General features: G+C 54.6%; 6 protein-coding genes and 1 pseudogene across 16 annotated transcripts in view; 3 read left to right on the top strand and 4 right to left on the bottom strand.

The window, feature by feature from the left end:
* Spata21 (spermatogenesis associated 21) overlaps positions 1–10,906 on the bottom strand; it is a 35,719-nt gene extending 24,813 nt beyond the window's left edge. Inside the window, exons 1-5 of the mRNA XM_052177928.1 lie at positions 10,866–10,906; positions 3,652–4,715; positions 3,122–3,254; positions 1,699–1,865; positions 1–124 (exon numbers count right to left, since the gene is read on the bottom strand). The exon at positions 1–124 is cut by the window's left edge and continues 25 nt beyond it. Of these exons, the coding sequence (XP_052033888.1) occupies positions 1–124; positions 1,699–1,824 (250 nt within the window). The 5' untranslated portion in view covers positions 1,825–1,865; positions 3,122–3,254; positions 3,652–4,715; positions 10,866–10,906. The remainder of the gene's footprint in view (positions 125–1,698; positions 1,866–3,121; positions 3,255–3,651; positions 4,716–10,865) is intronic.
* Positions 10,907–12,540: 1,634 nt separating this feature from the next.
* On the top strand, positions 12,541–23,277 carry Necap2 (NECAP endocytosis associated 2). The gene is made up of 8 exons (XM_052177927.1): positions 12,541–12,669; positions 15,686–15,786; positions 16,864–16,968; positions 17,054–17,135; positions 18,046–18,154; positions 20,628–20,802; positions 22,476–22,560; positions 23,121–23,277. The coding sequence occupies exons 1-8, from the start codon at positions 12,578–12,580 to the stop codon at positions 23,167–23,169; spliced, it is 798 nt and encodes a 265-aa protein (XP_052033887.1). The 5' UTR covers positions 12,541–12,577; the 3' UTR covers positions 23,170–23,277.
* A 10,338-nt stretch (positions 23,278–33,615) lies between these two features.
* Crocc (ciliary rootlet coiled-coil, rootletin) lies at positions 33,616–71,574 on the top strand. Of its 4 annotated transcripts, none has more exons than XM_052177915.1 (37): positions 33,616–33,709; positions 37,969–38,110; positions 40,444–40,598; positions 44,626–44,811; positions 44,903–44,986; positions 45,059–45,120; positions 45,202–45,367; positions 45,726–45,832; positions 47,801–48,037; positions 48,367–48,463; positions 48,846–48,929; positions 49,242–49,475; positions 49,922–50,121; positions 52,610–52,792; positions 53,991–54,135; positions 54,964–55,110; positions 55,389–55,619; positions 56,233–56,426; positions 56,680–56,807; positions 57,773–57,942; positions 59,648–59,827; positions 60,375–60,509; positions 60,809–60,952; positions 61,292–61,530; positions 62,162–62,321; positions 62,944–63,111; positions 63,881–64,229; positions 65,696–65,865; positions 65,969–66,089; positions 66,334–66,497; positions 67,776–67,991; positions 68,300–68,524; positions 68,917–69,066; positions 69,319–69,519; positions 69,617–69,748; positions 70,251–70,430; positions 71,068–71,574. In XM_052177915.1, the coding sequence occupies exons 3-37, from the start codon at positions 40,464–40,466 to the stop codon at positions 71,152–71,154; spliced, it is 5,811 nt and encodes a 1,936-aa protein (XP_052033875.1). In that variant the 5' UTR covers positions 33,616–33,709; positions 37,969–38,110; positions 40,444–40,463; the 3' UTR covers positions 71,155–71,574. The 4 variants fall into 4 exon arrangements, with proteins under 4 accessions (XP_052033875.1, XP_052033876.1, XP_052033873.1 ...); XM_052177916.1 differs by lacking the exon at positions 33,616–33,709 and adding an exon at positions 37,356–37,546; XM_052177913.1 differs by lacking the exon at positions 33,616–33,709 and having other exon boundaries at positions 38,021–38,110; positions 70,257–70,430.
* A 678-nt stretch (positions 71,575–72,252) lies between these two features.
* Mfap2 (microfibril associated protein 2) lies at positions 72,253–77,561 on the bottom strand. Of its 2 annotated transcripts, none has more exons than XM_052177925.1 (9): positions 77,470–77,561; positions 75,326–75,401; positions 74,324–74,407; positions 74,088–74,114; positions 73,904–73,984; positions 73,722–73,775; positions 73,149–73,236; positions 72,917–72,990; positions 72,253–72,759 (listed from the first exon to the last, which is right to left on the bottom strand). In XM_052177925.1, exons 2-9 carry the CDS (start codon positions 75,366–75,368, stop codon positions 72,656–72,658), a joined length of 555 nt encoding a protein of 184 aa, XP_052033885.1. In that variant the 5' UTR covers positions 75,369–75,401; positions 77,470–77,561; the 3' UTR covers positions 72,253–72,655. The 2 variants fall into 2 exon arrangements, with proteins under 2 accessions (XP_052033885.1, XP_052033886.1); XM_052177926.1 differs by having other exon boundaries at positions 74,324–74,404.
* A 2,786-nt stretch (positions 77,562–80,347) lies between these two features.
* On the bottom strand, positions 80,348–100,450 carry Atp13a2 (ATPase cation transporting 13A2). Of its 7 annotated transcripts, none has more exons than XM_052177919.1 (29): positions 100,260–100,450; positions 95,432–95,526; positions 95,130–95,312; positions 93,619–93,677; positions 93,410–93,524; positions 93,096–93,175; positions 92,196–92,273; positions 91,985–92,054; positions 91,170–91,304; positions 91,014–91,080; positions 90,806–90,937; positions 88,201–88,356; positions 87,195–87,305; positions 87,066–87,112; positions 86,795–86,983; positions 85,523–85,729; positions 85,083–85,172; positions 84,843–85,002; positions 84,602–84,722; positions 84,360–84,484; positions 83,708–83,868; positions 83,477–83,593; positions 83,318–83,385; positions 82,603–82,755; positions 82,313–82,409; positions 81,409–81,632; positions 81,168–81,319; positions 80,827–80,996; positions 80,348–80,738 (listed from the first exon to the last, which is right to left on the bottom strand). In XM_052177919.1, exons 1-29 carry the CDS (start codon positions 100,267–100,269, stop codon positions 80,601–80,603), a joined length of 3,510 nt encoding a protein of 1,169 aa, XP_052033879.1. In that variant the 5' UTR covers positions 100,270–100,450; the 3' UTR covers positions 80,348–80,600. The 7 variants fall into 7 exon arrangements, with proteins under 7 accessions (XP_052033879.1, XP_052033878.1, XP_052033877.1 ...); XM_052177918.1 differs by having other exon boundaries at positions 83,318–83,397; positions 93,096–93,172; XM_052177917.1 differs by having other exon boundaries at positions 83,318–83,397; positions 100,260–100,449.
* Positions 100,451–106,737: 6,287 nt separating this feature from the next.
* On the bottom strand, positions 106,738–122,781 carry Sdhb (succinate dehydrogenase complex iron sulfur subunit B). The gene is made up of 8 exons (XM_052177924.1): positions 122,615–122,781; positions 117,091–117,224; positions 113,401–113,486; positions 111,667–111,803; positions 110,843–110,959; positions 109,818–109,919; positions 108,389–108,511; positions 106,738–106,920 (listed from the first exon to the last, which is right to left on the bottom strand). The coding sequence occupies exons 1-8, from the start codon at positions 122,684–122,686 to the stop codon at positions 106,843–106,845; spliced, it is 849 nt and encodes a 282-aa protein (XP_052033884.1). The 5' UTR covers positions 122,687–122,781; the 3' UTR covers positions 106,738–106,842.
* A 6,069-nt stretch (positions 122,782–128,850) lies between these two features.
* On the top strand, positions 128,851–128,951 carry LOC127681829 (uncharacterized; annotated as a pseudogene).
* Positions 128,952–137,017: the final 8,066 nt, after the last annotated feature.

The following is a 137,017-nucleotide window of genomic DNA, read 5'->3' as shown; positions in this document are numbered from 1 at the left end:
CCTGGGTCTGAAGCTCCCCTGACCCATCCTGGGATGATCCTGTGTGTCGGAGCTCCCTCTCTGGTCCTCTAGGAGCCACATGCTGCTTTCTGCTGTCCCTTTCAAAGCCATCTGTGAGTCCAATCTGAAACAGAGATGTGTCTGGGCCAGTTCAAGAGCCGAGCTTGACCCAGGCGCTGGAGGCCCTTGGCCTGTTCATTCTTGTCCATCCTCCTGTCAGGGAGGTGCTAGAAAGAGGTGACAGGAAGGACCAGCAGGTAGCCTGGAGGTACATAGCATTGTGGACTCCGGAGGCCAACCAGAATATGAGCCAAAGGATTATGTTGAGGGCTGTTTGAGAGAGTGCCAGTGCCCCCTCAGTACCTTCCTCCCATAGCCCAGGGGCTGGGCTGAGACAATGGTTGTGGTACATAGCCTAGGCTGGCTTTGAACCTGAGATCCTCCTTCCTCAGCCTGAATCCTGAGGTTACAGGTGTATGTCACCGTGCCCCACCACTAGATGTTTTAATTTTTATGTTTTAATTTGTTTCGTTTTTCAAGACAGGTTTCTGTGTATATTCTTGGCTGACCTGGAGTTTGAATTCAAGACCAGATTGGCCTTGAAGTCGCAGAGATTTACCTGCCTCTGTCTCCCAAGTGCAGGGATTAAAGGCGTGAGCCACCACTGCCGGGCTGATTTTTCAGTCTCCCTCTTGCCAATCTGTGACTGGTAGAGTAGACCTCAAGCCAACCTAGCTCCCAAAAGGTTAGCAAACACCATGTAGTTCATTAACTAGTGGGCAAAATTGTTTTAAGAAAATGTTCTGGGCCTGGAGAGAAGGTTCAGTGGTTAGGAGCACTGACTGCTCTTCCAGAGGTCCTGAGTTCAATTCCCAGCAACCACATGTTGGCTCACAACCATCTGTAATAAGATCTGATGCCCTCTTTTGGTGTGTCTGAAGACAGTGACAGTGTATTCACATACATGAAATAAGTAAATCTTAAGAAAAAAGATAAAAAGAACACACTGGTGGGAGCCAATTCTAGCAAGTACCTACCATGAGGCAGGGCTTCAACAGACTTAATCCAGGTAATCCTTACCATGACACACACACACAGAAGGCTGATGAGGGTGCAGAGAGCTAATTAAATAGCGGGATTGGCACCCCATGTTTGCCTGCTGAGAAGATGAGTCAGAGCAAAGGAAACCCAGAATGTTTGCCCAGCTCTCCTCTAGAAGCCGTGTGGCATGTGGGAAATGTCCCCACACAGGTTGGCATATCGAGGCCCTGGTTACCAGCTGGTTGGTGATCAAGCAAGCAACTGGATCGGGCTCTGCCTCTGCCAGTGGAGACATCTCTTGTTGCCATATTAATATGGTGGCTTTGTTGGGAGGATCCGGACTAGAAACATGTTTTGTGTGTCAGGTTGGCGGAGGTGGATATAGGATGGTCAGCCTTGGTTGTCAACTTAGCTGGATTAAGAATTGCCCAGGACTGGATGTAGTGGCATTTGTCTTTAATTCCAGCACACGGGACGTGAAGACAGGTGGATCTCTGTGAGCTGGAGGCCAGCCTGGTCTACAGAACAAGTTCCAGGACAGCCAGGGCTATACAGAGAAACCCTGTCTGGAAAAACAAATAGACAGACAGACAAAAAGGCAGGAAGCGATGTGTGCTGGAGGATGGAGATCAGAAACGGAAGTGAAGGTCCACCCACCTGACCGGCTAAGACCGTGGGTTCCGAATCTGTGTTCTTTTTGGTGGAGCTCAGGCCAGAGCTTGATTGGACTGCTGGAGCCTCCGCCTTGTTCTCTAGGTGCGTGTGGGTGTTTCTGGTTTCCATTGTCCTGGAGCCAGCAAGATTCCCAAAGCGAGGGGCATAAGCTGCAATTACCATGGAGACATTCAGTCAGGCTCCTGTCAGCCCTGAGACCCCATCGCTACATCTGCAGTGCACCTGAACCCTGCCTGCCATGATCAGCCTCAGGGAAGGAGTCGAGCCAGGCTGGCGCTTAGCCAGGAGCTAGCCCTGTGCAATGCAATGAGCTCAGGAAACCTGCCCAGGGTCCAGAGGAGGCTCGAACCCACGCCCGTGCAAAACTGCACATCTCTACCACTTCCCACAGCACAATCCTGCTCTGTCCTCGAGCCCTTCCTGAGGATGGAGAGGAAATGGGATGCTAGCCTCATCAAAGTGAAACTCTCAGAGCCTTTAAAACACTAGTATTCGCTTAAAAGAGAGCCTGTTAGGGGGCTGGTTGGTAGTGAGTTTGCCTCGCACACACAAACACCAGGTAAGGCCAGGTGTGGCAGCCCAGGCCTAGGATCTCAGGAGATAGAGACAGGAGGATCTAGAGTCCAAAGTCGTTCTTGGCTACATTGTGATTTTGAGGCTAGCCTGGGCTACATGAGAACAGAGAGACACAGACAGACAGAAACAGACAGACAGACAGAAACAGACACACACATACACACACACAGAGTGCCCAGGTGTAAATGCTGCTTCAGTGCATGGTTTTTCACGATAGGGTTTCTCTGTGTAGCCCTGGCTATCCCTGGGTGAGCCTCAGGGATCTTGCCTGTCTTTGCTTCACTAGCACTGGTATTTCAAGTGGATAGGACATATACCCGCCGTTTGCCTGATTTCATTTGTTGTTTAAGGTTTATTCATTTTTAATTTACGTGTGTGTGTGTGTGTGTGTGTGTGTGTGTATGTGTGTGTGTTTGTGTGTGTGTATGTAAGTGTCTGTTCACCATGTGCACACAGGCAGGCTCCCAGGGAGGGCAAAGGGTATCAAATCCCTTAGAACTGGAATTACAGATGTTTGTGGCCACTATGTAGGTGCTGGGTCCCCAGATCCTCTATAAGAAGAGACAGTGCTCTAACCACTGAACCATCTCCTGCCTCCCCATATGCTCCACCCCCGACCCCACCCCTGCCTTAGCAAACACACAGAGCAAGCGGTCTGATAACTGGACTCAGATCCTCTTGCTTACGCCCGGTCTACCCAGCCCGGGCTGCTTTAGGGTGACCTCCACACTGTTTCCATGGGTGGTGGTATCTTAGCTTTACTAGTTCTGCAAGGTCAGTCCCGCCCCAGCCCCACACCCTCCGAAGCCCTCCAGGGGGAGCCCGGGACCTGAAGGATCTCGGGGCCTTTTCCTTTCTAAGCCACAGCAGGCCAGCTACTGCCCACGGAAAGACCTCCTCTCTGCTGGAAGTTCTTGAGCTGGATTCTCTTCACAGCCCCGTGAGGTATGGCTCAGCTCTTCCTGTTGTACAGAGGAGGAAACAGTAGCTCAGGGTCGCCCACCCTCTTGCCCAACGCCACATGGTCCATCTCCAAGGAACCCGATTCCGACCCACATCTGCTCAGCTCTCCACATGGGCTTCTCACAGGGCTGTCCGGCCTCTTGGAAGCCTGGGCCACTCATTCCCTGTTTAAGGGCGACCCACTGTACCACTCAGCTGCCAGGCCTTGGGGACACCACGAGGGCCCCGCTCACCCAAGGGATACAGAGGATATGTCCCCTGATAATTTCTGCTGACCCAGCTTTCTCCTCTTGCCCCTCCAAGCCCCCTCTCCCCACAGCAAGCCGGACCCAGCACCCCACCCCACCCCACCCCACCCGGTGAGAAGCGCCCGACGACACCAGACCCCCATCCTACCTGTGGGAAATAGCAGCTCCTGTTCCACTTCCGCTCTCAAATGGCACCAGCAGCTGTGGCAGTGGCAGTGTTTCTCTTTCTTCCCCTGTGGTCTGTAACTTCCCCCCACCTCTTTCCCATTAAGGCTCCCCTAACCATCCCTCCTCCCTGGAGCCGTCTTGCTCCCAGAGGGGGCTGTCCCTTCTGGGAAAAATCTCCTCAGACCCTAGGCACACCTTCCTTTGTCCACCGTCTCCATCCCAACCCCGGAATCCTCAGGTCTCCGTGTTCTACAAACCACAGACTTAAGGGGGCAGAAGCCCCAAGGAAGACAAGACCCCATCTGTAGCTAGCTGACAGATTAGACAAGGAGGGGAACCCCTGGCCAAGGACACAGACTCAAGGGACAGAACTGGGACAGGGGTGACAAGGACAGGCTCCGTCCTTCTTCCAAAGCACCTGATCTCTGCCCGACCCACCCCTGACCCTTTCTTTTGGTTTTTCAAGACAGGGTTTCTCTGTGTAGACCTGGCTGTCCTGGAACTCTCTCTTTAGACCAGGCTGACCTTGAACTCGCAGACATCTGCCTGCTTCTGCCTGAGTGCTAGGATTAAAGGCTTGTGCCACCACTGCCCAGCCCGAGTCCATTTTTTTGTTGTTGTTGGCAGCTTAATTGATCTGTGCCTCACATACCATACAGTCTGATTATGAAAGTCTACCTATGGGATCGGCAAAATGGCTCAGTGTTCTGTAAAACACACACACACACCCACACCCACAATAAAATGTAATAAACTAAAAGAAAAGGAAAGGAAGGAAAACAAGCCCACTTGTCACGCAGTGACTGTTAGCACAGTCACAGGGTTGGGTTCCCTCGTTAAACATCTTGACAATTGTGTCAGCACATAGGGAATCCCACACCCCTCAGCCGTTGCCTCCAGCCCTCTATTGGACTTCATTCCTTGGCAACCATCTTTCTGGTGCTGTGGACTTGCTGTTCTGGGCCTGTAACAGAAACTTGCTCATACAGCTTAGCAGTGTCCTCAGCCTTCATCTGTGTGATGGCAAACTTCCAAATGCCCCTCCTATAAGAAGAAAAAAAAAACACATTTATTTTTAAGTTATTGTTGGGGTTCAGGAATCGCCACACAAACTGTAGAAACGCTGATCTCAGTTAAGCAAGAAGAATTTATTGAAGCCAGGCAGTGGTGGCGTACACCTTTAATCCTAGCACTTGGGAGGCAGAGGCAGGTGGATTTCTGAGTTCGAGGCCAGCCTGGTCTACATAGGGAGTTCCAGGACAGCCAGGGCTACACAGATAAACTTTGTCTCTAAAAAACAGGAAAAAAAAAAAAGAAACAAAAAAGAATAGTTTATTGAACGCTTTCCCCAAGACTGATCGATCAGGACCACAAAAAAGGATTTGGGAGTCTAACTATGGTGCCCGTCTGTTCTTAGAGCAGGCTTTTTATAGGAAAAACCAAGTCCAGAAGTTCAGAAGGGTGGAAACAGTATTATATTTTGGCTAGCTAGCTAAAGTAGTATCAGCTGACTTTTAAGCTGATTGGTCCTAAGTGAGGGCTGGTGGTCAGGGGGTGAACAGGCACTGAGCTAACAGAACCTAAGTAATACAGCCATAGTGCTTATGAACCTGTAGAATTTTTCAGTGTCAGCTATGGATAATCACTTCTGGGAAGCGGAGTCTGAGAACGGGAACTTAATTTCACCTTATGAGCAAAAGGAAGACGAACTACACAATGACTAGTTATGTTACAAGAGGCAGGCCACAGCAGTTGTGTGTGTGCGCGTGTGTGCATGTGTGTGCCTTTCTGTGTGAGTGCAGACGACAAGAGGTTGAAAGAGAGCTTCGAACCCCTGAAGCTGTGGTTAGGGATGAGCTTGAGCTGTGTGGGTGCTGGGAGCTGAACCTGAGTTCTAAAGTGCACAGTCCTCTCCGCGGCCCCGCCTCTCCGCGGCCCCGCCTCTCCGCGGCCCCGCCTCTCCGCGGCCCCGCCTCTCCGCGGCCCCGCCTCTCCGCGGCCCCGCCTCTCCGCGGCCCCGCCTCTCCGCGGCCCCGCCTCTCCGCGGCCCCGCCTCTCCGCGGCCCCGCCTCTCCGCGGCCCCGCCTCTCCGCGGCCCCGCCTCTCCGCGGCCCCGCCTCCACCCTCTTAAGCCTTGCTGGTAATTAGCTTTGACTCTTCTTTAGCCAAGATGCAAACTCACTGTGTGTGGCTCCAAAGCCTCTCTGGAGAAACATGGTCCGAGCCTCTTTGTCCATTCGTACTGTTTTTACTCTTATTCCATACTGAGCGTTGTTTGTTTTTGTTTTTTTAGACAGGGTTTCTCTCCGTAGCTCTGGCTGTTCTGGAAATCTCTTTGTAGATGAGACTGGCCTCGAACTTCCTGAGCTCTGCCTGCCTCTGCCTTCCGAGGGCTGGGATTAAAGACAAGTGCACCCACTTTATTCAGTGGGTGTGTTCTCTTGCTTTATACATTCTAGCTACAAGTCTCTCATGCTCTGTAAGGATTGCATCGAGTTTCTCCTGTTACTTGGACTGTATTTTCAAGTGTCTGTTACTTGTAAAGCAACCCTAATTAATGCTGCTTAATTTCTTTTTCTTTCTCTCTGATAGTGTCTCATGCATCCCAGGCTAGCTCTAAATTTACTAAGTAGTCCAGGATGACTCTGAACTCTCAATCCTCCTGATTCCACGGCTCAAGTGCTGGATTCTGTGGGCACCCAAGGACCCAGCTCTTTTCCTCCCTCGTTGCTTATATTTTTAAAGTCCTACCTAAGAAGTATCTGTTTGTTGTAATGTAAATCCCCCAAAGAGCAGATTTATGTCTATTTTTTCCTTCTATGAGCCATGTGGTTTACTCTGCCTTTAGCCCTGTGTCCCTATTGAGTTTGTCGTGTAAGAAAGAAATCTAAAGTTCTTTTTTTATTAATTAATTATTTTGTTTGTTTGTTTGTTTTTTTGGTTTTTTCAAGACAGGGTTTGCTGTGTAGCCTAGGCTGTCCTGGAGCTCACTCTGTAGACCAGGCTGGCCTCGAACTCAGAAATCCTCCTGCCTCTGCCTCACAAGTGCTGAGATTAAAGGCGTGTGCCACCTCCGCCCAGCTTATTTTTAAAGATTTATTTATTATTATATGTAAGTACACTGGAGTTGTCTTCAGACACACCAGAAGAGGGCGTCAGATCTTATTAAGGATGGTTGTGAGCCACCACGTGGTTGCTGGGAATTGAACTCAGGACCTTCAGAAGAGCAGCCAGTGTTCTTAACCGCTGAGCCATCTCTCCAGCTCCCAATGTCCTTTTTTTTAAAAAAAAAAATATTTATTTACTATTTGATAGAAAAAAAATCTGAGCCACCAGTTGTGGTGCACACCTTTAATCCCAGCACTTGGGAGGCAGAGGCAGGCGGATTTCTGAGTTCGAGGCCAGCCTGGTCTACAGAGTGAGTTCCAGGACAGCCAGGGCTACACAGAGAAACCCTGTCTCAAAAAACAAAAACAAAACAAAAAACAAAACAAAAAAAAAAGTTCTAAGACCAACAGGAATGTGCAGAGAAACCCTGGTTCAGAACTGCTCTACACACACACACACATCATTTAAATTAAAATATTACAAAATACTGGTATGTGTATCTTTTTGCCATTAGAAGTTAGCGGGTGCCGATGGAGCCCAGCTGACGAATTGCCTAGCATGTGTGATCCTCCAACTGTATAAAGGAGACACGGTACACGCCTGGATTCTCAGCACTGGGGTGGGGAGGCAGGATTACCAGGAGTTCAAGGCCAGCCTTTGCTACCATGTACTCAGGCCAACTGGAGCCAAATGAGCTCCTTCCTTACCTCTCTCACCTCCAAAAAAGTGGGAATTTAACTCAGTTGCTTGGGCATGTACTAGGCTGTAGGTTGGGTCCCTAGAACTCCTCCCCAAATACATTAGGTGAGGTTATTCTTATTTGTACTGGCTGGTATTGTGTCTCAATTAGACACAGACTGGAGTTATCACAGAGAAAGGAAGGAGCTTCAGTTGGGGAAGTGCCTCCATGAGATCCAGCTGTGGGGCATTTTCTCAATTAGTGATCAAGTGGGGAGGGCCCCTTGATCAAGTGGTGCCATCCCTGGGTTGGTGCTCTTGGGTTTTGTAAGAGAGCAGGCTGAGCAAGCCAGGGGAAGCAAGCCAGTAAGAAACATCCCTGCTTGAGTTCCAGTCCTGACTTCCTTTGGTGATGAACAGCAATGTGGAAGTGTAAGCTGAATAAACCCTTTCCTCCCCAACTTGCTTCTTGGTCATGATGTTTGTGCAGGAATAGAAACCCTGACTAAAGCCGGGCAGTGGTGGCGCACGCCTGTAATTCCAACACTCTGGGAGGCGGAGGCAGGTGGATTTCTGAGTTCGAGGCCAGCCTGGTCTACAGAGTGAGTTCCAGGACAGTTAGGGCTATACAGAGAAACCCTGTCTCGAAAAAACCAAATCCAAAAAACCGGAAAAAAAGAAAAAAAAAAAGAAACCCTGACTAAGACACTATTAAATAGAACTTACAGAGTCCGTCCCAAAAAATCAGGGTTGGGGAGCAGAGGGAGCTGAGGGTGGTCAGGAAATCATGGTTGCAATTAGAGTTCCCTAGAGAAGACTTGGCACACAGTAGATGCTCAATAAAAACAGGTGCGTTGAGAGAATGGTGGAAGAGAAGTAGATTTGGAATTTAACACCGTGTTCCTTATTGTATGGGAAATCCATCTTAAAGCCGGAAGTGGCACACTCAGGGACTCCCAGTACCCGGGAGCTGGGACAGGAGGCTCCTGTGTTCAAGGCTATCCTGAGACACTTGAGACCCTGCCACAACCCTACCCCAAGTCAGAAGAAACACAAACAAAGGGACCAGGTCACAGTAGGAGTTCTTTTTCTGTTTTGTTTCTTTTGAGACAGGGTCTTGCCCGTAGCTCCCGCCTGTCCTTGAACTCCTACACAGACAAGGCTGAGGAAGGACAGAAAGGAGGTCATGAGGAAAAGAAAGGAGCCCTCCACTTAGAACCCAGCAGAATCCTCTCACTATCAGGGAAACAAGAATTCTAGCACGATGACCAATGGCTCAAGGCCTTGTAACCTTCTCGGCCGGCTGGCAGGCTCTAACCCAGTTTTCTAGGAATCTCACCAGAAACCCCCATTTACAGGAAAAGATGAGTCCAACACCTTTTTGTTGTTTAAAAAAAAAATAGCAAGGGGCTAGTGAGATGGCTCAGGGGTTAAGAGCACTGACTCCTCTTCTAAAGGTCCTGAGTTCAAATCCCAGCAACCACATGGTGGCTCACAACCATCTGTAATGAGATCTGGTGCCCTCTTCTGAAGTCAGCTACAGTGTACTTACATATAACAATAAATAAATAAATAAATAAATAAATAAATAAATAAATAAATCTTAAAAAAAAAATAACAAAATCCCAAACATTTGATTTTATCAGTGAAGACTCAGGGGCCAGATAGTGGGGTGTGAGCCTTCAAGTTCAGAGGAGAGAAAGCATCCAGGTGAGCTTCTTACTTCACTTGCTTTCCAGAAGGAAAAAGCCTGTTCTCTTTCTCCATGTGTCTTAAACACCCTTCAATTCTAAGACCCTCCTTTCTACTTCCTGTGTTTTCTTATGTTCACTTCCTGTCAGCTGATGCTGGCTCCACCTCTTGACCTATGATTGACTTTATTTAACCCTGTTTACAGAGAGTTCTTGAATTAAAGGTGTGGGCCAGGGCTGAGCCACACCACCACAAGAAACAGGTTTTTCCAGGCCACCGTTTGGGGATTCACAATGTGATCATATATTCTGCAAATCTTTTGTGGAATCAGAGTGAGTCTGGCTTTATCCCATCAGATTATAACCCTGTCTCGAAAACCTCAAAAAGTTATTTATTTTATGTATGTTATGTGTTTTGTCTACATGTATATATGTGTACCGTGTGCAAGCCTCCAAGTGGGAGGCTAATCCATGTCCTCTGCAAGAACAACACATGTCCTAAGCTGCTGAGCTGTCTCTCCACTCCCCAGACTTGCTGCTTTTGGGTCCCAGATCCAATTCCCAGAACCCACATGGCTACTCACAGTCCTTATCTGCCACAAGTCTAGTGGCAGATGCCCAATATTCTGGCCTCACAGGACACATGAGGCACACTGACATACATGCCGGAGAACATCTGTACACATAAAATGATTTTTTAAAAAGAGTAAGAATTGTTAAGTAACCTTTTGAGATATAACTTGAGAGACAGCAAACTGAAATATCTAATGCTAAGACAGTTACTTTGGTTCTCCCTTGGGGCCGTACATACCCTCGGCATGTCTTTCTTTCTGCAGCTTTTATTTACACCACGTCCGTGCCTCTGTATAGGGTTCACTTTTCTCAGTGCCTCTCTTTCTCCTGCCCTTTGTCCTTAAAAGCCTATATTGGGTTTGTTGTTGTTGATGTTGTTGTTGTTTGAGACAGGGTTTCTTTGTGTAACCCTGGCTATCTTGGAACTCACTCTGTAGACCAGGCTGGCCTCGAACTCAGAGATCCACCTGCCTCAGCCTCCTAAGTGCTGGGATTAAAGGCATGCGCCACCACCGCCTAGCATGTTAAAATACCTTTAATACAATCTCCACCTTGGCTTCATTCTCCTGGCCAGTCCTGAAGTTACTTTCAATGTTGAAGCCACAAATTCTGGTTTAGGTTGAGGTCCCTAAAGGACGAGGGGAACTCCTAGGGCTTCTGAGGGTGACAGTGCGGAGTTTCACCTTTGTCCCCTCTTTACTAAAAATGATGCTTAAAACTTGGAGCCATCCTCCTGCCTCTGCCTCACTACACTGGGATTGTAGGCATGCTCTACCATATCCAACTGGGACTCCCTTTTAAATGACTCATTTTGCTGATCTTCAACCTGCAGGCTCTAAAATACAACTCTCACCTCAATGAAAATGGAGACTTTGTTTTGGTGCCACAAGCGTGGCAGCCCAGGAACACAGATTCACGTTACCAGAATACATGTTCCAGGTGTGGTAACAAATCCATGACATTTTTATAGGGTTTCTCTGTGTAGCCCTGGCTGTCCTGGAACTCACTCTGTAGACCAAGCTGGCTTCGAACTCAGAAATCCGCCTGCCTCTGCCCTACAGAGTGCTGGGATTACGGGGTGCGCCACCACCACCCGGCTCACAGCAACTTTATAAAAGAGGGCACATAATTGGGGCTTACTTACAATTTCAGAGGTTTAGCCCATTATCATCATGGCGGGGAGCATGGATGGCATCATGCAGGCAGACATGCTGGAGAAATAGTTGAAAGTTTTACATCTAGATCTGCACGCAGCAGGAAGAGAGAGCCACCGGGACTGGCTTTGACTTTTGAAACCTCAAAGCTCACCTCCAATAATATACTTCCTCCAACAAGGCCACACCCACTCCAGCAAGGCCACACCCACTCCAGCAAGGCCACACCCACTCCAGCAAGGCCACACCCACTCCAGCAAGGCCACACCTCCTAGTTTCTCTCAAGTGCCACTTCCTTTATTTTTTTTTTAAAGATTTATTTATTCATTGTATGCAATTACACTGTAGCTGTCTTCAGACACTTTTTCTTCTAGCCCCAGGCCCACTTAGAGTGTCTTCAGTCACTCTAGAAAAGGGCATCAGATTTCATTACAGATGGTTGTGAGTCATCATGTGGTTGCTGGGATTTGAACTCAGGAGCGTTCAGTGCTCTTAACCGCTGAGCCATCTCTCCAGCCCCGTAGTGTCACTTCCTAATTACCAAGCATTCAAAAATATGAGCCTGTGGGGGCCATTCCCATTCAGAGGACCACAGTGATGAAATCGTAGTTATAAACGGAGGCCTTTTTCAAAGCATTGGTGGAGACATCAGGCAGCTGAGTCACAGCAAAGTCGGGAAGTGTCATTTATGGCCCTTAGATGCTATCTGATGATATTCCTAGCCTTTATTGGTGAAAGCTGGTGTCTGGGCATTCCAACGGATTTACCTAATACTCACAGGGATCTTAGGTCACATACAGCGGTGGGCGATATATGGCCATTTAGAGGGTCAAGATAGCTCAAAATCAATTTGCCTCCCAATCTGTATCTGTATCGTTCTAGCTTTTTACAAGCGATCAACCTCATAGAAGAATTAGGAGGTGTGTCCTGCTGCGATAGGGGGAGTGGTCTTTGAGTTTTCCAAAACCCATGTCAGGCCCAGGTCACCGTTGTCGGTGTCCCCTTCCTCCTTCCCCTACCCAATCCCTGTGTGCTGTGGCTCTTCCGCCCCCACCAGGATCAGGATGTAAAGCTCTCAGCCGCTTCTCCAGTAGCATGCCTGCCTGCATGCCGCCATGCTCTCCCACATGAAGATAATGGACTAACCCTCCGAAACTGTAAGCAAGCCCCCTCAATTAAAAGATCTCTTTCATAAGTGTTGCCTTGGTCATAGTGTCTCCTCACAGCAACAGAACCGTGACTAAGACAACCAGGAACTTCGTTCACAACCTTGATTCGTCCTCCTGTTGAGCTAAGCCACTGGGGCCTTGGGCACATAGTAGGTTATAAAAAGTGGCGGAGTGAGATTTCTCCAGAAGCCTCTGAGAACCTTCTGGGGTTAGCTGGGAAAAGGAAATTCCGCTGAGGAGGGATGGATGGAGGACGGAAAGGCTGCAGGGCATCTCGCATATCAGCCAGCCTGGCCCAGGGTATAGAGTTTGAACCACAGCCAGGTTCGGGATTAGACCCTGGTCTGCACCTTAAGCTTCTCAGGGATCAATCGTTCTGATCTGAGGCGCCCGGCAGAGGGCACTCGGGAGCGATCGGGTGACCCAGGAGCCTCTGCTCAAGACAGAACTTGGTCATGGCGTCGTGTCGCGTCACTTCCGGTCCTGAAGGGGCGGGGAAGAAGCCGGAAGTCCCGAGAGCTCGGGCGGTAGAGATGGAGGAGAGCGAATACGAGTCGGTTCTCTGTGTCAAGCCAGAGGTCCATGTCTACCGCATCCCGCCGCGGGCCACCAACCGTGGTTACAGGTGACCGTTCCTGGCTTAATCGTTCCTCCCCGGTCCCGGCATGCTCTGCGGGGGTCGAGGACGGGTTGTCGGGTTTAGGGGCGGAAAGGATGGAGTCCTGTGGCTCCTTCCATCGGGGCCAGACTTAGGAGGGATCGCTGGCCGTGAGCCGTCAGCGGGACGCCGGCAACCGTCACCGCCAGCTCCCGGGGACCCGAGAGGGCAGCGGGTTCCCTCGGCGGGGTCTACGGGTCCGTGTCACAGCGCTAACCGACAGTCTTGACGGGATCCCAGGAAACCCTGCCACCCGCGGAAATCCCCACCGGGAGGGCGCGGGAGGGAAGCCGGCCATCTGGGGGATCCGTCCCACGAAGCCCAGGGACCCTGTCCCTATCTCCGGCTCTCTTGACCCCGGTTTCACCCCTGATCACGACATACTGCAGCTGGGAGGACACCGCCGCCCATGTCTTGAGTAAGAGTCACCTGAGGCAAACACAAACAAAATGCCTGTAAAGACACGGAGTGTCTCTGGAAGGGAACCCAGGACTTTCTTCTAGGAGAGGAGACCCAAAGGTGGACATCTTCCCTAAGCGAGCAAGATGGAAAAAAAAACACATCACGTGTCCCGTGCCCAATGGTGGGCTGTTGCTACTTAGGCAGGGTGGCTCTTGAAGGCAACGCGTGTCTCAGTGGTTTGGAAAAGGGAGGCGTTGGGTACCACAAGTGTGTTGGAGGGCCAACTCCATCCGTCTGCCCTATGCGCTTGTGTAACACAGGCTCATAGCAAATTTCCGAAATGGGTATCATACTGGACACTTACTGTGTCGGTGCGATAATTTTAAAATAATAATAATAAAATAACAAGGATGGAGGTCAGCCTGTGCTTGCTTTGTGTGTCTGGGTATGATTTGGGTGCAGGTGTGTATGCCCACATCCATGGATGCGGAAGCCACAGGAGGACCAGCGAGTGCCTTGCATTCTTGATTTAACATTATTCCTTTGAGGTGGTCCCTAACTGAACCTGGAGTCGGTTGTTGCCTCAGGTACTGAACAAGCCCAGGGAGCCTCCTTTCTCTGTCCCGCCCCACATAGAGGAGGGTCTACAGGTAGCTGGAGCCAGACCTGGCTTTTAGCCAAACTCAGGTCCTCAAGCCTGCCCATCCCCACCCACCCATCTCCCCAGCTGCCTCCCTTTCCTTTCTTGTTATCAAACCGGAGATTGGGCTGGTTTGCTACAGAAGAAACTGTCAGCCCTGCACTTTAACCTTTAGGGCTCTCCTTAGCCTGAATCTAAAGCCCGCGGCGCCAGTAAGCGGAACAGAAACTGAGCCAGCTGCCTTTTTAGCTGAAGATCTCCATTCGGGTGGGCCTGCCACAGCTGGCCGGCTAGAGTTCTAGAGAGCTTAAGAACTTCCCAGAAAAGCCTTCTGGAAGTACCCATGGCACTCGCTGTGTCGGGGGTTTTCTCTTTGCTGCTGCTGCTGCTCCTAAACTGCCTTCTGGAGGAGCCAGCCACAGAAGGCCTTGATGAGAGTCCTTGTTTGCTCCTGCCTGAGATACAGCCGAGTATATGCTTCCTTGACGGTTTTTCTCCCTCATGTACTTTTAAGCTCTTTCTACCAAAGACTGCATCCTTCTGTACTTCCTCCGTGGTGTCAGGGTCGCAGCCGGTCCGGCCAGCCGGCTGGCTTGGCATCACAGTGCCTTAACAGAAACAATAGGCCTCGGACTGCTTCCTCTACGGAAAAGAAGCTGGGAAGGAAACCCCACAAGGGAGAAGGTTTGTGGTCTTCAGCAAGCGGCCAGCGAGCAACGGCTGCCTGTGGTGGTTTGGGACGCCAGCTCCAACCGCCTGCAGCTTTGAATAGCCACAAGCTAAGAGATCTATTTTTTTTCATCTGTAAAAGACAGGATTTTGAAGATTTATTTCATTTTTTTAAAAAAGATTTATTTATTTATTATATGTAAGTACACTGTAGCTGTCTTCTGTCTTCATAAGAGGGAGTCAAATCTCATTATGGATGGTTGTGAGCCACCATATGGTTGCTGGGATTTGAACTCAGGACCTTCAGAAGAGCAGTTAGTGCTCTTAACCACTGAGCCATCTCTCCAGCCCTGAAGATTTATTTCATAATATAACAATTCTGAGCTTCAGATTTTGTGTAGTTACTGAGGTACAGCCCATGTTCAGGAGACACTTACAGAGGCTGGAAAGATGGCTCAGTAGTTAAGACCACTGGCTACTCTATCTGAGGACTCGAGTTCAATTCCCAGCATCCACACAGCAGCTAACAAGAGTCTGTAACTTGAGGCATACAGGCTCACCTCAGGCACCAGCCACAAATGTGGTACATGCAGACAAAACATCCATATACATACAAAAAGTAAATTTAAAAAAATAAAAACTGTAATAGCTATATTAAAAAGCTATTCTTGGATTCTTGGCAAGTATCTCCCCGCCCCCCCAGAAGAGGCTTCTCTGTGTAGCCCTGGCTGTCCTCGAACTCAGAAATCCGCCTGTCTCTGCCTCCCAAATGCTGGGATTACAGGTGTGCGCCACCACGCCTGGCTGGGGTCTCTAAGTTTGAAGTCAGTCTGGGGTACAGAGGGAGTTCTGTGCTGGCCACTGAGAGCCCTATTTCAGAAAAGAACTGCTTTAATTACATTTGCTGGTGTGCATCTGTGCACGTGTGCTGTTGTGTGAGTGACTGCCAGTGGACAGTTTGTGGGAATTGGCAACTCTCCTGCCCTGTGGAGTGTCATGGACCAAAAGCAGGCTGTCGGGCCTGGCAGTGGTTCCTTTCCCTGCCAAGCCATTTCACCAGCCCCTGCATGTGACATGGCTAGCATCAGTGTGTACACATTTTTTTCTATGTCCTGCTACATCATCAGAATAGCCCAGTTGCCCAGCAGGGGCTGTGTGGCCTGCAGTGATATAGGTTTGCCCACCATGGCCTTGAGCAAACAGCCCCTCCCTATCCTCTTTCCTGGCACAGGGGGCATGGAGCGGGAGGCTCAGTGTCTTTCGTCCTCCTAGGGCCTCAGAATGGCAGCTGGACCAGCCGTCGTGGAGTGGCCGGCTGCGGATCACTGCAAAAGGAAAGGTGGCCTACATCAAGCTGGAAGACAGGACCTCGGGTAAAGGCTCAGGACATGGGTTAGGCTGAGATGCCCGAGTTTCCCCCTGTGCAAGAGCGAGACGGCTCTGGCCAAGCCAGGCTGCTCAAAGCCATGGCAGAACCGTCGCTGCAAGATAAAGGCCTCTGTGTGCCTCCGAGTGCTGACGTGCTGAGCTGGGTGGGCTGCTGGCTCCAAGGCCACCCGTCTTCATTTATGTCACTCCAGGTGACCCAGCTGCTTCTGAGACACTGGCTTAGCCAGTGCCTTGTGGTCATGCTCATAATCCCAAAACCAGGGGAGAAGACCCTTTCTCAAACAACAAAAGGAGGGTGTATTTGACCAAACACTGAGGGCACTCACTGTTGGAGTCCCTTTGCGCGTGAAGACCAGCATAAAAGCTCCTGGCTGTGTGGGCTTCGCTGTCTGCCTGGTCCCTGAAACTAAACTAAGCCAGTGTGTCTTAGGCTCTTGGGTGGGACCATGACTGCTCTGCTTTCTGCAGGACCTGCTGGCCCCTCTTCCAGCCCTTCCTTAGTGTTAGGCCTTTCTGAGGTGTGACTGACATATCTGTGACAGCCCATCACCTCAGGCTTAGAGCCAGCCACAGATAGATAATGCTGCTGAGCAGGGTGGTGGCAGCCCTAGCCTGGCATTCCTGTGTGGGCACGGGGGTGGGGGTGGGGTGGGGGGGGGAGGCTAAGTAGAGCTCTTAATCTTTAAGAAAAGCAGAGGCTGGCCATGGCTTTAATCTCACCTGGAGGCAAAAGCAGGTGGGTCTCTGAGTTTAAGGCCAACCTGGTCAATGGAAGTGAGTTCTGGGACAGCCAGGGCTACATAGTGAGACCCTCTTCCGCCTCCCAATAAGAAAAAAGAAAAGCCCTAGAAATGGGGCCTATTATAAAGTAGTCTGATTTGGAAAGCCTTGTCAATTAAGTAAAAACTGCCGACTCTGGGCATATGACCTGCAGGTCCTCTGTGGCTCTGCTCTTCCCATGGTTCCTGCTGGCATCAGCAAGAATAGAGTCGATCAGATCCTGGGGCAGGCTTTGGCCATCCGGCGGGGCAGCCATCTCACCTCCCTCCCTGTCCTTACAGGGGAGCTCTTCGCGCAGGCCCCCGTGGACCAGTTTCCCGGCACCGCAGTGGAGAGTGTGACGGACTCTAGCAGGTACTTCGTTATCCGAATTGAAGACGGAAACGGTACGTGTGGGTCTGCAGGGCTCTTCTGAGCATAGCCATTGCCTCGGGAAACTGGAGACTGACAGGTGTCACCCCCACCTCCTAGGGCGACGTGCTTTTATTGGTATTGGCTTTGGGGACCGAGGGGATGCCTTTGACTTCAACGTGGCATTACAGGACCATTTCAAGTGAGTGCTTCCTGGGGACGTATTCTCTCCTCCTCCCTTGTTCCCCAAGCCAACTGCTCTTCCTGTTAAGATGTCCAAGGGTGCTTTCTCTGCTACAGGCCGCTCAGTCCTTCTCCAGGTGGCCTCTGCTCTTGCTTGTCCCCAAGGCTGTGTGCCGCCTCTGTCTCCTGGCCTAGCTTTCTCAGTGTCCCTTCTCTTCCTCAGTGACCTCTGAGCTGCCAGAGTCCTTGTCAGGCTCCTGTGGCTCTAAGGGTCTGCTCCTTTATCATGTCCCAAGTGGGACTAACATTTCCAGGTCACTTTGCAGATGTTTTGGTGTCCTTTGTGGAAGGACAGAGCATCCTCAGGGCTCTGCCCCTGCTGGTAGGTAGACAGTGCCTGGCCACTCGTGTGGACACCCCTGTCCCATTGGCTGCTAGGAGCATTGTAGAAGGTTAGGAAGCACTGTAGGGCTCTTCGCCTTTAGGCCTGCCCTGTCTCAGCACATAAGAGTGTCCAGGTAGGAGCAAAGGTATAGACCACGCCCAGGGCCAGAGGGGAAGGCTCTCACACCTGGTCGCCATGCGTGATGGGCTTATCTAGTTCTCCATGTTTAGAACATAGGATCTAAAGCAGTAGACCTCAGCCTTCCTAATGCTCTGAGCCTTAATGTAACCATCTGTGTTTTATGATGGGTTTAATGGCTACCCCAGGAGGTCCTGGCCCACAGGTTGAGAACCTCTGGTCTAAACCTTCAGCTGGTGAGGGAGCTGATACCCAGGCAGACACTTAGCAGTGCCAAAGCTGAGGCCTGGACTGGTGGTTGGGAAGTTGGCTGCAGCACAGGCGTCCTGGCGGAAGGGGTCGCCGGTGAATGCTGAGTGCGGGGCAGTCTGCTCCTGCCTCACCACTCCTCCCTGCTCCTCCCCAGGTGGGTGAAGCAGCAGTGCGAGTTTGCAAAACAAGCTCAGAACCCAGATGAAGGCCCCAAGTTGGACCTGGGCTTCAAGGAGGGCCAGACCATCAAGATTAACATCGCAGTGAGTCCCGCCCTCACATGGCTTTGGGGGTCACAGATTTATAATGTGGGAAATGGGTTGTGACTCTTGAAGCCACCCAGCCCACAGCCTCCCAGGCCTACACCCTTCCAGCTCAGTTCCATCTACGTAGGCAGAATGGACCCAGCGGCTGGCCTCGTGGGAGGTGCCCCAGGCCCCAGGCCTCTGTGTCCATGGTCTTCCAAGGTGAGCAGAGCCTATACAGATGTGATTGCAGAATGGCAGGAGTGAGTGTGACCAGAGTGTGCCCTGGTGCTAGGGCTCCTGGGGAAACACGTGGCCCATAATGCAGGAACCCCAGGAAGACTTGCTGGAAGCAGTGACCGGAGGGCGGGCGGTGGTGAGGGAGCAGGGCACCACTCAGTACCAGCGCTGGTGCTTCCAGCCAGGCTGGGAGTCGGAGTGGGTCGGGAGAATCCGAGGGCTACCTCGAGCAGTCTTGGCCTTATGCCTGAGTAAGGAAGGTTTGGGAGCATTCTGGGTCAGAGGGCAGCAAGGAGGATGCTGGGAGTCTCGGGCGGCTTCTGCTGGTGGTTTTGTCCTGGCTTCTCGAGGCTTCCTCTTGTGTGGCTAGCTATGCATACAGCATCCCCTGCCAGCTCTTGCCGAAGAGAAGCAGGTTAGGGTGGCCTGGTACCCAGGCATGCTCTCTTCCTGCTGCTGGAGTGGGGGGCAGTGGGGTTGGGAGGCGTTGGGGGAGCCACGGGCCAAGTGGATCTGTACGGAGCAAGTGTGTGACTCTGAAATAATGCTTCTCTTCTTTACTTACCGTTTCTTTCTCTCTCCTGCTTCATGCTGGTGATGCTTTGGGACCTTGAAGTTGGCCAGCTGGCCCTTGAGAGAAATGCAAGTCCAATCCAGTGGACTGGTGGCACTGTGATTCTTTCTCTTGCTTGGAAGAAACTAACATTTAATGAGCGTCAGCTGTGGGCCAGGTAGTGTTTTTTTCAGGTGTTCTCATATGACTTCAGCCTTTCCCTTTGGAACAGTGACAGAGTGAGGCACCGGCAGGAGGGGGCTTGGCCAGGGTAGGAGACCTGGAAATAACTGGCCCAAGTGGGTGCATGTGGAGGATGCTGGGACTTCACCTCTGCTTCTGCTGTGGTCACATGCAGGGACAGCTCTCTTTATTGGTGCGGCTTGCGCTGGTTTCCGGGTCACTGCTTTGTTATGTTGTATTGAGGTGTCGTGTACAGAAAAGCACCAGGATGCTAAATGCAGAAGTTTTTTGTTTGTTTTTTTTTGTTTTTGTTTTTTGATTTGTTTTTTTCGAGACAGGATTTCTCTGTATAGTCCTGGCTGTCCTGGAACTCACTCTGTAGACCAGGCTGGCCTCGAACTCAGAAATCTGCCTGCGTCTGCCTCCCAGAGTGCTGGGATTACAGGTGTGCGCCACCACTGCCCGGCTAGAAGTTTTTAATCCAAACCTGAGGGCTGGGGAGATGATGACTGTCGGTAAAATGCTTGCCTTGCAAGCGTGAGGACCGGGATTCTCCCGACATAATCATGCTGGTGTCAGTAGCCCATGCTTATAACCCCAGCACCAGGGGACAGAAACAGGAGGATTCCTGGCGCGCACTGGCCAGCCGTCTTTGCCAGCTGCTGAGTTCCTGGTCAGACTCAGAGAGGTGGGTGACATGTCTGAAGATGACACTTCAGGGCTCACCTGTGGTCTTCACACTTACACACACCATCAGCCACATGTATGAACATACACACACACACACATACACACACACACACACTACACACCTTAAAAGCATGGGGTTTTCCTAGGTCAGGAAGTAGAAGACTGAGCCCTTTGGGAGCGTCTGTCCTGCCCTGACTTCCCATGCCCTGGACTGGGTCTGTGCGTCACTTCTGTGAGTTGTGTGGGAGACTTACTTACTTTGACATAGGTTCCCCTCGTTCACTGTCGTGCCCGCCGTAAGGGTTACCCATGTGGTTCCCTGTGCTTGTTCGCCCTCTGCGATGGCACATGCCACTGTGCCTGCTCGCTGGTTCGCTGAGGACGGACACTGGGGGCACTCCCTCTGGGTCAGCTCCAGACGTGGCTGCTGCGAATGGCCTAGCGTGTGTCTTTGTTGCTCACGAGAGGCTGGGGCTGCAGGGCCCTGGGCTGCACTGTGGATGCCTCTGGATGCTTCGGCAGAGCACCGACCAGCTTCCCTCGCCTCACCGTGCATGAGTGCTCCAGCGTCTCTGTCCTTGTCGGTCCTCCCCCAGTCCATGCGCGGGCTGTGTTTGTGGGATGGAATGGTGTATGGCTGGAATCCAGTGTGTACTTTGTGAGATCAGGTGCTAGATAGGCAGTCGGGGTGGGTTGGCTGTCGCTCATGCTGCTGCTGTTGGGACATCATTGCCGTGCAGGTGTTGAGGACTGGAGGTCCCCATGGGCTCCCGGTGCGTCTGACTCTGGCATGGTGGCTGACTCGCATTCTTCTCTTCCATTTAGAACATGAGAAAGAAGGAAGGAGCAGCTGGGACGCCAAGAACCAGGCCCGCCAGCGCAGGAGGGCTGAGCCTGCTGCCGCCTCCTCCAGGGGGCAAGAGTTCTACCCTCATCCCTCCGTCTGGAGAGCAGCTGTCTGTGGGGGGCTCTCCGGCTCAGCCTGCAGTTTCTGGCCCAGGTGAGTGCTGCAGTGACTACAGTGGCAGCCTTGTTTCCATAGTGGCTGCCTTCTTCCACTTGCTTTGTGCCTGTGTGACCAGATGGTGGCAGTAGAGAGCGTCCTGCGTACACTTGAGGTTCTTCTGTTCCTTGGCCCTTCTTTCCCTTCCGGTAGGCAGTGGCCATGAGGTCACCAGTGCACCATGGTCTCTGCTCACATGTGATGGGATAGGGATAGGTGAGCCACAGGTGCCCAGGACAAATGGATGGAGCCCTGATCATCTCCACTGCAGGGACCCTCGAGGAGCTCGGGCTGTGAAGGGGACCAGGGGACCAGGGATGGTAGCATTCTAGGAAGAAAGAAGAGCGTGACCAAGGTTCACATCCTTAGAGAGGCGGGTGTGGCTGTCAGTGTGCCACTGTGAGCAGGAGAAGCGAGGCGGGAGACCTAGTGTGTGCTCCCAGTCCACTGTCAGGTGCTGGGAAGCTGAGGGGCTGCTCCCAGTGGGCTGGGCTGAGGAGGACCCCTTACCACCCCCTCACCAGGCCGGGAGTGTCCGCAGTGCTTTTCCACAGCATGGTCAGCAGGTTTGGAATGAATGCATCTAGGCAGGAAGCTGGTTCTCAGAGTCTTTGACGTTGGCGCCTCTCTCTGGAAGTCAGGCTCCCAACCTCAGTCACGTGAGGTGGATCAGGAGAGTGCCAGAGTTGAAATTAGCCTCTGCCTGGTATCCGGAAATGGTTCTTCTAGTATTTTGTTCAGAGCTGGCTCGCTGGGCGTCCCTAGGGACAGGAGGGTCATGCTTCTGTGTGTCCCAGCCTCCCCTGGTTCCTGGTCCCTGCCTGAGTGCATGTGGGCGCCATCAGACAAGTGCTCCTCGACTTAGCATGGATGGAGTAAGGTTCTGTTAAACAGACGGAACGCACATTTAACACCTCACAGGCTGTGACAAAGCTGAAGACCCGAATGTAGCACCATTGGTCAGGACCATCTGTACACTGTGGAGCCCTTGGCCTCAGTGGCTTCCCTCCCAGTGCTCATGGCCTGCAGTGGGCATGCTCACGTGCTCACGTGCAGTGGTCCTGCCACCCACGGGAGAGACAAGAAAATAAGCTCAAACGACCTGCACAGTCACACAGCTAACCCTGGCCTAACCGTCCTAGGGGCTGTCTGAGGCTCAAATGAGATAACGCACGCTCAGCACTCAGCAAGCTGTCAAGTGGGGACCTTGGTTTTATCTGGTTTTCCAGCCCCGAGCAGAGAGGAATGGCACTGTGGCCGTTGGCATCATGGGAAAGCCTCCAGGAAGCCAAGAGAGAGAGGGGGGAGAGGGAAAGTGGGGATGGGGGGGAGTTGGCGCCCACGTGGCCTCAGTGTGTGGCCTCCCCGCAGTGTGTGGGCCTGTAGCTCTAACCAGTTGATCCACACAGTTCTGCAGGCTTTCTGAAAGGAGTTCTGGCTTTGAGGAGGCATCCTTCACTCCAGAAGCCAGGGCAGGGCACAGGTGTGACTCACTCTCCCTGGCACCCTCCCTCCTGCCTTCTCTCTAGGGGCCACCAAGCACCTGGTAGAAAGTCGTTGGCAATGTGGCCCTCTCTGGAGTTGTTTGTTCCCCTAACATGTCTCCTTGGGTGGCATATCTCTGACTCTGTTTCTTTTCTCCCTCTCACTGGACTTGGTGACATCACTAGGAGGTGCCACAGAACTCTGGCCACAATCTAAGCCTGCTGCCGCTGCCACTGCTGATATCTGGGGCGACTTCACCAAATCCACAGGGTGAGGAGGGGGGCTTTTGGACTGGGAGTGGCCAGAGCTGAGCCCGGGATTGCTGGCTGGACCGGCTGTGAGACCAGCTCTAGCTAGACATTTTGATAGCCACGGGGCAGAGCCCTGCCTCAGGTGGCATTGCCCTCAGCCTCTGAAGGTTCTGACTTGTTCCCCACTGTCCGAGACCTCCGGCCCAAACTTGCCCAGTTCTCACCAAGCGTTGTCCCGGGGCAAGAGTCAAGACCCAGACTTTAGACCAGGACCGTCTTCACGGAACCTTTGAGGCCAGGCATCTCCTGAGCTTTAAGGCTGTCCTTGGGGTCAGTGTGGGAAGATGCCAGGCTCCTGGGACCAGGTGTATGGGAGGCTCTGGAGCTGTGGGGACAGGTCTGTTTCCTGTAACGGGACAGACAGCCGAAACCCACACCCAGGCCAGCTTGGGTCCTTGAGCCACATCTGTTGCCTGTTGCTCTGGGCCATCTGGGGACTGCCTGCTTAGAGCTCCTGCCCCAACAGATGCCCTCTCTGCCCGCTCTGTAGCAGCTGGACCCTGCCACTCTTTTTCACAGGTCCCCCTCCAGCTCGTCTCAGCCAGGTACCGGCTGGGTCCAGTTTTGACCTGCACAACTTTTTCCTCAGCCGACTTCTGGGAGGGAGCTGCCTCCTCCTGGCCCACGGAAATGCTCCCTGACTCTTTGCCTTGCTGTCTTGACAGCCTGAGCACAAGAGGCAGTAAGTTGGCACCGTGCCACACTGTTGGTGGGGCTCAGGTGCTGCTCAGCCAGAAAACAGGCGCAACACTCCAGGGCCCGCAGGCCCATCATCCTCCTCACCAGAGACGCCCAGACCTACTACCTTCCTCCGTCAAGTGGTCCTTATTAAACACAGCCCCCAAAGCACAGAATGGATTGAATTTGTGGCCTGGGCCCAGCTCTGGCTCTCGGGGTGGCAGGTGTCCCAGATTCCTGTCACTCCGTCCCTAGCAGCCTTTGCCGGGTACCTTCCAGCGGAGTCCTTCCTGGTTGCGAGCAAGTCTTTGAGCTGCAGCTTGAATGGGCTGTCCACTGGAAGGGATTAAGCAGCTCTTTGAAAATGTTAATACTCTGCTAATATGCTGACCTGCACTAACTCACCCTTCTGAGGCACCCACCTTGGAGAGGGCCTCTGACACACCCTTCTCCCTGCCCTGAGCCTCGGGGCCACAGTGGGAGTCAGCCTGCACACCTGCCTTTCATGTCTTCCAGTCTCAAATGAGGCTCTGGAAGCGAGCAGCACAGTGCTGTGGGGAAACTGAAGCCTCACAGACTGGGGCAGGCTGCCTGGCTCCTGGTTCTGCTCCGGGCTCCCAGGTTCATGGTGTGGCCAGCCCAGGTGACTTTCCCTGGTGGCTTCTGGAGGAACACATCTGTAGATACATCCTTCTTTTCCTTCAGAGACTGTGACAGAGGGAGCTCTGTCAGCTGGAAGTTTGGGCCACCAGGAGTAGTGATTTATAAGAAATCACTGTCTCCTCAGTGAACCTCCTAGTTTCTTTATAGACTTAACCTTCCCTTCAGTTAAAATGTTTCTTTTTTGAAGGGCCAAGACTGTGCTGACCTTGTGGGACCAGAGTTTTAAAGATGGAAAAATAAATAAATGTTTTTACTTCTGTACTACATCTCAGATGGGCAGTGCTTTTACTCCATATTGCATCTCAGATGGGAATGTGTTTACAGCGTGGCTGCTCAGCTCCTGGGTGCCTGGGCATCCTGTCATCCAGAAGAGAACCTTTCACTCTAAGACTAGCGTGTCTCTTAGTGTGACTAGAGGAGTCACCAGTGGACACTGATTGTGTTACAGGACCTCGGTGCACAAAGCTGTGGAGAACCTTGTCTCTGCAGACTCATCACACAAGCCCAGGTGTGAAAAGTGCAGAGGCCAAGCAGCAAAAAACCTTTAAAAAAATGCTAATGCCTGAGGGCTCTGGACAAGAGGCTGCCTTACGGCCACAGTATCTGGTCACTAGCATAGGGGACACAGGACCTGGGCTCCTGCCCACTGACAACACAAGAGGCCGGGAGCCATCTGAGCGGTTGCCCTCTATGTGGATGGAGCGTAAAAAGTGGAATGTGCAACCTACCTATAAGGTGCCCGGAACTAGAAGTCTCCCAGGGTGGCAGTGCCCACCTTAGTCCAGCATTCAGGAAGTGGAGGTGGGAATATGGACTGCACCGTGAGACTTGGTATGAGAACATTGTGGAGCTGGAGAAATGGCTCAGCGTCTAAGTGCACACAACTCCTGCGAAGGTATCCAGGCCGGCAGCTCACAACTGCCGTTAACCTCCCAAGGCACCCAGTGCCTCCGGCTTCCCTGAGCACCTGCACTCAGGGACACACACAGATACACGGTTTGCTGTATATTTCCTGAATATATATGCTTGGATGCCACATGTGTGTCTGGTGCCCATGTGTCGGACACAGAGGGCATCAGACCCTGCAAGACTAGAATTACAGACAGTTGTGAGCCATCAAGTGGGTGATGGAAATTGAACCAGGGTCCTGTGAAAGAGTCATCCGTGGTCTTAACCACCGAGATATCTTCCCACTCAATTTTTAAAAATATTCTGAGGTCAGCACTTGCCTCCTGGAATCAGACCAGGGCTCTGGATCTAGGGTGACTCCTCGTTGGAGGTATGGCCACTGCATTTTTTTTTCTGTGTGTCAGGTGTTTTCCTCAGGTTGCCCTGTTTTAAAATTTTGGTTTTTGTCTTTGAGAATATTTTGCCCTTGTGTATGTCTGACCAGCACGTGGGCCTCGTACCCATAGAGGCCAGCAGAGGGCGTCGGAGCCTTGTCGAGGCCTCACTTGGCTGAGCACTGGGTCAGTAAGGCATCTAGAGTTGGGTGACCTTGACCTGAGCTGCTGACCTTGGTGATTACTCACCTTGGGGTGGGGCAGGGATGAAGGCTATTAGGAATGTCACCTGAGGAGCACCACCTTGAGGTGGGGGTGGGGTGGGGGCAGTTTGGTGTTCGTTACCAAACAGAATCCCCACTTTGAACCAATAGAACACAGCAGTGGTCCAAGGTGATTATGTCTTGTGAGATTGCAGTATCCATGTGGGGTGGTGTGACAGAGGCCTGGAGGGCAGAGCCCTGAGTTTGAGGCCAACCTGATCTATGTAGCTTCAAGCCAGTCAGGGTTACAGAGTGGGGATCTCACACACACACACACACACACACACACACGCACGCACGCACGCACGCACGCACGCACGCATATATATGCATGTATATATGATATATATATATATCATATATATATGTATTTATATATGTCACAAGTTCCTTTTTTTTTTCTTTTTGGTCACCTCATTGAGAAGTTTTAAATTCTTTTGTTGGCCTTGAAGAAGCATGTTTTACAATCTTGTGGCCAGAACTGGCCAGTGACAGGCAGGGAGAGACCAAGCCTGACCTAGCAGCATCCTGTAAGACTGGGTGCTCACAGCCACTTGGGTCTTCCTAGTCAAACTTTGGAGAGAGGCCTCAGGCCCGGCCAACACTGTAACATTACAGAGGGTCCAGAAAGCCGGCCTGCACCAACCTGTCAAAGTGTGACAGCGACAGTTCGTCTCTGGACTGGGCCTCTAGCTGCTTCACTACAAAAGAGGCGGGCGGAAGAGGTGTGTGGTTCAGCTGGGAGTGTGCTCACCTAGCTTCTGTCACGCAGAAAGCCTTGGGTTTGATCATCAGTGCGTAAAACTGCGCCCCCATGGCCCAGCCTGTAATCCTAGTATCTGAGATGCAGAGATAGGAAGATAAGAAATTTCAGTGGGGCATTGGTGGCGCATGCCTGTAATCCCAGCACTCTGGGAGGCAGAGGCAGGCAGATTTCTGAGTTGAAGGCCAGCCTGGTCTACAGAGTAAGTTCCAGGACAGCCAGGGTTATACAGAGAAACCCTGTCTCGAAAAAGACCAAAACCAAAAAAGAAATAAAAAAGAAATTCAGTGAATTTTTAGCTCTGTAAGGAATTGGGGACTAGCCTGGGCTACATGAGACACTTAAGCGGCAGCAGGTGCAATACCCACTTCTAATCCCAGCACTTGGAAGTCAGAGAGAAGGACCACTTAAGTTTGAGGCCATTCTGATTTACACAGCGGTTCTAGGTCAGCCGGTGCTACAGTAGACCTTGTTGTAACTTTAATTTTTTTCAATCCTATTTTCAACGATGGTTCTTAAACTCTCTAACCTCCCTTATAGCCCACCACCCACCAGAGGTAGTGGGGAAGAAAGGAGATGGGGGAAGTGGGCCTGTATAGAAAGGTTCTTTGGAGCAACTCCTGTCTGTGTTGTCTGGAAATTGGCAGTTCAATTTCTCAGGCCAGCAGACAACGGCACTTTAATCCACTCGCAAATACTTCACGGATATTCCAGCAGTCCAGCTTGTAGAGTTGGGTTAGCAGCAGTGGTGCTGAGGCCTAGCTGTGCCTCGCTCAGGGAAATGAAGATCAGCACAGGTGAAACCCACAAGCACTGCACAGCTCCATGTCCCAGCAAGCCAAGCTCTGTCTCCGGCACTCGTGGAGCCCTATTTATACCCTCCACACATCACGTGTCCTCCACGTGCCTTGCCTCAGCGTGTGCATCCAGTCAGCCCGATTCCACAGAAGCCACGAGAAACTGCAGCACACCACCAGAAGCTTTTCGGTAGTTTTCGGTCTACGGAGTCCTGACAACTGCAGCTCAACTACGTAATGTAAGGAGGACAATGCAGAGAGCCCTTCTGGGGTGCTATGCCACCAGGCAGGAAATTGACATTGACCAAGGTGAAGTTCCTCTCTCCCAGCCTTGGAGCTGGAATTCCCAAGCTAGCCATAATCCCCCCACCTAGGGTGGAGCGCTCAGACCTAGGTGAAGCCCATTGTTCTCCAAGGACCAGCAATTCCCTGAGGCACTTGCTACCTGCAGGAGTAAGCGAACTAGTTCTGCAGACCTGTTTCCAGCCTTTGGGGGAAGGGCCTTCCCCTGCCTATATATATTTGGAGACCTCCATTAAACTTTGAGCCTTGAACAGGAAATTCGTCTTGGCTCCATGTTTCTCCCATCGCCCCGTTTCTATCCCCAGCTTTCCTTCCAGGGAACCTGGTAACCCTTTCGAATGTAGCCTCCAGCGGCTGCAGACCACCATGTGTCTGTTGTTAGCAAAGACTCCTTCATCACGCGTCCTTTCACCTGCTTGCTTTAGCAGAACATCCTCTCCTGTGTCTGCTTCAGTGACACGTTCCTTCATGAGTCTGCCTTAGCCTTTCACACTTGTGTCCACTTTAACAAAACGTTCCTCGGGGCTGGAGAGATGGCTCAGCGGGTAAGAGCACCGACTGCTCTTCCAAAGGTCATGAGTTCAAATCCCAGCACCCACATGGTGGCTCACAACCATCCGTAAAGAGATCTGACATCCTCTTCTGGTGTCTGAAGACAGTTACAGTGTACTTACATATGATAAATAAATAAATCTAAAAAAAAAAAAAAAAAAAAAAACGTTCCTCGACGTGCTTGTCCCAGCGAAGCACCATCCAGCCGACTTTCCAAAGAACCCTCAAGTTTCCACCTCACCTTGCCTCAAACACAGCAGCAGAAACCTCTGTCCTTTACAAGACGTCTCGGTAGGCCTCAAAGGCCAGAATCCCTGCCGTGTCCAGCTTCTGGTGGCCCCAAGCGTCCCTAGGTTTGTGACAGTACAATGCTAGTCTCTGCCTCTTTTTTCATGGTTTTCTCTCTGCACCTCTGCATCCCTTCTCCATGTTGGTGTGCCCACCATTGGATTTAGTGACCCTTATGAGTCTAGGAAACCACCTTGAAATTCAAGATTAATTATAGCTTCAAAAGAGTCCTATTTCTAAACAAGTTCACATACTCAAGTACTGGGAATTTGGATTGGAATATACATTCTGAGGAGGACAGGGTTCAGTAGTCTGTGTCTCAAAATTATTATTTTTGTTTGTTTTTTGAGACAGGGTTTCTCTGTGTAGCCCTGGCTGTCCTGGAACTCACTCTGTAGACCAGGCTGGCCTCGAACTCAGAAATGTGCTACCGCCATCTGGCGCGTCTCATGATTACAGTGTCTGCTGACAGGTTACCTAACTATGTGTGTACCCAGTAGCTCATCACATCCCTGGGGAGAATGGGTCAGAGGTGTTATATATTGATCACTAAACTGCATCAAGGGCAGGCAGGGAGGACAAAAACTATAGGGTACTGGACAGAGCTTAGTATAGAGTGCCCGGCTAGCCTATGCAAGGGTGTGGTCAAGCCCCAGCGCTGACAAAGCCCACCGTACATACATAACTGTGTGCTTTCTTGCACAAAAGCAGAAGGGCAAATATGTCCATTTTTCTCTAAAGAGACATAGGAAACAGTACCCCGCAGGTTGCCTGAAGGGGGTTACAAGTGGCTAGAGACAGAGGTGGAAATAAGGTGAGGTAGAGGCAAAGTTGGGGTCAACCTGGGCTACATAATTCCAGGCTAGCCTGAACTACAGTGTGAGACCCTGTCTCAAAGAAACATTAAAAAAAAAAAATCTTTATTTCAATTTTTGAAGCCAGTATATATGTCATCTTTTCAACAAAATAAACTCTGTACTTTGGAGATAAGCTAGCATACCAATACCTAAAGCTAAAGCATAGTTAACTATTTTTCAAAACACTTTTTAAAAGGTCTGTATCTGTGTGTGTATCTGCGGGGTTCTAGGCTAGAAGAGCTGGGCGTCTGCAGTGTGTCCTGGCTACAGGCGTGGAAGGATGTGGATGTTGAGATTCAGACTCCCCTGCTCATGATTGTAATCCCTGAGCCATCTCCAGCTCAAGTTAACATGTGAGTGTCATCTTCTGTGTGACAGGGTCTCACGTAGCCCAGGTTGGCCTCAGACTCACTAAGTGGCCAAGGATGACTTTGAGCTTTGGACCCTGCTGCCTCTGCCCTCCCGGGTGCTGGGATCTAGATGTGCTCTACTCGGCCCAGCTTTATGAAATGCTGACTCATCCTTTTCCTACAAATTTTCTGTAGAGTTTTTTGGTTTGTTTTGTTTTTTGAGATCTGGTCTCTCTCCATAGCCCTTGCTGTTCTGGAATTCATTATGTAGACCAGGTTGGCCTCAAACTTAGAGAGATCTGCCTGCTTCTCCCTTGAGTGCATAAGCCATTTAGAAAAGAAGCTTTCTGAGTACCCCCCCCCCCAATGCAAATCCATAAAGATAAAGGTGCCTTTTCAAGCCAAATACTCCGTCAAACTCTAGAGTCAAAGTAGAACCAAGGAACTGTTTCTGAAGACAGAGGCAGGTCTCCTGCACGCAGCTGTTCAGAGGTCTGGTTCTGTTTTATTCTATTTAGAAGAATCAGACAGATAAGCTTGCAGGATGATATGATAACAATCGGGGCACCACCATTTTTAGAAATAAGATTTTAATTATTTTATGTAACTGTGTTTTGCCTATACCTATGTGGATGGAGGCTGGGAGTCGAATCTAGGTCCTCTGTAAGAACAAGAGCTCTTAACCCCTAAGCTAACTCTCCCTCCCGTCTGCACCACCATTTTACAAGTGAACAAATCAAAGGCAGAGTGCTCAGCAGGAGAGCTCCACCATCGGGAAAGCAGTCTTCTTCCGTGGATAAGATTTTCAAAGCCTCTCTGACTGAGAGCCGGAAGGAGATAGCCACCTCCTCGGTTGCTGCTATCTTTGGCCAGAACGAAGAGGCTTAGCAGCCATAAGACAGTTAAGCCTCTACAGCTTGGACGCTTCCCGCCCTACGGAAGGCTCCGACGATCCCCCTGATGGGCGGTCCAGAGCAGTAAAGGCGGGCATCCGCAAGAAGGAGCAGAGGGAGCGCTGCCAGCCAGCCTCTCTCGTCCCTCGCAGGAGCGCCTTCCTGCGCTCGCTCCGCCTCTGCCACGCCCCATGGCCATAACCCCGCCCAGTAGTACCTTTTCCCACCCTGTGGGCCCTTTGCTTCGCCTCAGACACACCCCCTTTAACAGAGCCACGCCCATACACGTCACTCCCCTTTGGCGGAGCGGTTTTTTTTTTTTCTTCACCGTGAAGCGCATGCTCCGTCTTACCCGCTTTTCTCCCGCAGGAGGCGCTCACTCCACCTCGGTCCCGCCCTCGCCCGTTGGAACCGTCTCCCAAGCCTCCGCCCCCAACCCTGCGCCCGCGGAGGCCTTTCTCTTTGGTCGAGCCCTCCCGCCATTCTAACTCTACCTTCTACGTTGCCACGCCTTTGGCCCCGCCTCCTGAGCGCACGCCCCGCCCCCGGCTGTGTCCTCTCGGTCTTGGCGGCGGACCGCGAAGGTAGGAGCCCGCGGCGCGCGTGCGCGGGGCGGGGACGGGGCGGGTGCGCCGGGCTAAGGAGGCGTTCTGGAGTGGTGTGGGTGTCCTGGGGGCTCCCAGCGCCCCGACGACCCTCTTTCAGACTTGACTTTGCCAGGTCTAGGCGGGAAGGGGACGCAACAGCGGTACGTCCCCATTGGAATCTCCCCTTCTGGGGCCCGGGGCCTGCGGCCCAAGCAGCCTCTCCCAGGGGGTGCCCTGGCTCCCCTGCACGTAGCCCTCGGGGAGGACGGTCGCTGGCAGCCGCGCGCCACTACCCGTGGCCTCCTGACTGCTAGGCCCGGCCCTGCGTCCCTCGGCGGGATGCTTTTCCTCTTCCTTTTAGCCGATCTCTGGGGAAAGGCTCTCCATAGTGCATACCAGCAAACTGAGGACGTCTAGCGCGATTACTGAGTATTCCAGAAGGGCGAGGCCACAGAAGCCAGTGCAGAGATTTGCATCTTCACCTAGGGGATTTCAGGATGGGTCCAGCCAGCAACTCTGGAACTGGCATTTGGAGAGCTTTCCCAGGCTTTTTGCAAACCCAAATCAGAAGGGATGTGTGTTCCCCCACCCGAGATCTATCCAGTCCCCTGGGTACTGGATTTGTCTGGAAGATTGAGACCCTTGGGTGTTGTCTACTTCAGATTTCCTGTTATCCTGTTGAGCTCACAAGTATCCCTAAGACTAGCACAGGCTATGGATAGCTCCTTGGGGAGACTCACAAATATTCATTCTCCTCATTAGCTCCTTCCCTCCCTGCGGGTTGAGTGTGTCCTCTGATGATAGGCACTCTTAACCCTTCTAGGGGGCACTGGCTGGCCTGGAACCCCCCCCCCACACACACACACACATGCACATATACACACATGCACAAACACACACACACACACACACACACACGCACGCACACATGTGTTGGACATGGATTTCCTGGTGTCTTGTGACCCCTGGCTGTGTGACATGACTGAGATTTATGCAGCCCACAGCCAATGTCAAGGGGATTGTTTATTCTCCCTCCCATTTAATTTCCTGTCAGGCTAAGTATCCCAGAAGTTCTACATTTAAAAGAAATTTTTAGATATTTACACATACATACAAAGATTTGCAGGGACAGGAACCAAATCAAAACAGAATGCACCTGAGCACCTCGCTTCACTTGGTCACGTGACCTACAGCAGCTTTACACATCTTTGGTATACTGTGGATTGTCACAGAAGGTTAGGGATGGGCCACTTGTGGCATTGACTTGGAAGTGTTTTCAGATTAGAGATGGTCGGCCTGTATTGTGGCTCTCCTCCATATTCATTCATTCATTCATTCATTCAATCATTCATTCAACAACCGTGTGTAGAGCTTCGGGCTTGAGGCACCACGCCGGTGGTGATGTACAAAGATGGCTTGCTCCCTGCGCTCCACAGAGAGTGGTGTAAGCAGTGCCTCACTACCAGCAGGGACCACTTTAACTGGGAGGTCCAAGCTAGCTCTCCCAGAAGGTGACGCTCCAAGCCAGCTCTGATCTCCAGACTGCTAGCTCTTCCTTCATCTTGTCCAAAGAGGAAGAGGGAGAGGGTCTTAGGCCAAGAGGATGGCAGGCTCAAAGGTGTGTGGTAGGAGCGTGGATGGCGTGTTTGTAGAATCAGGGCCAGTGTGACCGAGTAGTGGGGGAAGAGAAGGAATTGAGGTAGGCTAGGCGGGCTGGGGCCAGGCTCAGGCAGCCTTTCCGGCTGGGGCAAGTGGGGAGCGTTGAGCAGAGATGGATAGGATCTCACTGCGTGGAGCAGAATAAGGTTGGGAGACCAGAGAGGAAGTGGGAGACCCTGGGGGGCCATCGTAGCAGTTCATGTGAAGCAGGGGCTCATATAATACATTAGAGACCAGGACCCAGCACATAGCAAGGGCTACATAATGACAGTCATTGTTGCTGTTACTGTTCAAAACTTTGAAATGGAAGGGCTGGGTTGCAGCTTGTCTGATAAGCACAAAGCGCTGAGTTCAGTCCCCAGCACTGAAAGAACCGGGTATGGTGGTGGGTGGTGTATACCTGTAATCCCAGCCCTCGGGATTACGGTGGAGGGAGGGTACGATCCTGGGAGACTTAAGACTCTGTCTTGAGCTGGGCGTGGTGCCGCACTCTTGTAATCCCAGCACTTGGGAGGCAGAGGCAGGTGGATTTCTGAGTTCGAGGCCAGCCTGGTCTACAGAGTGAGTTCCAGGACAGTCAGGGCTACACAGAGAAACCGTCTCAAAAAAAAAAAAAAAAAAAAGACTGTCTTGAAAAGCCAAAGTAAAACAAAATAACTCCAGAGACCAGGCTGACCTGGGTCTCAGCTGTGGCTTCAACTCCTCAGAGCTGCTGCGTGTGAGCAAATTATTTACCTTCACTCAGCCTTATGTCACCAACTGCGAAGTGAGTAGAATGGTACCTTCTGATGAGGTAGGGGCGGCTTGGTTCAGCATTTTTGTTATAATTTCTAGTCAGCAACCAGAGAAAATAGATAAATTGTACAAAAAACTGGTGTGTTTGGCACTTGTGAGTAGTTAGGGTTTTGTTGTTGTTGGTTTTTTTTTTTTTTTTTTTTTTTTTTTTTTTTTTTTTTTGGCAAGGCAGGCATGGCAAATAGGTTCGGAGTTCCGGCAAGAGTGGGTAAGGGAGTGAGCTCAAAGGATCTCCTTGTCCCTGCAGACAGTGGCTGAGAGTCAGGAGGTGAGGCGTGAAGTCTAGTCACCGGGAAGAACCAGAGACTACAAAAGATGGGGTGAATACTACTGCAGCAGCAGGCAGCACTGTCCTGTTAACGGCAGGAGGACTTAAGGTAACGCTAGCTCATGTCCAGTGACCCTCAAACCTAACAAGGCAGATTTACAAATGGCTTCCTACTAAGTGTATAGCTTTCTATGCGGTGAGCCTAGGACCCAAAGCCTTCCATCTTGTGGCATCCTCTGGGTGCCCGGAGTTATGTCCTTCCAATTGGCAGGCAGGGACAGAGGGAGGCAGCTCCTCCTGGGAAGATTTTACCGGTCACTCCAAAATGACCCAACATTCTGTTGGGTAGAACTTGGTCACATGGCCATATCTGGACATATTTTCTGACTGGTGTCTCCAGGTGCTCAGTTTTTTTCATCCTCCTGGGAGAAACAGGCACCATTAGCACCCCATTCTGCAGAAAAGGAAACAGACTCGGGGTGAAGAGGGACGAAGCACTTGTATAAGGTGTCAAAGCCCCAGAGGAAGCCTGGCCAAGGTTAGAGCCAAGCCACACACTGCTGCCCGGGTTCGTTTTTGTTGCTGTGCAGAATACAAAAGACTGGATAGTTTGTTTTGTTTTATTTATTTTTATTTTACATGTATACGAGTGTTTGCCTGCATGTGTATATGTGTATTATGTGTGTGTGGGACCCATGGAGGCCAGCAGAGGGCGTCAGATATCCTGGAACTAGACTTGCCATGTAGGTGCTGGGAACGGAGCTCAGGTCCCCTGCAGGAGCAGCCAGCATGCTGCACCTCTGAGCCATGTCTCCAGCCCTAAGATTAGGTCATTCATAAAAGGTCTGTTAATTCATGATGCTGATGGACAGGAGCTCAATGGGTGGCTGTAATGCTGTGGGAAGACGGAAGACAAGCCAGCAAGGGGGCAGAGGGCTGGGCTCAACTTCAACAGCCATCTTACATTGTCATCTATATGTGTGCGTGTCTGTGCAGTACATGCATGTGTGCATGTGTGTTCACATATGTGTGGGTGTACATATGTGTGCACCAGACATCGGTGCCAGATATCTTTCCTCAGTCGCTTTCCTCTGAACATACCGAGGCAGGGCCCCCCGTTGAATCAAGGTCAGAGATTCGGCTGGCCTAGCGATCCAGTTTGATCTGACGAACCCCTGTCTCCACCTCCTGAGTGCTGGGATTAGAGGTGGGTAGACCTACCCACTGTCTTGGTTATAGTTACCATAGTTACCGTGCTATGGAGAAACACCACAACCAGAACAAATGGGGAGGAAAGGGTTTATTTAGCTTACACTTCCACGTTGCTGTTCATCGTAGAAGGAAGTCAGGGCAGGAACCTGGAGGCAGGGGCTGATGCAGAGGCCATGGAGGGCACTGCTGACTGGTTTGCTCCTCATGGCTTGCCTAGCCTGCTTTTTCATAGACTCCAGGACCACCAACCCAGGGATGGCCCTACCCACAATGGGCTGGGCCCTCCCCCATCAATCACTAATTAAGAAAGTACCCTACAGAGGATCTTCTGGAGCCATTTTCTCAACTGAAGTTCCTTCCTTTCAGCTAACTCTAGCTTGTGTCAAGTTGACATAAAACTACCCAGCACACCCTGTGTTACATAGATGCCACGGATCAGAACGCCAGGACTCATGCTTTCGTGGTGCTTTGCCGGCCAAAGCACCCCACCTTTAGATCATTTTATTTTATGTGTGTCTTGCACGCATGTCTGCAAACCATATGCATGCCTGGTGCCTGCAGAGACCAGAAGGCGGCTTTGGATTCCCCCTGGAGCTGTTGTCAGGTGGGTTCTGGGAACTGAGCCCAGGGCCTCTGCAAAAGCAGCCAGGATCTTAACTCCTGCCTTGTCTGTCTGACTTAATGTAGCCAGGATGGGCCTCAAACACAAGATTCGTCTGCCTTTACTTCCAAAGTACTGGAATTACAGACCTGAGCCACCATGCCTGCTTCAGCCCACACTCACGTGATCAGTAAACTACAGTGTTGAGAAAGGCATTAGTCTCTCTGACCTGATCCCCTCTTAAAGGTCCCATCACCTCTCAACATTTACATTGGGGACCACATTTCACCAAGAGTTTGGGAAGGGACAAATGTATCTTTTGTTCACCTGATGTAATTGTCTCAGAGGCTAACTGCGTCCATCTGCTAATCTGGGCCTAGTCCTGGGGGCTTCTAGCCTCTGTACAATGCTAACCTAGGCCTAGAATGTTCTCAGCCTCTGAGACTTACTGCTGAGTAAGCTCACCCTTTCTAGCTCTTTCTGAACTCTGGCTGGCTGGTCAACTCACCTGTTCTGGCTCAAAACTTCTCTCCGCACTGACTGGTTCAAACTGGCTTCTTTGAGCTTCTGACCGAATTGCTCTGCTTGGTCTCATACTGACTTTGGCGCTTTCTACTCTTGTGGTTTCTTCTCATTCTCTGGCTTGTTCTATCTTCACCTGTGTCTAGCTTGTTCTCTCTTCAGCCTGTCCCTGTCCAACTCTCCTGGGAAAATGTCCTCTGTCCCTTCCTCTCTTCCTCCACAGCTGCTTGGTGGCACCTGCCTTCCTGGCCAGGTGCACACCCTTTGCAGTCCGGATTCCTTAGTTGGGAAGGAGAGATCCAGTCTGGGCTGCAGTGTATGCATGCAGCACCTATGCATCCTTGGGTTTGACTTGTGTAAGGCAGCAGGTCTTGAAGCTCACAGGGCCTGGCTTTGTCCTTTAGGCATTTGGGGGAGTCTACTTAGCTTAAGGGAGCTGAGCTTCAGGCCTGCACTTCTCCATAGCATGTCACCTTGAATAGGTGAGACCTCCACCCTTCTGAGCCTGTGTTTGTTTATCCTGGAAATGGGCCGATGAGAGGATTAGATGAGCTCAACACACCCTAGAACCTAGGGACCTGGAGAGTAGAGGCAGGCAGTGCTAAAGTGAGCTCCTGTGAGCTCAGCCTTGCCTGTGTGCTTCTGAACCCCTCCCTGGTTTCGGCACATTTGAATTCCCACAAAGAACCTGTTCTTGTTTACAAATAAAGAAACTGAGGCCAGGAGAGGTAATTTATCACAGGAGGCCAGCAACTCCAGGTCCTTACCACTGTGCCACACAGCCTCCTTGCTTCTGAGAGGGAAACTGCTCTCGGACTTTTGTGCTGGTTGAGTTTTCTACTGCGTGAAGACACTATTTACCCAGTGTTCGTTCACTGGGTGAGCTGGCACCCTGCTGTGTGCATGCTGCTGAGAGGCAGGTGCTTTGCTCCCAGGCAGCCAATGGGAGCATCACTAGTGCCAGCTCTTGCCCAGGAGGATGCTGGGACACAGCGGGGGTGGGGCCTGGAGGGGCTCAGTTCCTAGGCTAGTCTGAGCTCCTGCTTGCTGTGCTTCCAACCTGTAGGGCCAGGCATCTGTCTGCCCCGCTGCAAAGGAGTTCTGAGCAAAACCACGTGACTCCGTTCCGGGTCAGGGAAGATGCTCTGTAAACGAGGGACTCTGATCCTTCCTGCCTCCCGCGGCTGGGCTTGCAAGGCTGCAGTGCCCACAGCCTGGGGAGGGGGGAGGGGTGGGGGGATGTGTCCCTTTGCCTTCACAGTTCTCCTCCTGCTCCTTTGCACTCTTGTCCCTGAGTGCTGGCTGGGTCCTTCTCGGGCACCTCTGCCTCCTGCTGCTCTCCCTTCTCTCCCATCTGAATCTCTCCCCCCCACCCCCCACCTCCGGCATGGTCACGTGGGGGCACCATCGCTTTAAGCTTAATCTGCTGGGCTGCTCAGCCCAGCAGTCTGGCCTTGGTGTGTGTGAGTGCATTGGTGCATGTAGCCGAGAGGACCGTCGACCTACATATTTTGGGGAGGGGGGCTGTGATGTACCCACAGATCCCCCTCCATGAGCCTGGGGCTGGCAGAGTCCCTGCAGGCTCAGCTGGCACTGGAGATTGTGATCCAGGTGGGTCCTGAGGGCAGTGTTCACCCTCTCTAGGGCAGGGCAGGGCAGTGCAGGGCAGGGTAGGGTGACCGACCTTATAGCAGTGGTGAGAGGTGGTGAGGGGAGGGAAATGTGGGTGAGTGTGCTGGGGTCACAGTCTGCAGGTCGGGGCCACAAGGCCAGTGCTGGGACTCCTTAATCCCAGCACACAGCAGTGGGGGAAGGGCCCCTCATGGACTTTAGGGATTACTGGCCTCTGGCACAGCAAGATCCTCCCTACCTTGTCTGCCCTTCAGCTCGGTGAGCTCGGTGAGGCAGTGAGGCTCCCAGCAGGAGCTCTCTGCAGTTCACCCTTCTTTCCTAGTTTCTCCAGGACTTGGGCCACAGGATTTGCCTAGCTTTCAGGCCCGGAAGTCAGGGGTCTAGGGTCTCTCTTCTCACAGACCCTGGAGAGCTGTGTCCTGGGACCAGACCAAGAGAAGACACTGAGTGTGCAGAGCCCAGCCCGGGACTTGCAGGGAGCCCGCCTGCCTGCCTGTGTCAGGGAGATCATCACTAGCAACCTCTCCCAGCCCGAGACCCCAGGTACCCCGCCTCCCTACCCTGTCCGGGTTCCCAGATCCTTCTCCTTCTCAGCAGCCATGACTCAGATGGTGCTGTGTGTGTGTGTGTGTGTGTGTGTGTGTGGTGTGTATGTGTGTGCGCGCCCGCGCGCGCGTGTGGGTGATGTGTGGCTCCTACACACGTGTGTACAGAGATACATTTCCTGTGAGGATGACAAAGAGGTGTTCTGATGCTCTCTACCTCTTCCCGTACCTCAGGGTCTCACACAGCCTGGAGCTAGACTGCCAGCCAGCAAGTCCTGTTGACTTTCCGGCTCTTTCCTGAGTAGCTTTTGGGTTACAGGTGCCCGTGGGGCCATGCCCGGCGTTTTACACGGGTGCTGGGATTGGAACTCAGCTACTCATGCTTGTGTATGTAGCAAGTGCCTCACGCGCTGAGCCGCGTCCTCAGCCCTGGCCCCTACCCCTTGAATACACACAGAGAGAGCAAACTGAGGCTGAGATGCAATAAACTTAGTTATTCCCCATGCGGCACAGCTAGAGGAGAGGGCAGGGCTAACCCTTTCCACTCACTGCTTCAGGTTTGAACACCCCAATACTGAATTTCCTACCAGGGATAGTGTGAGCTGTCTGAGGCTACAATTCGGGGTGGGGTTGTGGGGCAGCTCAGACTAGGCTGTTAGAGAGGCCTAATGACTTGGGCACAAAAGCTGAGGGCTGCAGGTCCTCCTAGTGTTGTTGCAGGTCCTCCTGGTGTGCTGTAGGTCCTCCTGGTATGCAGTAGGTCCTCCTGGTGTGCAGTAGGTCCTCCTGGTGTGCTGTAGGTCCTCCTGGTGTGCAGTAGGTCCTCCTGGTGTGCAGTAGGTCCTCCTGGTGTGCTGCAGGTCCTCCTGGTGTGCTGTAGGTCCTCCTGGTGTGCTGCAGGTCCTCCTGGTGTTGCTGCAGGTCCTCCTGGTGTGTAGTAGATCCTCCTAGTGTGCCACAGGTCCTCCTGGTGTGCAGCAGGTCCTCCTGGTGTGCTGCAGGTCCTCCTGGTGTGCAGCAGGTCCTCCTGGTGTGCAGTAGGTTCTCCTGGTGTGTTGGAGGTCCTCCTGGGGTACTGCAGGTCCTCCTGGTGTGCAGCAGGTCCTCCTGTGGTGCTGCAGGTCCTCCTGGGGTGCTGCAGATCCTCCTGGGGTGCAGCAGGTCTTGTGTACAGTAGGTCCTCCTGGTGTGCAGCAGGTCCTCCTGTGGTGCTGCAGGTCCTCCTGTGTACAGTAGGTCCTCCTGGTGTGCAGCAGGTCCTCCTGTGGTGCTGCAGGTCCTCCTGTGTACAGTAGGTCCTCCTGGTGTGCAGCAGGTCCTCCTGTGGTGCTGCAGGTCCTCCTGGGGTGCTGCAGATCCTCCTGGGGTGCAGCAGGTCCTCTTGTGTACAGTAGGTCCTCCTGGTATGCAGCAGGTCCTCCTGGTGTGTAGCATGCATAACTTGGTTATGCAGCCTGAGCACCTGGACGGATGGAAGGTCAGCTGCTTTGTTAGTGGTGTGGAGTGCCGGTGGCTGTATGGTGGCTGTATGGCAGCTGTATGGCGGCTGTATGGCGGCTGTAATCTGGTTCAGACTCCACGTCAGGCCTGGGCTGTCTCTTTGAATGGGCCAATGATGCTGAGACTCCCCAGAGGTGGGGAGGCTTAATGATCCTCCCCTCAGTCCCGAGGGCTAGAAGGCCTGCAGTGTGTCGTGTTTTTCAGGGTAAAAGTTACAAGCTAGCTGCCACTGACTTACACTGTAGTTTTTGAGGTTCCGAGAGAACTGGGTGTGATGGTTGGTGGTTGCCTAAAATCTCAGCATCTGAGGGGGAGGGGAGGGGATCATGAGTTCCACCCCAGCCTGGGCTACTTAGGGAGACCTTATCTCAAAAACAAGGAGACAAAGCAAAGGTATGAGAAGCCCCACCTTCGAGTAAAGCTCTACCGCATTCTGGTCGTGGTCTAATCCTATTCCACCCATTTAACAGATGAGTAAAATTGAGACCTGAATAGTCCTCAGAAAAGGAGGGAGCAAGAATTCAGAGCTTTGTGTCTCGAGGGTGGGTGGCTACAGAAAGGCATCCTCCTGACTCGCAGCTAGAGGCTTCCTCCTGTATGTCCTGGGGATGTCGTTGTTTCTACACAAGTCTAGCTCTTGCCATCTCTTGCCAACCTTCCTGTTTCTCAGCTTTCTCGGCCCCCAGGTGCTGCAGCCACACACACCCGGGCTCCTCCCAGGGCCCCTGCCCCATCCACCATCTTGTCTCATAAATGAGTAGAACAGCTGTGGGGCAAGTGGCCCTCCATGCTAGCCAGAAGTCCTCCTCCTCAGCCCCTGTCCTTTGTCAGCCCCACTCCAGGTCCCGGAGATGGCCTCATTGCTGTCGCTGCAGGAGGAAAACCAGCTGCTGCAGCAGGAGCTGTCGCGCGTGGAGGACCAGCTGGCCCAGAGCCGCGCAGAGCGGGATGAACTCGCCATCAAGTACAACGCCGTCAGCGAGAGGGTGGGTGCTGTGGCTGGCCTGGGCGGGCGAGGGAGGCGTCCTGACCAGGCCCACGGGGCTCGGGAGGGAGGACACCTGGTTCAGACTGGAGCTCTGCCAACTAGAGTGGCCTTGAGCGCTCGGTGACCAGGGCGTGATGGCGGCTGAGGGCAGGCAGAGGTGGGTGAAGGGTGGAGCGTGCTGGGGTGGGGGGAGGGTAATGGGTTTAATGGTGGCTCCCGTTTGTGGAATGCCTCCAGTGTGCCAGAAAGATGCTCAGTGCTTTATATTCAGTGGGCCAAAGTTGATGATGCCCATTTAACCAAGGAGAAAATGGAGGTCCAGAGAGAGACAGAGACAGAGGGAGAGGGAGAAGGAAAGGGAGAGGGAGGGAACCATGACCGACCCATGTCACAGCCAGTTAAAACAAGAACCCTGGCGTCCAGGGATGTCAGGGAGCCTGCTGGCCGCTGTAGGGTCCAGGGTGTGCTAGTGGGAGGCCCTGTCTGTCTGGAAGCCCGCGTCCACTTGCTCAAGCAAGCCTGACTTGTTGGGGCTTGCTAAGGAACAGAGTGAGGGCCCCATGGTGGTCCCCTAGCTCCAAGGACACTACAGAATTCATTTCTTAGAGTCCGCAGGGGGTGCAGAGACAGGGTGGGAGGAGCACTGGGCTGATACTGTTGAGGGGCCAGAACCAGCCTCCTGCAGGCTAGATCGTTCTTGGCCCAGGACGCAGTGCCAGTCCCCTGGGGACTGCCTTTTAGGTGCCAGCTTCAGCAACTGACACATTGGCCCCTGATTGACAAGGGAGGGCAGGATAGGTCGGCGGTCTCTTCTTATGTGTGGTCTGCAGTGGGGGTGGGGGCTCTGTCCCTTCAGATCTTCCCCTTATATGTTGGCACGCATAGCCTGTGTTTTTAACTGCTGTGTGCCCAAGACAGTTTGGGCAAGCAGTCAGAGATTGGGTGAAAATGACCTTGAAGGCCTTTCCTGGAGGGGGAGGGTCCAGAGAGAGCATAAGAATCTAGTGGTTACAGATGGAGAAACTGAGGCCCAAGGTCAGCAGTGGACCTGGATAGACACCACGGTCAGGGCTGTGGTTGTATGGCGCATGCGTCAACCTGTGCCTGCAGATGACAGGTGCCCCGTGGCCACACTGGCCTGGCAGACTAGGTTGGGACCAATCAGTGAAGTTGTTTGCATCCTTCAAACCCCACATCCCCCTGGGGTAGGGAGTGGAACAAGAAGCCAGGGTTCCATGCTCTGTCCGATGCGTGTCCTGTGGAGAAACTGAGGTAGGACTCCCAGAGGGCACCTCCCAGGTCCTCAGTGTCTTCAAGAAACAGGTGTTGTGAGATACGTGGGAAAGAGACAATGGCTTTATTCCTTGGCGCTGGAGAACAGATTTTTCTCCGTTTCATACCCCCAGTTCTGTGTCCATGGCAACTTGGGTTTAGTGAGTTAATGGGGCAGGGGAGCAACGGTTGCTAAGGAGACAGTAAACTACTTTTATCCATTCTTGGGGCAGCCTCCTTCCATTGGAATTACAAGTCACATGGAAAGGCTGTTTTGTAAAGGGCAGAGTTTGTGGAGAGAGGTGAGGTCTGGCCTGCAGTAGCCTGGCACCGAGCACCCGGGAAGCAGGTGGAGTCGGTAGTTACTGGTCGAAACCCCTCCACACCGCAGCAGCCAATAGTGCTGGTGCCATCCGGAGGGGCAAAGCACACACAACACAGCTAGACCCCACACAGAACACAACACATAGAAACAAACCCACCCGGCAGGGAGGTGGTGGTGTAGGCCTTTAGCACTCGAGAGGCAGAGGCCAGAGAATCTCTTAGGTTCAAGGCTAGTCTACAGAGTGTGTTCCAGGACAGCCAGGGCTTGGTCCCCCCAAACTCACAGACTATATGTAGCCAGAGCACACAGTCCTGCCCTGGCACAGCAGCACCTGGGTGGACAGCCTCAGCACCGTGCATCCCATAACAAACCGCACAGGGCATTCTACACATTCCTGTCTGCACACTGACAACAAACTGCACAAATGAACTGCCTGTCAGCCCACAAAGGCACTCACACATGTGACATGCAAGTGCAGTCACTACCACCACCTGTGACCAGGGAGCCCAGACTCTCCTCCCAGGTTCCTCTGTCATACACAGACACACACAAGCACATGTCCTGGTACACGCAGATGGACACAGTGCCCGCCCTACCCCCAGAGACTTTGTCCAGATGCACCTCACCTCGGAGCATGAGAAGGGCCAGATACCACATGTCCCCATGCATCCAGCACACAAGGCAAGGTCCCATGTGTGAGGCACACTCACCGACACATGACACACATACCTCCCAGGGCTATGTGACAGATGCGGGCAACGCCCACTTCTAGGCTTGCTTGGGCTTTGTGTAGACACTTGTCATAGATACAGAGAAGTTCCTCTTGCCGCCTTCCTTAGCAGCCTCAGTTCACAGTGTCGCCCCCATGGGCTGTGCTGACCCCTCTCTGTTAGTGTCATCCCAGGGGGCACAGTCACCCTGCCCACCAGCATCACTGTGGGAGGCTCTCAGCATCTACCAGGTGTATTGGGCTAGTGTAGGCCTGGAGGGCCACTGACCTAGCCTGGGCCTTTGGTTAGTGTGGGCAAGAAAGGCTCTCCCCTCTTGCTAGCTTTCCTTAGACTGGTCGCCCTAACTTGTGTGTGTTTGAGGGTCCTGCTGGTCAGCCTGGGTGCTTGGGAGATGGATGGTAAGCGTGGGTTAGCATCGGTCACCTGGGTTAGGGTCCCTGTGTATGCTCATCTTTGGCCTCCCCCCAGCCCCTTTCCCCAACAGCTAGAAGCTGAGGGACCCCAGAAAGAGCAGCCGGGGCCATCAGGTACCTGGGCAGGGCTGAGAGGCCTAGGGGACAGGCGTCTGTGTGCCCGTGGGTTCCGGGGCTGGCATGCTGCACAGTAGCTGGAGTGGAGGAAGTTAGACGGGGGTGGGGGTGGGTGGAAGGGCTGGGGGGTGTCTCCTGTGAGGTGACAGAGATGGGGGTGAGGCCAAAGCAGGTGCTAGGTAGGGGACATAGAGCTAGATTATAAGGCTGTATCTCCTGGGGCTCCTCTGTGTCAGCCTGGGGTGTTTGAGGCTGCCTGTGTTCACTACAGGTGCTCTCTGTGAACTCGGATCTTCTGTGTGTTGATAGCTCTGCTCTGAGTAGATTTGTATGTACTGACCTTGTTAGTTCAGTGGATTCAAACAGTCCCTGGGTGTGAGCCATCCCACCCCACAGCCAGTGTCATAGGTACTAAATCCAGTGGGGAACAAAATTCCAGGCTTTCCTGAGCTTGTCTCGGGGAAGGGAGAGGGTCGGGAGACCTGGCAGCAGTCTGAGGCAGCAGCCACAGTGGGGCAGACACTGAAGGAGGAGCTGCGTGCATGCTGGGGTGACGCTTCACCGTCTGCCTCCAGGTCCGTATGTGTGCAGAGTGTGGCAGGTCTACCCACCCGTGTGTATGCTCGTCTCGTGTGTGTACTCTGCCTGACTGTCTGTGCCATACCTGTTCCAACTGTTTGCCCATGTCCACCCATCCATGTGCGCATAGCCAGCCTCGGTTACCGGTAGTTCCTTCTTCATCAGTGTGTGCCTGCCCCACATATATTCTCATGTCTGCATTGAGTGCCTGTGCCTGTTCTGTGCATCTAAGCATGTCCTATCTGTGTACCCATGTCTGCCCTGTGTGCCCAACATGTCCTATCTGTGTGCCCAGCATGCCCTATCTGTGTGCCCATGTCTGCCCTGTGTGCCCAAGCGTGTCTTATCCGTGTGCCATGCTCCGTATGCCTCTGAATGCATCGCCTTGTCTGTGTGCCGATGCCTGCTCCATCTGCATGCCCATGTGCATGGCGTCCCGGGCCTACCTGCCTGTAACAGCTCCTTGGAGTGCATGGCTATCAGGTTGCAAGGCACTGTGGGTCTTAGGCCCAACCTGATGTCTCCTGAAGAGGCCTGGGCCTGCTTCCCAGGAGGCGCAGGACTCTCACCCAGGGCCCTTCCCTGCAGCTGGAGCAGGCTGTGCGGCTGGAGACTGGGGAGCTGGAGGCCCAGGAGCCCAGGGGGCTGGTGCGGCAGAGCGTGGAGCTGCGGAGGCAGCTGCAGGAGGAGCAGGCCTCCTACCGGCGCAAGCTGCAGGCCTACCAGGAGGGCCAGCAGCGGCAGGCCCAGCTAGTGCAGCGGCTGCAGGCCAAGGTCAGGGCTGCCCGCCCCCCACCCCGCCTCCACTCCGCCCCACCTGGCCCTCACTCACCCCCGGCTCACTCTGCTCCCTAAACGTCGCCAGATCCTGCAGTACAAGAAGCAGTGCTCAGAGCTGGAGAAGCAGCTGCTGGACAGGTCCACCGAGCTGGAGCAGCAGCGACTGAGGGTGGGTGACAGGAGCGGGCAGGCTTAGACCTCCCGCCTCCCGCCTGTCCTGACGCCCCTCCTCCTCACCCAGGACACAGAACACAGCCAGGACCTGGACAGTGCGCTTGTGCGTCTGGAGGAGGAACAGCAGAGGTGAGGGTGTGGGATAGCCCATGGGCACCCTCTGGACAAGTGAGCAAGTGCCCGCTGAGCACCCCTCCCCCGCCTCTCCAGAAGTGCCAGCCTGGCCCAGGTGAATGCCATGCTGCGAGAGCAGCTGGACCAGGCAAACTCGGCCAACCAGGCTCTGAGCGAGGACATCCGCAGGGTGACCAGTGACTGGACCCGCAGCTGTAAGGAGCTGGAGCAGAGGGAGGCGACGTGGAGGCGGGAGGAGGAGGTGAGCGGGGCCTGGAGGGAGAGCTCGGCTCGGCAGCGGGGCGTCCTTGCAGGGGTTCAGTCAAGTCTGGAGAGGGACAGGGAGCCTGACCAGAGTGGTCCTGGCTCTCCTGGGAGCTGGCCTTGGTCACACGTGCTCTGGGCCAGGCTGGCCGGTTCTTCTATTCCTCGGGAAGTGTAGTGCCACCATTGCATGTAGAGTTGGTGACCGGCCCATGGTCACGGTCACACCCTGGCGGCTGGGAGGTCTCTCCAGGCCCTCAGTTCCTCAGGGAGACACAGGTCCTCTCCTAGGCCAGGCTGGCAGGGCCCTGGGGCAGGCATGCCACAGTGACCATAGCTAGTGTCTCTCTCCCTAGTCCTTCAACGCCTACTTCAGCAGCGAGCACAGCCGCCTGCTCCTCCTCTGGAGGCGGGTCATGGGGCTCCGACGGCTGGCCAGCGAGGTGAAGATGGGCACGGAGAGGTGAGACCATGGGGTGCATCCTGCCACCGGCCGCTGGCCAGCAGAGGCATTGCTGGGGCTCAGCGGGACTACGCTCTTCCTATAGCAGAAACTTCCTCCTTCCCCATGTCACACTGAGGATCAGAGAAGCTGAGTGACTGTCTCAGGTCACACAGCAGAGAGGAGCTGAGTTCGGACTTGAAGCCTTTTTGTCTTCATAGATTGTTTGAATCAGAAGCCACAGATAGTCACGAAATATGAATTAATTTGAGATATCTCACTTATGCGGCTCTGGCTAGCCTCAAATTCAGAGATCTTGTCTCTGCCTTCTGATTGCTGGGATTAAAGATAGGCATTAATCTTCTTTTTTCTTAGAGTCTTATGTATTCCAGAGACTCGCTGTACAGAGGACAATGACTTTAGATGCCTAACCCTCCTGTTTCCACTTGAGTGCTGGACTTACGGGTGTGTGCTAGCGTGTGCTGGGATTGCAGGCATGCACTAGCATGCCAGGATCATGTATTGCTGGGGATTGAGCCTGGGGCTTTGCATGAGTGAGTCAAGCTCCCTACCAACCGGGCTATGCCCCAGCCTCATGCTTGGATCTTGCTCTTCCAAGTGCTGGAGTCGCAGGTCTATGTCACCCGCCATACCTGGCTAACATTTTTTTCTTTTGGTCTCTTAAGTGTTGAGGAAGCCAGCGGCTGTCCTCGGGGGATTCCCATAGTCTAGCGTTTGCTGTCCTGTGTTTCTGTGAGCCTGCCACACATCTGTGGCTGCATTGCAGACTGCTGTCTTCATGCAAGACTCTGACCCCCAGCAGTGCAGTGTCTCCCACAGGAGCCGCCTAGCCTGGGGCACATGTCTGTGTACTGTGCTTTACCTACTGTGTCAAGCTATCTAGACTTCTATGCGGCACTCGCCTGCCCCCTGCTGTCGGGTTCTCAGCATTGCAGTTCATGCAGAGAGCGAGCCCACACTGGGACTTCAAAGTTAACAAAACAAAAAGTTGGTATGGAAAGAAACCTTTTTTTTTTTTTTTTTTTTTTCTTCCTGAGACAGGATCTAATTATGTAGCTCTGGCTATTTTATTTATTTATTTTATTTTGTTTTGTTTTCGAGACAGGGTTTCTCTGTGTAGCCCTGGCTGTCCTGGAACTCACTCTGTAGACCAGGCTGGCTTTGAACTCAGAAATCCACCTGCCTCTGCCTCCCAAGTGCTGGGATTACAGGCGTGTGCCACCACTGCTTGGCTCCAATTTGTTTTTATTTGTGTGTGTGTGTGTGTGTGTGTGAGTCAGTGTCAGTTTTCTCCGTGCACCGTGTAGGTCTCCAAGCCCACCCAGGCCATGCGGCTTGGCAGCAGGCACCGTTACACATAGGTCATCTCACTGCCTCCACACCCTTTTTGGAGGTGGGGATCTCACTCTGTAGTCCAGGCTAGCCCATCCTGTTCTGCCTCCGGAGAACTGTAATGGCCAGTTTGTGCTTCTGTGCCGCTCGGCTTTGTTCTTGAAGAAGCCAGTTTCATCTGCTCGTTCTCCTGGGAGGCGTACCCACTGTGGAGGCTTACCCACCGCGGAGGCGTACCCACCACAGAGGCGAACCCACCATACCCTGTTAGTCTTTCTGGGCCATAGGCCCCACCAACTGGATCCACCATTGCTTGTTTGGTAGTGATCTCCCTTCCATTGGATGTTTTGGCATCGTCAGGATTGCCACTCCTGCTGCACCACATGAGCCATCTGCCCTTGCCTCGTGCTGGGCCTATGGAAGACGTGTCATAGATGCGAAGGGCTTTCCCTAGTGGCCTTCCACTGGGCCTACCCACTTGCCCCCTATGAGTTGTGTAGGGGCAGGCCAATTTCCCCACAGCCTCACTCACACTGGACAGTAGGTGACTTTGTTTCCCTATTCTGAGAGTGACAGATAGTGATGGGCAGTTTTGATTTCTACATGCCCCCCCCCCCTTGTTCTGCTCTTCCTCAGGGACCTACTGCAGCTGGGAGGGGAACTAGTCCGGACATCCCGGGCCGTCCAGGAGGTGGGCCTGGGGCTGAGCGCCAGCCTGCAGCGGGCCGAGAGCAGGGCTGAGGCGGCTCTGGAGAAGCAGAAGCTGCTGCAGGCCCAACTGGAGGAGCAGCTGCAGGCCAAGCTGCTCCGGGAGAAAGACCTGGCCCAGCTGCAGGTGCAGAGTGACCTGGACAAGGCCCATCTCAGTGCCAGGTAGGTGGTAGCAGGCCGATCACAGCCGACTTCCCTGCAGAGAGATCCCTAGAACCTTGGGAGGGGGTTCACCGGGTTAAGCTCTCTCTGATGACATCTGTGACCCCTAACTCCTGCCTCCTGGTGAGCCCCCGCTACTGTCCCATGACAGACAGCCGCAAGCCCATTCCATCAGAGGTCCCCAGGCGAGACGTGACTTACTCCAGGTCCCACACCTGGGGAGGTGGATCCTGGGGTCCTTGTGGGGTTTCGGGAAACATAGGCACATGCTGGTGAGCTGGAGAGGTGGCGGCCCATCCCCCACTCACCTCATTTGCTCTTCCCTCCAGAGTGACAGAGCTGGCCCTGTCTGTGGAGCGCCTTCAGAGCCAGAACACAGAGAAGGACCAGCTCAACAGGACCCTCTCTGACAAGTTAGAGGCCCTGGTAAGATGTGCCAGCCAAATCCAGACTGGGTGCTGTCCTCACAGTGCACGTCAGTTAGCACAGTGACAGTCACCTCTGTGCCCTTCCGCCCTCCCTGCAGCAAGCCAGTACACAGTTGAGGAAACCAAAGCCCAAGGGAGTCAGGGTCGATTCCCTCTTGGGCTCCCAGGGAAGGGCCACTGCTCCCCAGCAGACACATACCCACAGGGAACTGCCCTTCTAGGGCAGGTTGGGCTCTTCCTCACTGTGAGTCCTGTGAGTCTCTGGGCCTCATCTGTTCGGCGAGGGCAGCAGGCCTGTGTGGTATTTCCATAACTGAGGGGACCAGGAAGGAGCGACTTCATACTTTGGCATGACTGTGACCAATCTTTCTTGTCACTAGGAGTCCCTGCGGCTCCAGGAACAGACGACCCTGGACACTGAGGATGGAGAGGGGCTGCAGCAGACCCTGAGGGACCTGGCACAGGTATCGCTACATACAGGGCCATACAGGGCTGGCCAGACATTTCTGAGCCCTCCTCCCCCCCATGCCTGGAGCCTTGGGATGAATGGGAAGTGGGTGGGGCCTGTTCACTTCTGCTGGCTCGCCCAGCCTTGATGCAGTTAGCCGGGTGAGAACCGTGAGGGTACTGAAGGGCAGGGTCTTGCTTGGTGGGCTGCATCCTGGCGGATATGGCCTCAGGAAGAGTTCTTGGGGAAAGGGGCTTGTGGGAAGTGTCACGTTGCCTCGCCCATACCTGTGACCAGCTAACCTCTACTCCTTCCTCCTTCCCCCAAGGCTGCCCTATCCGACACTGAGAGCGGTGTCCAGCTCAGCAGCTCAGAGCGCACTGCGGACACCTCTGATGGCAGCCTGCGCGGGCTCTCTGGCCAGCGGACCCCGACTCCGCCGCGGCATTCCTCCCCGGGTCGAGGTCGTTCTCCGCGCCGAGGCCTGTCCCCAGCCTGCTCTGACTCCTCCACACTCACTCTGATCCACTCTGCCCTGCACAGGCGCCAACTACAGGTCCAGGTAGCCAGAGACCCAGGGGGCGGGGCCAGGGCCCTGAGAAATAGCTGCTGATAGAGAGTTCTAGAAAGAACCAGAGTATGGAGTACTTGGATGGCTGGAAGTGCCTCAGGAAAGGGGTTGGAGCCCAAGAAAAGGAGATAAAACTTGGGGCTAGGACCCTCAGACAAGTCTGGGAGGAGGAATCTGAGCCTAGGACAAAGAACGCTTAGGAACGAGAGGCGGGGTCTCGGGGAGGACGTGAGGGGGCGGGGCCTGGGCTTTGTGGGTGGAGTCAGTATTGAGGCGCTGGTGTTCTTGGGCGGTTTGCCAGAACCCGGGACACGGGGAGTGGGGGGCGCACAGGAGTAGGAGCGGTGCTGTCTGCTGCCCCAGGCTCGCCCAGGGCTATGGAGCTGTTAGGAGAGAGCGAGTGGGCTTCCCCAGACCCCACCACCCCCATACCCCAGGACATGCGTGGGCGCTATGAAGCCAGCCAAGACCTGCTGGGGTCCGTACGCAAGCAGCTCAGTGACTGTGAGGGCGAGCGGCGTGGCCTAGAGGAGCAGCTACAGCGCCTGCGGGACCAGACAGCAGCCACAGCCCAGGCCCAGGAGGATGCACAGCGCGAGGCCCAGCGCCTACGCAGTGCCAACGAGCTCCTGAGCAGGTGCGGGGGCCCAGGGACCAGCAGGACGCAGGGCTTAGCCTGTCAGGCCTTTCAGCCCGAGGGTTCCCTCCCACCAGCCAGGTGGGGAAATTTAGTTTTCAAGGAGGTAAAATTCATTTGTTACCCTAGTCGCATTTCAAGTGCCCCGACTGCCGCATGTGGCTGTAGACCATTCTAGAATTCTGCTCTTAGCGCTGTTTGGAACTGTTTCCTGTTGGTTGGTTGCCTCTTGCTGGGAATGAACCCAAGGCCTGGTGCATGCCAGGGCAAAGCACTACCACACAGCTATAACCCAGCTATCCTAGAGACAATAGATAAAAAAATGTATCTATCTGTAGCCCTGAGTGTCCTGGAATTCATCTGTAGACCAGACTGGCCTGGAATACAGAGATCTGCCTGGCCCAGCCTCATAAAGCTGGGATTAAAGTCATACACCACTTGCCTAGCCCTGCTAGAGACTTTTTAAAAGAAGATTATTTATTTATTTATTTATTTATTTATTTATTTGAAATTGTGTCAGCTGTGGGTCTGGAGTTACAGGTGATGGAGAGTCACCCACAGTGGCTGCTGGGACCAAGTGCCCCTCTGCAAGAGCAGCATGTGTCAGGAGAACTGACTGACCACTGGACCACTGTTAACCTCTGATCTCCACTCACGTGCCGTGCCACACCCCTCACACAGCCCAAAAATTAATTCAAATGTAATACAATTTGTTGTTTTTTTTGTTTGTTTGTTTGTTTGTTTTGAGACAGGGTTTCTCTGTGTAGCCCTGACTGTCCTGGAACTCAGTCTGTAGACCAGGCTGGCCTCGAACTCAGAAATCTACCAGTCTCTGCCTCCCAAGTGCTGGGATTACAGGCGTGTGCCACCTCTGCCTGGCTACAATTCCTTTTAATGAGACATCATTCTATTTTCCCCTCAGTTTCCTGGTAGTTCTAAAATTTTTGTTGCTGTTTTTAATCTGCTTTTCTTAAATAAAAACAGGAAGGCTAGTCATAGAGGTCCACACCTTTAATTCCAGCACTGGGGAAGCAGAGGTGGGCAGATCTCTGTGAGTTCAAGGCCAGCTTGGTTGGCATTTGGAGCTTTAGGCCAGTCAGGGTTAAATAGTGAGACCTTGTCTCAAACAAACAAGTCTCTAAGAAAAAGAGAGACGTGTAGCTCATATTTGTAAGTTAGGACACTGAGAACACTGAGGCAGGAGGATTGTTTCAAGTTGAAGGTCAGCCCAGGCTATATAGCAATTCCCAGCAAGCTAGGGCTACATAGTCAGGCTAGCCTGGTCTGCAAAGTGACTTCGGGGCTGCACAAAGAAACCTTGTCTGGAAAAACAACAACAAAAGAAAACAAACAAAACAGAGAAAAAAAATAGAGGTGAAGTCAAAGTGCACCCGCCCCCCAGCCTCCTCTGCTTCTCCTGACCCTGGCGGAGCTCTGGTTTTGCCTTCTAGAGCCCCGACAGCATGGAGGCACAGGTGCACGTGTGTGCCCTCCGATACCTATTGTATTCTATGCCATTTGCCTGGTACTGTGCCTGTGTTCCCTCAGTTCATGTGCGACTGTCAGAGTCATTGTCATACAGCCACGGGAAGACTCTCCAGACTCACGTTCTGCGTGGGGATGGCAGTGGCAGGGGGGTCACCTGAGACCAGACTGTTGGTTCCCTCCCATGGGAAGGGACTGTGTCTGTGGTGAGAGCCTCATCTGTGTCTGTTCTTACTGTCGTGGCACCAGTTGTTTGCCACCTTGGCCCTCAGCATAGCCGGGGCTGGCACTCTCTATGCAGCGTGGGCAGCCCTCCGCATAGCCGGGGCTGGCACTCTGTATACAGCGTGGGCGGCCCTCAGCATAGCCGGGGCTGGCACTCTGTATGCAGCGTGGGCGGCCCTCCACATAGCCGGGGCTGGCACTCTGTATGCAGCGTGGGCGGCCCTCAGCATAGCCGGGGCTGGCACTCTGTATGCAGCGTGGGCTGCCCTCCGCCTGACCTGGACCCCCAGCCAGCCTGTGCTCAGGACCGTGGAGCCATTCCCTGTGAGCCCTCGGCCTTCCTGGTGGCTTCTTCTCTGTGGGACACTGTGGTTGTGCTGCTGCTTCATGCAGTGGGAAACCCTGAGGCCAGACAGATCCAGCTCTGTCCAGTTTGCCAGATTGAGGTGATAGATGACAGGATGGTTCCTGGCCATTCATTGATGCCAGTGTGTCCTTGGAACCTGGCCCTGGCCTCTTCTACCTGCTGGGGTGCTTACAGGTGACACCAGCATCTCCATCCATTCCTCTGGGTCTGTAGAGATGGCTGGGGAGAAGGAAGGCCAGGCTCCCGGTGCTAAGTGGTGTAAGTGAGATGAGTCAGTTGTGAAATCATCAGGGAAGGCTTCCTGGAGGCGTTGGCCTGGAGGACAGAGGATGTCAGAGTAGTCAGTCCAGCCCCCATCCCTGGGGAGAGTAGCCTCGGAAGCTCTCTCTCCTCTGCCTGCTCGCCCTATAGGGAGAAGGGCAACCTGACCCACAGCCTGCAGGTGACGCAGCAGCAGGTCGAGGAGCTGCGCCAGGAGCTGGAAAAGCTGCAGGCTGCGCAGGAGGAGCTGAGGCGGCAGCACACCCAGCTGGAGGACGAGCAGGAGGACTCGGTGCAGGAGGGCGCGCGGGCCCGCCGAGAGCTGGAGCGCAGGTGGGCCGCTCACCTTCCCACACGGTCCTCCCCGTGCAGTCTCGGGGGCAGACAGCACAGCCCCACTCCAGAACACTGAGACTTAGGAAGTGCAGTCACTGTGGGTCCAGGAGGGACGTGCTTGGGTGATAAGGACAATTAAAGATTAATAATTCTCATTTAAGAAACTTAAAGCACCGGGCACGGTTGTGCACACCTTTAATCCCAACACTCAGAGGTGGAGGCAGGAGGATCTCTGTGAGTTCCAGGGCAGCCAGGGAGATGTAGAGAGACCCTGTCTCAAAAACCAACAAGAACAGAAAGTGTCAGTGACCGTCACTGTACAGGAGCAGGAACAAGAACTGCAGGTCAACACGTGGGCTCCCGTGTCGAGCCCTCGGCATAACTCCGCCATTTAGAGAGTTGTCTCCATTTTGTGGGTAGCTGTCTTTTTGGTCCTTTTTTATGTGTCTGGGTGTTTTGCCTGCATCTCTGTCTGTACCGCCTGCATGCCTCGTGCCCATGAAGGCCAGAGAGAGTGACAGTTGTGAGCTGCCCTGTAGCTGTTAGGAATCCGAGCGGGGTCCTCAGGAAGACCCCCAGTGCTCTCGGCGCTGAGTCATCTCTGCAGCCCCAGTTTTTTTTTAAGATTTATTTATTTTATGTATGAGTACACTGTCGCTGTCTTCAGACACTCCAGAAGAGGGCGTCAGATCTCGTTACGGATGACTGTGAGCCACCATGTGGTTGCTGGGAATTGAACTCAGGACCTCTGGAAGAGCAGTCAGTGCTCTTAACCGCTGAGCCATCTCTTCAGACACTGTAGCCCCATTTTTATACGTAGTAAAATCGAGGCACTGGGGGTGGGGTGGTAAAACTTGCCCCAGGGCACAGAGATGGCAGGATTTCACCTTCAGTGTCTGCCTCAGAGGCATAGGCAGTGGTGATGCTTAGAGCGTTGTGTAGTTGTGTAGTGGGTGTGCAGTTGCTCCTGAAGCCTTGGAAGTAGCAGATGCCATCTGAACTACCTCCTGCGTGGCACCGTACAGATGTGACGGTCGGTTCCCAGAGTCACAGCTGAGGCTGTGGGCTAGGTCGCCCTTGCAGGAGAGGCTCTTGTACTCTGGATCTGACCAGTGCCCCGCTCGCCCGGGCCTACTGTCCTGTGTCCTGCATGGGGCACAGAGCAAGCAGTGAAGTGACAGCATCCTTCCCTCAGCCAGAGGCAGCTGGAGGAGCTGGCAGTGAAGCGCTCGGGGCTGACCAGGGAGCTGGTGGAGGTGCGGGAGGCACTGAGCTGCGCCACACTGCAGAGGGACGTGCTGCAGACAGAGAAGGCAGAGGTGACCGAGGCGCTGACCAAGGTGAGTCTGTCAGCCACCCGGCCACACTCGGTTCTTCCCACGGCCAGACCAACCCTGCGTCAGGCTGTGGGCCGAGCATGCCCTTGACCCCTTCCTCTGGATGGAGACTGACTTTTTTATTCTTACGTATTTGTTACTGTGTTTTAAATCCCCCCCTTTCTCTTTGTGTGTGCGAGCATGTGTGCACCTGTACACTGGCGTTTGTATAGAAGTCAATACAGCCTTGGGGTCCATCCATGTGTCCCACCTCATTTGAGGCCTGTCATTGTCCCCTGCTCTGTGTCCTTCCCTGGCTGGGTCTCAGCTGCCAGGGATCCTGCTGTCTGCCTCCACCATGCTGTGAGAACACGGGGATTAACCTTGTTGACTTCTGCATACAGCTGTCACTTGAACCTTTGTCCTGATGCTTGAGGGGCAGGAGGTTTACCCCTGAGCCGGCTCCCTGGCCCCACAGGCTGACTTTCAACCTAGGCCACAGATCCCTGCTTCTTGAGGGGTTCCTGAGACCAGAGCCTGAAGCTCAGGGTTGCCTGATTCTTTCTGTGGAAGTGCGTTCTGGGACTGAGGAAGTTGGGGGTCATGGTCCTGAGAGTCCTTGGAAGGTGCTTGTCCTACTTCTGGTGGCCTAGACTCTACATGGGGCGCCCTAGGCTGCAACTGACCCCTGACTCTGCCTTTCAGTCCTTTCTCAGGCCGCTCATCAGTATGAGGTGTCTTCCAAACTGTGACCTTCTTTGATGGGATTGCCTGACTGATGTCTGAGAGGGTCTGCTCTGCTGGATCTCTACCCCCTGTCACTTCACTGTCCCCACACTGTCCCCACTGCAGGCTGAGGCTGGCCGCGCACAGCTGGAGCTCTCCATGACCAAGCTGAGGGCAGAGGAGGCCTCCCTGCGAGACGCCTTGTCCAAGATGAGCGCGCTCAACGAGAGTCTCGCCCAGGACAAGCTGGAACTAAACCGCCTTGTCGCCCAGGTACGCTGCGCACCGCCCCATGTCCCCTCCACGAGGGGGGCACTCTGCAGAGCCTTGCCAGGGCTCCACCCCTACCCCATCTGTCCTGTGTGCCTTTCTGTGTTTCTGTCCTGTGCATCCTAGAAGGATGCTCCGGGCGTCCTGCTCTATTCTGGTGCTTGGTTCTCAACCCCACGACACCCTTCCTTCACCCTGACTGGCTGTGGCCGTTGGTGGGATGGAGGGGCATCCCCGGTCCTGGAGAGTCCCTTTGCTCCTTCAGATCTCTGTCCACACAGCTAGAGGAAGAAAAGGCGGCACTCCTGGGCCGCCAGCAGCAGGCAGAGCACGCCACTACACTGGCTGTGGAGAAGCAGGAACAGTTGGAGCAGCTGAGGCTGGAGCAGGAGGTGGAGAAGCAGGGCCTGGAGGGCTCCTTGTGTGTGGCTGAGCAGGCCCGGGAGGCGCTGGAGCAGCAGCTCCTTGTACTGCGCGGTGAACGCAGCCATCTGCAGGAGCAGCTGGCCCAGGTGGGCTGAGCCCCGTGCAGATGTGTGGATGGGGACTCCCGGACACTCGTGTGCTATTCCGGGATGAGCCACAGGCTGACACTCACCTCTACCAACTAAGCGCCTTGAGCAAGCTATTCTACCTCACAATCTGAGGGCACTTGTCTATCTCTGAGACTAAGATTCTGTCACACAGAGGATGTGCTGGCTCTGGGCCAGCCTTGGTGAAGAAAGTAGGGACTTGGGAAACTGGAACCACATAGCGGGAAGGCAGCTTCGGCTCCAGGGCTCCAGGGCTCCAGGCTGTGAATGCAGCCTAGATCCTGGGGTCCAGGGCTCCTGGGCGGAAGGTGCAGCTCCAGCTCCTCCCTTCAGCCTGTTCTCCTTCTCAGTTGCTGGCTTCAGCTTCTCAGAAGGTCTAGCCCAGGGCAGAGTGAGGGACTGGGACCCCAGTTTTTGCACGTGTGCATTTGTAGGCATAGGAAAGGCTAGGGTTTGCCTAGGCACACCAGTGCATAGCCTGTGCTCAAAGCCCAGCCCCCTGCTACCAGGCCAGGGCTGGACCTGACCCCACAGTAGAGTGCTGTGTGGTAAACCAGCCAAGGCTTCTGCTCATAGCCCCTGGGTCGGCCAGCTCTCCCGGCAGCTGAACGGACGGGACCAGGAGCTGGAGCAGGCCCTGCGGGAGTCACAGCGGCAGGTGGAGGCCCTGGAGCGCGCTGCCCGGGAGAAGGAGGCCATGGCCAAGGAGCGGGCTGGCCTGGCCGTGCAGCTGGCGGCAGCAGAGCGCGAGGGCCGGACCCTGTCAGAGGAGGCCATTCGCCTGCGGTGAGTAAGGGGTGGGCTTTGCCCAGCTCCCTGTGGGGGCCGTGCTGGGTCCACACCCCGGCCAGCCATGCCCTGGGGTTAACCCGGAGGAGCAGTTGCTTAGGAGCCAGGCTCAGGTGCAGTCTTCCCCAGGGAGCCCGGGTTAGCGGGGCAGGTAGCCTGGCGTTTGGCCCACGCTGACTGCACCCTAAGGCCCACAGTTCCTGGGGCTGGGGAGGCTGAGTGCCAAGGCCTCAGGGACTCTGTGCTGCAGCCTGGAGAAGGAGGCCCTGGAGAGCAGCCTGTGTGACGTGCAGAGGCAGCTGGCTCAGCAGGAGGCCCGCCGGGAGCAGCTCGAAGCCGACAGTCAGGCCCTGCTGCTGGCCAAGGAAACCCTGACTGGTACGAGGGTCTGGGCCCCAGGGCTTTGTGCTAGACTTCAGCTGGAGTCAGTCAGGGGTCAGGAGCCCTAGGTGAGGTGTGCGGCAATGGCTGGCCTGGGTTCCTGTCCAGAGCTGTGGCGAGGCTCCCGGAACAGGCCCTACCCACCCTCTCTGAGTTTAGGACCCTTTGGCACCAGAGGTAGCGGAATGGCCACCAGCTGTGCCCGTTGCCAGGAGGAGGTGGAGGAGCTGGCGACGGCCTTGGCAGAGTGCCAGCTGTGGCTGCCGCTCCTCCGTCATAGGGAGTCGGAGGGTTCTGAGGTCCCTGGAGACCTCTGAGAACCACCAGCTGCTGCCGTGGCTCTCAGCCCCGCGGTCCCAGCCCAGGGGTCCCACACACTCCAGTCCTTCCAGCTTGGCCGCGGAGCTCGGCACCTGCTGGGTTCATGGAAAGCGACTTTCCTGAGTCAGACAGACCCAGGGAGGGCTCACACCTGGCCGATGTGCTTACTGGTCCAGGTGGGACACGGCTTTGTCCCTCAGTGAAGGGCACCATCCCTAATGGGACGCTCCGTAAAGCTTGAGTGGTTGCTGGGGTTGGAGCATCGCCTTTGACAGGGTGGAGTTAGACTAGCCGGGCACATCGTGCGGGTGCTGCGATGTGCGAGGGCATGGGAGTCATATTGACCCAGCAAGCGTGTCAGTAACAGAGTCACTGTAGTTGATATCCTCCTCCTCTGTGGAGCCCTTCTGTCAGCCATTCTGTCCCTTGTTCATGAGGAGAACGAGTCAGTGAACCCTTGAGGCAGGTGGGAAACTGCTACCCAGGGGGCGAGCCACTTCCTCGGGCTGTCAGCACTGGCACCATGAGAGCACTCTTACCTTTCATTTTGCCCGTGTGTGGCTCATACAGCCCAAGTCTGCTGGCCCAGAGGGACACCGTGACTCAGCCCCGCCTTCCTGCCATCCGTCCCTCTTGTGCAGGGGAGCTGGCAGGCCTGCGGCAGCAGGTAACAGCCACTGAGGAGAAGGCGGCCTTGGACAAGGAGCTGATGGCCCAGAAGCTGGTGCAAGCGGAGCGGGAGGCACAGGCGTCTCTGCGGGAGCAGCGGGCGGCCCATGAGGAGGATCTTCAGAGGCTCCAGCGGGAGAAGGTTTGGTCAGCTGGGGAGGGGTAGGCTGGGCTCTGAGTCTCCCTGGCTGCACTCTCCTCTGTCTTGCCCTGCCTCAGTTTCCACATCTGTGAAATAGGCGCCTGCCATGGAGGCTCTGGGGATAGCTGAGAAGGTGTGTGTGGGGGTGGTTGTCCTTGTCAGATATGCAGAGCTCCAGGCCCCAAACCAGGTCCAAACCTGATGGAGACCCACAGTCATCGGAGGAAGGCCAGTGTAGCACTCAGCAGAAAGGAGGGCAAAGTGGCGCACAGCTTTAATCGGAAAGTGGAGGCAGGCAGAGCTCAGAGTTCAAGGCCAGCCTCGGCTGTGTAGTTCCAGAATAGCCAGGGCTACCTGACGAGCCGAGCCTTGTCTGAAAACAAACAAGTGCACACCTGCGTGTTTCTCCTTCATATGCTGCGGTTCAGGGCTGACAGGGCAGGGTGGGCCGGGGAAGTCACGTGAAGCACACTGAGTCTGCTGCGTTTCCTGAGCTCCTGTCTCATCTTGGTCTCTTCACTGATGCTATATGAGGCTTTTGTGCCTTCATCTTTCCTTCCATAGAAACGGATGGCTTGCTATGGGGTCTTATGAAGCCACCGGTGCTTAGTAAACTTCCTGTCAGTCCTGTTCCTTGACGATCCCCTACATACCAAGTGATCCCTAGGGCAGGGGCCTCTAGAAACAGCCTGGACAGGGCCGCCTCCAGCAATTTCATGTTCCCTGTGCAGGACTCAAAGTGGTGAGAGAGATCCCCTCCGCCCCCCACTACCTTGGATTTGGGTGAAATTACCATATATGGCCAGTAGGTGGCAGGGCACTGCCTGAAGCAGGGCCTCACCCACCACCCTCCAGGGAGTACTAGGGGCCAGACAGTGCTCTCGCCCTGAGAAAGCCACCCCAGCCATGGCCGCATCATGGTCCCAGGGAGCCATGTGCTATGACCCTGGCCCTGTCTTTCTTGGCCTTGTCAATGCCCACAAGTCTGTATTCTCTTCAGCTTCCCTGCCCATCCGGGTCCCAGCCCCACTTCCCTCTACACAACCCTCTAGCTGCCTAACAACACGGCCCAGCAGTTGACAGCACTTGCTGCTGTTCTAGAGGACCTGGGTTCGCTTTCCAGTGCCCACACGATGGCTCCCAACCATCTGTGACTTCAGTTCCAGGGAACCCGATGCCCTGTTCTGACCGCAGGAGCGCGGTGCATAGACATACCTTCAGGCAAATGCTTGCACATATAAATAAACCTAAAGGGTTAAGAAGTAAATTCAGGTTGTCTTTGTCACCTGGGCTTGAGGGTCCCCACTGTCCCCTTAGCCCTCCATGCTACAGCTCACCTGGTTAGGCCCGGTGACTGTGCCTGTGGCTTTGGCCCTGTCACCGAGTCCCACCCCACCATGAGCTTCCAGCCCGCTCTTCCCTCTGGGCCTCCACTGCTGGCCTAGATCTCTTCCTTCTCCCTGGACGGCTGCTGACCGTCCTCCCCAGGGGCATCCTGTCCCCAGTCCAGGCCGCTGGGTTTCCCCGTTGTCCTCACAGACCTGAGGTGACCTCTGCACAGCTTCCAGTGCCCTGCCCTACTGTGACCTGCTCACTTTCTGCGTCTCTTAGCCCTGGGGTGTCTGGGCCTTTTTCTGACCTGATGTCTGCAAGGGACTTTTTGGGCCCCTCCTAGTGTGTCACACAGCCCTGCCCTGGCCCTCAGGAGGCTGCGTGGCGGGAGCTTCAGGCAGAGCGTGCCCAGCTGCAGGGCCAGCTGCAGCAGGAGCGGGAGGAGCTGCTGGCGCGGATGGAGGCCGAGAAGGAGGAGCTGAGTGAGGAGATCGCCGCGCTGCAGCAGGAGCGCGACGAGGGCCTGCTCCTGGCGGAGAGTGAGAAGCAGCAGGTCTGTGAGCCTGCGGGCTCGGGGCTCTCCCCCCTCTGCCCAGCAGCTAGGAGTGCAGAACTGGAGGGCTGGAGGCCCAGCACAGTGGCAGTGACAGGTGACACGCGTTCTCCTGTCTTTCTGCTTGCCTCAGGCCAGAGGCCTCAGGCTGTGCCCACAGGCACCTAATAGTTCCTGATAGTTCATTCTTGATTTTCTGTAAGGTAAAGGAGCAGGGCCGACTGTAGTCTGTCCTCAACAGTCTCAACAGACCCTGCTCTGTCGCCCTGGGCAAGTCGTTCTCCCTGAGCTACAGCTTTCTCATCTGTAATGTGAGACTCATGGAAGTCCTCGCCCTGGGGAGGCTGAAGCAGTAGTTAGATATTAGTTAGATCAGTCATCAACCAGGCCCTTTACTGCTCCCGAACTCTTAGCAGAGGGCTACAGTGAACAGGCGCCTCTGCCCTTGGTCCTTCCACGGTGGGCCAGTGTTGCTATCGAGCGCCTGCGGAAGGCTAGGAGAAAGGACCAGCCACGCCAAGGCCTTGTCATCCTTGCCTCTGCCTAGGCCTTGTCCCTGAAGGAGTCTGAGAAGACGGCCCTGTCAGAGAAGTTGATGGGAACCCGGCACAGTCTGGCCGCCATCTCTCTGGAAATGGAGCGACAGAAGCGAGATGCCCAGAGCCGGCAGGAACAGGACCGGGTAGGTAGGCAGCCCACCTGGGCCTGGGTCCGAGGGGAAACCAGCATGGCTCGAAGGGGCCTGTTAGAGCCGAAGCCCTGGAGATGCATCCAGGTCATGTGGAAGGTCTAGCCCTTCCTTCAAACCGGAAGGAGGTGGCCGCCAGCTCCACCTTGGTGAGACTGCTAGTATAGAGAGATCAGCCTCAAGGCATGGAGGTGTGGTGGGCCCCAGGAGGGGGTAGTGCCAGGGTAGGGCAGTGCAGCGGGGTGGGTGCCGGGGACCACGACAGGACTAAGTGAGGATCCTGGCCACTTCAGAACACACTGAACGCCCTGACATCTGAACTTCGAGACCTCCGGTCTCAACTGGAGGAAGCCACTGCAGCCCATGCCCAGAAGGTGAAAGAACTCCAGGAGCAGACCGGCATCCTGGGCCGGCAGCGGGAGGCCTGCATGCGTGAGGTGAGTGGGCGCTGCTGTCCTGGCATCACTGCTGCGTGTGCCAGGGCTCATCCTGGGAGTCCTGCGTGAGGACAGACAATGGCTACCTCAGTCAGGAGGCAGTCAGTAAACAGCCATTAGGCACCTGATGTTTGCAAGGGAGGTTTGGGGAATTCATTGAAGATTGCTTCAGTTCACTGCCGAGTCCAGCATACCTGCGCATACCATAGCTGAGGTCAGCCACCCACCGTAGATCAGTGTTGGGACCTTGGGACCCCTAGTCAGGGAGGGAGGTGGCACACAAACTCGTCTCTGCCATGGCCCTAGCCTGAGCAACCTGACCCCATTCTGGACCCACAGGCGGAAGAGCTGAGGACTCAGCTGCGCTTGGTGGAGGACACCCGGGACGGACTGCGGCGCGAGCTGCTGGAGGCCCAGCGCAAGGGTCGGGACAGCCAGGACAGCTCCGAGGCCCACCGGCAGGAGGCCAGTGAGCTGCGGCGCAGCCTGAGCGAGGGCACCAAGGAGCGCGAGGCCCTGCGGCGCTCCAACGAGGAGCTGAGGTCTGCTGTGAAGAAGGCCGAGAGCGAGCGCATCAGGTGGGAGCTGCCGGGGACCGCCCGCTTCCCGCGCCCCGCTAGCTCGGTGGCTCGCAACCTTCCTAAGGCTGGCGCCCTTTAATACACTCAGGGTGTGCTGGCCCCAACCACAGGGTTGTTTTCATTGCTACTTTATAACTGTAATTTTGCTACTGTTATGAATTGAGTGTAGATATCTGATAGGCAGATGGTATCTGACATGTGACTTCTCCTTCACCCGCAAAGGGTTTGCGACCCACGGGTAGAGAACGACTTCTCTAAGTGAACCTTGGCCTGCTCTCCACTTCACCCCATGGTTGGGAGCCGTGGAGACGGCTCGCTTGCTCTTGAGCACAGCCTAGCGCTGGGCCGGCCCAGTCACAGAGAACGGACAGGTGGCAGCAGAGAGACTGGGTCACACTCAGCCTCCCCTGTATCAGTCACCCTGGAAACCCAGCCCCTTCCTTAAGTCCCTGGTGTGCCCCTCTCTCCCTCCAAGACTGTCCCCAGACATGCTGTGTCAGTGCAAGGACAGCCATGCGGGCAGGTGCTTAGGCTACCTGGGGTGGGGCAGGATGGGGCCAGCCCAACCCGGACCCAGGGCAAGCCTTGAGCACAGAACTACGGTCCCAGCACTGCCTCTACCTTGCAGCCTGAAACTTGCCAATGAGGACAAGGAGCAGAAGCTGGCCCTCCTGGAAGAGGCTCGCGTGTCGGTAGCCAAGGAGGCTGGGGAGCTGCGGGCCTCGCTGCAGGAGGTGGAGCGATCGCGGCTGGAGGCTCGACGGGAGCTGCAGGAGCTCAGGCGACAGGTGCGTCCCTGGCTGCTGCCCTGCCACAGGCTCTGGCCAGTAGCACCCCTCTCAGGAGGCCAGTTCTACTGTGTGTAAAAGCAAGGCCTTTCTCCTCCCTTGGCCTTTGTGCACGGGCTATTGTGATTGACTTTTTCTGAGGAGATGCAATACCCTGCCCCTCCCCCCATCAGCTCGCCCCAGAAAGGAACCCACAGCAAAGCAAAGTAGTGGTTGCCCCAAAAGTCCAACTTGATGAACCAGTGAGTTTTTACTGGGGTTACTGCAGGCTTTGAGGGGCCCTCCACCTGTGAACCTCTGCAGAACCTCTGTGCCCTGGGTCACATTGAGACTTAAGTGTCCCTAGAGAGAGGCCCAGCATCTTGTCCAGTCTTAAGGAAACTTGACCGGTAAAGGAGTAGCCCCCGGGGGCTGGTGAGTCAAGCAGACCCAGCCCAGGGCTCCCGGGCTGCCTCCATGTCTACATGCCTTCTGTTGTAAGGTAGTAACCCGGGCATGGTTCTGGGCATGCAATCCCAGCCGCTGTGGAGACTGAGGCCAGTCCATCCCAAGAGCCTCCTGAGCCGGGACTGGGCAGAACTTTAAGGGCCCAGCTGGCCTCCCTGCCTGCTCTGGTTCGCAGATGAAGACACTGGACAGTGACAATGGCAGGCTGGTCCGGGAGCTGGCAGACCTGCAGGGCCGCTTGGCCCTGGGCGAGCGCACAGAAAAGGAGAGCCGGCGAGAGGTCCTGGGCCTGAGGCAGAAGTTACTGAAAGGGGAGAGCGGCTTGGAGGCCCTGAAGCAGGAGGTAACTGGTGGGGGGCGGCCTACTGCATGCCTGACTTCCCTCCAGAGGAGCATGCTAGGCCCCTGCCCCTGAGGCCCGAGACTTATGTTAGTACTAACAACTGAAAGATATGTAGACCTAATGTGTGCAGATCCTAAAAGGTGGTGGGGAGGCTCTGAAGACAGCCTTGCTTGATTCTCCCATAGCCTGTGCATGAGGTAGGTCATCTTCTGCCCATTTTACCCAGGCAACCAGACAGGCTCAGAAAGGTCAGGGCATCTGCCCAGTGTCACACAGCCACCAGGTCTCACTCTGTGCTTCTGAATACGTATCTAGCAGGAGATTTGGTGAGGGAGGTGCTAGTGCTCTATAGAGGGACTAGCCTGTGGAACCGATGGCTGAGAGGCGGCGCCTCGCCAGAGGACAGCTTTCCGTGGGTCGCAGGTCTGTAATGGATGGCCTTTACCTGTGTGGCCTTGGACACATCACTGCACTTCTCTGTGCCTGGCTCCTCAGTAGTGAAAGGACCATGACTCAGGCCCGTCTCCTTTCATCACTAGTGAAAAGATCGTGGGTTCTTTTGGAAAGTGTTTGCTGCCTGGGCTGTGTGGCTGTTACTGTCATTAACTGCACATTCCATGTGAACAGCAGGACAGATCAGAAGTCAATTGACATTACCCCTCCCTGACGATGGTCTCCCCCTCTCCCAGAGTGGAGAGCACCAAGACACTTAGTTGGGACGGGGCGGTCTTGGGGGCGGTCTTGTGACTCCCGGCTTCCCCCACCCCAGCTGCAGGGTTCCCAGAGGAAGCTGCAGGAGCAAGAGGCCGAGTTCCGGGCGCGTGAGCGAGGCCTGTTGGGCTCCCTGGAGGAGGCGCGCTGTGCTGAGAAGAAGCTTCTGGACTCTGCTCGCAACCTGGAGCTGAGGCTGGAGGCGGTGCGGACCGAGACCTCGGAGCTGGGGCTGCGGCTGAGCGCAGCCGAGGGCCGGGCGCAGGGCCTGGAGGTCGAGCTTGCCCGCGTGGAGGCGCAGCGGCGGGTGGCCGAGGCCCAGCTGGGTGGCCTGCGCTCCGCCCTGCGCCGGGGTCTGGGCCTGGGCCGAGTGTCCAGCTCCCCGGCTAGGGAGGCGCCTGCAGGAGGTGAGTCCGTGAGTTGATCAGGGGTGCCGTGGCGCTGTTGACTGTGGCGCTGTTGACTGCTCTCCGAGACCACGCCCCCTACTGTCAGGACTCCTGTGTGCCCGCCTTAGGGAGAGATTCCCATTCTGAATCTTTGAGCCTTTATGTGTTTGTGTGAGCACCTGCATACCTGTATGTGCACATGTATCTGCATACCTGTATGTGCACATGTACCCGCATACATGTATGTGTACATGTACCCGCATGCATGTATGTGCACATGTACCCGCATACCTGTATGTGCATATGTACCTGCATACATGTGTGTGCACATGTACCCGTATGCATGTATGTGCACATGTACCCGAATACCTGTATGTGCACATGTCCCTGCATACATGTGTGTGTACATGTACCTACATATATGTGTGTACACATGTACAAGCCTGGTGCTGGGATTGCTGCCTGAGTCACTCAGGCACCAGGCTTGATCCCAGCACTGCATAAAAGTGGACATGGCGGCACACACCTAGTCTTCATGCTTAGAAGACTGAGGCAGGAGGACTGTAGGTCAGGTCTAGCCTGTGCTGCATAATGAGACGCACCCCCATCTAGAGACAAGGAGGGGCTTGTGGCTCTCAGTGATGGTGCTTGCCCAGCGCGCCCACCACGCCCACCGCCCCAGGCTCAGCTGTGACACCCACCGAGCAAGAAGCCAAGATCAAAGGGACACATTTCAAATAATACAGATTTCATCAAAACCAAAAGGCAAAACGTAAATGCAAGGGAGGTAGAGCCGTGCGTCCTGCGTCTGGTGGGGCAGGGGAAGGGGTGCCGAGGACCTGGACTCCTTCCTCCCCAGCACGCCCTCCCATGGCTGCTCACAGCTGTCCTGAACCCCGGTTCCAGGGTCTAACGCCCTCTTTGAGCTCCGTGGCACGGTACACTTGTGGCACACACAGATGTGCAGGCAAAACACTCACACATGCAATGCCAACAGTGGGCTTCGGTGGTGCGTGTCTATACAGGGGGGGAGTAGGGGCAGGGGAGGCGGAGGAAGCAGATCGCTGGGGGGTGAAGCCAGCTTGGCCTGCAAAGGGAGTTCTGGAGCAGCCAGGGCCACAGAACAGATCCTGTCTCAAATAAAGGGACTGCTTTATTTTAAAAGATAAAGGCGGTGGGCTTGAGTCGGGTAGTGGTGGTGCACGCCTTTAATCCCAGCACTAAGGGACAAAGGTAGGTCAGTCTCTGAGTTTGAGGCCAGCCTGGTCTACAGGGCAAGTTCCAGGATAGCCAGGGCTACACAGAGAAACCCTGTCTTGGGGAAAAAAAAGGTAGGGGTGGAATTAGACAGGAAGAGAACCCAGCTCACTCTGCTGGGAAGTCCTGTGCTAATGGGTAGTGGGTTCTGTAATGCAGGAGGCTCCTTGAGAGCCTGATTCCACCACCCAGGGCCTGCTGTGTCCTGACTCCATATTCCCTTCCAGGAAGCGGGGATGGTCTCAGCAGCCCCAGTCCTTTGGAATATAGCCCTCGGTCCCAGCCCCCATCTCCAGGGTTCCCTGCCTCCCCTGCACCTCCTGACTTGGACCCAGAAGCTGTGCGCGATGCCCTCAGAGACTTCCTGCAAGAGCTGCGGAGTGCCCAGAGGGAGCGGGTGAGGCAGGGGGATGGCTGGGTGGGGAGACCAGGGCCTAGGAGAAAAGGAGCTGTGTTGGCCTGAGCAGGGCCCTCCCCTTGCCTCCCTGTTGGGGATACAGGATGAACTTAAGGTGCACACCAGCACCCTGACTCAACAGCTGGCCGAGGTGGAGGCCGAGAGAGACCACGCGGCCTCCAGGGCCAAGCAGCTGCAGAAGGCCGTAGCCGAGAGCGAGGAAGGTGAGTCTTCCTCAGGGCCCCTCTCCCCGCATACACTCCTAGCCGCTGAGGTGGGAGGCTGGGGAATTACTGTCAGCGGCTCTCATGTCCAGTCCTGTCCTATGACCTGACTCAGGGCTGGTTCCTCCAGGAGACCTTGCCTGGGCAGCCCCCATGGGCCCAAACCTACAGACCCTCTGTGGAGAGGGTGGGGTACAGACTGGGCCTCCCTGGCTTGCCTGATGGGACTGGGTGGTGGCCGCAGCCTGGCGCAGTGCAGACAGGCGGCTGAGTGGAGCCCAGGCAGAGCTGGCCCTGCAGGAAGAGAGCGTGCGGCGCAGCAGGCGGGAGTGCAGGGCCACGCTGGACCAGATGGCAGTGCTGGAGCGGAGCCTGCAGGCCGCCGAGAGCGAGCTCCGGGCCAGCCAGGTGGGCATCAGGGCAGGGCCCGAGGCAGGGAGCAGGCCCCAGGTTCTCTGTGGTCCTCTGCCTGAGTCACAGCCTGTAGAGACAGCCTGAGGCTCCGTCTGTGGAGCAGACCCCAGTCCTGTGTTGAGTGTTCATGTGTGTCAGGGAGAAGGGCTTGGGCCTGAGTCAGATGGAGGTTCAGACTCAGCGTGGAGCAGCCTGTTCTCCAGCTGTCACCCTCTGGGTGGGGGTCACCTGTAATCGCTGCACAGAGGCAGTGCTCACACAGAGGCAGTGCTCACACAGAGGCAGTGCTCACACAGGCAGTGCTCACACAGAGGCAGTGCTCACACAGAGGCACTGCTCACACAGAGGCAGTGCTCACACAGAGGCAGTGCTCACAAGCTTTTGGCCAGGGCCTGGATCTCTGAATGTCTGCACAAAGGCAGAGCATTGTTTGATGCGTAGGTTTCTACAAGTCTGTGTCTGGGGCAGGAAGCCCAGGCCCTGTGTGATGACCGTCCAGCCTCACAGCTGAAGCCCCTGCCCTCGTCAGCCGCCCCCCACCCCTGCCTCTGGCTGGAACTGGATTGTTGTGTCTGCAGCTTCAGCTCTGGCTCTGGGCCCAGCAGCCCCCGGGGCCTGGGAGGAGGCCAGGAACAAAGCCGGGTGGGAGCCAGGGGGCCCCTTGTCTGACAGGCCAGCCGGGCAGGGCGGGGCTTGGAGAAGCAGGAGCAGGAAGGCTTTGGTGACTGACACTCAGGGTCATTGAGTCCCTGGGGTCCTCGTGTAGATTGAATGGTCTCAATTCCTCCTGCCCGGTGTCCACCCGGAAGCTTCCCGCACTGAGTCCTGAGTACCCACTGAGTCCTGAGTACCCACTGAGTCCTGAGTACCCACTGAGTCCTGAGTACCCACTGAAACTCCGAGCCGTGCCCTGCTCCAGCCTAGCTGCCAGCTTCAGCTCGGGTTTCAGATGGGTTTGAAGCCATGTCTGGAGAGCCCTTTTGTAGAGCGGGGAAGGGCCCAGCGTCTACATTCTGCAACTCCCTCCACAGGGATTTTATGAGGCCCCAGGTAGAGTCACATACTAAAGTCATATAACTTTAGGTAGGCTTACACTCTGCTTAAAGAAAATGGTTCTGGGACCCTCCTACCTGCTTAGCCCAGGACAAATGGGGAAACTGAGGCCCTGGCAGTGACAGGCTGGTCCCAGATCACACAGTCCTTGAGTCCCAGTTGTGTGGAGGGGTGTGGGGACCTGTGGGCAGACATGGGGCTGAGCCTTGCTGCCTACAGGAGAAAGTCAGCAAGATGAAGGCCACCGAGGCGAAGCTGGAAAGCGACAAGCGGCGGCTGAAGGAGGTGCTAGACGCCTCCGAGAGCCGCGCCGTCAAGCTGGAGCTGCAGCGGCGCGCACTCGAGGGCGAACTGCAGCGCAGCCGCCTCGGCCTGGGCGACCGCGAGGCCCACGCTCAGGCCCTCCAGGACCAAGTGGACTCCCTGCAGAGACAGGTAGGCCCCCCCCCTCCTGCTCACACCTCCAGGCCCTGCCAGGCTCCATGCAGGGAGCCCCTCCCAGGTCCTCAAGGACGACTTCTCACCATCAGGTTCCAGAGGTGGACGGGTGGCCTTTCAGAGTAGAGGTGTCCTTGCCTGTCACACAGCCAGGCTGATGGGGCTCTGGGTGAGGCCAGGCCGCAGTAGGCTGAGCCAGGGGGAATCGGGATGAGGCCCAGAGAGAGCTGAGGAGCTTGGGTCATCACTCCTGTGGACGTCACAGTGGGAAGGGAGCCCGTGACCGGCCTCCACCTTCCCCACAGGTGGCAGACAGCGAGGTGAAGGCGGGGACCTTACAGCTCACAGTGGAGCGGCTCAGTGCGGCACTGGCCAAGGCGGAGGAGGGCGAGGGGACCCTGCGGGGCAAGGTGCAGAGCCTGACAGATGCCCTGGCCCAGAGCAGCGCCAGCCTCAGCAGCACTCAGGACAAGAATCTGCACCTCCAGAAGGCTTTGAGTACCTGCGAACACGACCGTCAAGTGCTGCAGGTCTGGGGCTCCCTGGTCTGCCATAGATCTATCTTCTCCCAGAGAGAGTCCAGTGAGAGTTAGCCAGTAAGAGCAGGGGTGGAGGGGCCTGGAAGTTGGCTAATGGGGCTCAGTCAGGAATTCAGGTCTCGAGGTAGGAATGGGTCAAGGGGATTAGCCAATCATGAGGCTTAGAGGGGTTGCTGCCCGGTGAGAGAAGAAACCGGCTAGTAGGGATACAAGTGGCTGTCACCCTCACGCAGGTCAGTGAACATGACTGGCAGCAGGCTAGACCAGTCAGGTGCTGCACCCTCCAGAGGGATAGACTGTGCCTACGGAGAGCTATAGATCAGAGGGAACCTATGCTCAGGCCGGCCATGTGACTTGGCACCATCAGCACCCCTGTCTCCTAGGAACGGCTGGATGCCGCCAGACAGGCATTGTCTGAGGCACGGAGGCAGAGCAGCTCCCTGGGTGAGCAGGTGCAGACTCTGCGGGGCGAGCTGGCCAGCCTGGAGCTGCAGCGGGGCGATGCTGAAGGCCAGCTGCAGCAGCTGCAGCAGGTGAGGCCTGCAGGGCCTCTGTCTCCAGGGGTGCCCTGTGTGGGCCTCGGCCCATTTCATCTTCACCCCAAACCTTGACCCAGCCACTTATCACTCGCCCCATCTACCCGAGACCCACCCGGCCCCAGCTCCTTCCTTACACGGGCCTGGTTTGCAGTTGCCTACGCATGAGTGGGCCAGCGCCTCTGTGCCCACGTTGAGATGGTCGCCCTGAGATGCAGTGGGATGAAGGACTGCCTCCTTGTGCTGCAGGTGCTGCGACAGCGGCAGGAAGGGGAGGCCATGGCTCTGCGCTCCGTGCAGAAGCTGCAGGAGGAGCGGCGCCTGCTGCAGGAGCGCCTGGGCAGTCTGCAGCGAGCCCTGGCCCAGCTGGAAGCCGAGAAACGCGAGCTGGAACGCTCAGCCCTGCAGCTCGACAAGGACCGTGTGGCCCTCAGGAAGACGCTGGACAAGGTGCCCGCCCCGCAGGGTCTCCTGATGTCAGGTTACCCTACAGAGCGCCTGTGAGCCAGCCCGCTGCGAGCCCCCTCGACTCCATGTTCCTACCTAGGTGGAGCGGGAGAAGCTCCGAAGTCGCGAGGACACGCTGCGCTTGAATGCAGAGAAAGGCCGCCTGGACCGCACGCTCACAGGAGCCGAGCTGGACCTGGCCGAGGCCCAGCAGCAGATCCAACACTTGGAGGTCATCCCCGCCCCTCCCCTCGCCTGGTCCCCAGTGCCATTCCCACGCAGAGCAAGGAGTCCTGGGGTGGGGGCTGAGGCAGCAGGGGAGCCTGGAGCCTCGGGAGAGTGTCTTCATTGGGTCCTCGCCATGGTGGAGAGAGAACATTGAGGCTCATTGGCAGCCAAGCCTGGGGTTCCCGTGTGCTGTGGGTGTGTGGAAACCTGTGTGGCTGTAGAAGCTTGCTTAGGGGACAGCGGGAACCACACGTGGCCTGTGGCCCATGTCAGCTGCCAGGCTACTGCGCCTTTGTACCCATGTGTGCCTCTGTGTGGGCACGCTTGTCCTCTGTGTGTGTGTGTGTGTGTGCCAGGTACTGCCTGTTTGTGTGGGCTTCCCTGGGGACCCTGACCCGGGATTGGAAAGCGCACTGTCATAGCGTAGCAGCGAGATAAGGGCTGGGCCCATGCCACCGTGCACGCCACGCGGAGCCTGAGCCCTGATTGGCAGCCCCTGTCTGCAGGCACAGGTGGTGGAAGCCCTGGAGGGGAACCACAGTCTGGTCCAGCCAGAGGCGGAGGAGCAGCAGCAGGAGCTGCAACAGGAGGTTGAGCGTCTGCGCAGTGCCCAGCTACAGACAGAGCGCACGCTGGAGGCCCGGGAGCGGGCTCACCGCCAGCGGGTGTCGGGGCTGGAGGAGCAGGTACACGGGCCTCCCCTGAGAGAAGGTGGGGCCGGAGGGGAGGGACTGCTCGGGACCTCGACAGCTTGAAAAGGGCCAAGCAGACCGATGCTGGCTCCAGCCACGGCTGGAGTGACGCTGCCTGGCCTCAGTGTCTCCTGGCCTAGCACTTGTCACCACTCTCTGGCATCTCCTTCCCAGCATGCCTCCCTTAGCAGCTTCGGGCCCTCTGAGCAGCCTGGGGTCCCGGGGACAGAGGTTTCTTTCCCAGGAGTACTTGCAAGAGCCCAAGGAGAGGACTCCTGCTGGCCAGTGGGGTCGCTTCTGGTCCTTCCGGCTGTGGACACTGCGGCAGGAGCCTGGCCCAGCCAGCTCGTCCTTGCCTCTCTCTGACCCTGCTGAGGCCAGGGTCCCCTCCTGGACAGTGCCAGGACTCCTAGACAGCTTGGTAACAGGGCAGGGCTGGAGTGGGCATGGGGGCCTCGCTCTGTGGAATGATGCACGGCCAGGCCTCCGAAGGGATAAGGAAGCCCGGGCAGACAGACAGACAGACCGCCACGAGGAGCCAGTGAGCAGCAGAGGCTTTCCGGCGTTAGGCCACAGGCCACAGGCGCCCTCTCGGCCCCTCTCTGAAGGCAGCTGGCGCTCTCTCCTCCAGGTGTCCACACTGAAGGCACAGCTGCAGCAGGAGCTTCGCAGGAGCTCGGCGTCCGCCTCCCTACCCGCTGGCACCCCCGAGAAATGAGTCCCTTCTAGCCGGTGTCCTGAGCAGGCCCTGGGGCAGGAGAGACGTCCTTTATAGCAGAACCTGCCCAGGGCCTGGTCATCGGAGTGCTGTGTGAGGGAGCCGGGGTGGCAGAGGTGACGGCTCTAGTGACAGCCACAGTGGCTTCTCAGAGTTGCTACCGCGCCCGTTCCACCCTGGGCCTCTCCTGGAAGAGCCTCGTGATGGCCCACAGCTCTCCTGCGTGACTGAGCCAGCGGGGTCAGGGAGAGCAAAGCTTCCCTAGAAAGGATCCCCGAGCCAGAGCTGCTCCTGGGCTCTCCTTGGCATCCGCGTCGGAAGCTCCCTCGTGAGCTTAGAGCCCTTGTATTTTTATACCTTTTTGTAATGTTGACTGTGGAGAACTTTCGTGCTTTTTGTAACATGACCTGTTTTCTAGGATTGGCTGGGCACTCAAATGCTTCCTCTCTCTGGGGTTCCTTGGGAGAGCAGGGGCAGAGGCTTTGGTCAGCTGAGCTCAGCCACCTCACAGCATGACGAACCTGTCTCTCCATCTAGCTTCGAGCAGATGGTGCTGTGCCCTCACCGTGAGCTTAGGTGCCCCTCTGGATACAGCCAGGGCACAGACAGCTTGGCCTAAGGAAACAGGGCAGGGTTGGGTGTGCGCAGTGCTTCTGTGGCGTGATGCTGGGCAGAACCACTCCCAAGTGTGAGGACTTGTGTCATGGTGTGACGACAGTGAGCCTCACAGAGCACCTGACGCCCGCTGCGGTGAGCCTCTGGGGTCACATAACAGTGTCATCTAGGGACAGTGGTTTTTCCCATTGAGTAGATCTGTCGGGAGGGCCCCAGAGCACCACGGGAAACAGTGCAGCGGGCGATCCCTGCTGCTCACGGGAAGAGCCAAAGTGACTCGCGTGTTTCTGCATGCACATGAAGAGCTGCATATTGGGAGGGAGTCTCAGGCCCCTCCCTCTAGGTCACAGGTGAAGCCAGGGTGGTGTGGGACACAGAAGTGGGGCCACCTGACACTCTTCTAAGGAGCTGGGTAGCCTTGTGTTGGGGGCCGGCAGTATCGGTGGCAGCCAAGCTGTCCCCGGACACAAAAGTGACTGTGGGTCTTTTGTAAAAATTTTATTTTGTATAAAACAGAGGTGGTTCATGCCTGGGGGTGTAGGAAGTCCAAGCAGACCAGCTGGTTAAGGGGCACAGCCTACCTGAGGAGACTGGGGAGGACTGCCCCCAGGCACTGAGAAGGCACAGAGAGAACCACGGGCCCCACGGAGAGGCCTTGGATAAACCCCACTAAGGGGTGGAGACTGGGCAGCCAGGAGCCCCCACTTAAGGATGGCCACGGGCTGGGGAGGGGCCTGAGGTAGCTCTGACCACACTCCCCAGGGCAGCGGCCCACTAATGTCCGGGATGAAGGGGAGGGCAGGGTGGGAGAGAAAGCACCAGGTCAGGCAGGGCCTGAGGTGGATCCGAGCTGGGTCCAGGGCTCGAATCTCACACCAGCTCCACCCTAGCAGCCTCCACAGCTCCTGGCACAGGAGGCAGCCACAGATTGGCACAGGCCGCTGACGGCCATCACGCCACACTTGGAGAACTTGTCTCGGCACAGGTCAGCTGTGGAAGGAGGGGAAGTCAGGGCAGGCACTCACTGCCCTGTCCTGATGAGGGTGGAGGAGGGGGGCCTGCAAATGGCTCTGGTCACAGGGAGAAGACGGCCGGCAACTAAGTGGGCGGTGGACGCCGCCAGGGCCAGGGCTGGAGGCTTTCCTACCTCGTAGAAGTTCCTCGTGGGCACAGACCGTGCGGACACATATTTCCTTGTTGACCACATACACTCGGCGGAGGCTGAGAGATGAACCAGGGGTGTTCTCAGCTACACCCACACTGACTGCCGCTGGGAGAGCCCAGGCTGACCCACCTCAGAGTTAAAGTCCACCTGAGGGTTTAGCACCTGCCCCAATCACCCCTCCCCGGCTGAGGGCCGCCCTCGCAGCCCCCCTTACCTGTAGAAGCAGACCTCGTTGAGACACTGTTTACAAGGCTTGTGGATGGAGTAGAGGCGGGTGCACGGGTACTGTTCTTCACGGCAGTCTGGGGACAGGTGGGTCACACTGGAGGCTCATGTGTGAGGTCTGGGTTCCCACACACCCTCCAGCCCTGCCCAGATACCCACACAAATCCAGCACCCAGGTAGCGTAGGATTGCCCAACTTAATACCTCATGCAAAGTCACAATCCCATTTAAAACACAAACTGACAGCTGCCTCACTTGTCGTCCCCCCCCCCCTGCACACCACACCCGCCCACAGGCTGCTCCGCCCGCACAGCCTTCAGGCCCTCCTCTCAGCCCTCAGCCAGGTGGCCTAACTGGTCCTTTGTCACCTGCCCACTGGAACCACACAGCCTAGGCTGCCACACCCAGACAGTGCTGGGCCCCCTAAGCTCTGCATGTGGATGCCGGAAGCTGCCTTGGGCAGGCCTCCCAGCTCCCCTTCCCAGCATCCCACTGCCGCTTAACCCTACAAATTCCGCATGGCCCTCCCCTTTCGGGAGCCATTTCAGCTTTCTCCAGCTTACCAAGAGGGCCAGGCTCCGTGGGCTCAGTCTCCAGGTCCCCTGCAACTGCCAGTTCTGGTGTGGGTGTGAGGAGATAGGCACAGGTTACTGGGAGGGGTCTCTTCCGGCCACCCCTCTCAGGGCCGGCCCAGACCCTTGATCTTGAGGGACAAGAGGAGCTGGGCCGGGGAAGGCAGCGTTACCTGGGGTAGGGGCTGGGATGACTTCCTGTGGGACTTGCTGCTGGGACTGGAACTGTTCCTCAGGGGTCCGAGGGCTCGCTTCTGCAGCAGGGAGGGCGTAACAAGTCTGCTCACTTTCCCCTGCAAGGTCTCCACAGGTCCCCACCAGGTGGCCGGCCCCACCCATCCTACCCCAGACTTTTACCTTGGTAGTCATAGTAGTCTACGTTGTCTGAAAGTGAAATAGACAGAATGGGTGGGATCAGGCTAGCCCATGGGATCAGGCTAGCCCACAGCCCCAGGAGAATAGGGCAAAGAGGTCACAAATGAGCCAGAGACCTGCCCCTGGGATCTTACCACCCCACCAAAGTGGGGGCCTGGCTGACCCATGTGCTTAGAGGGGGTGGCAGCTTTGGGGACACTAAAAGGATCATCTCTTACCAATCTGGTCGCCATAGTGGTTGTACTGGTCCGGAAATGGGGGGAGAGGATCCAGGTCATATTGGCCCTGGGCCAGCAGGCCTGCTGAGGGCAAGGGTCACACGTAGGCACCCCACATTGGAAGGACAAAGAGAAAGCAGGTGGCGGTTCTAACCCTACAGCCTGACAGAATCCAGACCCTGAGTCCTGGGTCAGTCCCCTGCCCTGCCCCAGATCCTCTGCCCTGGGTGGCCTCCTGGCTGTTCCAGGAATTCTCACCTAACACTGGAGCTCTGCTGGGCTATCTCTGACTCACCTGGGCTATCTCTGACTCACCTTATTCTCATCTGACATTTGAGCTCTGCCAGGCTATCTCTGATCCCCCTTCCCTGCTGGCTGTTTCTTTTTTTTTTTTTTAAATTTACTTTTACTTTATATACATTGGTGTTTTGACTGCACATGTCTGTATAAGGATGTCAGATTCCCTAGAACAGAAGTTACAGGTGGTTGTGAGCTGCCATGTGGGTGCTAGGAATTGAACTCAGGTCCTCTGGAAGAGTAGCCAGTGTTCTTAACCACTGAGGCATCTCTCCAGCTCCTTGCTGTGTATTTCCATCACAGCAGCCAACACAATATGAAATTTACCAGGTCTACTTGTCTGATATTTGCCTCGTCCATCCCTAGCCTGGCCACGCGATAGGTATGTCCGCCTAGTTCACAGCTGCAGCTCCAGTACTTGGTGCACAGTAGGAAGTCAGCATGGATATGTTGAGTGAATGGATGAAGTCAGTGTGGACGTGTTCAGTGAGCGGCTCCCGGGGCTGGCAGAGCCTTTGCAGTCCCCCCTGATATCTCCTCATGTGATGGATGAGAACCCTCGAAGGCCAAGACTACAGAACGATAGAGCCTTACATGGGTCTAGCTAGCACCCAGGGCCTGGACTCCCCACCCTGAGGCTCCTTCACTGTGAGGTAAGACAAAGTCTCACATGCGAGCCTCCCCCGCCCCCATCTGCTTGCTTACCAGGCATGAACAGCAGGAAGAGGCAGGCGGCTCTCATGGCCATGGAGTGAGGAGGCGGGGGTGGCGTTGAGGACAGCTAGAGAGAGAGGGGAGGACAGCTAGCTGCATGCCAGCCCAGCTGGCCCAGGGTGGCGGCACACATTTCTGTCCCCGATCCAGACGGCAAGGGGCACTGAGAGCGAGGTATCTGGAGGCCAGGGAGGGACAGCCACAGGGCTCCTCGGGGGAGGGGTGGGCTATAAAGACTGGGTCTAGCCTGGAGGTGTTGGCACACCTTGAGTCCCAGCAGAGGCAGGCAGATCTCTGAATGGAAGGCCAGCCTTCCATTCAGAACAGATCAAGTTCCAGAACAGGCGGGGTTCCACAAGTAACCAAAAGAACAAAAACTCTTAACAAGTGGACCAGACGCGGTGACTGTCTTGCTCGCTCTAATAGCCACTTACCCCCACCCTGGCTGCATGCAGCACACACTGCCTACCTACCCGGCCCATCACCTCCCCAAGTTTCTGATGAATTCCAATGACCTCAGGCACATCCTTAGGGTACCAGCCCTGCCCAGCCCACACCACAGCCAGCCACCAGCTCAGCAGCATTTGCCAAGCCTGCCACCTGCTCCCAATTAGCCCCTGGGCCCTGAGCATGCCGCCCAGCAGGAAACCACATGCAGACAGGCCCCAGGAGCCCCCAGAGCCGCCAGGGCTGGGCAGGACTCCCAGCTCCAAGAAGCCTCCTGCCAGGTCCAGGCCTCCCAAGACCTGGCTGTGTTCACTACAGACACGAGCACGCAAGCACGAGACTGAGGCCTGTTTTGTCTGCAGGGGCAGGAAGCCTGAAGAGAAGGGCTGGAGGAGATGGGGGCGCCTCTGGCTCCCAGCATGCTCCCTGGGAGAGGCATGTCACTTGGGCTGGGGGGTTCCAACCTTTGACATGACACTGGATAACAAGAGTACGGTTTTGGTGACTGGTCACAACTTGCACAGGATATGTCCTGGATGAGCCCAGCCTCTACTATTCAGTGCTGGCTGACTACAGAGGCAGCTGGCTATGCCCTGTCCTAGTCAGTGGCTGGCGATTTCTAGATGCTGCCCGCAAGCTTATCCACCTAGAGGACTTCCTACCCCACCATGGGAAGTTATTCCATACACTTTGAAGCCCAGTTCTGTTGTAGGTGCCCCTGGGAATCTAGAGACCGCAGGGGAGAGGCAGAAACATGGTGCCTAACCTCAGTTTCCTTAAGATTCCCTATGAATCTTTGACACCACGCGCATTTCAGACATTTCTCTCAAGCACCCTCCTCTCTGGTGGGGGCTGGAGGTCCTTGGCATCTTAGACCCTTTTCCCATAGGGACCACTGCTCCAAATTCCTACTCTTTGAACTCTGGGCAGCCTCCTGGTAGTGGGGGGTCAGCAGCTCCATCCAGAGCGGAGGTTGACAACAGTCCCTTGTGCGTGGGGAGGCAGTTTGGCTGCCAAAGTGTGTCAGAGCCTCCCCCCCCCACGCGCACCCAGGCCAAGGCGTACAGCAGGGAATGGGGCGCATTGGCTGGGCCCGGAATGAAGAAGAGAATAATGGATCGCTCCCAGGGGACCCAGACAAACTCTAAAAGTTAAGCTCGGGAGGCCTTAAGTCAGGAGCCGATTGGCACGGCTGGCCCAACCCCACCTCTGGCCCTTTCCACGACCTCGACCTTATCCCAGCCCCTTGGCTCCTCTGTGGTTCTAGGGGAGGACTGGGAGCCCCCTCGCTGGCTCAGACCGAGGGGGCCCACAAGATGCTGCAGAACCCTGCTATACAGCTGGGAACAATCAGCCGGCGGAAACTTGCTCACTAGCTCTCCATCTCGGGTCTCTCTTTGTCTCCGCGACCGACCCCTGCCCCGCCTTCCACATCCCAAACGCTGCGAGTGGGAGGGAGGGCAAAACCAAAATTGTCCTGTCCTCCGGCACCCCCATTTCTAGTGACCCCCTTAAGTTCCAGCTCCCTGCCTGTCCTATCTTGCATCCCCCCCCCCCAACTTGCCAGACGTCCCCTCAGCATCCGCTCCAGATCCTGGGGCTAGGGTCCCCGAAGTCTCCCAAGCTCTGGGATCCGAGTGCGGAGCACGGTGCTCAGACACCCCTGGGCATGCCCGACCCGCGCCTACCTGTTGGGGCCTCTGCGCTGTGCTCCAGTGCGGCTGAGAGTGCTGCCCGCAGCCAGAGCCCCCCTATGGCCCCCAAGGCCCACGCCCGCCCCTAGCCCGGAGTCGCTGGGTCCTAGAGAGCGCCGTCGCCACGACGCACCCTTGATGCTTCAGCCCCTCCCCAACGCCTCTGGATCTGGGCCTGGTACTGATAGAACCAGCCTACTGGTCGCCCCTCTTTCAGAGAGGGATCCCGGCCTCTCCACCCAGAGTCCAGAGGTCACAGGGCTGCAAATGGAACCTTGCTTGATCTCTCCCATCTCTCCTTCCTCCCCTTTCTCTCCTTCCGACCTTCCTTCCCTCCTGGCACAGCAGATGAGACAGATTAGGGGAGATCAAGCTAAGCAAACACCCAAGTCCAATTTCAACAATCCCTCAACACTCTGACCCTGGGAGTTGACCTCCATCCAGGAACAGTTCCACTATTTTTTTATTTTTTATTTATTTTTTTGGTTTTTTGAGACATAGTTTCTCTGTGTAGCCCTGGCTGTCCTGGAACTCACTCTGTAGACCAGGCTGGCCTGGAACTCAGAAATCCGCCTGCCTCTGCCTCCCAAGTGCTGGGATCACAGGCGTGTGCCACCACCTCCCTGCTTCCACTATTCTTTCTTAGCCTCCCAGTGTCCTCAGTGTCCCATCCCAGACAGTCTTTTTTTTTTTTTTTTAAATTATTATTTTAAGACAGGGTTTCTCTGTGTAGCCCTCCTGGCTGTCCTGGAACTCACTCTGTAGACCAAGCTGGCCTCGAACTCAGAAATCCGCCTGCCTCTGCCTCCCAGAGTGCTGGCCAGAAGTAATTCTTATCCCTGGAGGTCCAAGTTCTGAGATCATGGGAGTAAGCCTATGTTCTGTGATCTGGTGATCACTCTACTGATGCCCTGCCCTGGTGATCACTCTACTGATGCCCTGCCCTGGTGATCACTCTACTGATGCCCTGCCCTGCCCTAGTGATCACTCTACTGATGCCCTGCCCTGGTGATCACTCTACTGATGCCCTGCCCTGGTGATCACTCTACTGATGCCCTGCCCTTCCCTGCTCTATGTATTTATTGCAACCCAGCAGGGATCTTGTCAGCCAAGGAGCAGGGAGCTGTGGGGTCAGCCAGCTGTCCCCCACTATCAGGCCCACTTGAGCAGGAAGGGAACCCACCTGACAGAAATGTCCCCTTCTATACTCGACAAGAGGGGGAAATTGAGGCCCACAGCCGCCAACTCCCGGTACTGGCCAGGCTCTGCGGCGGCTCCTGCCTACTGCCCCAGTCCTGAGGAGCCAGGTAAGTGTCGGGGCAGGCTGACGGTGAGGGTGAGGGTTAGTGTTAGGTCTCTGTTTCTGGATCATTCCCAGTTTGCCAACAGCCTCAGCTGGGGTCAAAAGCTGCATGTGGGCCAGACTGACTTCACGGTCTCTGCTTTGACATGCCAGCCCAATAGACCCACGGAAGATCCACCCGATTTCACCATCCTGACTGTGGTGGTTGGAATGACAATGGCCCCCCTAAGCCCGTGGGGAGCAGCACTATTAAGAGGTGTGGCCAGCCGAGCAGAGGTCAGCCTTTAATCTGACTTGGGAGGCAGAGACAGGAGGATTTCTGAGTTCGAGGCCAGCCTGGTCTACAGAGTGAGTTCCAGGACAGCCAGGGCTACACAGAGAAACCCTGTCTGGTGGGGGGGTGGGGAAGAAAAAAAAAAGAAAGGAGGCGTGGCCTTGTAGGAGGAAGTGCGTCCCAGGGGCGGGGGTGGAGGTTAGGATAGGCTTTGAAGTTTCAGAAGCTCAAGCTCCGCCCTCTGCAGATCCCAATATAGAATATAGAATATAGAATAGTCCGCTCCTCCTCCAACACTTTGCCCGCCTGCATGCCTCCCGCCATGAAGACAATGGACTGAACCTCTGAACTGTAAGCCAGCCCGGTTTGATGTTGCCCTTACAAGAGTTGCCATGGCCATGCTGGGTGGTGGTGGAGCCTGCTTTTAATCCCAGCACTGAGAGGCAGAGCAGGTGAATCTTTCTGGGTTTGAGGCTGGCCTGATCTACAAAGTGAGTTCCAGGATAGCCAGAGCTACACAGAGAAAGCCTGTCTCTTCACAGCAGTGGGACACTGACTAAGACACAGCCCTTTCCACCACCACGGCACACGGCCCAGCTGCACCTGGGTATATCCTTCACGCCAGACTGAGCCAACATCCCCTGAGCTCTGAGTGGCCTCTGAATGCCAGAAGGCTTCCGGGAACAAGGCTGGAGGAAGCCCAGGAAGAGGAAACAGCCCTTCTTTCCTGTCCTCCCTACCCGGAGCCAAGCCAACTGGCCTCCCCAGAGCAGAGGAGCCTGGCGAGCAGCCCACTGGTGGGACGAAGCCAGACGCACCCACCCTTCCCAGGGGACAGGGCTTGCGGTTCTGGCTGGGAGACCTGGGCTGACAGCCTGGCTTTATCTGAGGAACCAGACCACAAACACAACCCAGGATGTGGGAGTGGCAGGCAGAGAGGACGGGCTCTCAGAGAGATGGCTCTCAGGCAAGCCTGTGGCTCCTCCCTCCTGCCGGCCGGGCTGTGAGGTCCAGGAATGGAGGGAGAGCTTGAGGTCAGACCCAGGGCAGCCACTCTTGGGACCTCAAGCCTCAGTTTAGCCGTGGCCATCTATAAAATGGGGTTGGGCCTTCAGTTGTAGGGCACAAGATTGCATGAATAAAAAGGCTAAGCCGTGTGCAACGCGCACCCCACTTATGGGAAGCATACTGTCGGATGAAAAGGACAGTCAGGTCAGAGACAGGTATCCAGTGTGAGCATGGGACTTGGGCAGCGGGACACGCCACAGTGTCCCGATACAGACCAGCGCTGCCAAGACAGGAAACCCAGCACTTTATTTGCTACAGTGACAGCAGCTCTGGATGGAGCTGGCAGCTGCCGCCTCTACACAGGATGGTCTACAGTGAGACAGCAATCAGCACTTCCCCAGGCGAGTGTGTCCCGACAGGAGTGTGACGGCAGGCAGCTTCAGGGCTGTGGGAGGTGACTGGTACTGTCTCTAGAGATAGTTCCAGTCGTGGCTCAGGGGCAGGGGGATCCAGTGTCCAGCACGCCATCCAAGGCCTGCACTACCTCACGGAGCCAACGGGCAGAGCGGGCCACGGGTGCTCTGCAAGTTCCCGCTGCAGGCGCTTGAACTGCTTCTTGGAGGCCCGTTTAGGCCGCAGCCACCTCAGGCAGGCTGGGAGACACTGGTCCAGCACGCTCTGCAGAGGACAGTGGACAGGTGTGGAGGGACAGCCGGGCCTGGGCCCTCCCCATCCTTCCCACGGCTTCTGTCAGTGTGGGCCCTACCTCCAGCATGAAGGCGCCCACAAAGTTGAAGGCGACCAGACCCAGCAGCAGCTGCTTGAAGGAGCTGTCCGCAATGTTCCTCAGTCCTAGCGGCCCCTGCAGGAGGCCGGGCACCAGGATGAGGCCCACCAGGACAGAGCCCAAGAGCGCCAGGGCCACCAGGAAGGGCACTGGGGGTGGGGGAGTCTGTCAGCATTGGCGCTGCGCCCTGGGACGCACACACACACACACACACACACACGCACGCAAACCAAACACAGATGTACACTCTATTCAGGGTCCCCTCTCCGTTCCAGCGGCCACCCCCTCGGCCCACCCCCAGCGCCCCCACGCAGCAGCACCGTTGGTGTAGAGTGGCTGGCGGAAGGGTGCCCCCCTAGACACCGCTGCGGCCAGGATGAGGTACTGGAAGCCAGACAGAGAGAAGACCACCGTGTTCTCGTAGTTGGGCAGGTTGTCGGGTGCGGGCACAGTTCTGTTCAGAGGCACAAACCTGGGGACCGCAGCGCTGGGTTAGGGAACGAGTGAAGGGTGGGGTGTCTGCGGCAGGGGCCGTCTGGTGCCAGGAACTCTGCTACTTACCAGGGCTGAGCTATGACCAAAAAGTAGCCCCCCAGCTGGATACCGGCCACCAGGGCCACCTGCAGTAGCAGACTGCCAAGAACAGGCACACTCAGCAGTGCCCCTGGAGGCCGCGCCCGCACCAAGGTCAGTGCAGGGCCCGTGCGGCTCATGAGCACTGCGACCGTTGTGGTGATGACCAGGTCGATGGCCAAGAACTGTAGGTCTCCCAGGTTGGTGTTTATCTGTGGCGGGAGAGGCCAGGGGCAGCTGAGGACCAGCTCTTGCAGAGAGCCCCAGTCCTTGCGGAGCCTGGGGAAGAATCCTCCTGCCCTCTGTCTGACCCAGCATCTTTAGGAGGCGTGTCCCAGTGATCTGTGATCTGACACAGGCTGTCCTGACCCCTGGTCTAAAGTTCCTGTGGAAGGCTGCGTTACACACAGCAAAACTCCCCAGCAGCTGCTCTGTGGGGCCACACCGTCTCTGCTCTAGAGAAAGTCTGAGGGAGAGGGGGGTCTGGCTCAGGACGCTCCTGCCATCGGTGTAAGCAAACAGGGCATGCTCTGAGCAGGGGAAGAGAGGGAGGGCCTGCAGGGCAGGGTCTTGGCTGTGTCGCTCTGCCCCGGCTCTACCTCAACTTCCCGTGTGCAGCACTCTGGGATGTACACACACACACACACACAGACTGGAAGCTTCAGGAATTTGAGATAGTTGACAACACAAGCCACCGGCCCCACTTCTCAGGACCCCGGTCCTAAGGTTTAGAATCACATGAGCTTCTCTGCCCTGACTCATGGCCGGCAAATGGTAGAGTCACACATCTTAGGAGGGACTGGGCTCTTAGCCTCGCTGTCCTGACTTATCCCTGGCGGGACACTGCTGGAGTGCTCGCTGGCTTGGGGTCTGGGGTTCTACTGATGCTCACCGTGTAGAGAATGAGGACAGAGATGAACTGGGTCAGGCTGTACAGGGCCATGTACTTGAAGACGCTGAATGAAGTGTCCAGAGAGCAGCGGCCTTCCCTGGGGGCAAAGATGGACAGGGCATCAGTGGCTCTAGCTGCAGACAGGCCCTGCCTCCTGAAAGCACCGCTTCCTGAAGGCCCCGCCCTCACCCACCGGCCCCGCCTCCTGACAGGCCCCGCCCCACCTTCACCCACTAACCCCGCCTCCTGTAGGCCCCGCCCCCTTGGCCCACCAGCCCCGCCTGCCTTACCTGATGACAGTGGGCACACATTCGATACTGGCCATGCTGGAGGTGAACGGAGAGACCACAGACGCCTCCGCCTGGGACAGCGAGATGCCCACATCGGCTGCCTTCAGGGCCCCACAGTCATTGGCTCCATCCCCACACATGCCCACACAGTACCTGACAGAAAGAGTAGGTATGGCCTGAGCCTCCACAGGCTACTGGCGGAGTCCAGCCTGGTGACTGAGGGGCACTTGGTAAATAGATGAAATTATTTTGGGCATAGCAGACACAAGGGAGCCTGCCGGGATCCTCTGTCTTTTGCTGTGCTCGGGACGGGTCCCACGATCTCTTAAATGCTAGGTAGGCCCTCGTCCACAGTCCCAGCTCAACCTCGGTGTTGTTATTCACTGTTTATTTGCCCGTGATTGAGACAGGCCCTTGCTGGGTCCTGGCTGGCCTGCAGCACACTAAACAACATCCTCAGCCCTGGTTTTTTTTTTTTTTTTTTGCTTGCCTGTTTAGTCAGTCTCCCTACAGAATCCACAAAGGCCTCAAACTAGCAGCAATCCTCCTGCCTCTGCTTCCCAAGTGCCGGGATTACAGCATATGCCAGCACATCTGCCTTCTGGGAGCTTCTGAAAGGTGAAGGGTCACTAATGCCCAGGGAGGTAAGTGGACGGACGGGCACGCGCATGGTCACTCCGCGGCCCTTTCAGTGTCCCCACAACATAGAACTCACTGAAGCCTCTGCAGTTCACACACTAGCTCTGTCTTCTGCTCTGGCGCCATGCGGGCAAAGACGGTAGCCTGCACCAGGACCTGCGGCATAAGAGGGGACGGCTGACACATGACCTGGCACACAGACAGCAGGGCAGAGCCCCTCCCTGGGCAGTCATACCTTGGGCAGCAGCTTGGGGAAGTGCTTCTGAAGGGCAGCAAACGTGGACCCGCTGAGGGCCAGGTGACGGGGCTGGGGCTCCAGCTCTACGGGATAGCCTGTGGCCTGGACAGAATCCTAGACAATCAGGAAACTCAGCTCAGTAACCCTTTCCTCCCTGGAGCCTGGTCCTGGGCCAGGTGACAATGGTCATGGGGTGGGGCACAGCCAGGGCTGGTGGGTTCATCTCACCTTTGTCCCGTTCATGACTGCAGAGGACTCTGTTGGCAGGAATTCCAGGGCAGCAGGCTGGCCCTGCTCGGGGTGGGTGGCATGGACGACAGCTAGGTGCTCTTGGGTGCCCACCATGCCACAAGCTCTTGCCACAGTGACTGCTGTCTGCAGGTTGTCCCCTAAGGGTGTGAGGCAGGGTCAGAGTCTAACCCTGTTCAGGGCCTTGTCACCCTGACCCCACCCTGACCCTTCCAGGTAGACCACCCACCAGAACTGTCAACCCTGGCTGAGCAGGGCAAACCAGCCACATAGCCACGCTCCGAGACTGTTTTCCTCAGTGGTAAACTGAGTCACCAGAGAGTCAGAGGAGCCACTGGAGGCTGGACTCCAGCTCTGCACTCTGCACGTGGCTTCAAGACTGGGGCATGGCACATGTATGCAAGCACGGGGCTGTCTGGGTGGACCCCCCACCTCGCTCTTAAGAACTCATCCCTCTCTGAGCCCCAGAGCTCTGAGCTCTTGTCAACTGTGAGTGACAGTGACACATGTGACAGAAAGATTGGGAAGAGTCTGGCACCAAAAGGATGCTGCAGCAGGGCATGTTGGGAAGCTACCTTTTCGCCAGGACAGGACAGGCTGTGGCTTCCTCACAGATTCCCCCGGGCCATACCTGTCACCATGATGGTCCGGATACCCGTCTTCCTCAGGGACTGTATAACTGGGGCTGTCTGTGGCTTCAGTAGATTTCGCATGACCAGCAGCCCCAGGAGGCTCAGCTCTTGCTCCACAGTGTCCCTGGAGGGTTGGCATCCCCGGGTCAGAGGTCAGGCAGGCATCAACACCCCCTCCCAGTGCCCAGACAGGGGCAGTTGCCTATGCTTAGCCCCCCAAATACCCTGGGACTGGGTTCACCTTGTCAGCTGCTGAGCGGCCTCAAGGCTGGGCGCGATGGGCAGCGGCTTGCCGGCCAGGGCTACGACTCGGTAGCCAGCAGCTGTGTAGCTCTGCAGCACCTGAGAAAAGTCGCTGGGTACTGTGGGGGGAGAGTATTATCAGGGCTTGCGGGGAGGGGGATGTGTGTGTCACAGGCTGGAACCTGCCCCCCGACCCCATGCTCACACCCACTAGTGGACCATGGGCCTGCCGCGTTCACCTGTCTCGGGGCTGCAGAGGCTGGCCACCAGCTCTGGGGAGCCTTTGACGTAGGCCTCAGGCTGGGTGGCCCCCGGCCAGGTCACCACCACATCCATCCGCTGCAGGGCAGAGGAGAAGGGGAAGCGGCGGAGGACGCTGACCGGCTCGGGGGGCTCTTCCTGTGGGTGTGAGGGGCGCTGAGAGGCCCGCTGAGAGGCCCACACCCAAGGCCCAGAGCCCCAGTTACTCTGCAGCTTACCTGTTGCTGAGGGCCCCTGGGTGGGGGTCTCATTACCACCAAGACCTGGCTCCCAGGCGCCGAGCCTAGAGCGGGACCCTCCTCTAAGACCTGGTTGGGGACAAACAAAGAAGGTTGAGGGCCAGCAGGAGTAGACTCATGGAAGACTTCCTGACTGGAGAGATAAGACCCAGTGGACACTCTGGCTGTCCCAACGGTAAATTGCTGAGTGATCTTGGACAAGTTACTAAAATCTCCACGAGGCAGGTTTCAAGCTTGGGCTAGGGCCATGGTAGTAGTGACGGAGAAAAGGTTTACACAACGGGATGCCAGCAGAGGGCAGACATCCCACACAAGGTTCTGCCGTGTCTGAGTGACTGCAGGGACAGAGACCACTCGGGGAGATACAAGGTAGGCGTAGCTGCCTCTAGGCAGGGGTCTGGCCTGTCTGGCCTCCTCACCCAGCCTGTAGACTCCACCATCTTGAGATCCATGGGGTCGCCCACCGGGGTGTCATGTAGCTGGCTGAGGGCATGACAGGTGGCCAGTGCTCGGAGGAGGGGCCCCGGGGGCAGGTGGCGGGGCTCTGGGACCAGTGGCAGCAACCTCTGCCCCTTTAGGGGCACCACCCCCATTACGTCCAAGCCGTCCTCCGTGAGGGTGCCTGTCTGCAAGGGGACAGTGCCAAGTGCTTGGTTGAGTCGGGTCTTGCTGAGGTTGTCCCACACCCAAGCCAGGCCCGAGTCCCGCAGGAGGCCTGTTCTGGACCCCGTGTCCCTGCTGGAGTCACCTCCACACCCCTGAGTCTGACAGCTTCAAGGCCCTGAGGAACCATCAGGTGGAGCTCAGCTGGTGTCTTCGCCTGACACCACAGCTCAGTGTGTCCTTAAAGAACTGACACGCCTGCTCCTCACCACCAGGTCTGTTTGCTCTCACCACAGAGAGCTCAGTGGGAGAAACTGGTCATGCCATCAAGGTGGCTCTGGGCTCTTTTAATACCCACTGTCCTCAGTGTCGTATACTCACTTGCTAGGGGCATGAGTGCTCGCAAGCGCGCACACACGCACACACACGCACACGCGAACACATACACACACACACATATCCAGAGACACAGAGACAAATATATACACAGACATAGGCACACAGACACACACAGGCACACACTCCACCCATAGACACAGGCACATGCACACACGCACACACACGCACACACACGCACACGCGCACACACACACACACAGATACACACACACACATATCCAGAGACACAGACACAGGCACAAATATATACACAGACATAGGCACACAGACATACAGAGGCACACACTCCACCCATAGACACAGGCACATGCACACGCGTACACACACACATATACAGACACGGAGGCAAAGATAGACACACGCATAGACACAGTCACTGGTACACAGGCACACAAAGGCATACATGCTTGCGCGCGTGTGCGCGCACAAACACACACACACACACACACACACACACGCACCAACCCCCGCCTGGATGCCAGGGCCATGAACGAGGTCCCAGCATAGCAGGCCCACAATGGTTCTTCAACAATGAAATGATTCCGGGCACTTTATCTGACAGGCATGGAGAGTGGGTAGGACCGGCCGTGAAGGGCAGTCTGTGAGGGTTCCCCACCGGGATGCCGTCTGGGTGCAGCAGGCCATCTGCCGAAGTGCCCAGCCCCCCAAGTCCTGCCGCCGGGCCCCACCTTGTCAAAGCACACGAGCTGCAGCTTGCCTCCCAAGTTGATGCGCAGCGGGTGGATACAGAAGATGCCCTGTGTGCGCAGCCGGCTCTGGGCATAGAGCGTGCACACCGTCATGGCGGCCGGCAGGGCGGGTGGCACCACCACCGTCACCAGGTCCAGGGCTCGGATCACGATCTCCCTCATGGGCACCTGGGAGGAGGCACTGTGAAGCCAGAGGCGGGGCTGGGCGGGTCCGCATGCAGACTGGCAGTCCCACCCGGCCCTGGCTTACCCGGTTGCTGTACAGAATGATGATGCTGTATACGGTGCCGAGCAGAGCTGGGGAGACAGGAAGGGGTGAGCGGGACCCCGACCCGCCCGGGTGGGGACTGTCGGCAGGGTGAGGCACGCAGCCACTCACCCAGGACAGAGAGCGCGGCCACGAACTTCATGCTGTGTTTGTAGAACTTGAAGCTGATGGGCCTCGGGTGTAGGATGGAGCTTACCAGGCCTCCTTTGGCTGTGCAGAACCCTGGGGCAGACAGACAGCCCAGGCAGGGACAGGTGTGTGTGTGTGTGTGTGTGTCTGTGTGCATGTGTCTGTGTGTGTGTCTGTGTGTGTGTCTGTGTGTGTGTCTGTGTCTGTGTGCGTGTGTGTCAGGGCAAGCTCCTCTCAGTCCTTACACACTGCCTGCACCCCGGGGCCATGACCAGCCATCAGGACTGGGGTCACAGATGATGACTCCCATAGAATTTTATTTTAAACAGGGTCTCACCATGTACCCCCTGTTTGCCTAGAACTTGCTCTGTAGACCAGGCTAGCCTCAAACCTAACAGAGATCCACCTGACTGCCTGGGATTAAATTGTGAGCTACCAGCCTCTGTCACTGGGCAGGGTTCTCCCACAGGAGATTAATAGCTTCTTAAATGGGTGGTTTACATCTTGATTTACATCAAGAGAGAACTAAGCCCTTCCCAGCCCCCAGGAGGATCGCTGCTGTCTCCTACAGACACAGCAAAGCTAGTTTACAGCTGGCCTGACTTCTGCTAAGATGAAGATATGAAGCTGGAGAGATGGCTCAGTGGTTAGGGAGCGGTTGCTGCTCTTCAGGAGGACCTAAGTTCATTTCCCAGCACGCACATGGCAACTCCCAACCATCGGTAACTCCAGCTCCCGAGGGGTCCAGTGCCCTCTTCTGGATTCTGCAGACACCAGGCATGCATATGCACAGACAAACATACAGCAAAATACACACAGACATGAAAAATACAAACGTCGGCACCTAGAGGCTCTACTGGGTGTGAGAAGAATCCCACAGCGGCAGAGGTGGGGTAGGGTGGGGGACACACTCCAGGTCCTGTCCTGCCCTGGGTCACAGTTCCTGTCTATGCAGAGCTCAGCACTCCTCCCACCTCCAGATACATACCTGTCCGAGTCACCACTGCTAGGACACGGGGTCCCACGTAGGCCCGGGCCTGCAGAACCAGGGTGCCACAGAAGAGAGTGTGCCGCCGGTGGGTCTCCGGGCAGTAGGGCTTGGGCCCCTCCGGCAGGGCCGTCTTCAGCACTGGGATGCTTTCCCCTGGGAGTGACATGGTGTGAGGCCTGTAAGAGCCCTTCAGGGTTCTCCCTCCCTCCCTCCTTCCACCGAGCTAAGAGCTGCCCACAGCTGTTCTAAAGCCACACAACTCTGTGACTGGGTGGACGGTGAGAGGGATAAGCTAGAAGGGGCTTGAGACCGTGAGGCAATCCTGGGGGTGGGGCACCTGCTCCTAGGAAGCTGCTTTGGGTGGTTGGGTCACCTAGTGAGAACATATGAGGGACAATGTTTGGGGAGCCCCTCTTGTGGAGATAGCTCACCACAAACACATTATTTTTGTGGACTTTAGACTGGCCTTGCCATGTAACATGGCTGGCCTCGAACTTGTGATCTCCCTGACTTAGCTTGTAGAATCTTGGAATTCCTGGCATGAGCCGCCACACTTGGCCACACCCTGCTTATTGTGTTGTTCTCATTTTAAGACAAGGTTTCAAGCCAGGCAGTGGTGGCGCGCGCCTTTAATCCCAGCACTTGGGAGGCAGAGGCAGGTGGATTTCTGAGTTCGAGGCCAGCCTGGTCTACAGAGTGAGTTCCAGGACAGCCAGGGCTATACAGAGAAACCCTGTCTTGAAAAACCAAAACCAAACCAAACCAAAACAAAAAAGATAAAGTCTTATAATGTAGACCAGGCCAGCATCAAACTCACAGACAGCCACCTGCCTCTGCTTCCTGAGTGCTGCGTTAATGATGTGTGCTAGTACACACACTTCACATCTAACTAATAAGGATATTTGCATGGAGTGGGGTTTCACTGCTACAAAACCCTGGGGACCCAGCTTGTCAAAGCAGACCCCTTACGTTGTTCCTGTGAGGACAGGATTATTGGGCCTCTGTGGTATGCATGTTTTAAGGGAACTCAAGAGTACCCAGCCTGTCTGCATCCCTAAGATTAGGTAAGTGTGAGAAAATCCATGGGGGCCAGAGGCTGTAAGTGTTGTTTTTTTAACACAGTCTCATAGCCCAGGCTAGCCTCCAACTTACTATCTAGTCAATGACCTTGAAGTCCTGGCCCCTCCCTCCTGCTTCAACCTCCCAGTGCTGGGACTGTCAGTGTGTGCTACCACAACTAGTCCTTCGGCTCTGTGTGTGTGTGTGTGTTTTAAGGGTTTTGTTGTTGCTGCTGTTCTTTCGAGTTAAGGGTTTCATTGTGTAGTCTAGGCTAGACCCAAACTTGGAGTGACCCTGCTTCTGTGTGCTGAGTGCTGGGGTTACAACCACATTTGCTTCACTAACTTATCACAGGTAAAACCCATCGATGGGCTGGTGGAGAGCCTGTAATCTCAGCTTTTCAGGACACTGGGGCAGGAGGATTACAAGTTTGAAATCTGCTGGGACTACAGAGTCTATTCCAAGGGGGCCTGGGCAACTCTGCTCAAATACAAGGTGGAAACAAAGTAGTTGGAAGCTTAGCTCAGTGGGACAGGCCCTGGACGCCACAGCTAGTGCCACACAGTGGGACAGGGCCTGGATGCCACGGCTAGTGCCACACAGTGGGACAGGCCCTGGACGCCACGGCTAGTGCCACACAGTGGGACAGGCCCTGGACGCCACGGCTAGTGCCACACCGTGGGACAGGCCCTGGACGCCACGGCTAGTGCCACACCGTGGGACAGGCCCTGGATGCCACGGTTAGTGCCACAGAGCACAAACCAGCACAGGAACAGCGACAAAGTTCAAGCTGGAACTTTCCTGGGAAACAACCATCCACTCCTATCACACTGTTAGCTCAACTGGCCTAGACCTAGTGATCCTCCTGCCTCAGCCTCCTGAGTGCTGGGATCACAGGCGAAAGCGTCCTAGACAGCCACGGATCTCATGAACACTGGGAAAAACAGGTGAGGCTGCTCATGGCTCCATCTGCATGAGTACAGACTCAGGAGCACATCAGTCACGACCACCAGGGCCTTCTAGGCTGCGTGTGGAGTGTGACACACATATGACACGAGAAACAGAAACAGAGGGCTGGAGAGATGGCTCAGGGGTGAAGAGCACCGACTGCTCTCCCAGAGGTCCTCAGTTCAAATCCCTGCAACCAGACAGTGCCTCACAACCATCTGTAATGAGATCTGACGCCCTCTTCTGGAGTGTCTGAAGACAACTACAGTGTACTTACATATAATAAACAAATCTTTAAAAAACAACAGAGAAACAAACAAACGGGCCTGTAGGCCCACGCGCAGAGCTGAAAGACACAGGACGCAAGCAGGGACCGTGACTCATGTGTCGCATCCTCCTGCGACATCCTCCTGCATGGTGCAGACTCTCAGCCATTGGGTAGACTCTAAAAGAGTCTGTGCATGCTCTACCCCAGAGTGCCTGGGAGTCACAGTTTACAAGTGGGGAAACTGAGGCACAGAGTGTTTAATGGCATGTGGCTGGCGAGAGCTGTGGAGGCTCGGGCCTCATCCCCGGCCAGCCGGGCTGGACTTACCTGTCAGGGAGCTCTCGTTGACCACACACTCGCCGGCCACCAGAGCGGCGTCACACGGCATCACCCCGCCCTCCTGGGGCAGCACCAGGCAGTCTCCGGGCACCAGCTCACTGGAGTCCACCCACTCTTCCTCTGGGGTCACACGGGGCTCAGTGAGGTCAGCCGCCCCGCCCTCCTACTCCCAGCCTCCCCCCTGCCTGCTCCTCACCTCCTCCGGGCCGGCACACCCGCACGCGCACAGACAGCTTGACCATGTCCCTCAGGGTCAAGCTTTGCTGTGGGACAGACGGACAAGTAGAGCTGCGTGGGTGGCAGGCCACCTTGGGGACACCCTGTCCAGCCCCGCCAGGCCAACCTCCCTCACCTTTCTGGTCTTGTACAGAGCCAGGCAGATGGAGATGGCTGAGATGAGGAAGATGCAGAGGGCGTACCAGTAGTAGTGGTCGGCCAGCCACAGCGCGATGCTGAAGGCCTGGAACCCGTAGTAGGGGTTCAGCGCCTGGTGGGGGGGACAAGAGGTGGCATCAACAGCATCCCCAGCACCCCTGGGCTGCCTGGATACTGGAGACAGAGCTGGTGGCTGTCCTGAGGAAAGCCAAGCCAGGCCCCTGCCTAGGCCCAGCCCCCTTTCCACCTGACATCCCCCAGGCTGCAGCTAGGAAGACACAGGCATTTGTCCCCAGACCTCTGCCACACTCTCTGTGTCACACACTAGTGAGGACAGTCCCCTAAGCCCAAGCCGCCACCACGGGTGAAAACTGGCCACAGGAGGGTTAAGCCACTCGCCTAAGCCACCCGGCGCCCAAGTGGCAGGCTGTGCAGTGTGGAAGGCTGAGGCGGCATTTCCAAGTAGAAGGAATCCCTTTGACTGCGCGTGACCTTGGCAATATCTTGTTCGGCCCTGAGTCGTGGGTTCCTCCCAGGTCCTTATCCTTTATACACAGGGCTGACAGCCGGAAGCCACTGCACCGGGCACTCAGGGCTGGGGCAGGGTCAGCTCTACAGCAGACCTCCTAGCCCAAGGCTGCGCTGGACTGTGTGTGTGTCCGCCTCAGCCCTGCAGCAGGCTTGGTCCAAGCTCTGCACGGACGCTCCTTACCCTCAGCCTGGTCTCTCAGGCTGAGGAGAGCACTGAGCCCTACTCGGATAAGCTGGGGTGGGTGACACCGGGTGCTTTACCTCATCTACCAGCAGCTGCAGGTAGGACTTGACAGGAATGCCAATCACGTTGGGGCCGTAGATGGTCTTCCTGTAAGAAGGGAGGCCACTGAGCTGTCCCAGGGTGCCACAGACCCCGCTTTCCATCCCAGAAACCACGGTCCCGAGAAGGCACCAATGGGAGGGCAGGAGTGTGAGAAGGAAGGGAGCCCAGGGCCAGGGCAGCAAATACCTCACAGCTTGGTCCTGGAGGCCGAGGCCAGAGCGGGAGCGGTGGATGTCATCACAGGTGCGACCGTGGTCCAGCAGGCTGAGGTGGAGAGGGGACACTGAGTGGCAGGGCCTGAGCTCCACACCCCATCTTCAGCAGGCTGAGAACTTGGCGGGGTGGGGGCTCCAGAGCTGTCAGGCCCCCCACAGTCACACTAAACCCTGAGGAGAGAACTCAGCTTATGGATTCCTGTGACCGGGCCACAAACTAAGGAATGACAGCAGTGGGGGATAGGTGTGCTATGTCAGTGACAAAACATTATTTACACCAATGCTACCTTAGGCAAGGCAGTTAACCTTGCTGTGCCTCTGTTTTCTCAACTGCAAAATGGGTGCAGCAGACACACCCACCTCATCAGGCTGTGGGTCCCTGAGGTAAAGTCAACACTGAGTGACAAGCAGTCAGCGAGTTTTGTTCCTGTCACTACCATACAGCAAAGGCTGGGGGAGCCCCTCTTCCCCTAAAAACACCCTGATTTACCAGAGGACTGTCCCAGCTGGGTGAGCATAAGATGTCTGAGAGGCCAAAAGAGCCAAATGTGGCTGAACCCGCCTCCTCAGGAGAAGCACACCACCCCTCACAAGTGGGAGCCCAGGGGTCACGTCTGATATCCCTGAGGTACTACATGTCCCACGCTGGTCAAGGGGCTCCTGGCATTCTTGGTAGTAACAGGCCTGGCACCTTCCATTGCCACCTCCCAGTGCGGTCCCAGGTCTAATGTCTCTGTCCCCTCATCTGATGCTTCATCAACTGCCCAAGGCTTTGGGGCAGCCAAGGGTAGCCTGGGTTAGGCCACCGCATCGGGCTCTGGTACCACACCCACCCTGCTGGAGATGGCATGGCCGTGCCTGGGGCCTCTACCTGACTTGACAGAAGGCTTGCTGGGTTTCCATCCAGACATAGCGTTGGCCTTGGAGGACGTAATAGCGCAGTACCTGCTTCTGGGTGAGAGGAGAGGCCGGTGGGAGGTGGCCTGGCGCGGAGGGGCGTCCACCCGCACAAGGTGGGGGAGGGGACAGCATCCCAGGAAAGAGAAGCTTGCAAGCCAGAGAGTATCACAGGCCTTCGGGAGCCAGAGGGACACGGGGCTTGGTGAGCACTGTCCTCCCCGCTGTGTGTGACCTGGGTGCCCAAAGAAGGGCAAGACCAGGTCTAGAGCCCAGCTGGTCACTCACTGCCTCTTCCTGCCTGTGGAGCTGGGTGGTGTCCTGCCATGTGCCCTCTGGTGTCACTCCCACAGCTGCCTGGCTCCGGCCATCCTCTGCCTGGGCCCGTGGGGGCAGCTCCAGGCTGGGGAGGGTTTGGGAGTTACTCAGCAGCTCAGGGGACGGCCCAGACCTTCTCCCCCAACCCCGGCCTGGGGAAGGGACACCCAGTGTCTCACCTGCCCTCCACAATAGCCTCAGTCTGCACCTGGACCGTGAAGAACTGTCTGGAGCTACCCTGGAACACAGAGGTGTGACATCAGCCTTTCAAAAGAGCCTCCATCCTTCCAGGACAGTCCCCTAGCCAGGTGGCCTTGGGGAAAGCCAAAGACACAGGGCTGTCCATTTAGACAGCACATTAGACCCAACAGTCCTTATGCATGTGACCGTGGTGTCTGCACGTGTGTGCCAGTACACCCGCATGCACACACAGACTCTAGGGTAGGATATCCGGTGTCCTGCTCTATCGGCCAACCTCTGCCTGACCCTTAAAAGAGGGTCACTCTAAGCTGGGCGGTGGTGGCACACACCTTTAATCCCAGCACTTGGGAGGCAGAGGCAGGCGGATTTCTGCGTTCGAGGACAGAGAAACCCTGTCTTGAAAAAAACAAAACAAAACAAAACAAAACAAAAAAAAGAGGGTCACTCCTTGACCCTAGAGATAGGCTGGAGGTCAGCAAACTCCAGAGAGCCCGCTGTCCTTGCTCTACTGTCCAGCGCTAAGGATTACGGGCACTTGGGCAACTTTAAACATGGGGGCTGGAGATTCGAACTCGGGTCCTAGCGCTTACGCAGCAAACCTCTTTTCCATTATCCCCGGTTTATTGTCAACTTGACACAAGCTAGAGTTGTTTGAGAAGCAGGACTCAGACTGGAGAGATGGTTCAGCGGTTAAGAGCGCTGACTGCTCTCCCAGAGGTTCTGAGTTCGACTCCTGGCAACCACATAGTGGCTCACAACCATCTGTAATGGGATCTGATGCTCTCTTCTGGTGTGTCCGAAGACAGCTACAGTGTACTCAGATAAATAAAAATAAATAAACAAACAAAAAAAGGTGGGAATCTCAGATGGGGAAAAATGTCCCCATTAGACTGGCTTTCGGGCAAGCATGTGGAACATTTCCTTGGCTAATGATCGTGTGGGAAGGCCCGTCCCACCGCAGGCAGTGCCACCCTGGGCCTGTGGTCCTGGGCAGTGTAAGAGCAGACAGACTGTGCTGGGCACGTCATAGGGAGCAAGGCGGTAAGCAGGACTCCGTCATGGCGTCTGCTTCAGAGCCTGCCTCCAGGTTCCGGACTTGAGTTCTTGCCAGGATTTCTTTGAGGAGGGACTATGGTATGGACTTAGAACTGAGATAAACCTCTTCCTCCCCAACTTGCATTTTGGCTATGGTGTTTATCACAGCAACAGAAAGCCCTAACTAAAGTTCCCATTTAGGGCCATCTCCTGGTAAAATCTTATTTATGTGGCCTTGATTGCTAAAACTAATAAAGTATTTTCTAAAGAAGTGTAAGGGGGCCCAGCGGCCCATACCCAGCCGCCTCTGTCCACTGCTCAGACCGGGTGCTGAGGTACAAACAGGAAGATGAGGGCTCGACCCCTGCCCACCCCGCGCCAAGGCCCAGCGGTGGTTGCACAGAGCACCCCAGTATCCCATCACTCCTCCTCAGTTCCGGGCGGCCTCACTCACCTCTTTGTCTCTTATTTCTATAACGAGTGTTTCGGCGCGGGCCAGGCTGCATGGCCTCAGCCGCAGGCGCACGGCCCACAAGGGCTTCCAGCGGAATAGCAGCCAGGGGATCCCGGCCAGCATCCAGACCGCGGCGTGATAGCCGATGGCCTTCCATGGACTGCCACAGTAGCCGCTGAGCCTCTGGGGATGCAGGAGACAGGGCTGAGGAAGCTGGGGGGTGGGGCAGGCAGGGGGACTGAACAGATGTCAGGAGGGTGCTGGGGCAGACCGTGTGTGCCATTCCGCCCACCACCACCTACCACGGATGAAACTGAGGAGCTGAGGGGATCGATTGATGTCCCTGTCATCAGGGTCCCATAGCTGGGGGGCGTGCTGCCCGTGAGCGGGCTGCTGTCTGTGGACAGGAAGGAGAGATGTCAGAGAAGGGTAGGGCCCTTGGTTTTTAGCGCTGGGGATGGAGCCCAGGCCCTGTGGTGCTAGACAGGCCACTCCAGCACCAGGCCACAACCCCAGGCCTCCTCTGAAGCTTGGCAAGCTGGTCACTCTGTCCCCAGGCCTTCTGAGCCTGTGACCTGAATGGCCTGTTCCTTCTCACGGTGTGCTCTCTCTCGACAGAGCTGGAGAGACGCACATAACTGCCCTGCAGCCCTGGGTCTTGCTTCTGCATGCGTGGGGCACTACACATCACCCACATTCCCTTCGACGTTGCCACCCGTGGGCAGGGGCCCGGCTGTTCTCATTTAGACCTGGTTCCCAGTCCCCTATAAAGTCAAGTCCACACTGATTCTGTCAGCGGCAGAAACTAGCATCAGGATGCTGCGGTAGAATCTCCCTTCCTCCTCCCCACCAACAGGGCAGGGAACTTTCTAGAAGTTTCTACGCAGTAAGCCCAACTTTTCCTCCGGCAGATGCTGTAGTCTCAGCATCCCGTAGCCTCAGGACTGCTCAGTCCCTGGAGGCGGAGCCTCCTGTAGTTTCTCCCAGACCATTAAAGAGTCCTGACCAGCTGGGCGGGGCTTGTGGGGCGGAGGCAGGTGGCCAGCCTCCCTACTTGAGGCTTGATAGCTAGCAGCGTGTGGGCTTTAGTTCCCAGCCCTTCTCACATGGTTATCTTAATAAATCTGCCAGGTATCACTCCATTTTACTTTCATTTTGTGTGTAGCGTTTTGTGTGTGCATGTACGGGCTCAAGTGTACACATGTATACATATACATATATGTACGCACACCAGAAGTTGATGGTAGGGATCTTTATTCTTCTCCTCCTTACTTCACTTGAGACAGGGTCTCTCCCTGAACCGAGAGCTCACTAGTTAGTCTAGACTGGCTACAGAGTGTCCCCAAGATCCACCGGTCTCTGTCCCCACAGCGACGGAATTTCAGGTGTGTGCTACGGCACAGCTTTTTTACGATGGTGCAGGAGATCCCAACTCAGGACCTCAGCTTGCACTTTACCCACGAGCCATCTTCCCAGCCTCCCCTCTCCATCTTAAAGAAAAGGGAGGGGTTTCATAGCTCGGCCAAGATCACACAGCAGGCATTGGGAGCGTGGGGAGGCAGGCCCAGGCAGGCTGCTCTCAGACTGGTTTTGCTTATTATTTTCATAATTAAACAATAAGTTTATTGGTCTTGAACAAAGACAAATCTAGGACGGGAGGTGGTGGGACACACCTTTAGTCCCAGCACCTAGAAGGCAGAGGCGCTTGATCACTATGAGTTCAAGGCCAGCCTGGTCTACAGATCTGGTTCCAGGACAGCCAGGGCTACCCAGAGTTGAAAAACCCAGTCTCGAAAAACAAAACAAAAACCAGAGACAAATCTAGGTGTGGCAACCAGGATAGAAGGAAGAGCAGAGTTCCCACATTCCAGGAGCTGTTCTCACTCCTAGAATGGAGGCCCACTCACAGGGAACTGGAGTTAGGGTGTTAGTGTGTGCAGCTCCACCCGAGGCCTCTTTAAATTGGGGGACCCAGAAAATAGCTGAACCAGAGCCCCACCAGTGGACGCTCTCCCACCTTCCACAGAACCGCGGACCCTGGCACGAAGGCGGAGCCAGCCAGGAAGAACGTCATTTCTTTCCTTTTGGCCCCAAGGAGTAGCCTGGCTCTCACACAGGGGACCTGAATTCAGGACGGGAGGCTCAGAAAGAAGTTCTCAGCCCCTCCACCTCTAGCAGCTACAGCCTTTCCTGCTAGAGCCCTTCATCTGCCTGCCAGATCAGGGTGGGGGGTGCACCCACCTTCAGGTGGTCAGGAAACAGCACCTCAGGGTTTCACAGGGCTGACACCGGCTTTTTCCTCCACACAACCCTACCGAGCAGGTAAGGCTTCTATATTTTATGGCTGGGACACAGGTGCAGGGAGGGACCCTGCCCAAGAGCTACACTTAAAGTCTCCATCATCAACTGCGCTCTCTGCCAAGCTGTGATTCAGAAAGCAGGTGCCCCGGCCTCTCTGGGCCTCCATTTCCAATCTCTAAGATGACAGTGTGCGTGGCGACGGCACTGACGTGGAGGAGGAAGAGCATCAGCCTGGGCCACGGAGGGCGGGCGTCTGAGCCTGGTGCCAGCTGCGTGGCTTCCCACCAGGGCGGGGCGGCTCTTCTCCTTTCTCATCACCCAGACAGACAGGAACCCCCAAGGGTGCTGGCCTCCAGGCCTGGAGATCAGCTCCTTCCCACAGCTCGTGACCCTTACAGCACCAGCTAGATAGGACTCAGGCTGATAAGGAAGTCACAGAGCCAACCCTGAGCCAATCACCTGACCGATTCCACCTGCCAACAGCAGAGAGGTGGCCTCTTACTGTGGTTAAGGATGGACGACGGGCTGAGCTTCCGACGGCCACGCCGCCAGGGGCCGGAGACTGGGAACAGGCCTGTCGTCTTCAAAGCCCTACTATCCCCGCTCTCACCCTCTGATCTACTCACAGCTGGCACTGAACTCACAGCCAAGCACTGCGGTGGAGCAGGAAGAGTATGAGTCTGCCCCCCTGCGCGTCCCTGCCCATACACCCACGCACCCACCCACGTCTCTAAGCTCTTCCTTACGCTCAGCCCCTAGGGTCTAATCTGGAAAGTTCCTTCCCAGTGTCCATCACACACCGATTATTTCACAAGGATGTTCACAGCCAGCCTCGGGAAGGAGGGCAGCAAAGGAGCTAAAGAGGAAGTGACATCTCAGGAGTCCTCTAGAGCGTCCAAAAGGGCCACACCCAGGGGTGAACTGTCTGGCAGGGACTCGGGACATCTTTAAAGCACTTGGATATGTGTAGCCACAGATCACCCTTCAAGGGAAGGTGTCTCAAGACTTCACCAGTAAGACAACCTCAAGTTGGCTTGCACTGGCTGTGGGCTTTGGGGGATGATAACTCTAAGCTCTCAGAGCTCCTGTGTCACAGCCAAGGCAGCCTCAGGGCCTTTTCCTAAGCAGTGGCAACACTGTAATTCACCTCAGCTCTGCCAGGGAGAGAAGGCTGAAGAGTTCCCCTCAGAGAGGGGAAACTGAGGAAACAGACTGTGAAGAGTCAGGTCCTGAATCGTATGACCTCAAATGGGGAAGCTGGCATGCTTGGCTGTGGTGAATTCCCCCTCACAGCCTCAAGCATTGAGTAGTAGGTTCTCATTTAAAATGGGGAGGGGGAGGGGTGGTGGCCGCAGGGTTCAGCAGGCAAAGGCCTTGGCTACACAAGATTAATGTTCTGAGTTCCACACCTGGAGTCACGGTGGAAAAGTCCTCTGACGGACACACACACACACACAGGCTGGAGCATAAGTGTATGCGGGTGCACATGAAATAGTAATAAAAAATTATCAATTATTTAAAATGAGAGCTAGGTTTAGCGGCCCATGACTGTAGGATCAGCACTGAAGAGATGGAAACAGGATTAGTTCAAGGTCATATTGGATCCATACATATTGGATTTGAGGTCAGCCTGGGCTACATGAGACCCCAATCTCAAACAATAAAAAAATAATAGGGGCTGGAGAGAGAGCTCAGCGGTTAAGAGTACAGTCAGCTCTCCTAGAGGCTCTGAGTTCGCTCTTCAGCAGTCATGTTAGGAACTCACAATCTAATGTAAACAGCCACACACACACACTATTAAAAATTTTAAAAGCACATCTTTAAACGATAAAATAAAATACTGGGAAGATTGCAATATAGGTCCAGTAGAGCAAAAGGTCCAGGGTTTGCTTCCCGTCTCAGCACCAGCCAGAAACCCAAACCAAAAGCCCAAGAAAAGGCAGACCACGAGAGAAAGACCAACATGCAGGCATGCACGGCAGAGTCAAGGCTTGAGCAGGGTTCGCAGCCCTGGGGCAGCCGCACCAGCACTGGGGAGCAGAGGGGCGGGAGTCAAAGCCACTTGGGAACCTCACATTTCCTGCGGAAGCCCAGGCTTCCCGCTGCTAATCAGTCAGTGGCTGGGGCAACAGCATCTACTTCTGGTGCCCCCCACCCCTCCATGGCCAGGAGCTCCTGGCTTCCTTCAAGCTGGGAGGGTGTGCGCCTGGGAGGTCTTTAGCTAGAGTCTAGACGCTAGAGACTTTGCTCAAGTGCAGACCCAAGGGTCTGGGGCATAGGGCGCGGACGATGTTCTTATCACAAGCTGAATTGTCGCCTCACCTAAGACACGGTAGGATGGAAGCTGTGGACTGGGCCGGAGATAGGCTGAGAGACAGAGACCGAGGGCTGGGCATGCTAGCACCCGGAGGTTAGCAGGCCATCTGCATCTGGTGGGATTCTGGTTTTAGCCTAAGACACTCATTCTGGCATGGGTCATGCAGGATGTGTTTCTTGGATCTGGCCACTGACAAGCTTTCTGTGTGGGTCTGAGGCTGGAGTAAGGAGTGCATTTGTGCCTCGGGTCTCCCATCCAGGCCCGGCAGAGAGCTGGCTTCCCTAACCCTGTTCATAGAGCACATATTGTGCTGCTCAGAGGCCCCGCGGCGATGCACTGCGTCCATCATCGGGACCTGTCACTCAGGGCCGAATGCATTCAGAGGGGATGGGGAGGGCAGGAATCCCCGACCCTAGGGGATCCTCTGGCCCAGGGTATGCGCCCTGGCATCCTAAATCTGTCTCTGAGTGCCTGGGGATGAGACCCGAAGGGAGGGCCGGGCCGCCGCTCACCTGCGCTCATTTCGGCTCCTCGCGCTCATCGCCGGCCGCTGTGGCCCGCGGCCTGGGCTCGGCGTGCGAGGCCCCGGGGCACGGTCGGGGGCGCCGGCTGCGGCGAGGCGATCTGCGGAGAGGCCGGGCTGGGCGGCACCTGCACGACGCGACGGAGACTGGAACAGTGCCGCAGTCAGTCTGCGGCCGTCAATCCCCGCCCCTCCGCGGCGCCTACGTCCGCCGCTGCCGCGCGGACTGCCGGGACTTGTAGTTCCCAGTCTGGCCTCAGTACAGAGCTCGCAGAGATCTTAAAGCTGGGGGCAGAGTGGGTGGAGGCGGGAGGCGGGAGGCGGGGCATGGGGGAAAAAAGGGTAAGAGATGGGAAGCAGTGGAGCGTGGACGGGACAGTCCCCAGACAAAACAGATAGACGAACAAGGACGGGCTGCGAGACAGGTAGACAGACAGACAGAGGGCGATGCTGGGAAAACAAGTGGGACGGCTCCTAGACAAGAGAGAGAAATGGCACAGTCTGGCAGACCAGGCAGACAACAAAGAGGCAGAGAGGTGACAGACAGGCAAACCGAAGGGAACGCTGGGACACCCCATTGGAACAGCCTCCATATAGAACAACCATACAGGAAACAGGCAGACAGACAAACATCAAATAGGCAGGCTGAGTGGGAGGTTGGGAGACACAGATGGGATAGCCTACAGACAAAACAGACAAACAGAAAACCAATATGCTGGGAGACAAAACAGACGACAACAAGACAGGCAGGCAGATAGGCTGGTGGCAGACAGGGGGGCGGGGACATGCTGGAGACACAGGTGGAACGGTCCGGAACTGATGAATGGGAAATAGGACAATCAGAACGTATGAATAGACAGAGAACGTGTCCAGAACACAGCCTCAACTGCACACCTCAGTAGTTAAGCCTTATGCGTGCAGATTCAAGCCTGCCTTGGTCTCTTCCAGGCTGTGTGACTGTGGATGGATCAGTTAACCTCCATGGGTCCTCTTTTATTTTCTTCAAAACAAACAAACAACAACAACAACAACAAAACCCTATTGATTCGTTGTGTGTGTGTGTGGGGGGGGGCATGTATGCATCACAGCACATCAAAGAACAGTTTTCAGGAGTCCGTCATCTTCCTCCCTGTGGGTCTCGGGAATCGAACTTAAGCCCTCAAGGTTGACAGCAACGCCTTTACCGGCTGAGCCATGTCTCTGGATCTGGACCTCTGTTTTTATTTTATTTTATTTATTTTTCATTTTAACTGTATTGGTGTTTGACTGCATACATGTCTGTGTGAGGGCATTGGGTCCTCTGGAAGTGGAGTTACAGACAGTTGTGAGCCACCGTGTGTGTGTGTGGGTGCTGGGAACTGAACCCAGGACCTCTGGAAGAGCAGTCAGTGCTCGTAACCACTGAGCCATCTCTCCAGCCCCGGGACCTCTTTTTTCTGACCTGTACAGTGACAAACAGCAACAGTGCTTGCTTGTTGTAAGTGCCACATGAGAATGCTCATCCAAAGCCTGATACTACTGGGTAGATGTCAGGAGAGGAAGGTCACATCTCCCATAGACTCCCACGGTCAGAGATGGCCAGAAAGGGGCTCCATCCAGGTTGGCTGACAGTGAGGATGTAAAGAGGTCCAAGTCCTGCGTGCATGGCCAACGGTTCCTGGAGGTAGCACTGTCAAGGCACTCCACTGTCCCCATAAAGGGAGCCCCTCCCCCACCACATCATAGCTCTGCACGCTTCTAGCGCTTTCTGCAGTCCATTGTTTTGGAGGTAGGACCCAGCCCAGAAACCCAGAAGCATGGCCTGCATGCACCCCTGCACAAGTGAGGCGAATGAGGACCCCGAAAAGCCTAGGAGAGTTGTCTACAGCGTTTACTACACTGTCCCACAGTGACCGATGCAGCCAGGGCGTCCCCCGGCCCCAGGGTGGTCAATGACCTCTGAACTGAGGCAGAGGGTGTATCAGACACCTGGGGTAAGTCAGGGAAAGCTGCGGCCAGATCAGCACCACAGCATCCCTGTGAACTCAGGGAGAGTCAGGCAGAGAGCTAGGAGCTGGACCATCCGGCCCTGTCCAGTGGGGACTGCTGGAGAGCGACATGAGGACACCAAAGCAAAACAACAGGCTGCAGAAAGCGCTAGAAGCGTGCAGAGCTATGATGGGGCGGGGTAGGGGCTCCCTTTATGGGACAGTAGAGCGCCTCGACAGCGCTACGCTCCAGGAACCATGTGTGCAGGACTTGTGGACTAGATGTGTGGGTGTGGAAATGTGAGGCTCAGGCATGCCCAGAGGTTTGACTTCAGCAGCTGGAGAACAGCGGAGCCATTTCCTGAGCTGGGGCAGGCGGCCGGTGGAGCAGGTTGGGGGGCATTCCTATTGGCCATGTGGGACGTGGGACTGGCTTCGCTAGGTCAGGTGAGACTTCATTAGCAGATGACATTGCCAGTGGGGACCAGCTGCCTCCCCCACTCCTCACTCCCACCTCAAGGCCTCAGCAGGTGACCTTTCCAGGACACCTAGATGCCTGGGGAGCCTGGAGGGTGGGGCCTGGAGGGTGGGGCCTGGAGGGTGGTGGGTTAAATTTGGGCTTGGCTGACTCAGGTTGGTCCCAGAGGGGCGGTGTCATGGGTCTGGCCTGGGGCCTGAGGAGGCCCAGAGCATCAATTCCTGTCGAGCTATGTGAACGCTTTTTGATGTATTTACTGGGACAAGGACAGGTTACAGCCTAGGCTAGCTTTGGACTCCTAGAGAGCTTCCCACCTCTGTTCCCCGAGTGCTTGGGTGAAGGTCACGTTCCTCTCTGGGCTTCTCCTCTCTCGGTAATTTCGTGAGATCCTTGAGCTGGGTTAGAAGACTTAAAAGTTTGTTTTTGTTTTTTTTTTTTTTTTTTTTTTTTTTTTTTTTTTTTTGAGTCAGGGTTTCTCTGTGTAGCCCTGGCTGTCCTGGAACTCACTCTGTAGACCAGGCTGGCCTCGATCTCAGAAATCTGCCTGCCTCTGTTTCCCAAATGCTGGGATTAAAGGCGCGCACCACCACCGCCCGACTAGCCTTGAAGATTCTAAGGGATGTGGGATCAGACAGCCTTGTAGGTTGCTTGCCATATTGTCTGCCATGAAAAGCGATTTATTACACGGACGCCATCCCAAGCCACAGACGCCATCCCAAGCTTTCTGGGAGTTAGCCGAGCTGCCCACAGCTTGATGGGACCAGGTGCCAGGTTTTGCTAAACCACAGAGGACAGAGAAGGCCCCGCCCACCTGCCACAGGCACCTGTGGGGAAGTGGCTCTCCCTGTGTGGCCTCCCCAGGCGGTCTGTGGGCAGGGCTCTTCTCCCAGCAAACCGCAGCAGAAAGTTTGCAGTCACAAGGGCCAGGCCTGATTCAACAGCTTCCCTCTGGGGCTACTGGTCTCGGGGGCTCTGGTGGGGGCTGCCCCATGCCTGGCTCACGTTGCAGAAGGCTGAGAAGACGTGGACGCTGAGAGTTTATCTCAGAGCACAGCCTTACTTCTTCATTTCTTTAGTTTCGTGGGATTTTTTTTTTTTTTTTTTGCAACAAAGCAGTGTGTTTTCAACTAGTGACATTCTATGAGTGAGACTGTGGCTGCCTAAACAGGCAGAAAAAGTAGCCTTTTCTGCAGATGGTCCTCCCCCCGCCCCCCAAACCCCAGACAGGGTTTCTCTGTGAGTTCCTGTCCTGATGTCCTTCAATGATGAACAGCAACGTGGAAGTGTAAGCTGAATAAACCCTTTTCTCCACAGCTTGCCTTTGGGTCATGGTGGTTCATTGCAGCAATAGAAACCCTAAGACACACATTTAAAAAGATACCAAAGAAAAGTCTTGCTTGACATGGTGGAGCATGGTAGTAATCTCATGTCTGAAGAGGCAAAGGCAGGAGGCAGGAGAGTGGGTTCTATGCCAGCTTGAGCTGCAAGGCCCAAGGCCCTGTCTCACACCACCACTGGCAACAGCAGGACCACCTGCCCAGAGCCCCTGCCACCCCGGAGTCCCATGGCTGATTAGTCAGGATTCACTCAAGAGCCTTTACCTTCTGAGCCACCTCACGTGTCAAATGCGGCTCCCAGCAGCAGTTCATCCTTTTGCACCACTCATGCCAACATGACAACAGTCATGACAACAACCCACTTTGCCCTCCAGATCCAGGTCCCAGCAGCAAAGTCTCCTTACCCCTGAAGCTAAGGAGTGTGACTTTCCCAGGTCTCACAAGGTCATTAGAATTGAACTGATTTCTGTCCACAGACAGGGCCTGGGGGGGGGGGGGTTACCCTGCCACATCTCAAGTGCTGGCCTTGGAATGGCCGCACTTTTCACTTGTCACTTGGGGTTAAGTGTCACTACGTGAGTCTAGGACTCAGGGACTCAGATGCTGGGAGGGCAAACTCCCCTCCCCCCCAATTTTTTTTTTTTTTTTTTTTGTAGCACTAGGAATCACACCAGGTTTTTTTGCACATGCTCTAAGTGTCCAGAGGACACTTTAATTTGTGGCCTTGGTGTCTGAGTGGCCGGTAGCAAACATCACTTCACCTTACCTCCCATAAGTGAGGTGATGCTAACACTTGCTGAGTACAATCTCTCTCCCACAACTTGTGTAGTGGAGTGGAACTGACCTTGAACTAAGTAATCTTCCTGCCTCAGCCTCCTGAGTGTGCCACTAGGCCTGGTAACATTGTACCTCACCCTCATTCTGTAGGGATTCCATCCCCACATGTATATCTGGGCTAGAATTATGTAGCCCAGGCTAGTATAGAACTCTTAATCCTCCAGCCCCGGCCTCCCGAGTTCTAGGATAACAGATGCACCTTCCATTTTCAGCTCAGAAATGCTTTAAGGTTCATTCTCGGGGGCACTGGACATTTCCTTAGGTACTTGGCTCATGATATAAAAAAGCCTTTGTTTCTGGGACGGTCTGAGTCTCCAGCTGAAGCTTATGATGTAGTTTTGGGGTGTCTTTTCTCTATGTAGTATAAAAGTGGGATCTAGAGGCTGGACAAGCTAGGCAAGTGTATCACCACTGAGCTGCACCCCAAATCTTTATTTGCATTTTGGGTCAGTATCTCACAGAGGCTAGACCTCAGGTTCTACCCCCTCTTCCTCCATGGACAGGGCTCAAACCTGGTAGATTTTAGATTCTAGAGCCTTGAGATGCTTCACTTCATAAATAGAGTAACTGCACTGAGGGGCTGAGCCAGGGTTCCTTTTGAAGTATGGTAGTCAATTTCGGAGTTAAACACTCCTCTCTGTCTCTGCTGGATCATTTCAAAGGTACTGTTTGGGCTGGAGAGATGGCTCAGTGGTTAAGAGCTCTTCTAGAGCACTTCCAGAGATCCTGAGTTCAATTCCCAGCGACCACACGGTGGCTCAGAACCATCTGTAATGGGATCAGATGCACTCTTCTGGTGTGTCTGAAGACAGCGACAGTGTGCTAATAAATAAAATAAATAAATCTTAAAAAAAAAATCAAAGTTACTGTTCTTGTAGGGTGTGACCAGGACACAAAGCAAGGGAAAGTGGCTGCCTGGCAAATGTCTGGTGACCACTGGGTCAGGCCTGCGTTCTCTCCGGCCCAGGCAGGTCAGGGAAACATCTGGTAAGTTGTACAGAACTGTGACAGGAGTGACTCCATGTTGACCTCTAGACCGGTCTGTCAGTGCAGAAAGTTAGTCAAGCAAGAGCGGCACCCATAAGGTTTAACGCCCGCCAGAATGGTTAAATCTGTTACTCAGCGGCTGTGACTGCGGGGTGGGGGGTAATGCCACACACTCCTGCCCCCCTACACACTGGGTGGCACCCACTACCGTCACCTAACACGCCTGGCTTGGAGGGAACTTTAGATTGGTCAAACATTCGGGAAACAGATGCGGAATGCTGGACAGGCGACCTTTCATTTTTCCTTATTTTCTCCCCAGACTCCATTTCACTATGTAGCTCAGGCTGGCCTGGAATTTGCTATGTAGCCTAGGCTGGCTGTGACTCCTGCCTCAGCTGGTGTACTTCCCATTGTGTGCTGCTGGCCCAGCATCACTGTGTGGTTTGAAGTGGGGCCAGGGCGGGCAGCTGCGGCCGGGAGTGACCAGCAGGCAGCTGCTCAGGGTCGCCGCTGTGGGCTGGAAGCATCTGACCTTGCTTCCATGGCGTGGAGGGGCTGCCCTGTCTGTAGCCCTGAAGGCTGCGACTGGCCTTTGCTCATGGGTGCTAGCGAATACTGTGGAGCCGGAGACTACGCAGGACTACGTGGCCGATGAGGAGGTGGCTACAAGTCCTGTCTCACAGAAGGGCAAGGTGTGACGTGACGCTGGGGACACGCTCCAGCCCTGGGTGTCCACAATCCTCAGCAGGGCTCAGGTCTGGAGCTCTGTCCACAGGGACAAGGGTTCCCTAGGCCTTCACAGTCCTGGGCAGCAAGGACTCAGTTCCGATTGTCTTTGGTAATAATGGAGAGGAACACCTGTTTATTTCTTAAATGTTTATTATATACGCTGTACTCAGGAAGACTCCAGGTGCTTGAAGGGATTCACGCCAGAGCTGACAGCCTCCCACACTCAGTGCGGCAGGGTTAAGCCAGTGCCCGCTTCTCCTTGTAGGTCGCCATCATCTTCTTGATTTCAGCAATCGCTTTCCCTGGATTCAGACCCTGGAGGGAAGGGAAGAGCTTCAGTACCAGGAGTGGAGGGACGGAAGAGAGGCAGCCCTGCCCCACGATTGCCCCATGCTGACGCCACGCCACGCCACGGCAGGCAGCAGGCAGCGTCCGACTGCTCAGGGCCCGCAGGGTGGAGTTTCCTCCAGGCCAGAGATGGCGGAGACTACATACTCTCAAAGTACTGTAAGAAACAGCCCGGGGACTGCTTCCTAGCTTGCATCTGACTGGCTAACACCATACACCATGACCCAACTGCGGCCTGCAGCTGTGACTTGCTTGCAGGACGGATACATATCCCAGTCAGGGCTGGCCTTGCAAAAGGGGAGGGAAATGGCAGGTAGGTGGCAGGCCTGGACTTATCTGAGGTGGGGGGGAGGGGCACGGGATTCTCACTTTAGACGAGTAACTCAGAAACTAGAGTATTAAAGAGAAAATGACCCAAGACAGGACAGGCTCGTCACATACTAATACAGAGTGATCTCAAGGTACACAAGGTGGAAGGTACAGAGGGTGTGGCACAGGAAAGGTGGGGCTGACATAGTGCACCTTGTGCCGCGTGGCTGCAGTCACAGGGCAGAGCCCCCGTCTCCTGCACAGCTTTGGCTTGTCCTGATATAGACTTGCTGAGAGCCTGGGCCCGTCTGGCAACCATCTCCAAGACACGCTGGAGTCTCTTGACCCTGCTGAGTGGCTGCCCTATAGCTTCCTAGCTTGCTGCCCAGTCGCTGCCTGAAGGGCAGTCAGGGTCACACCTCAGAGCTCCTGCCCAGGGCCCAGGCTGACGTGTCCACAGTTGGCACTAGATCAGAAGGCAGCCACCCCACAGAAGGCCCAAGAGTTCTCTCAGGAATGGGAGCCGGGCGGTGGTGATGCAGCAGTGTAGCAGTTTCCCCCTAATTAATGTAAATAGACGCCTTCAGTCACAGCGCTTAGGAGGCAGGGGCAGGCAGAATTCAAGGCCAGACTGGTCTACAGAGTGAGTTCCAGGACAGCCATGGCTATGTAGAGACATTCTGTCTCAAATAGGACAACACAGCAACAAGAGAGATGAGGAAAGGGTGAGGACCAGGGAGGCTGAAGGCCGGCGTCCACAGTGGCGCTGCAGAGCAGACCTGCCACACCGAGTCCACTACAGTGCTGCAGAGCAGGCGCCTGCTCACTGGCTGGGGCACATCAGCAGCCACATCTGTGACATGGCTGAGGGACCCTGCCTTCCAGAGCCACCAGCCTCCCAGAGCCACCGGCCTCCCATAGCGTTGGCTTCTGGTTCCTGTAGTCAGGCTGACCACGGGTTCCCACTCAAGGGTCCTGAGGACATTCTTGCCCCTTCCATCTCTGTGGACCCCCAGGTAAGGCCTGCCCGTCTTGGGACCTGGTGGAGTCTGTGACGAGAGCCATTCCAAGGCCCAAGTGAAACAGCAGGCATCCACCTCAAGCGGCGCGGCCACTCGTGCCATACCTTGGGGCAGGTCTGCGTACAGTTCATGATGGTGTGGCAGCGGTAGAGGGAGAAGGGGTCCTGCAGCTTGGCCAGGCGCTCCTCTGTGAAATCGTCTCTGGAGTCAATCATCCAGCGGTAGGCCTGGGGAAGCGGGGTGTTGGCTGAGAGGGGCGCCGGCCTGGATAGGCTCGCAGGGCAGAAGCTCACCGTTGCTCCGGCATTCTGGCCGTGCACGCAGGCTCCTAGCCCTTTCCTAACCCTGCGTGTCCACGTCCCAAGCCTATGAGCCACCCCAGCCTGGCCTGGCCCTCGGTGCTAACGGTGCTAACGACATGGCCCTGGGCGTCAGCCCTTGTCACGTTCCAGGTTCCAATCAGCGGGTGGGCTGTGCCAAATGCCCGTCCTCCTCACAGCTCCTGCCTGTGCGAGAACCTGCCACTGACTAAATGGATGCTTTGAGACAGGGTCTCACTGGACAGCCCTAGCTGGCCCGAAACTCAGAGATCTGCCTCCCTCTGCCTCCTGAGTGCTGAAGTTACAGGGACACACCGCCATGCCTGGCTTGTTATTTTAAGGCTAGGTCTGTAGCAACGGCTGGCCCTGAACTCATAATCTTCCTACCTCCACCTCCCAAGTGCAAGGGATTACGGGTTGCTGAGGATACCGTCACAGAGAGTTTGTCTTTCTGTCAATCAACACATGCCCCGAGGGCAGCAATTCATAACAGTTTACCACAGGGCCCCAGCCCCGCCCAGCTGTGTTACTGAGACCAGTGTGGTTCTCAACAATTCACATGCTGGGGGCAAGCAGCCTGTGTGAGCATGCCTGCCCGCACACGGCAGGGTGTGCTGCAGTGTAGTCACATAGCACAGGTTCCTTGCACACGGCAGGGTCAGCACTGTGGCGTGGTCACACAGCACACCTGCCTACACACTGCAGGGTTGGCGCTGTGGCGTGGGAACACAGCCTAACTTTCTTCTTACTGGAGAGTTGGAAACACGAAGTTATCTTGCGCTGCCTAACTCTCTGCAGAGCACTGACCACAAATCTGAAAGCGGTCTCCTGGGAGTGGACGCCACCTTTGCACTGAGCTGTACACATGTGACGGGCAATGACAACACTGCTTCCTTCTAAGCAGCCCCTAGCCCAGTCCTGCTGTCCCAAGACACTGCTCCCTTCCACAGAGCCCACGGTTCAGGGGCCTAGCTCACCCTGGGTCCCTTCCTTTGGGTGACCCTCCCTTTGGGGTGACCTCCCCGCTACAAAGGATGGCGAGGTGAAGCTTCAGACTCGCTGAGCTGCCCTCGCCCGGTGAGCTGGGTTTCCCCGGTGGTCTGCATGGCACAGACAGCATGCTGCTGCGGGCGGGTCGTCCAGCAGACCGCTGTCCCCTAGGCCTCTGGCCGTCTGAGCTGGGCGGGTCGTCCAGCAGGCCTCTGCCCCCTACCTGCATGAGAACCGCAGGCCCCAGGTACTTGTCTCCGTTCCACCAGTAGCTGGGGCAGCTGGTGCTGCAGCAGGCACACAGGATGCATTCGTACAAGCCGTCCTGTGGGGAGAGGGAAGTCAGTGGCTGACGGCAGCCACGGCAGACCGCCCGTGGGCTTTCTTGGTGAAATGCCCAGGGTGGTGTGGGGCACCATAACAGATTCATAACAAAAGATCTTGTAATGAAACGCAAACCTTTTCGGGACCAGAGACCAGAGCCTCAAGCCCGACGACAATGCATGTAGATTGGAGGATCACTGACCACCCCACGGACCTAAGAGTCTTGAACGGGGAGTACCCAGCTGGGGTGCTGTCTGCAGTGAGGGCAGTCTGTCCAGTGTGTTAAGCTGGGCAGTCCTCACATTTCCCGTGGGGCCTCAGGAGCACCCTAAGCTGCCCTCCTTGTCTCACACACTGACCCTTGAACTCCAGGGAGGAAGGAGGGGTCAGCGAGGGCGCCTGAACCCCACGTGCCGCTGGCATCCTGTCAGTACACTTGCCACACAGCCGCGAGTCCTCTCTGGGCCTGATAAGTTACACTTCCTGATTCTGGGAAGCAGCCACCCAGGGGATTTGCTTGCGTGCGTGCGTGCGTGCGTGCGTGCGTGCGTGCGTGTGTGTGTGTGTGTGTGTGTGTGTCTGCTCGCACAGGGCAGCCGATGGAGACAGGACACCCAATGCTACTGAAGACCCGATGGAGGGAGGCAGGCGGGTGACTGCCTGGCCTGGATCTGTGGTGAAGTCGGCCACACTGTCGTTATGCAATAGTAGCGGAATGTGGCAAACCCTGATGTTGTACAAGTGGCTCACCAGCAAACTCAGACTCTGCAAGTCTGAGATTTCACCCTCAACTATACACACACACACACTCACGGGTCAGATACTCCCCCATTTCTTTTAGCGCACACTAAGTGTTCTGCTCCCCACCCCACCCCACCTCCAGAAAGCACCTTGCCAACCGTGACAACAGGTGTAAGTACTAACCAGCTTCTCCCGGTCCTCGATGGACTGCAGATACTGCTGCTTGCCCTCCTGGGACTCATCCTTCTTCTTCAGATAAGGCTCGATGGATTTGTATTGTGCGTAGAAGTTACTCAGATCCTGAGGGGAGAGGCGAAGGAGTGGGCTCAGACCCTGCAGGGCCTTCTGCTGCTGGCTTCACATGACCTCACATACACCATGCGCTACCCACCATGATGGACAGAAACTGAACTCTTCAGAAGCTGTGACAAATAAAAGTTCTGGAAGGGGACACGGGGTCAGTGTGGGCCGCAGAGCCGGGAAAGCTCTTCCATACCAGCTGAAGCCCTGGAACCTGCAGTCCTTTCTCCAACGCCTCAAGTCAGGGAAGGTGGACAGAGGGAGGGACTGCGAGGAAGTCTAGCCTCCTTGCCTGTCTTCCCACTGGGATTCCACACGAATACTCTGCAGCTATGGCCAAACCTTCCTTTTGGGCTGCCCCAACTCGGAAGTTCTAAGCCCCTGTCCCACACAAGCCTCCCATCTGCGCTTCCAGATCTCCATGCACACCACCTGCTAGGCTCACACAGGCCACAGCAGTGTGGGTCTGGGAAGGGGACACTGTGGGATTCCCTTGTATAAAGACAGGGAGTGTCTGACCGCTCCATCATGTCCACCAAGGAGGCTGCGAACACCAGACCTAGCCTGCTGTCCACGCCCTGCAGACCTAGCCTGCTCTCCACGCCCTGCAGACCTAGCCTGCTCTCCACGCCCTGCAGACCTAGCCTGCTGTCCACGCCCTGGCAGGATACCCCCTCACCCCCCAGGTGGGAGAGCCGCGCACTCACAGGGACTAGATCCTTGATCACATACATATGTGGGAGAGGGTAGATTTTGGAGACTTTGCTGAGGTCCGTGTCGATCCTGCGCGTGCACGCCAGAGTGTTGCCTCCGTTGATGTTCATGGCGCAGGAGCCACAGATCCCTGAGGGAGACACCGGGACACAGGCTTCCAATCCTTTCCTGGGCCACCCTGACCACATCAGGAGGTGCACTGACAGGATGTGTCCTTCTCCATCCTTTCTTTCCTACCTAGACCTGACCTGAACCAGGCCCACAGTCTACCCTCTAGGCCCCATCCTCAGTCCCCCGAGGCCCAGTCAGCTCCTTCCGTCATGGTTTAATACCCATTTCCAAGGCTGGTGGGCAGCTGAGCAGACACGGAGACTGTCTCTGGGCCGACTTCTGGTCTTTAGCTCATCTCATGTCCCTGCAGAGTCCCATAACTCAGCAGGCCCACTGCCCACACACAAAGTCCTCAGTCACCTACCTACCTCACATGACAGCTCTGCCTGACAGACGGCTCCACGGCCTCGGGGCCTTTTAAGTTTTTTGTTTTAATTATTATTATTAAATGATTTTGATTTTTACTTAAAATCCTATTTTAAAACATTTTACCTTTGTTGTATTATCACTAGCAATTATTTTTCTTCTTTCTCTCTCTTTTTGAGACAGGATTTCTGTGTGGTCCTGGCTGTCCTGAACTCACTCTTGCAGACCAGGCTGGCTTCAAGCTCACAGAGATGCACCTCCCTCTGCCTCCTGAGTACTGGGACCAAAGGCGTGCGCTACGACCGCCTGGCTTTTCTTTTTTTAAGACAGTCTCGCTATGTAGTCCAGACCTCGCTGTGGAGACTGGGCTGGCCTTAAGCCTCACATGGAGCCGCCGGCCACCCCAGTGCGCCACACTCTCCGTGTTCTCAGACACAGACTGCGTGCATGGCGTTAGAGAAGGAAGCTGCCTTCTCTCCAGCTCAGCAGCCCAACACGGCACTTCACCCTGGGGCAAGGCCTCAGCCACAAACTCCCACCTCCGCTACACAGAGTGCACACTGCAAATGCCAGCTAGCCTGTCCTCACTGGTGCCGCCAGGCCCATGGCGGCTGACAGGAACCACGGGACACAGGAACCTCAAGACAAAGCTCCCCAGGGGAAATCAGAACTTGCATCACAGTTCAGACTTTGGAAGCCACATCCCACCACATCCCATGATCAAGGTGATGTACGGCAGGGCATGGGGACCCGAGGGGTCCTGACAAGGGCCTGGGTGGGTGTGTCAAGGACCGCAATGTCTTATACCTGTGGATAGAAATGGCAAGGTCTTCCTCCAGGTGAGGCCCAGAGGATAGCTAAGCTTCCTTTGGTCTGAGTATGAGTGCTTACGAATGACTGACTAGCTTCTTGTCAGATGACGGTCTGAGACGACTCCCCTACAGAGCCCTCCTCTGCACCAGCCAGCCTCGTCCCTGTGCTGTGTGTGACAAACACCCCGAGGTTCTGGGTTGTGGAGCTGCGGCCCTCCATCACAGCAAGCATGGCCTACCTGGTCCAAGCTTCCTCCATGTCTGTCTATCCATCCTTCCTTCCTTCCCTCCCTACTGCCCGAGTCAGTGCAGTCCCTAACACTGTACTGGTCTCAGTGGCAAGGTCACCTCGCAGGGTTATAGCTCCATCCGTGGGAGCCATACCTCACTGGAGTCTGAACCAGGTCAAGGTCTAGAGATAAAGAAAGCCAAGCTCACCTTCTCTACACGATCTTCGGAAGGTCAGAGTAGAATCAATCTCATTCTTGATCTTGATCAAAGCGTCCAACACCATAGGCCCGCACCTGAGGAGGAGGAGCTCGGCTCAACTACAGCCAGCATCTGGCCCCGCTCCGGTGCAGCGGTCAGGGTACTCGGAGGCGGGGCCCACTTCATCTCCTATCAGTGCCAGATTTTTTTTTACTTGCTTAAGGTTTAACAGTTTTATTTTGACTTGCTTAAGGTTTAACAACTGCCAGTTGTGTTTATTCCTTTTGTGTGTGTGTGTGTGTGTGTGTGCTTTCTTTTTTTCCCCCCAGATACAGTTTTTCTATATAACAGCTCTAGTTGTCCTAGAACTCCCTCCCTCTGTATACCAGGCAGGCCTCGAATTCAAGAGCTTTGCCTGCCCTGCCTCTTGAGTGCTGAGATTGAAGGCAGCACCACCATCACCTTCATCCTGTGTGTGTAGTGCATGCAGGTGTATATGCAGGTAGTATATATGCAGGTGTATATGAAGCGGGTGGTTCTGATGCTAAGGTCCTGTTCTCCAATTGGTTCTTAATCTATCAATAAAGATGCCAGGGGCCAATTGCTGGGCAGAAGGAAAGAGGTGGGACTTCCAGGTCCCCACAGGAGGGGAAAGGGATTTTCCCCATGCTTCTGAGGAGAAAAGGCCACCAGTCGTGTGAGATCTGTGGTGGAGTGGGCCCAAGGGGGCCTGGGGCAGCAACTAAAGCTGAGGTCAGATTTGGGGTGCCGAGCTAAGAGAACTGGGCAGGGCACCCTAGCCGTGGGAAATTGGAAGCACCCAGCGATTGAGCCAAGAAGGCAGGTTGAAAGTAAGTTAATGTGTGTGTGCTTTATCCGCAGGTCCGAGGAAACGTGGGCGGAGCTGTTAGCCTGGTCTGGCAGGAGCTTCAGACCGGGCAGCAAAAACTACACGCTACACACATACAGGCAGGCATGTAAAGCCACAGGAGGATGCCCAGAGTCTTCCTATCTTACTTGGCCTCACTGCCTTGAGACAGGTCTTCCACTGAACCCGGAGCTAGGCTGGCAGTCAGGCAGCCCCAGCTCCGGCTCCTCCTGCGCTCCAGTGCTGCAATTACAGAGCAAGCAGCGGCGTTCATGGATGCTTGGGCTCCACACCGAGGCCCCGTGCCTGCGAAGCTTAAGCTGTACCACCCGGCCACGGCCTCAGCCTCTTTGTCTGTTCTGGTTTTTTTGTTTGTGTTGTTTTGTTTGTTTGTCTTCAAGACAGGGTTTCTCTGTATAGCCCTGGCTGTCCTGCAACTCACTCTGTAGACCAGGCTGGCCTCGAACTCAGAAATCCGCCTGCCTCTGCCTCCCAAGTGCTGGGATTACAGGCGTGCGCCACCACTGCCCAGCCCACATATGCTGTTCTTGCAGAGGACCTGAGTGCAGTTCCCAGCACACCACCCCCCATCTCCCTAACTGCTTGTAACTCTCCTGCAGCGGAGCTAAAGTCTCTCTGGCCCTGGAGCACTTACACACAAGCAGGCATGCACATAGGCATTCATACACATGCGCATGCGTGTACACCCACATAACTGAAATTGTGTCTTAAAACAAACTACCCATTCAGTAATAGTACAAAGTGCTATAGTCCAGACCCGACGAGTGTCCCCGAGTCGGCAGGAATCTTATGTGAGTCATGGCACATTGTCGTCTTTAGGAATTTAGCTCACTTCATCAGAACTGCTGAAGCTGGATGTCTCAGCACAGTCATTAACAATAACCTAAGTTTATAAGGTGTGGAGTGAGGCCCCCTGCTTGGTTCAGGTGCATGCACACGTGTGGAGCCAAGGTCAGCCTCAGGTGCAGACCCTCAAGCATGGCCTCTGTGCTCTACTGGGACAAGGCCTCTCCTGGGAACTCAGGCTATTGTGGCCAGGCCGGCTGGCCAGGGTCTGCCTGTGTCTGCTTCCACATTGCTGGGATAGGAGGTGCGTGCTAACCACGCCCCACAGTTTGCATGTATTTTGGGGACCAAACTTAGATTTTCTGTGGGCCCACAAGTACCTTAGCGGCTGAGCCAGCTCCTCAGCCTCAGCTGGTTTTGGCTGTTCATTTGTTTGAAACAAGGTCTCACACAGTCCCGGCTGGCCTTGAATGTAGCTGAGGATGAACCTGCAATGCCTGTCCTTATGCTCTAAGGCCCAAGGGATGAGACCTGGGCCTGGGTCACCATGCCTGGCCGGTCTGCCTCCTGTCTCTGTGTAACCAGCAGTCCTGGAGCCCACCAAGCTTTCCTGAGGAGTGTTCACATTTGACCGTTTTTAGATGGTGATCAACATGGCGGACCTGAGCACCAGGAAGAGGTTCAGAGATTGCATCCCCCTTGAGCCTCCCCAGGGTCCCCCACTCTCCATGTCTTTCTGATGTTGCGAGGTTAGGGCCTTACCTCACAGAGAACCACACAGCCCACTGAGCTCAAGGCCAGCCTCTCTCCAGTGCCTGCAGTCACCCTCTGCTCCCTGGGTCCGTCTGAGAAAAGTTTACTCTATCATGACTGAAAGGGACAGCAGGAAGGCCTTGGGAAGGCATAAAGATTATCTACACTGAATAGTTTACCCTTGTGTTATTCAAATGCTGATTTCCCAGCCCTCATATCTTGTTCAATCCAGACCTGGCACTGTAATGCTTATACCAAGAATCTCCGGTCTCAAGTTTGTGTAAACAGTTCGTACCATTTATTCTCTGCCTAGTCAATAAATGCTGATCACCGGATGGCTAGGATAGGGCAGGACTTCAGCCGGCCAGAGGATGGGGGAGGGAGGAGGGAGAAGGGGGAGGGAGGAGGGGGATTTGGATCACTGAGGAGAGTGGAGGATCTGGAGCCATAAGAAAGGGGTCTGGAGAGATCCTCAAAACACACCTGGATTAGCATAGAGGTTGAGGTAGATCATTAACTGCTCAGCTACTGAGGTGTAGCGAACCCTGGTTTATTGTGTGGTTATTGGGGACTAGCGTAAGGTAAAGAAATATAGCTGTAAGATTAATTCACTGTTTACATTTATATTAAAGCTAATTCTTTAACAGCCTTATATATTTCTTAAATTTTATGACTTTAGCCACATTATTACTGAGGTGGGTTTCTGTTGTTTTGGTTTTTGTTTTCTGAGATGGTTTTGCTATGCAACCCTGGCTGTCCTGCAGCTCATGCAGACCAGGCTGGCCTTGAACTCAGAGACCGGCCTGCCTCTGTCTTCCAAGCGCTGGGTTTAAAAGTGTGCGCCACCACCGCCCATCTTACTGAGTTTGAGTTGCAAAATTTTTTTGTCTTCTAAGTATCTGGCAATATTTTAAATATTTTCCTTAATAAAACAGTTAGCTAGTACTTTAGCACCTTATACAACAGGTATAGCAACTCACAGAGCTGCCTCTAACCCTAGAACTGGGTAGGTGTAGGGAGGAAGATTAGAAATGTGAGTACAAAAGACTGTCTCTCCAGAGAGAGAGAGAGAGAGAGAGAGAGAGAGAGAGATCTAACTGACTCTAAAACATTAAGGGGCTCAGACTTTATGTCTAAGACCTGAAAGGCCTGACCCCATGGCTCTACCCCTAGCACCGCGAACACCAGCAGACACCAGACCTGGCAGAGTGAGAGCCCAGCAAACCTCCCGCCCTCTCCTCCGCAAGCGCCTGGCTGGCCCAGACACTCACTTATTCAGATCCACCTCGTACGTCTGCATTCGAGGTTTATCTCCGGTCTTGTCTGGGTCCCATCGGTAAATGGCAAACTTTTTGATTTTGGGAGCTGCAGCAGCGGCTGTCTGTGCCCCTCGGCAGGCCTGAAACTGAAAAGGGGGGGGGGGAGAGAAAAACATTAAAGACTGCACGACACTTCCCCACTTAGCTGGCGTGATAACTGTATTACTGGGCACAGACAGGTTGGTACCCAGATTCCCTGGAAGGCGCAGCCACCAACACGGAACAGACAACAACCCCCATGATATGCCAGCTATAGGTCTAGGGGCTAGTGACACAGCACAGACAGAACCTGCCCTTCACAGAACTTCTCTGTGGTGACCTACAGTGAGGTGGGACCTGCATGGCGAGGTGCACAGAGGGATCCTGAGGAGGTGAAGCCAGCGTCCTGAGGGAGGGCAGGGGCTGTGGGCTGCACTGACTAGGGTTTCGCTGGAGCCCCATGAGCAGAGTGTCAGTAGACGGGTGTGTGTGTGTGTGTGTGTGTGTGTGTGTGGAGAACGCGTGGATCTAAGAGGCATGGTCCGCCAGGATACAGGAGGCTGACGGGAGTGAGTGAGGTGGGGAGCACACCGAGGTGGGTTCCTTTTGTCCCGAGAACCATGGAATACAGTGAAACTTCAGTTAAGATGGGGTCTCACACATAGTCCAGGCTGGACTTAAACATTTCAATCTTCCCACCTCAGCCTTCTAAATGCTGAGATTATAGGCGTGGGCCACATGACCGGCATATACAACTTTTAACCAAGGTGATGACAACATTGTGTGACACTTTAAAAGGGAGACTTGTTACATGAGCTCTGAAGAAGCCAGGCGGAAAGCTACTTTGGCTTTTAAAACAAGAAGCTGTGGCCAGTGAGATGGCTGAGGGTCAAGTTCTTGCTCCCTCCCCAGGAGCAGGTAAGATGGACAGTCTGACGATCCACACTGTGGCACGGGCTGCTTCCCCATCAAAGAAACCCAACACGACAGCTGGGGTGGTGGCATATCCCTCTAATCCCCGCACTTGGGAGGCAGATGGATCTCTGAGTTTGAGGCCAGCCTGGTCTACAGAGTGAGTTCTGAGTTGGCCAGGGCTACACAGGAAAACCCTGTCTCAAAAAAACAAAACAAAACAAAAACCCAACGTGGTACCATTTTCAAGCTGGCACAGACCTGGGGACAGTGGCACAGGACTACAATCCCAACAGGTGAGGGCAGGACGATGCAGTTGAGGCCAGAGGAGGCCGAGACCAGGCTTTTAGAAAGAAAGCACCTCTCCCAAACCCAGCAAAAACTCATACTGAAAAACGCTGCTGAAGAATGTCTGAACAGCAACTGAGGAACAAATTCTGCCCCGCTCAGCTGCATCTCAGCAAAACTCACTCGTCATGTGAGTCAGACAGGCGGGGACGATGACCCTGAACCCCCATCCTCCTGCCTCCACTCCCCATGCTGGGTCAGCAGGGATGGACAATGCCTGGTTTCGGGTGCTGGGGATGATACAGACACGCATCCTGCGCCCTCTTCTGGACTCTCCAGGTAATTACCGACCCATGCATCTGTACTAGCACTGAGATGCTTCCGGGATAGGCAGAGCTACTGTGTAGTATCTTGCACACTGACTTCAGATGCAGAACAGTGGCTCGCAGGAGCCTCGGTGCTGCCGCTCTCTCAAGGCCACGCCTCCATCCTCACTCCACAGCACCCAGCACCCACCATCTGCCTGTGATGTTCTGCGTTACCAGCTCAGCACTAATAAGCGGAACTGCCTAATTAATGCAGGGCCAGCCTTTTCTGTTTTCTACTGATGCTGGCCCAGGCTCATGAAGCCGAGAATCCTAGAGTTCAGGTCCTCCTGCATTTACCTCCCAAGTCATCGGGATTCCAGGTGGGCATCGCCATGCCTGGCTTCGGTTGGTTGTTTGCTTTTGAGACATCTTATTATGCAGCTCAGGCTGGTCTTGAACATGTGGCAAACCTCTTATTTCTGCTCCTGAGTGCTGAGACAATATTATGGCCCCATAGCATGGAAGACCAATTCAGCAGTCCCCTCTGAGGACAGTAAGGGCTCACCACCCTCAGCTGACTTCTAGGCCTGATTTAATGACAGGGTACCTGCTTCACCATCTTTCTCCTAATTAAATATTTGTTCTACAAAGACATTGATCAGGCATACTTTTCAAAAGGGACTAGGGTCAGATTGAAATTGATAGGATATTTATTTACTTTGGGATGAGGCTTTACATAGCCCAGGCTGGCCTCCAAAGTACTATGTAGCCAAGAATTACCTTAAACTGCCAATCCTGCATCCACCTTCCAAGTGTGCCACCATCAATGGCTAGGAATCGGCTAGTCTTGTCTTCAGGCATAGCCCTGACTACCCTGGAACTTGCTAGTAGACCAGGCTGGCTTCAAACTTACAGAGGTCTGATTGTCTAGCTTGCTGAGCGCTGGAATTAAAGGCACCGCGCCAGCCTGTCTGATTTCCATTCATGTGTATGCAGTGTGTCTGAGTATATGCCACATGTGCAGGTGCCCAGGGAGGCCAAAGCTGGCACTGGGCCTGCCAAGGCTGGAATTACAGCTGGCTGTGAGTGACAGGACATTTCCCCCCTCCCCTAATGTGTGTGCCTAAATCTATATTAAAACTTTTTCTTAAAAACAAAAACATATTTATTCGGATTGTGGGCATGATGTCAGAGGTGAGGATGTGCTCATGTGGAAGGCGGAGGAACACTCCGAAGTAGGTTCCCTCCTTCTGCCTTCAGTGGGCTCCGGGGACAGGGCTCTGGTCATCAGTCCTGACCAACACGCCTTTCCACCCACTGAGCCATCTCCTCCGCTCTTGGAGCTTTTCCTAATAAACCTTTGCTTTTAAAAGACTGCGTGGACAGAGAGATGGGCCAAGGGGTGAGACTTCCTTCTCTCCCTCCCTCCCTGTCCAGCAACTTACACACCAAGTTCCACATGGGCGTGGGGGGTGTGAACACATCTGCACCTCAATCTAGGACTCTAGTTGAATGTGCCACACAGGAAGAACATTTCTAGACAATCCTGGAGGAGATGCACTTCCTCTGGCTTCCTCAGGGGCGGGCCTGAAGCTAGACAGATGACAGGGCCACCAAGATGGGAGGTGGGCAGAGGCATGAAGGCAAAGGCAGTGTCAGACCCACAGACTTGGGGGGTGGGGGGATGGTCAGGCTTGTATCTGAAGTGTGCCAGTGGGCTTGTCACCTCTGAGCTACGCATTCTTTAGAGAATCTCTTAACCACTATGATCCCACTTCCTCCTTTGCAAAGGTGTTCCAGGCATCTGCCCTCCTGGAGTTCACAGTCCAGATGAAGAAATAAGGCAGTGCTACTGACAGCTAACCTATCACAGCTAAACACCCACAGGCAGAACTGCAGCCCAGAGGAGCCCACATCACAGGAGACTGTGCCAGAACCCACAGCAACCTCAGGATGGCGCTCTCAGACACAAATACACCTTCCCACAGGGAGGAGGCCTCTGCCACTCTTACTGCCCTAGAAAGGTGGGCAAAGGCCTCTTCTGAAATCCTAACACCGACCTCTGAAACCAGACTTTCCTACAGTTCATTCTAGAAGGCCTCACTCCTTACAGTGGGGCTTACAGCATAACTGCTGCCTCAGCTACTTGGAAAGAGGCCGATAAACAAGGTCAACGAGACACATTAACTGGACAACCCATCAGGAGGCTCCTCCCACAAGGAAGCCGACACGCCCCTCTTAAGCAGCCACTGATTGCCTGTAGCTTTTAAATTAAGGGTGGGGCCTCATGAAATGTCTCCCATTCACGTTGGCATGAACTGGTGTGGAGATTATTCATCATTATTTATCCGATCCCACGTTCTCAGCCCTAAACATGTTATGCATAAGGAACACTAAGTGGGCTTAAGAGATTGTGTGTGTATATGTATGTATGTATGTATGTTTGTAGCAATGATAATTACAGAAGTCCTGAGTTTGAAAGGGAGGGGCAGCATGGGAGAAGAGAGGGGGTGGACTGCATGAAATCCTCAACAACAAAAACAGAATCATTAACGGAGTACTTGGGACATCAGCCTGAGGCTCTGGTAGGCACTGTCTGTTTTTGGTGAGACAGGGTCCCAAGTAGCCCAGGTTGGCCTTGGACTCTACATGGGGCTGAGGATGTCCTTTAACTCCTCATCTTGCTGCCTCAGCCTCCTGAGAGCTGGTATGACAGGTGTGCATACAGAGAGATGCATAGGTCGGGGGTGGGGCGGCGGCGGCTCACACCTTTAATCCTTTAATCTCCTGCTGAAGCAGGAGAATCTCTTGGGTTCCAGGCCAGCTAGGGTTGTATAAAGACACTGTCCAAAAAGCCAAAACCTAACCAAAACAACAATAAAACTCTCCCAGGGTGGAGATTTGTCTTAGCGGTTTGGAAGGATCAGAGTTCAGTTCCCAGCACTCACACAGCGGCTGATAACCACCTGTAACTCCAGTTCCAGGAAATATAGTTCCCTCTTCTCCATTGGCACATGGTGTCTATACATAAAAGCACTCTCTCTCCCTCTCTCTCTCTCTCTCACACACACACACACACACACACACAAGATCTTAAAAAAAGCAACAACAACAACAACAAAAAAACCCAAACAAAATCCACAACAAAATCTGCCCTGATCTACAGTTTTTAAAAAATGGGCGCTGGTGGAGAGGCTCAGTTTTTAAGTCTGCAAGAAGATGTCTGGGAGTTCCTGTTGTCCGCCTGTGAAGGACTGTCCAGGACGCTGGAGGAGGACTGAATGGTATTTGTAAATCTTTAAGGACAGGCAGTTACTCTCGCCTTTCTAAATGCTTCCAGTGTGTACAGCTCTCGAGGAAACAGGGCGTGTGGGGAGACCTATGACAGAGCGACTACAGTAGTATTAACAGAAGCAGCTCCAGGCTCTGCCTGTCACCCCATGCCAACGGTATGAGATCAGAGCCGCTACACACCCTTGAAGAAACCCGCTTCAGAGAACCGGGTCTAGCCTGCAGACTTCCACAGTCCGCACCTTTCAGGGGTTGGGTCGTGTGCATTGCCCTCCAGAGTTCACCGTCTCCGGCATTACCGATCCAGACCAGCCTAACCTGGAGGTGCGACCTGGCCTCCCGGGTCCCACCCCAGACATCCCGCAGGTCTCCCTTTCACACAAGGCTGGTCAAGTGCCAGTATCAGGATTTGATTCTGGGGTTCCAACAACAGGTCGCTCATCACATGACCTTGACCAGTTCGCTTGTCCTCCCTGACCTCTGTCTTTCCGTTATCTTTTCCAACCTCCTGCCGACCGCGACTCTCCCCCATGGAGAAGCATGGGATGGCTGTCTGAAAGGATGCTCAGGAGCAGGGTGTAGGGAAGTCCTCCCCTGAGGCCTGGAGCCGGGCTCCTTCCGCCTCTCCGCCGCCTTTCTACCCAGGCAGCCTCGGTGACGGGCACGGCTCCCCACTGAACCACGGCTCCGGGGCTCACCTGCAGGCCGACTCTGCCGAGTGCGGCAGCCGGGAAGCCGCGCTTCAAGGAGACCCCGACCGCCGCCGCCATTTTGGCTCCTGACGTCAGCCCCACCCCTTACCCTCCGGCATCCCGTCGAACACCGCGGTGGGAAGCGGGCCTCTCACCCTGAGGTCCGCTAGCCACCTAAGCGCCAACGAGTGGAAGGCGGCTTCCGGTTTCCGAGCAAACGGAAATGCGCATGTGCAGTAGTGGCCATTAGGGCGCATGCCCACTGGACTTTCTAAGTTCCTAAGGTGACCTCTGGAGTCTGAGGGGCGGGAGAGAGGGAGGGAAGAGTGGAGGGGCGGGGCAAAGGCCAGGAGGGGCGGAGCTTTCCTATTTTGCTAGTGCCTGTGATTTTAACCCCTCTCTACTTGCAGTGGTGTCTGTCAACCACTTGTGACTCCGATCAGTTTTGTGCTAAGTCTAGCGAACCGTACCTGAGTGGGGACAGTTGTCAAGTGACTGAGGCGATCACAAAGATAATTGACAAAGGTGTCGCTCATCCATTTATTCACAAATATGTACATAAATTGCCTGCTTGGAATCCCAGCAATTGGTGTATGGAAACAGTAGGAGAATCAAGCTCATCTTCGGCTATTTAAGGAGGTAGAGGCCATCTGGGGATACTTGAGATCCTGTCTCAAAACACACAAAACCGGGGCTGGAGGGATGGCTCAATGGTTAAGAGCACCGACTGCTGCTCTTCCAGAGGTCCTGAGTTTAAATCTCAGCAACCACAAGGTGGCTCACGACCATCCATAATGAGATCTGACGTGCTCCTCTGGTGTGTCTGAAGACAACTACAGTGTACTTATATATAATAAATAAATAAAGCTTTTAAAAAACACACACACACAAAACCAAAACCAAAGCAATCAGAAAGTGCACCTACTGTGTGGCTGGCGCCAGGCTCTGGGATGCCGTGGGCTGTGAGCCAGCTGCTCACCTAATTCCTCTCTAACCGGGAGGAAGGTGACAATAGGAAAGACTTAGGCTGTCCACCGAGGACGCGGAGGCTGTCCACTGTCTCAAACTCCAGATCTTCCTACAGGTAGAGAACTACGGAGAGCTGGGATTACGGCTGTGGGCCACCATGTCTGTGTGTGCTGGACAAACATTCTACTAACCTACCTGTGTCCTCAGATTTTGTCAGTTTCCCTAGTCACCTTTTAATGGGTATTCGCAAGCGAGCCCCCCGACTGGGGATGTGACCACCTTGGGCAGGTGTGATCTTGGTATCCCAAGTCACTTGACCTCTCGAGGCACCCAGTGACTTTGCTGGTTCTCGTTCCCAGAGGAATGATTTCTATTTCTTTCCGCTCCCCTTTGGCAGAGGGAGAGGACTGTTTATAGTCCTGGGTTTCCTCCCTCTGGCTCACGTAGAAGCCACTGGAGAAGTTACCACCACAGGAGGAATGGCTAATGGAGCCAAGCTTCTGAGAGCTCACCCTGAAACTGGCTTCTCTGCCAGGAGGCCTCATTAAAGGGGTGTGGGGAGGCCCGAACCCCTCGGGTTACCTTGATTGTTCTCCTCGATGCCATGTGACCTTTGACAAGTCCTTCGCCACTTCTGACTTGTAGTGTCCTTTCGGGACTCAGTAAGGGTTGTGGCAGCTGACTTAAGATTCTATGATTGGTATGGCTGTCTTGTGCAGCAGATAGCAAGGTTGCTTTGGCACCTCAGGGCGCCTGGCTCAGCCTTGGATAGGTTCTTCTAGTCTACCCAAGGGACCATCAGAGCCACCCAAGCGGGTCAAGGTTGTAGGAAGACTGTCATTTCCTTTGTAACTCCTCCAGGTGTCAACAGGCAATATTTTCTAGAGAATCGGCCTCCCCAGCCATTTGTAACCCCCATGTCAAAGACAGACGCCACCCCTACATGAATGGCCGCTCTTTAACTTTGTCCAGGTCACCTTGGAAAAAGCCGTCGGCTGCCAGCAGAAGTGAGCCCTTGATTTATGGAGGGGCTCTTGGTGCCAGTGTGCCCACACACCCTGCAGTCACATCATTCCTGGGCTTCGTGGGGATTTGGGGAGCTTAATGTTATGGAAGGGTAATAAATTCCTGGGCGGTGCTACCTCCGCCGTGAGCAGAAGGGCACAGATGCCATAGGACTTAAAGGTCTTCGTGGCTTCTTCCTGACTTAGGTTGCCAAGGTGTCCTTGCCATAGGACCGCGGGGTTTGGAACTGGCTGGTTGGTTGCCATCCATGGAGAGCGTGATATATTGCTTTCATCAGACACGCTGTCGGGCGCCCTGTGTTTATGCAGAACCTCACCTCATCGCCTGCAAATGTGTTTACATCAACAGTCTCCTCTGGTCCTCCCAACAACAACCCTGACGGGCTGGAATAACTGTCCCCGTTTGCAGACAGTCTTTGAATACTGGGAAATCTGGGTAACCTAGGGTGGGAATTCTGCTCGAGGGACTCTTTCTCCCCCCAGGGCTAGACATTGAGTCCAGGAACAAAGATGATACCAAGCTAGGCTCACCAGCTCCGGAGAGCATCGGAAGCACTGAGGAGGATTGTTTGTTACAGCTCAGCCTGGGCTGTATAGTGAGAACCTGTCCCACAACCTTCCAAAGAGAAAAGGGAGGGGGGCAAGAGGTGGTGTTGGCAGTGCACTTTTAATCCCAGTACTTGGGGGGCAGAGGCAGGTGGATCTCAGATTTGAGGCTAGCCTGGTCTATAGAGTGAGTTCCAGGGCAGCTAGGGCTATACAGAGAAACTCAGTCTTGAAAAACCCCCCAAAAGGGGGAGTGGGGCTGGAGAGATGGCTCAGTGGTTAAGAGTACTGACTGCTCTTCCGTAGGTCCTGAATTCAAATCCCAGCAGCCATGTGGTGGCTCACAACCATCTGTAATGAGATCTGACGCCCTCTTCTGGAGTGTCTGAAGACAGCTACAGTGTACTTACATATAATGATAAATAAATCTTTGGGCCAGAGCGAGCAGAGGTCCTGAGTTCAATTCCCAGCAATTCCACATGATGGCTCATAGCCATCTGTACAGCTGCAGTGTACTCATATTCATAAAATAAATAAATAAATCTTAAAAAAAAACCAAAAAGGGGCGTGGATCCCAGATCTCTCTCTCTGTGCGTTCTCTCTCTCTCTCTCTCTCTCTCTCTCTCTCTCTCTCTCTCTCTCCCTTCTCCCGCTTCTCTCTACTTCTTGGAAGTAGACCAGGTTAGACCAACCAGTGGCCTGAGATAGTCACATTTCCACCCCTACCGCCTCTGCCTATTGATGCCTGCGCTAGGAAGCTGACGTGATCCTGCGTCTCCTTTCCAGCACATACCCACTGCCACTCCGGCCTCCAGGGTCCGGTGACCCCTGCAGTTACGTCTGTCCATCTCTCTTCTCTGTTCACCTCTGTTTCTCTGCACAGTTCCATAGCTTGGACCCAGAATGCCCTATCCTCCTTTACTTATCTATCTATTGACAAGGTCTCTTCATGTAGCCCAGGCTGGCCCAGAATTCTTAAGCCTCCCAAGTGCTGGGGTTACAGGTGAGGGCCACCTCCCTGCTCTTTCCTCCTTTACAGCTATTTGCAAAATTTCAGCCCCAACTTTCTGCTTTTGTAGAAAATAACTACTTGACCACTCTCAACAAAATCCTCTACTCGGGACATCAGTACAACTTAGACTTGGGTTGAGGACGACCCACTTTATGCCCAACTGGGGTCATTTCAAAGGCCTGACCTCCTCACTGAATTTATTGTTGTCTGCAAATCTGTCTTGAATTCGTTCTCTCTGGTTTTGTTTGGGTGGGGATGGGTTCTGGGTTCTGGCTGTATAAGTTGGTCTTAAACTTGTGATCCTCCTGCCTCAGTTAGTTAGCGGGAGGTCATATAATCTGTTTTGGATTCTCTTTGGATTCTGGATTCTTTATAAACGATGTTGATTTCAGGAAGGTTCCAGACCCAGGTGAGGATCTGTCTCTTGTTCACGGTCACATCCAGAGCCTGCTCCATGACCTGCAGCACAGCGGGCGGCTGAGAAATCCTCAGCAAGCGAACAAATTCATCTTTGTTGCCAAAGTGCCTGGCATAGGATGCAGCACAAGCACATGCACGCACGCGTGCACGCGGACACACACACACACATGTCAAGTACGTTGGCTGGATGAAAGGATGAGGAGTAAGAAAGGTGAGCTGGTTTCTTGTAGCAGGGAGAGGAGAGGTCTAGGGTGTTTGGGAGCCATGTAGAGACTCAGCCACCGTGGTGACTCGGGTGAGGGCGAGAGCAGAGAGTGTTTTTAAAAGTTCATATTGACGGGGCTGGAGAGACAGCTCAGCAGCTAAGAACACTTGCTGTTTTTTCTTTTTCTCCCCAGAGGACCAGAGTTCAGTTTCCAGCACTTACCCTGTGGCTTACAACCATCTATAATTTCAAGTCTTGGGGTCTGATTGATGCCTTTTTCTGATCTCCAAGGGCACGAGGCATGCATGTAGTCCACATATAGGCACAACATTCACACGCAGAGAAATCAAGTAAATAAATCTAAATTTTTTTTCTTAAAAAGATCATGATAAGGGCTGGAGAGATGGCTCAGTGGTTAAGAGCACTGACTGCTCTTCCAGAGGTCCTGAGTTCAAATTCCAGCAACCACATGGTGGCTCACAACCATCTGTAATGGGATCCGATGCCCTCTTCTGGTGTATCTGAAGGGAGTGACAGTGTACTCATATAAAATAAATAAATAAATCTTTTAAAAAATCATCATAAATAAAATAGGAATGTTTTAAGTAGAGACATCGTTCTCTACTGGGAGCTGAGTGCAGGCATGTGTGCCTGGCCGCTGGTCTACCAGTAAGCCGTATCCCCAAGCCTGTCCCTCAACTCCTTTGTGTCTTAGCCCCATCAGCCCTTGTTGGCTTCACTGTTGTCAGCATGAGAGACTTCCATGGTACATCGGGACACTGGGTGCCTCTTCAAGGCCTGGGTGGTCAGGGATGGGGAAAAGGCAAGTCGGTGTGATCAGCCAACCAGCATCCAACCCTCCCCTGACTCAGTGTATCCCTCCATGAAGCAGGGTACCCTCGGATAGGCTGGGCCCCAGTCCCCTCAGCCCTGGAGCCTCCCCTCTGGCTACTGCAGAAGGATGCCCTTCTGTGGCTCAATCATCCAAGCAGGCAGGGCTGTGGCTTCTGAGTTGGGCGAGAGGTCGACTTCTCCAGAAACATCGGCTCTCTGGCTGTGCTATTTTCCTTCTAGGGTACCCTCGTTCCGTATCATGAGGCTCAAGAGAGACGCCCAGGTGAAAGTTGGCTATTCCAGAATCAGTTGGCACAGCTGGCAGAGCAGATGTCAACCTCCCCATTTCCTGTCCCCCTCCCTTCTCTATTTTGCCTGGTTCTCAGAGAAATCCTTTCCTGTCTCTTAGGTCATCCTCTGACTCTTGGAGGCTTTGCCGGAGGTTGTGGTATAAGCAACCCTTTGACTACATTTGTGCATAATCATTACAGCAAACCCACCAGGTGGGAATTAAAGGTCTTCATTGTTGATGAGGCCACCGAGAGTCCCACAACTGGACGGGCCGTGGGCGCTGTGTCTAAGAAAAGTGCTGGCTGCATTACTCGGCTCCACCTCCAGGGGGCACCCCCGGCTCGCAGCGCTGCCCAGCCCTCTCTGACAGCTGTTGCCAATTTGCCCTTAGAAACGGCTTATCTAAACCCCTTTCTTTCATCCTGTACAAACCCCACCGTATAATTAGACATCTCAAAACTACGCCCTCCGAGTGTGGGAGTGAGGGCACAGGCTTCTCCCGTTTCACGAGCAGTCTCTATGGAATGAACTCCTGGAGCGGAGAGTCACGAGCCACCCCTGCTCCAGCTGGGCCCGCGCCGCGGCTCACACAGCTTAGGTCAGCTCAGCTGCTGGGACTTAGCTAGTGGCCCAGGGCCTTCTGGGGGGACTGTGACCCACCCAGCGTCACCAGCATAACTCTCAGATTAGCAGTTCGTGTGATCTTCCAAGTAAGCACGGACGTGGATTCACACCGCGGACAACGCGTCGCTCTGCATCTGCCGCCTTCCGTTTGAGCCTTGAATTTTCGAATGTTTTAAAAATCAGAGTCCTGCAAGTGAAATGTAGACAGGGACACTGGCAAATACTCATTCGGTTCCCGCTGGCTAGAGACCAGAAGCAAAATGCATCAGTGAGGTGCAGAACGTCGAAGGCAGGGCTGTAGAGTGTAGAGGTTTGGGTGCTCGCTTCGGCAGCACACATACTGAAATTGGAATGATACAGAGAAGATTAGCTCCTGCCAAGGATGACACGCAAATTCGTGAACCGTTCCATATTTTTACCAGGAAAGGGACAACATATGAAATGTAAATAAAGAATATATCTAATAAAAATGAATAAATAAATAAATTAAAAATAAAAGAGTGTAGGTTTGGGAGTGTGAGCTGTTATGTCAAACATGGACTCTGTGACCTTGAGTAAGTTACTAAACTTCTCTGTGCATTAGTCAAATGAATGGAGATAATCAGTCCCTTACCAAGGCAGAGGATAATGTCACTAGGAATTCTTCATTTGAAGTCCCTCCTGTGGGAAACTCAGCTGAAGTGGGGGAAGAAGAGTCACAGGTCCTTAGGAGAGATGGATTACACTAACGGGTAAGAAGACTTGATTGAAATTAATCTGCCACAGAATTCAGGCAGTTTTAACGATCATTAAAAAGTACTTAAGGGCCGGGCTGTGATGGCGCACGCCTGTAATCCCAGCACTCTGGGAGGCAGAGGCAGGCGGATTTCTGAGTTCGAGGCCAGCCTGGTCTACAGAGTGAGTTCCAGGACAGCCAGGGCTATACAGAGAAACCCTGTCTCAAAAAAAAACAAATCCAAAAAAAAAAAAAAAAAAAGTACTTAAGGGCAGGCAGTGGTGGCACACACCTTTGACCCTGGCACCTGGGAGGCAGAGGCAGGTGGATCTCTGAGTTTGAGATCAGCCTGGTCTACAGCCACGGCTACATAGAGAAATACTGGACAGGGAAACACCGTCTCTCACCCCAACCTCAAAAAGAAGGCACGTATGGAAGGCGGGGGAGGGGGGGTATGGTTATGTGTCTGCTGCGCGAGGTTCAGGTCCCCAACAGCCAGGCCTGGCTGGGTCACCTGTAACCCTAGCGCGGGGATTGGGGGATGGGGGAGTGGGGCTGGGGGGGTGGAGAGTGGGGGGAGACAGACCTTGAGGGTTGGCTGGCCAGCCAGTCTAGCAGCAGCAGGTGTCACAGACCAGCCCGACAGTATGTTTAGCAATCTGAGGAGGGGTTGTGGGGTCAACCACGATGTAAAGTGGCAAACATTCATACACACCTGGTGGATGAAACAAAAACGTTGGACAAAAGAGCTCCAAACATTTTACACACACACACACACACACACACACACACACACACACACACGGCAGATGCAGCAAAGCTCCAACAACTTTATTTTTCTCCCACAGCTTAGAAAATCATTCAAGCTGTACACTGTGATTACATTCTATTTTTCTTTTTTCTATTTATTTATCTATTTATTTATGTATTTATTTATTTATTTATTTATTTATTATATGTAAGTACACTGTCGCTGTCTTCAGACACTCCAGAAGAGGGCATTGGATCCCATTACAGATGGTTGTGAGCCACCATGTGGTTTCTGGGAATTCAACTCAGGACCTCTGGAAGAGCAGTCAGTGCTCTCAACCACTGAGCCATCTCTCCAGCCCCACTCTATTTTTCTTTAAGTGAACGATTACACTGAGTATATGTAAAAAAAAAAATCCCCCAATCAAATAATTTTCTTTTTTTTCCGAGACAGGGTTTCTCTTTGTAGTCCTGACTGTCCTGGAACTCACTCTGTAGACCAGGCTGGCCTCAGACTCAGAAATCTGCCTGCCTCTGCCTCCCAAGTGCTGAAATAGTTTACATTTTATGGGTTTAAAAAAAAGTTATTCCCAAGAAACCACATGCATTTGTAACTAAGCAACTTGTGATAGACTTAACAAAGTGTAAGGAAGCAAGGTAATTTTCTCAGCTGGTTTCTAGTACTGGTAGGGCTGCAATGTGCAGTTACAAAGAAAGATTCAATTATTTTTATTAATCTTAAAGAGTAATCTCATAAATATATTTTAAAAAATCATAAATCTAAACTTTATGTAAAAAAAAATCAGCCATTCCTACCTTAAATCCTCAGGGTGGCATCTACTCCTTAACAATTTTTTATTAAATCGTATCAGGAAGTTGAGTGCAAAATGGGTACAAGAAGTTAATTATCACTTCGCTCACCAGCCCAGCTTTAGGGAGAGAGGCGGGTCAGTTAGTTCTGGTCGGGCTACCACTGTTCTTGTTCACTGACCTCAAAAAATCCCTTGCTCAATGATTGAAAGTTTTTTTTTTCCTGAATTTTAAATTGTTCCCCAAGAGTTTCTATATCAAAGCTGCTAAAAAAAAAAAAAAAAAAAAAAAAAACAAACCCTCTTAATCTAACTTTACTAACAATCTGCATCTCCAAGTTCTTCCTGAGGATGGTGGTCAATGCTAAAAATGTAAGTCTCTAAGTTCTTTCCAAGGGTGGTAGTTGAATCATTATTCTGCTCCAGCAGCAATGTTTAAAAAAGATCAATCACCATTTTTGTGTCAATGACACTGCCCAGTGAGGGGCCAGAAGCCCTTTAGAGTTTCATGTGGCTCACAGGTTAGTAGGGTCTCCAGGGCGAGCCTGGGGTTGGGAGGGTGACAAGCAGGCGTGAAGTCTGGGGTTCAGTTCTCAAGAAGATCTCTTAGTCCAAGGCTAGCCTGGTCTACAGAGTGAACTCAGGACAGCCAGGGCTACACAGAGAAACCCTGTCTCGAAAAATCCAAATCCAAAAAACCAAAAAACCAAACAAGCAAAGAAACAAAGATTATTTCTCATTCAGAGCCTCTCCTACTCTGGGGAGCTCTTTCTCATTTTCCTTAATAAATCTGTGTTTGGTCTGCAAAAAAAATAAATAACATATAACTAAATAAGAAGACAGAAAATAAGTGACAAACCAGCCTGCCTCCATCTTGGGCTTAAAAGTCATCGTATAGTGAAGACAAACGAGGCTCACTCCTGTTTATGGCTAGACTACTGTTTCTCAAGGATTGAGCTAGGCCCCGCCTGCAACCTTAACTACAGATGGTGCTGGACGGCCTGGGCCTGTTCCAGGAAAGGACAACTGTACCTTTGTTTCGGAGAGTTGTCACGGACATTTTTTTTTTTTTTTTTTTTTTTTTTTTGGTTTTTTTGAAACAGGGTTTCTCTGTATAGCCCTGGTTGTCCTGGAACTCACTCTGTAGACCAGGCTGGCCTCGAACTCAGAAATCTGCCTGCCTCTGCCTCCCAGAGTGCTGGGATTACAGGCGTGCGCCACCACTGCCCAGCTATGTCACGGACATCTTGTAACCTCACCTTTGTTCAACCAGTTATTATGACTACCTTGCAGTGAGCACCTTGTGATCATGCTTTTGCTTCAAAAAGGTTGTATGATCAGCTCCTTTCTTTCTTTCCTTTTCTTTTCTTTCTTTATTATTATTTTTTTTTCTGAGACAGGGTTTCTCTGTGCATCCCTGGCTGTCCTAGAACTCACTCTGTAGACCAGGCTGGCCCCAAGCTCAGAAATTCACCTGCCTTTGCCTCCCAAGTGCTGGGATTAAAGGCATGTGCCACCACTGCCCAGGTATGATCATCTTATTCTGCTTACGTCCTGCTCCAATACCTCCCCCATTTCCCCCCGTTTGGAAACCCCCTACCCCTGAGCTATAAAAGCTTTGTCTTCCTCACATCCAGTGCTGACCTCTTGAACCCCACCTTATTGGGAGGCATCCTGTGTACACAAATAAAAAAGCTTGCTTTAAGCCGGGCGGTGGTGGCACATGCCTGTAATCCCAGCACTCTGGGAGGCAGAGGCAGGCAGATTTCTGAGTTCGAGGCCAGCCTGGTCTACAGAGTGAGTTCCTGGACAGCCAGGGCTACACAGAGAAACCCTGTCTCGAAAAAACCAAATCCAAAAAACCAAAAAAAAAAAAAAAAATCTTGCTTTAATTAACTGTTGTTCCAGTTACTTTAGTGATGATGATTTGGGTTGGTGGTTGGCCTTTCTCCTTGAATCGTCAGGGTTAACCTCAGGAAAGGAAGAGACAGACTGAACTCTCCTCTCCTGTTGGCATCTGAACAGGTACTTCACTCAGATGTAGTTTGTGAGTGCCCACCAAATCCCTGTAATGGCCACACATAAGGAGACAGACAGAAAGGCACAGGCTCCCTTCCGGAGCAGTAGCCTGGGGAAGGAGTCTTAGCCTGTGGGCCTGCGGCTGTCGGGGCATCACTTGGGTCATGAGCATGGTTATAATAAAGATGGCTGAAGAGATGGCTCAGCGGTTAAGAGCACAGGCTTCTCTTCCAGAGGAGCTGCGTTAAATTCCCAGCACCCACATTACAGCTCACAATGGTTTGTAACTTCAGTTTTAGGGGCTCCAATGCCCTCGTCTTGTTTCTGTGGGTTTTGCATGCATGTGGTGCATAGACATACATGCAGGCAAAGCACCTATGGAATAGGGTTAGTGATGAAGGAGGAGGAGAAGGAGAAAGAGGAGGAGGAGCTAGAGGAGGAAGGACAAGAAGGCTGAGAACAAGAAGGAAAGGAAGAAAGAGAACATCCTCTTCCCTGCAAGACAACCTTTAACATTAAAAGACAAAATCAGGCTGGAGGGATGGCTCAGTGGTTAAGAGCACTGACTGCTCTTCTGAAGGTCCTGAGTTCAAATCCCAGCAACCACATGGTGGCTCACAACCATCAGTAATGAGATCTGACTCCTTCTTCTGGAGTATCTGAAGACAGCTTCAGTGTACTCACATATAATAAATAATAAATAAATCTTTTTTTTTTTTTTAAAAGACAGAACCAAGTTCTATCCTTGATCTACAAGGAGAAAGGCGGCAGAGAGAAGGGGTCATGTGGTTCGCTTTCCACAAGATGGGGGCGGGGTCACCCCGACAGTGGGCAATGGTGACATAGCAAAGCCCCCCCACCCCCATGTTGATGGCCGTAGCTTAGGCAAGAGGACTTTCTGGAAGGAAAAGGGCAGAGTTACCTTTGCATTTTTACTTTCTGTGATACAGAAATCAGCTTTGATGAGCTATGGCACTCAGATGACTGGATTCTAGGTTTTTGTTGTTGTTTTTGTCTTTCGAGACACGGTTTCTCTGTGTAACCCTGAATGTCCTGGAACTTACTCTGTTGACCAGGTTGGCCTCAAACTCACAGAGACTCTTCTGCCTCTGCCTCCTGAGTACTGGGATTAAAGGTGTGTGCCACTAACTCCTGGCATCTCTAGGGATTTAATAAAAGTGTCCGTTTCCATAATTGGGGCTAAACCTGTCAGAGAAGGTTCTAGAACTATGCCAACCAATATGTGGACAGTTGTAGCTAGTGAGCAGTTAAGTCTTTTGTTCATTGATGCATTTATTTATTTATTTATCTATCTATCTATCTATCTATCTATCTATCTATCTATCTATCTATCTATTTATATTTGAGACAGAGGCCTCCTGTTTATCCCTGGTTGGTCTGGAAGTAACTTGCTGCATAGACCTTGAATTTGCTGGCCTTGAACTCACAAGATTCACCTGTCTCAGCCTCCTGAGTGCTGAGATTAAAGGTATGTGCCATCCACGCCTGGCTAGAAGTGTTTTGTTTGCATGTAGACCCATGTGCCACGGCAGGCATGTGGAGGTCAGAGGACAACTTCGTGTAGTTGACCCTTTCCTCCTGCCATAACGGCAGTCTCAGAGACAACAGTCAGGCCGCAGGCTCACGGTAAGTAAGCCCCTTTACCTGGTGAGCCACCTCATGGGCTTACCTTTGCCCCCTTTAAACACAAATTTATTATATTAGTTACTTATTTGTATGAACTTGAGTGTGCATGTGTGCAGGTGCCCACAGAGGTCAAAAGTGGCAGTTAGCACCTTATGTGGGTACTGGGAGCTGAACCCTGATCTGTCTGGAAGAATAGCAAGTGCGTTTAACCACTGAGCAATCTTTCCAAGCCCCACTCTCTAACTCTATTGTATTTTTTAAAGAGAGATCAGTGGGGGTGAGCCTGGGGAGACATGGGAAGGGGGGGGGAAGGAGTGGAGGGGAAGAGGGGCAGACTCTTTTTTTTTTTTTTTTTTTTTTTGGTTTTTTGAGACAGGGTTTCCCTGTGTAGCCCTGGCTATCCTGGAACTCACTCTGTAGATAAGGCTGGTCTCAAACTCAGAAATCCACCTGCCTCTGCCTCCCGTGCAGGGATTAAAGGTGTGCGCCACCACCTCCCAGCTAGCTCTGTTCTTAATGCAGCAGATACAACCTTCTCTAGGCGGTACTGTGGACTGTGGACTTCCGGTGGCTCTCCCCATCAGGGACCAAAGGGACCAGAGTTAGTGCCCTGGCGGTCAGGTGCAGTAGGACCTGAGCTCCGTGGGGATCAACTTCAAGGGGCCGTCAGCCCTGCAGAGCTCACAGGAGGTATGGGGATGAACTGGCCCCGAGATTACACCCCTTGCTTGTGTCTTCACTCTCAATGCCCTGTTCCCTCAGTCCCTGGACCCGATTCTCCTGGAGATACTTGGTTAACAACTCACTGGCTCCCAAATGCTTATCTCACTGTGTGCATCTGGGGAAACTCAGATTGATTACCTCACTGTGGATATTGGTCATGACCTTGGGTAGAGGCCATGTGACACACAGTCCTGTGTGTGTGTGTGGGGGGGGGGTGGGTGGGATGGGGGTGGTGCCATGTCCTTGAGATGAGTCTGATGAAGATCAAGACTTTAGGTTCCAAACAATAGGAGCTTCATGACCCCGAGGCCCACACGCGACCGCATGACTTGTGATCATGTCTCGGAAGCCACAGATAATATCACCCAGAGCCACATGACTTCCCATGAACAGTTTCTTTTATTGCTCTTTATTCTGGCCCTTCCCCAAACACTTCTCAGTGCCCATCTTGGCTTCTTCTTCCAACCAGGAAGTAGATACAGTCTGGTTCCTGCCATCTTCCTGCCGTCCCCCGCCCTTCGCAGAGCATTTCAAAATTTACATCGAAACAGGAACTGGTGTAGCCCAGAAGCATCTGGGCATCGGGGCCTAAGTTAAAACACACACACACATACACACATGGTGGGGGTGGGGAAGAGCAAGGAGTCCACTCGGTGGGGCATCCACACTCGGGGGAGTCACACTGGGTGAGTAAGTGAGATGGGACAAGCAGTGAGTGTCTGAGTCCTGGAGTTCCAGAAATTTCTGAGACAACCAACATCCCCAGGGGACACTGTAGCACGATCTACAAAGACAAGCGGCCTCCGTGTGGGAGGTGCTCATTTCCTCCTACCGCAGATAAAAATAAAAGCAGTTAAGCCACTCTAACTGAACACCACACAGGACAAACCCCTACATCTCCAGATCAGCTTCCTCAGAGAGGTTTTCTGTGGTTTCTACTCTGCAGCGGGAGGCAGGATTTGAGGCTTTGCCCTCAAGGGCAGGAACCACGGTCTGCAGAGACAGGGGATGACAGCTTTGGAGGCTCAGGGGCCTGACTTGTCATGGTGGTAGGCCCAGCTGGATGGAAAAGAGGACACACCCCTAATTCTTGAAGGCAGTGGCTATTGTGCTGAGTGCTTAGTGAAGATACTGGGTAGTGCTTCCAAAGAGCCTACAACAGCAGGGCGGAGCCTACCACAGCAAAGGCAGAACCTATCACAGCAGGGCGAAGGGCAGCTATGTGGATGTGGGGTTTGTCTGTTGGGGACAAGCGAGTCTATGGCCAGTTTCTGAGTCCAAGTCTTTGCCCATTGCTCAGTAGCAACCCATTTGTATAACTGAGGAAATAATCCAAATTAACAATCTTGTTTCCCTAAGAATATAAGTCTATAATCCTTTCTTTGGCTATAAAACGGGACTGTTTAACTCTTCAAGGTAGAATTAATATTTCCTAACTTCTTGGCCTTAAAGGACCTTCTTTATTTAAAAAAAATATATATTTTAATTTTTTAAAATATCATTTATTTTACTTTACTTATCTGTGTGTTTGAGTGTGTGTATGTGAACCATGCATGTGCAGAAGCCCGTGGAGGTCGGAAGAGAGCACTGGACCCCCTGGAACTAGAGTTATAGGTAGTGGTGAGCCACCACCTGGGTGCTGAGACTGAACCCTGGTCCTCTGCCAGAGCAGCAAGCACTCTTAACCGCTGGGCCATCTCTCCAGACCCTAACAGTTTTATGTGTATGGGTTTGTGCACACATGTGCAGTGCCCTGAGGGGCCAGAGAAGGGTATTGGAGCCTCTGGCTCTGGAGTTACAGACAGTCGTGGGTGTTGGGA

The sequence above is a fragment of the Apodemus sylvaticus genome, chromosome 3 (genome assembly GCF_947179515.1).
Source record: "Apodemus sylvaticus chromosome 3, mApoSyl1.1, whole genome shotgun sequence".
In the NCBI taxonomy this organism is placed as follows: Eukaryota; Metazoa; Chordata; class Mammalia; order Rodentia; family Muridae; genus Apodemus; species Apodemus sylvaticus.
This window is presented reverse-complemented; position numbering and strand designations above follow the sequence as displayed.

Excerpts from the sequence above, each read along its gene's own strand:
- Sdhb (XM_052177924.1), bottom strand. The coding sequence starts at position 122,686 with ATGGCGGCGGCGGTCGGGGTCTCCTTGAAGCGCGGCTTCCCGGCTGCC. Across the intron at positions 109,920-110,842 it reads TCGAGGACCGGGAGAAGCTG|GACGGCTTGTACGAATGCAT; the intron begins GTTAGTACTTAC and ends CTCTCCCCACAG. Across the intron at positions 108,512-109,817 it reads GGCCTGCGGTTCTCATGCAG|GCCTACCGCTGGATGATTGA; the intron begins GTAGGGGGCAGA and ends CCGCTTCCCCAG.
- Atp13a2 (XM_052177917.1), bottom strand. Across the intron at positions 91,305-91,984 it reads TGCAGCTGCTGGTAGATGAG|GCGCTGAACCCCTACTACGG; the intron begins GTAAAGCACCCG and ends CCCCCCCACCAG. Across the intron at positions 82,410-82,602 it reads TGTGTGCCCACTGTCATCAG|GGAAGGCCGCTGCTCTCTGG; the intron begins GTAAGGCAGGCG and ends CTTTGCCCCCAG.
- Mfap2 (XM_052177925.1), bottom strand. The coding sequence starts at position 75,368 with ATGGCCATGAGAGCCGCCTGCCTCTTCCTGCTGTTCATGCCTG. Across the intron at positions 73,776-73,903 it reads CATCCCAGCCCCTACCCCAG|AACTGGCAGTTGCAGGGGAC; the intron begins GTAACGCTGCCT and ends CACCCACACCAG. Across the intron at positions 73,237-73,721 it reads CACGGAGCCTGGCCCTCTTG|ACTGCCGTGAAGAACAGTAC; the intron begins GTAAGCTGGAGA and ends ACCTGTCCCCAG.
- Necap2 (XM_052177927.1), top strand. The coding sequence starts at position 12,578 with ATGGAGGAGAGCGAATACGAGTCGGTTCTCTGTGTCAAGCCAGAGGTC. Across the intron at positions 12,670-15,685 it reads GCCACCAACCGTGGTTACAG|GGCCTCAGAATGGCAGCTGG; the intron begins GTGACCGTTCCT and ends TCGTCCTCCTAG. Across the intron at positions 20,803-22,475 it reads GCCTGCAGTTTCTGGCCCAG|GAGGTGCCACAGAACTCTGG; the intron begins GTGAGTGCTGCA and ends TGACATCACTAG.
- Crocc (XM_052177916.1), top strand. The coding sequence starts at position 37,487 with ATGAGCCTGGGGCTGGCAGAGTCCCTGCAGGCTCAGCTGGCACTGGAG. Across the intron at positions 59,828-60,374 it reads CGGAGAGTGAGAAGCAGCAG|GCCTTGTCCCTGAAGGAGTC; the intron begins GTCTGTGAGCCT and ends GCCTCTGCCTAG. Across the intron at positions 66,498-67,775 it reads GCGAGCTCCGGGCCAGCCAG|GAGAAAGTCAGCAAGATGAA; the intron begins GTGGGCATCAGG and ends TGCTGCCTACAG.